Source organism: Drosophila guanche, unplaced genomic scaffold, assembly GCF_900245975.1.
Source record: "Drosophila guanche unplaced genomic scaffold, DGUA_6, whole genome shotgun sequence".
NCBI lineage: Eukaryota > Metazoa > Arthropoda > Insecta > Diptera > Drosophilidae > Drosophila > Drosophila guanche.
In genome coordinates this window covers 5,781,107-5,887,969 of record NW_022995744.1, presented here as the reverse complement: position 1 = coordinate 5,887,969, position 106,863 = coordinate 5,781,107, and the positions used below count along the sequence as shown (strand labels likewise).

At 45.4% G+C, this 106,863-nt stretch overlaps 15 protein-coding genes across 30 annotated transcripts; 9 read left to right on the top strand and 6 right to left on the bottom strand.

Moving 5' to 3' along the window:
* Positions 1 to 19,553: 19,553 nt before the first annotated feature.
* LOC117579921 (protein Teyrha-meyrha) lies at positions 19,554 to 32,337 on the top strand. Of its 5 annotated transcripts, none has more exons than XM_034266059.1 (8): positions 19,554 to 20,016; positions 25,585 to 25,857; positions 25,988 to 26,141; positions 29,448 to 30,097; positions 30,165 to 30,636; positions 30,721 to 31,018; positions 31,081 to 31,357; positions 31,573 to 32,337. In XM_034266059.1, the coding sequence occupies exons 1-8, from the start codon at positions 19,900 to 19,902 to the stop codon at positions 31,837 to 31,839; spliced, it is 2,508 nt and encodes an 835-aa protein (XP_034121950.1). In that variant the 5' UTR covers positions 19,554 to 19,899; the 3' UTR covers positions 31,840 to 32,337. The 5 variants fall into 5 exon arrangements, with proteins under 5 accessions (XP_034121950.1, XP_034121954.1, XP_034121951.1 ...); XM_034266063.1 differs by having other exon boundaries at positions 25,600 to 25,857; positions 31,081 to 31,300; positions 31,573 to 32,336; XM_034266060.1 differs by having other exon boundaries at positions 25,600 to 25,857; positions 31,573 to 32,336.
* Positions 32,338 to 33,276: 939 nt separating this feature from the next.
* On the top strand, positions 33,277 to 36,225 carry LOC117579752 (ornithine aminotransferase, mitochondrial). The gene is made up of 3 exons (XM_034265773.1): positions 33,277 to 33,671; positions 35,082 to 35,896; positions 35,961 to 36,225. Exons 1-3 carry the CDS (start codon positions 33,349 to 33,351, stop codon positions 36,119 to 36,121), a joined length of 1,299 nt encoding a protein of 432 aa, XP_034121664.1. The 5' UTR covers positions 33,277 to 33,348; the 3' UTR covers positions 36,122 to 36,225.
* A 4,347-nt stretch (positions 36,226 to 40,572) lies between these two features.
* Positions 40,573 to 44,697, top strand: LOC117580140 (E3 ubiquitin-protein ligase rnf146). Of its 3 annotated transcripts, XM_034266440.1 has the most exons (5): positions 40,576 to 40,905; positions 40,982 to 41,109; positions 41,547 to 41,700; positions 42,231 to 42,677; positions 43,901 to 44,697. In XM_034266440.1, the coding sequence occupies exons 1-5, from the start codon at positions 40,674 to 40,676 to the stop codon at positions 43,993 to 43,995; spliced, it is 1,056 nt and encodes a 351-aa protein (XP_034122331.1). In that variant the 5' UTR covers positions 40,576 to 40,673; the 3' UTR covers positions 43,996 to 44,697. The 3 variants fall into 3 exon arrangements, with proteins under 3 accessions (XP_034122332.1, XP_034122331.1, XP_034122329.1); XM_034266441.1 differs by lacking the exons at positions 42,231 to 42,677; positions 43,901 to 44,697 and adding an exon at positions 41,762 to 42,147 and having other exon boundaries at positions 40,573 to 40,905; XM_034266438.1 differs by lacking the exon at positions 43,901 to 44,697 and having other exon boundaries at positions 42,231 to 43,471.
* Positions 44,698 to 46,225: 1,528 nt separating this feature from the next.
* On the top strand, positions 46,226 to 54,618 carry LOC117580139 (mitogen-activated protein kinase kinase kinase 13-A). 2 transcript variants are annotated; one of them, XM_034266436.1, is made up of 8 exons: positions 46,226 to 46,381; positions 47,503 to 47,734; positions 50,901 to 51,389; positions 51,459 to 51,650; positions 51,723 to 52,376; positions 52,442 to 52,598; positions 52,655 to 53,547; positions 53,601 to 54,618. In XM_034266436.1, exons 2-8 carry the CDS (start codon positions 47,580 to 47,582, stop codon positions 53,995 to 53,997), a joined length of 2,937 nt encoding a protein of 978 aa, XP_034122327.1. In that variant the 5' UTR covers positions 46,226 to 46,381; positions 47,503 to 47,579; the 3' UTR covers positions 53,998 to 54,618. The 2 variants fall into 2 exon arrangements, with proteins under 2 accessions (XP_034122327.1, XP_034122328.1); XM_034266437.1 differs by lacking the exons at positions 46,226 to 46,381; positions 47,503 to 47,734 and adding an exon at positions 49,224 to 49,474.
* A 3,999-nt stretch (positions 54,619 to 58,617) lies between these two features.
* On the bottom strand, positions 58,618 to 59,631 carry LOC117580142 (histone chaperone asf1). The gene has a single exon (XM_034266443.1). The coding sequence runs from the start codon at positions 59,330 to 59,332 to the stop codon at positions 58,643 to 58,645; it is 690 nt and encodes a 229-aa protein (XP_034122334.1). The 5' UTR covers positions 59,333 to 59,631; the 3' UTR covers positions 58,618 to 58,642.
* A 1,182-nt stretch (positions 59,632 to 60,813) lies between these two features.
* LOC117580137 (trafficking protein particle complex subunit 8) lies at positions 60,814 to 65,540 on the top strand. Its single transcript, XM_034266435.1, has 7 exons — positions 60,814 to 61,035; positions 61,123 to 61,284; positions 61,350 to 62,523; positions 62,580 to 63,042; positions 63,098 to 64,013; positions 64,070 to 64,495; positions 64,557 to 65,540. The coding sequence occupies exons 1-7, from the start codon at positions 60,870 to 60,872 to the stop codon at positions 65,210 to 65,212; spliced, it is 3,963 nt and encodes a 1,320-aa protein (XP_034122326.1). The 5' UTR covers positions 60,814 to 60,869; the 3' UTR covers positions 65,213 to 65,540.
* On the bottom strand, positions 65,474 to 66,493 carry LOC117580141 (glycosylphosphatidylinositol anchor biosynthesis protein 11). The gene has a single exon (XM_034266442.1). The coding sequence runs from the start codon at positions 66,405 to 66,407 to the stop codon at positions 65,697 to 65,699; it is 711 nt and encodes a 236-aa protein (XP_034122333.1). The 5' UTR covers positions 66,408 to 66,493; the 3' UTR covers positions 65,474 to 65,696.
* A 339-nt stretch (positions 66,494 to 66,832) lies between these two features.
* Positions 66,833 to 75,233, top strand: LOC117580332 (lon protease homolog, mitochondrial). Of its 4 annotated transcripts, none has more exons than XM_034266829.1 (9): positions 66,833 to 67,213; positions 67,281 to 67,539; positions 67,603 to 68,044; positions 68,097 to 68,226; positions 68,283 to 68,587; positions 68,659 to 69,081; positions 69,153 to 69,899; positions 69,965 to 70,154; positions 70,219 to 70,868. In XM_034266829.1, exons 1-9 carry the CDS (start codon positions 66,878 to 66,880, stop codon positions 70,474 to 70,476), a joined length of 3,090 nt encoding a protein of 1,029 aa, XP_034122720.1. In that variant the 5' UTR covers positions 66,833 to 66,877; the 3' UTR covers positions 70,477 to 70,868. The 4 variants fall into 4 exon arrangements, with proteins under 4 accessions (XP_034122720.1, XP_034122721.1, XP_034122723.1 ...); XM_034266830.1 differs by having other exon boundaries at positions 66,834 to 67,213; positions 67,657 to 68,044; positions 70,219 to 70,867; XM_034266832.1 differs by lacking the exons at positions 66,833 to 67,213; positions 67,281 to 67,539; positions 67,603 to 68,044; ... (4 more) ...; positions 69,965 to 70,154; positions 70,219 to 70,868 and adding exons at positions 71,526 to 71,942; positions 71,999 to 72,257; positions 72,372 to 72,696; ... (4 more) ...; positions 74,629 to 74,818; positions 74,876 to 75,233.
* On the bottom strand, positions 75,145 to 76,780 carry LOC117580335 (venom protease). The gene is made up of 5 exons (XM_034266837.1): positions 76,646 to 76,780; positions 76,427 to 76,587; positions 76,234 to 76,370; positions 75,596 to 76,175; positions 75,145 to 75,536 (listed from the first exon to the last, which is right to left on the bottom strand). The coding sequence occupies exons 1-5, from the start codon at positions 76,731 to 76,733 to the stop codon at positions 75,264 to 75,266; spliced, it is 1,239 nt and encodes a 412-aa protein (XP_034122728.1). The 5' UTR covers positions 76,734 to 76,780; the 3' UTR covers positions 75,145 to 75,263.
* A 1,481-nt stretch (positions 76,781 to 78,261) lies between these two features.
* On the bottom strand, positions 78,262 to 80,470 carry LOC117580336. Of its 3 annotated transcripts, none has more exons than XM_034266840.1 (3): positions 80,054 to 80,436; positions 79,940 to 79,958; positions 78,262 to 78,997 (listed from the first exon to the last, which is right to left on the bottom strand). In XM_034266840.1, the coding sequence occupies exons 1-3, from the start codon at positions 80,255 to 80,257 to the stop codon at positions 78,702 to 78,704; spliced, it is 519 nt and encodes a 172-aa protein (XP_034122731.1). In that variant the 5' UTR covers positions 80,258 to 80,436; the 3' UTR covers positions 78,262 to 78,701. The 3 variants fall into 3 exon arrangements, with proteins under 3 accessions (XP_034122731.1, XP_034122730.1, XP_034122729.1); XM_034266839.1 differs by having other exon boundaries at positions 78,262 to 79,012; positions 80,054 to 80,433; XM_034266838.1 differs by lacking the exon at positions 78,262 to 78,997 and having other exon boundaries at positions 79,578 to 79,958; positions 80,054 to 80,470.
* A 50-nt stretch (positions 80,471 to 80,520) lies between these two features.
* Positions 80,521 to 82,833, bottom strand: LOC117580334 (transcription initiation factor TFIID subunit 6). Of its 3 annotated transcripts, none has more exons than XM_034266834.1 (5): positions 81,860 to 82,833; positions 81,632 to 81,801; positions 81,112 to 81,564; positions 80,772 to 81,042; positions 80,521 to 80,711 (listed from the first exon to the last, which is right to left on the bottom strand). In XM_034266834.1, the coding sequence occupies exons 1-5, from the start codon at positions 82,742 to 82,744 to the stop codon at positions 80,625 to 80,627; spliced, it is 1,866 nt and encodes a 621-aa protein (XP_034122725.1). In that variant the 5' UTR covers positions 82,745 to 82,833; the 3' UTR covers positions 80,521 to 80,624. The 3 variants fall into 3 exon arrangements, with proteins under 3 accessions (XP_034122725.1, XP_034122724.1, XP_034122726.1); XM_034266833.1 differs by having other exon boundaries at positions 80,772 to 81,045; positions 81,860 to 82,831; XM_034266835.1 differs by having other exon boundaries at positions 80,778 to 81,045; positions 81,860 to 82,830.
* Positions 82,834 to 83,291: 458 nt separating this feature from the next.
* Positions 83,292 to 91,634, top strand: LOC117579118 (histone-lysine N-methyltransferase ash1). Of its 2 annotated transcripts, XM_034264847.1 has the most exons (7): positions 83,292 to 83,712; positions 83,926 to 84,032; positions 84,088 to 84,262; positions 84,296 to 89,130; positions 89,194 to 90,636; positions 90,699 to 90,917; positions 90,979 to 91,634. In XM_034264847.1, the coding sequence occupies exons 2-7, from the start codon at positions 83,946 to 83,948 to the stop codon at positions 91,180 to 91,182; spliced, it is 6,963 nt and encodes a 2,320-aa protein (XP_034120738.1). In that variant the 5' UTR covers positions 83,292 to 83,712; positions 83,926 to 83,945; the 3' UTR covers positions 91,183 to 91,634. The 2 variants fall into 2 exon arrangements, with proteins under 2 accessions (XP_034120738.1, XP_034120737.1); XM_034264846.1 differs by having other exon boundaries at positions 84,088 to 89,130.
* Positions 91,635 to 92,328: 694 nt separating this feature from the next.
* LOC117579445 (rRNA methyltransferase 3, mitochondrial) lies at positions 92,329 to 93,817 on the top strand. The gene is made up of 2 exons (XM_034265333.1): positions 92,329 to 93,446; positions 93,511 to 93,817. Exons 1-2 carry the CDS (start codon positions 92,356 to 92,358, stop codon positions 93,677 to 93,679), a joined length of 1,260 nt encoding a protein of 419 aa, XP_034121224.1. The 5' UTR covers positions 92,329 to 92,355; the 3' UTR covers positions 93,680 to 93,817.
* LOC117579444 (ATP-binding cassette sub-family F member 3) lies at positions 93,691 to 96,458 on the bottom strand. Its single transcript, XM_034265332.1, has 7 exons — positions 95,960 to 96,458; positions 95,678 to 95,901; positions 94,970 to 95,617; positions 94,738 to 94,911; positions 94,180 to 94,670; positions 94,022 to 94,113; positions 93,691 to 93,963 (listed from the first exon to the last, which is right to left on the bottom strand). The coding sequence occupies exons 1-7, from the start codon at positions 96,302 to 96,304 to the stop codon at positions 93,811 to 93,813; spliced, it is 2,127 nt and encodes a 708-aa protein (XP_034121223.1). The 5' UTR covers positions 96,305 to 96,458; the 3' UTR covers positions 93,691 to 93,810.
* A 1,224-nt stretch (positions 96,459 to 97,682) lies between these two features.
* Positions 97,683 to 98,391, top strand: LOC117579359 (UPF0389 protein GA21628). Its single transcript, XM_034265194.1, has 2 exons — positions 97,683 to 97,904; positions 97,960 to 98,391. Exons 1-2 carry the CDS (start codon positions 97,738 to 97,740, stop codon positions 98,177 to 98,179), a joined length of 387 nt encoding a protein of 128 aa, XP_034121085.1. The 5' UTR covers positions 97,683 to 97,737; the 3' UTR covers positions 98,180 to 98,391.
* Positions 98,392 to 106,863: the final 8,472 nt, after the last annotated feature.

Here is a 106,863-nt window from a genome sequence, read left to right as displayed (position 1 = left end):
ATGCTGACAAACTGTTGAGTGAATGTTTTTTTGTATTTCGGGGTACGTTCCCCGTCCCCATCCCTATCCCAATTCCGATTCCTTTCAGCGCATTTTGGTGGAACTGTTATCATAAATAAAGTCAAGCCAAATGTCAGGGACAGGCCTCATATCATAAAGCAAATGCAAGTGGCGCAGTGAATCGGAATCGAGCCGAGCGAGCATTCAGGCAAACCATTCACGATTTATTGTCCGATATGCGATGCACTTTTTCTCTCTCTCCCTCTCTCTCTCTATCCCCCTTCTCAATATCTCTTTCTCTCTGTTAAACTGAATTGTTTCCGGGAACTGCTGTGGCAACAACAACAATGGCAACGGACAACAAAGCGCTGAAAAGCTTGTAAAACATTTGTAGCAACTGCAACTCAAGTCAGAGTCAGACTCAGAGTACGAGTCCGAGTCCGAAGTCGTTTTCAGTCTGAAGTTGGCCAGCAGAAGCAGGCAAAGCTGGGAAGGCTACTGCTGCTACTGTTGACCACGTTCACCGCCCCAAAAAAATGTTTTATTCATAAAGTTTAGCGACAAGATCGTCGCCCGTGTGCTGCTGCCTGCTACTGCTGCTGGAGTGTGGTGCAGCCGAGTGGGGCATAGTGGGGCAGCAGAGTGGAGTGTGGAGTGGAGAGTGTCCGCTGCTGGCCAAAGACCAAAGCCTATGCTAATTTCACATGCAACTTATCAGCCGACGCGCATCTTGTCAAGCTTTTGTGCGGCTGTTAGAAATGGTCCTGATCCAACTCCGACTCCCATCTCCCAGCTCCAACTTCAGCTCTCATCTCTGACTGCTGTCCTGTCCCATCCTGTCCCGTTCTGGGACCACATGCCGACCATTTCAGCCAACTCACAAAGGGGTGCTAATCGCCAAATTTACAACTTGATGCAAAACTTTGCTCCGCAAATGGGCCAGAAAACAAAACGACCGCAAACTCGCCCAGAAAACGGCAAATGTGGGTGGGGCTGTGGGCCGGCTGTGGGGTATGGCTTGGAAAACTATAAAAATCAACACACCGCAGAAAGTGGAATGAGACAGAAGATGCGAATAGACAAAGAGAGCGAGGGAGAAAGAGAGAGTGAGAGAGCGATGCCAGGCGGTTAGCAACTTTCACTCGCCCCGCAAAGAGGGCTACGAAAAATGTAACATTTGAAAAATGTACTTTTTCCACACTCTCCAAAAAGTGCGCGAAGGAACGAGAGAAGCAGAACAGCGGCACACTGTGGCAATATTGATTTTGATTATTATTTGTTAAGGTTTCAACGATATATTTAGCAGTTGTTCTTTTTTCCTTTTAGGATGCCAAAAAATACGCACACCATCCAAGGCTTGCAAAGGCTTCTTTCTGTGCCAAATATATCGCATTCACGTCCCACACACCAACAACAAGATGCTCTTGCTCTGCCGATCCTCTCTCAGCGATTCTCTCACTACGCACTCTCTCTCTCAGCAACACAAGCACTCGGGCAGCAATTATATGGGAGGATGACAAGAATAACGGCCAGCAAAGTAACGGATACAAGGCACTTCAATGAAGAAACACTGAGAACAATCTCACACTCAAATATGTATACTGAAAACAAAGTTACCACCTGATACATTTATGTCTATTCACTGCGTTTCCTCCCACTGTGCGTTCATCTTCTGCTTGCCGTATATGGGGGGAAGGGGTTCTTTCGGTTGGGCGTTGAAATGATACTACTCCGCTTTTTTTTTGCAGCCACCACAGTGCACAGTGTCTGCGACATTCGTAGTGTTAGTTACAAGACACATAGCACATAACACTTTGTTGTGTGCGCTTGACAAAGTTGGGCAGCGAGACAACACAGCGGTAAAAGTGCTTAGTGCCTTAGTTTAAAGCAATTCGTATCCCTTTTTTCACGTTCCTGGATAGGGATAACAGATAAAAAGCACACGAGCCAAGGGGCAGGGGCAGGGACTGTGGATGGAATGGGAGAGTAAGCGAATTGGGTGCTAATATGGTCAAAGGGGGGGAAACGGGCACACCAAACACCACTTTGAACTTTGGTGGGTTGAGAGAGATTTTGTGATTTTTTTGTTGTTCCATGTGTGTGCGTTGTATTTTATTTTTAAGTTTTAAGATTTGCACATCCTGATACGGCGGAAAGAATGGAGAAACAAATAAATCTCACACAAAGGAAACGGATAACGGATATTTGCGGAATTTGTAGACACGTGTGTGTGGAGAGCGGAAGGCATTTTGGGTAATCGTTTAGTGGGGTGACTTTTCCCGCGTACGCATATGCTGCATGCCCCACAAACCAGATGGACTCAGGGATGGTAAGGGTAAGGGGGAAAAAGACTGCAAAAGGGGTACGGACGGAGCTGCGAAAGTGCCAAAATGCCAGGCGCGACAACCTCCAACACCTTGTGGCCAGTGTCAGAGAGGTCCGGTCCGGTCCGGTCAGGCATCCATCCGACAATCATCGACACATCCTTGGGCCCATGATCATCATCCATGATCCACTCGCTGGCAGACGCTGGCACAAAAAAGAAGCCTCCGAAAACAACAGCGGCTGTCTGCCTGCTTTGCTGGCAAAATGTCAACTTTATTAAAAGAAATTATAAATTGGTATGCCAGTGCGGATCCCCAGTTCGACTCCCGAGTCCCAGTCTACCACTTCACAGACACCGCGCGCAAAATTCCAGCCTCACACATCATTAAACGAGCAAAAAACTGAAAGATCAGTCCACTCTAGAGTCGGGAATCGGGCGTTGGAGTTGCAGTTGGGAGCAGTCAGTAGTCTCCAGTCAGTTCTTCAGTGAAACAGTCGGGAGTTGAAGTGCCGCGAATGCTCCCCTCTGCAAGTATGCGCCCCTCTTGGCCACAGTCTGCGGCCAGGCCATTACAATTACTGACAAAAAGCATCAAGGTAACAATAAAAAGAAACATCGTGGACAAGGGTAGACAGAGAAGTCTCTAAAAGAACTTGGGCAATATATATGTCAGGTTTGAGAGGGGAATAAATAATATTTTTAAAGTAAAGTTTCATTTTTAATGGACTATAGCTGATTCTTGGAAAATGTTTATTGATATAATCCTAATAATTATTAAACCAGTACAAACTTTTCCCATCTGAGAACTCTTCATTCCACCCTCTTTTCCAAAAACTGTCCAACAATCTTTCAACGAGAGGAGCATCCGAAAAGCTCATGTCAAACCATTTAGAATTATGATAGAGTTTTGATGTTGTCATAAAAAAATTTAATTGAAATACCAAAAATGGCAATGAAAGACATCCAAAGGAGTGGAACAACGGCCGAAAGGTAGCCGGCAGCCAGGGCAGCCCAGGCAAGGAAAGGCATTCTGTTGTGGCAGATGAAGATGTCAGTGCTTTGAAGTCCGACTTTTAATGTGTGTATTTTTGGTAGGCATTAAGTATTTATTGCAGACAAGGCCCGCATGTATCACTCGCTGGGGCTGGATGGCATCGATCCATCCATCGATCGATGGATCCTCTGAGCCCAGAGAGAGAGATGTCAAAATGAGGCCACTTAGGCGAGACATTTCTTTCTCTTCGTGCAGCGGTACAGCGCAAAATCAACTCGCGAGGCGGCAAAAAAGAAGACACATACAGAAAACTGCTGAAAAGTGAAACGTCTGCAATGATGACGACGACGATGATGATAATGATGATGAAAAAAACCTGTAGCGGACCGCTTGCTGTGTCTCTTCGAGTGGTGGATCAACTCTTTAAGGTGTTGCCAAGACAAACAAGTCAAGTAGTAGGATATGGAGAAGGCGAAAGCGTTGGAACTCGGGCCTTCCTGCGCCTTCCTGCGCCTGTCTGTGAGCCCTGGCCACATTTCAATTACCTTTGTGGGCAGCCATTTAAATGAAAATGCCACACATTGCAGCCAGGCACAAGCCACAAGGAGCCGCAGGAGCATCAGCATGAGCAACACAGCGGGGCATCACAGACCCAGTGGCAATGCCAAAAGCCGGGGGCCCACACATCTCCAAACACATGTGAGGGTCCGTTGTGCCACAGGCCAGCAGCAAGTAATCATAATCTTAAGGCAATAACAGGCACATTACATGTCACATTAATAAACGCCAGCGCATTGAAATTAATATCATAATTCATATCGTTATAATTTAGCATGCGCTGCCGCCCAAAAACCCTGTTAAACTTCCACTTCCAGTATCCTAGCATCGTTCCACACATCCTCACATACTCCTTATACATCCTTGCTTATTAATTTTATGTGACTTTTTTTGGTGCAGGGTGAGTTTTTGGTATGCGAAAAAATGGCAAGCAATCAGAGCCCGCTGTGTGGCGGGGAGACCACAAAACATTTACATTCTAGTCTTTTAAGCCTGATAAATGAGTGGGGCCAAGATGCAGCCTTAAACGTAAGTTAGTTAAGGTCACAGTTTAGCTCACATTGAGAAAGAACACAACTATGAGTATCGGTGGGTCAGGTGGCAGTTTCCGGCTTGGATCAAAATGAGTTACGAAATCGTTTCCAGTTGTAATGTGTTTGATCGACGTTCCTCGACACGAAGATACTCGGTATTCACACTCTTTCTCTCTCTGTACCTGCTGGAAATGAAAACTCACCCTTAACTACTAAGCCACAGTGGGAGAAAGAGTGAGCCAAAGAGAGCGCACGTGCAACCTTCTTTCTAACCCGTATTTTCTTCATATTTTTGCAAACCTTCTAACCGGTTAAGTATTAGTTGCTACTAACTGTCTATATTAATTATTTACTAAGTTTCATTGCCTTTCGAAGCATCGAATGGGCAGCTACAAGCTACAGCTACTGCCTAAAACATTTAATTTACAAATGAAATCAATGCTATAAGTATTCATAAGTGGTTTCCCGACCATAAATTTGTCTCGAAAACAGCATCATTATCATTAATCAACTGCAACTGAAACTGCAACAGCAACTCAGAAATGAGCAATTGGGGCTATCGAACGGATTTGGTTTATGATCACAGCCGAGCCATGTAAGCGACATCTGGCGATGCCCGGGGCAGTAGCATAGCAATTGGAAATGTCACCTCCAAAATAGCCAGAGTCCGGGTAATGGATATTGAAAGTGCGGCTAAAGTTTCCTCATGCTATAAACTCAAAGAGAGAAAGAAAGAGACAGAGAGAGACAAGTCAGGAGTCGGTAGGCAAAGTATTGGCAAAGTATTGACTGGTACATCCAGACGTGGCATCGGAGATTCGGCTGTGTGTGCATTTCATTTCATTGACAGCCTCTGTACAAATGTCAGGAACAATTTAAAATGCCATTTTTACATGACGATTTATTTGTTGACATGTTCGCAGTCAAGTGGCAGTCGAGACTGGGAGACTGGTTACTGGCTACTACAAACTGTAGACCGTAGACCGGAGCTCCATTGGAAAGATTTTTACATGAGGCTACTACTCAACCTGTCCGAGCGTCTGATCGTCTCTCGCAGCTGCTGCTGCCCGACAGACAGCAGCACAACAATCGAATCGCTTGGGGCAGCTACAGAGAGATGCCCTGCCACAGATTCAGTCAAAGATGGGCCTGTGGACAGATTGTGTGTGTTTTGCATGGACAGGCGGCTGTGTAACGCAACCCAAAACCTCCTGACACTTGTCGCCAAACTATAAATCCTCCAGGGATGCTCTCTCTCACTCTCTCCTAGCATCAGACGCGCTGGTCAGTACGGTTTCAGCTGGTGCTGGTCGATGGTCCCGGTCCCTGCATCCAGCTTCCAGCTTCTTTTAAAACTCAATTTGCGCTAATAAATCGCCGAAAAAGCATTTTGACAGCTTATGATGCGCAATGGCGCGGGCATAAATCTTCAAGCGTTTTTGTCCAGCGTTTCCCCCCCGCACCATCTTTGATTTCCAACGAAAATCGCGAGCGGCTTTTGCACAAACGTTCAGCGAGGACCAGGACAAGGACGAGAAAAGGGGGGGAGTCGCGGACGGTGACTCCTGTCCAGACTTGGATAGGGACACAAAGCGTTCGACGGCATTCGTCATTATTTGTTCATTTTTAGCATTTAACATTCCGCCAAAGTGCTCGTTCAGTACGAGTCCGATGCTCAGATACGGCAAAAGTCAAAAGGCCAGACCAGAAGCCAAGCCAAGCAGTCTCTGATGATAGCTGGACAGCCAGCCAGGTGCTTCGCAGAGCAGGAGATGCTGGGAGAAAGGGTAAGCCGGGAAAGCTGACGTGCACAGTGGGCAACCAAATGGTTGGGAGTGATTTAAATTTGAAGTTTTCGTCTGGAATACATTTTTGGGTGTAAGTATCTGTAAATATAGGACCTATATTTAAATCAATATTATCTAAGCCAAGAAGTTGAAAATAGTAATAAGGCGCCCTAAATGTGGATATTCTTCATTTTAGTTACCAGTTTTCACCAAGAAGAAGTAAAATTACATTCATACATATGTATGTGTGCCAAAAACAATTTGGAAATATTAAATGGATCAATCAATCATAGAAAATGCTATCTTTTTTTATAAAAATATTAAAAACAATTAATTTCTCAATTTTCCTACTCAAATCAGACACTAAAAATGCCAAATTTAACATTATATTTAAGGATTTTTAATATTTGTTAATAATGAAACAAAATATATATTCCTAGCAGTCCACAACCCTGAAAATAACGTATATTAAGCCCACTGTGCAAACAAGGGGCTTCAGGAATTGGATTGCTTGCTGAACTCGTCTGTGGTGCCGTTCGTCTCCCTCCTCGTGCGAGTATTGTATTCAATTTTTGTCAACAACTTCGTTTGCCTACATATTCTCCACCATCATCATCATCTTTATCGTCATCATCGTATCTTCTGTCGTCAGCGTGTCTACCGCGAGCAAGCAGAGGGGAATGAGTGGATAGATGGGAACCCAAATTGTCTAAATGCGTTTTTTTGGGTGCAGCGAACGGCCTAGTAGTAATTAATTCCCCATGGGCAACACTTTTTCTTGCAACGAGTGTGCATAGGCAAGAAGAAATCGATTTACATACTATACTATGGAATGCCCCGAATTCTATTGTATGGAAAAACTTCGCCAGAGACAAATATTATTTCTGGCTTTTCTTGGGAAAAAAAGGGAAGGAATCTCTTACAACTACAATAAATGCGCAAAAAAACAGTGAAAACTTGATGGAGTGGATACTTACGCAGGATACTTGCTGCATTTTGGTTCCACGCCTCAGATAGATGAGAAATCAATCTAGAAGGAAATGGAGTGAAAGTAAAATTAAATATAGGTTAATGCATATGAAAATTATACATAGGTGCGCCGCAAATTTGCTATTTGTTATTTGTTATTTGCAATTAATATTACTTTCTGCTTTGGTTCCACAACAATTATGAGTTCTTGATGTTAAGTCAGTAAGGGATATTACATTTTTCCTTACTGAAGCTATTTCCCAACACAGACACTTCACAGAGCATTCACTGTAGAGCACACAGATGCATTGACCAGACACACACAGGTGTTCGATAATAATTTTTCAAGTTGACAACAACTATGCCAACCCCAAGGCAGACTCGAACCCACACTACACACCCGTTTTCATGCACTCCTTTCGGGCGAACAGTAGCTTTGTGTGTCTGCTCCAGTTTTGGCTGCTCCGACTGCCCGGCTGCTGTGTCCAGTGTCCAGTTGCGAATCGGCGATCCGAGGAATTCCAACTGTGCGCTCAATTGTTGAGACTGCCCCCAGACCCTTACCCCCGGACGGACCACAGCCCCAGTCCCAGCTCCGATCCGAATCCCGACCAAGCTTAAAGATTCTTTATAAGCGCAGGCACAAAGTCAAAGACAATCAAAATATTTGCATATTACCAATTTTATATGCAAATATCTCCATGTCAGTCGTGAGCCGACAACGACAACGACGACGTCGCTATGGCTAGGACTTGGCCCGACTCTGGGCATGGGGTTCCCCTTTGCTCCCCCTATTTTCCATCGCGTTTGGTTAGTCTTGTTTTGGGGCCGCTTTGGCGGCTTGCAAGTTTATATTTTTATACCCGGTATTCCTATGATTGCAAGGGTATGTTGTAATGGGTTTGAAGTGTAAAAAATATGTATATTGGATTTAGAAACGGAAATGTAGTGAAGTGTAGATTATGAATAAGGTACACGAACACTTTTAGGTATTTGTGTGGATAGAGTGCAGAGAGTTAGGTTATCAGACCCATGTCCGTACATCTCTTGTAAGAATTTTTCTCTTCAGTCTGCAAAATCTAGAAAAATTCTTTGGTATTCGAAGTTTTACAAGTTGAGATCTCTCCTGTATAGCTCTTCTTAATGGGCATCCCTTAGTTGCTATTCTGCATGTGCTAACGCTCTTACTTGTTACTTTACACAACACGGCAATAAGAACAGCAGCAACAACAACAACAGCAACAACACGAGTGGCCGCTGCCACAACAAAGACACAAAGGCCCCGTGCCCGTGCCTGTGCCCGCCGGGGGATGTACTTGCTCTGCCAGCAAGTGGTGTGACAATCGCACGTAAAAGTGCAACGGTCTTGCGGCTAAGGCAAAAGGCAGCCCAAAATCAGCCAAAGACGACGCACGACTATATGGGGAAGAGAAGTTCAAAAGTTCGCTGTCACTTTGGGGCGTACGAAGAAAGGGCTGGGGGCAGACAGAGTGAGATAGGGGAGCACTTGGCACAAGCCACAAGAGGGATCCATTTAGAAATAGCACAGACCATAGACCATATGGGCAATTAAACAATCGTTACAGATGCTGGATGGGTAGGGTGGGATAGACAGAAGGATTGATGGCAGAATGAATGGATGGCATTCCTCGGTGTGGCATACACAAATTCCGACGGTATCAATATCACTTGGGATGATTGACAATCGAAAGCCACGTAAGATTAGTGATCTTCCATGTGAATCCATCGATTCAAGAATAGCGCAGAAGCGACGACACCACGAAAGATATAAATTAATGAAAAATTTCCACAATTTTAGTCATTTTTTGACACTTTTTAAATATTTTAACCATACTTGTAGTCGGAATAGTTTTTCTATGCCCAAAATATCATAATTATGACATAAATAAATCACTTAAATAGTCAAACTTTCAATATTTTTTGCAGTCTTCAGAACTCTTTTGCCTTTTACAGCTGTATTTTGCTTCGTAACAAAATGCAAACATCATAAATCAGATGATGTCTGTGACAGCTCCTGCTGCTGCTGCTGTTGTTGTTCAACCATTTATTAATTTATACATTCATTCGATTAATAAACACCATTTTCGGTTGGGCAACCATTTTTTAAGCCATTTTTAAAATGCGTTCAAGCAAAAGTGCCAGCACACACGAGAAGCAAAGGAGTGGCGGGGCTCCAGAGGCAATTAAGAATCCGAAACCGAATCGAAACAAATCGAACAGCTGTCCATGGGCTGGGCGTTGTTCCACACAGACACCAAACCGAACCCCCCACAGCTTAATGCGATTTATACGAACTGGAAGGCCTGTCCTCTTAATTGGTCGGCTGGCCGCAGTCAAGAAAATAAAGTACAAAAGTTGTACAACAAGAGGGCTCCGGAGCTACGGGCTCCCGGCTTCGGTCTCCCTGTGTTGTCCCGTGTTGATTTTAATGCCAATTTCATAGACAAGTCAAATAAAGGTATATATACGATATGTATATTGTATATATGAGCGGCATTAAGCGGAGGGCTTGGACAAAAAATGGCAAATGATTAATTAAAAATCTTTCTTCGCGAGGCTGCTGCTGCTGCTGCCGCTGTTTGCGTAAATTTTTAACATAAATTGCACGTTTTTTACATTTCAAACGCATTATTTCGAGTTCGTTAGCTTCTCGCATACCAAATGGTCTGATCTATGCCAGTCCCACCCCCTGTTCCCTCGTGTGCTGTCTGCCTGCCTGTCTATCCTGGCCGCAATGCAAATAGAATGGAGATTGGAGAAATAAAATAACTCCTGCCATATCGGTGGCACTCTCGCCTCGTCTCGTCTCTCGTCTTTTTTGGCTGGGCATTTTTTGTGTGCTTCTTTTCGGACATTTTATGCAGATAAGTCAGCGAGATGATGGCAAATCCGCAAAGTGTTCTGTTGACTTACTTAATTTGCAAGTGGCCAAAAAAGGGGGAGAGATACTCGTCTGGTAGGAGTTGGAGGGCAATTTTTAATTTCCTTTCGAATAGAGCGCAGGAAACACTTCAGTGGCTGTCGAATCTTCAAAGATGCCCGTCCGCTTTCCTTTTTTCCACTTAATCAGCATAAAGAAGCCACCGAACCGACCGTCTTGCCAGCAAATTTAATTAAATAATTTTGGGTGGAAAAAAATGTGAGAATTCTTGGACAATTAGCTGGGGCCACATCTAAATGAGCAGCTAAGCGGCAAAGTGGCAACACCTGTGGCATTTTTTTGCATCCAAAACGGGCAGAGGCGTGCGTTGCAGAAGGGGTGGAAAGTATAGGAAGACAAATTAGAGAAGGATGAATGATGAGGATAACAACTATAAAAGATTGGAGATACTTTCTATATATAGCTACATCAACAGATAGATGGAGAGTAACGGAAAATAAGGAGCAATAGGGACAAAGAGAGATATACTTATCGATCGACTAGGCGAAGAAAGCGTGAAAAAGAAAGCGAACTAAAGGGTCAGAAGTTAAACTTAGTTAATCGAATCATCAAGATGAATCCTCTTTAGTAGATGATAAAAATAAAAAGCTGTTACCTTCCTTTATAATTTGTAGCTTAGTAAATATATTGGAATATTTTGTATCGTTAAATCTATAACCACCATTTAACTATTAACCAGAATTTACCTTAATTTTACGTCCCACCCCCCTTACCATTATCAATAGTCAGCACAACCCCCTTTTACACTACGCTCCACTTCGTTCCAGCACTTCCACTCATTTAGACAGTGTGAGAGTCGCATCAAACTTCAAAAAGAAATCAAATTAAATGTGTAAAGCAGTAAAGATAAAAATGTTTGGTAAATCACCAACTGACAAAAAACGAGCAGCGAAAAGAAACTTGTAAATACCAGGGAAAGAAAAAAAAGGTCAAAGCGCGTGAAAATTAAGGGATTTTTTCCGCATTTTGTACATTTTTTTATCAGTAGATACCAAGGGCGTGAATTGTAGTCAGTTATCGAAGGAGCAGTTAGCAGGAGGGTTGGTGTTGAAAATTGACACTCGAAAATGAGATAGTGGTGTGGGGGGAAACCAGATAGGAAGTGGGGGATATCAGAGCAGTTACACTTGCAATCAGACGAAAGCTGTTGCTAAATGCAACTCTCCAAGGATCTGGGGGAATGGGAGAGCTATAACACAACAGATCCCAGTCAAAGCTAATGACAAAATAACAATAACAGGACACAGAGAGCCCGATGTCGAGGCCTCATTGCAACAGACTGACGACACATCGCTAATGCTGCCTGTGCCCCAGGTTCCTGCCACTCCGCTGTCGAGGTTGAGGTTGCTATGGATGGATGCCTGTTGGTTGGTTGGAGTACTCTGATTGCAGCTGCTGCGACTCGTGAACTGCGCTTTTGAATGCCTTCATGCCTCATAAACAGACAACATTGGCGAGAATTCGTCTGCCATCAGACGTTATTAACTATGCAGGAGCACAAATAATATCCATAAAGTGTGCCACATTATCGATATGGAGGAAAAAAGGGTAAAGTTAATTAAACTTTGGGTGCAGTAAAAGAAGAATCAGTTTAGATAGGTGAAACGTCGGAATAGAATTCATGAAACTTCACCATTTCGTCATCTACATTTCATACATGTGTACATGTATATTCTCCACCATAACTTATCCTTCCTGCCCATCCATCTTCTTATTATCTGAAACACTTAACATAAACATAAAATATGACCTTATAACAAACAATTTTGAAGAGTAACAGACAACCATATGGAGCAGTATTATCCAAACAAACCAAGAGTCATACAACTCGTAAAGTTCCAGTTTAAAGTGTGTTTTTCGATCTTGGAAAATGGGCCACCCACAAATAAAACAGCGCTAAGAGTAAAAGAATTCCATCATTAGCAAGCAAATGAAAATAACCAAATCATATTTTAATAATTTCAAAGTGTAGGGAGGTGGGGGAGTCCCCGGATCCATAGAAAAGAACAACAAACAAAGGCGCGAACGTGTGGCCAACCACATTTTGCCGCTGATCGAATCAACAACAATGGCAAACCAACAATCAACAATAGGAACAAGAGCAACAACAACATTAACAGCACTTCAAATCGGAAATCAATTTCCACATATAACAAGATTGTTGAGAGTACCGACTACCGGCTACCTTTTGATGGAGAACTTTAATGAAAATTGTGTAAAACTCAGAGGATTTTGGTGGGAAGAAAACAAAAGAGAGGTCTGCCAAAAGCAGACTTCTGCGGATTTACAGATTTACATTTACATTTAGACTTTCTACTAACAGATGATCTAACCTAAGACATTTATTTCCTTTCATACTATATACGCCAGTAATTCCCTGTGTACTGGGCATACAAATATAACTCACAAACCAACAACAAAAAGTAACACAGAATCGGTGGAGTGCTGCCATATGGTGCCACCTTTTTGAGGCCATCCGCCGTTGCCAAGGGGCAACTCCCGGCTGCAGCAGCACGCGTGGGCGGCTGATGCTCGCCGAAAAAAGGGGGAAAAAGGCAGAAGTCCGCCACACAAACATGCGGAGTGTGGGGGATTAGTGAAGTTATATATGGGAATGTCTTAACCCCATCTAAACAAAACCAAATTGGCCAGACGACGAAAATATTTGAGATATTTAACAAGGCAAAACAATAAAACGACAATTTAATTTGTTCGTTTGGCGTCGGGCAGTGGCATGGCCTTATCCTGTTTTGTCCCATCCTCCAGTTTTCATGCCCGATTAGCGTAAATTTAATTTTACAGTGACACACATTAAGCTGTTACAACTCTTGTCCCCCTTCTGTATCCCTCAGATGCCGTCTAATTGCACTCATTATTATTGGTGTAATATTAATTTCAAGGGGCGAAGGCGACGGGTGCAACCCTTTGGGGGACGAACTCACAAGTCATCAGCCACATCACAGAACCAACAGCGGACGACTCTTTCGACGGCTGTTTGCATTTGGTTTTTATGTCTGAATGTTGAATGTTGTTTGAATGCCTTAAATTTGCCGCACCACATAAAATCCATGGCAGGGATGGACTCTGTTGGCATCTCCGATGCTCAACTGTTGTGCGCTGCGAGTATTCAACTTTAATGTTTGACGCCACATAAAGTGGCAATTTGGCGTGAAAATATCTACAGACAGGGGTTAACTATGCGATGCAAATGGGCAAAAGGCAGTTGTACCTAGAGAGTTTATATAGAGCGGTAGAGGAATTACGTTATGGAATGTTATGAAGGAAGGCAGTTTTTAGAACGAGAATCATAAGAAAGAGATCACCTGGTAACATTTATTTTAACTGCAGAAATATTTTGTTGTCCCAATATAATGCAATCTCACTGCAGTATGAGTATATCTATAATTTAAAATACTCCTGCTTAAGTTTTTGTTGCATAGAATTCATGCCATGCATAGGCAATATATGTAGAATGGATGGGAAATGTTTTTCTGGTCAAACAACAGAAACTTTAAAATAAATCTTCGTTTCTCCTTTCTCTTTCTGAAAATGTACATCACTTTTCTGGGTAATATTTATACCAAAAAAAAAACTAAAAAATTCCTTAACCCTATAACAGCTTCAAAAATCTTTCTCCCCATTTAACCCCCTCTCCCTTAACGAAACTCTCCAAACACCCCTTAAACAGTCTGCTGCTGCAGCAGCCACTGCCGTTGCCGTTGAACTTTTGACCACCAATTAATCAAAGAAAATTTTAACAAATTCATTCGGGCAACATATGGAACCGAACACAGACTGCTTTTTGCTTTGCATTTGTGCGACTGTGTCTCTGTGTGTGTGCCAGTGTGTGTGTGTGTGTCTACCATACATCAGCCATTATCCCAACCACCCATAAATGCCGCCCCCTCAGCCTAATTTCAACATGAATAATTCGCTTTTAATTAGGTTTTTACACAATTTCGAAATCTGTTTGTTTCGGTGCCAAACGTAAATACAGGGAAAACATTTAGGAGGGGCGAAGGGAAGGCCTAGCTGGGCCACTGTGGCCCAGCTATTATAAATAATTTTGTATAATTAGACACACTTGCCGTCCAGCCGATTTGACATATGAGAGCCAGAGAAAAGCCAACGTCAACAGCCGCAACTCCATCCTCCATATCGAATTGGAAGGAAGGAAGGATTTCAGGACCCGGGACCAGGGCCCCCATCGATGGGGCTTATCTTGTTGGCTTTTCTTACATTTTGCACGGGCCGAAAATCCTTTTGGCTGAGTTGCTGGGCTTAGGCCAAGGACAAACAAAAGCCTTTATCTGGTAAATTAGCCACAGAGTGTCATAAATATCCCAATGACAGCGAGGGCATTGTCAGCAGGCTCTCCATCTCTCTCCATCACTCTTGCCCCTTTTGGTCACAAAACTATTGGCAAGTTATTTTAATGCACTAAGCCAATTAGTGGCCAGAGCCGGGCCTTGCCTTTCTTGGCTCTTGGTTCATTTGCGGTCCCCTGGACAAAGAGTCCTTTAAAGGCGCGCTGCTCCCTCCCCGCGTAGTCCTCATTCGCACACAGTTCAGGCGCTGCAGCCAGGGTGGTGACATGTCATCAAGGACACGTGCGCATAAATAAAAACTTTCCTGGGCACACACATCCAGAGAAAAAAGTTCATCAAGCCCAGAGCATCGGACTAACACTAAACGTGGGAGAAACTTTTATAATATAGTCTGTAGTCGCTCATGCAATGTCTCTCACATAGCATATTTGGGTAACCATAAATCCTTCATGGATTCTTTTGCGCCAAAAGACAAAGACAACGACAAAGACTAAAGGGATGTTGTCATAGGCAAAAGTTTAAATTACTTCACAGGCTGTGACAACGGGGAGTCACCATAAGGGAACATGTGTGGCAGATGAGTAATACCACTAGTTGCAAAAGTAAAATTAAGATGATGCATGCGTGTGGGCGGCACATTAGAGATGGACTCACGAGGTGGGACAAAAAATTGCTAAGGATGCAAGTATTGGGGGAAGCTTGCAATTAGAGATGAGAAAGGATCTTTAAATATTGAAAATATTTATCAGTAAGTACCCAAAAGCTTACTTATTTATATTAGCTCATCCTGCTCATTTTAATTGCTATTACATCCCCATCCAATCACGCTGCCATCTCAAACAATCTCTAATACAACATTAATGGTATTTTCCCATACCAACAGCAAAGCATATCCCCATCCCTGGGGCTGGCTGGCCATTGTCGCTGGAGTGACCACAACAAATTGAGCTTATCATTGACGGATTAACACTAAACACACCCACATGCACAGGATACGAGAGGACACAGGATACCATGCCAAAGGATGCTTGTGCTGTTGTTGTCCACTTGTTTTTTGTGGCTCTGCTGGCGAGAGTGGCCATAGATGAGACATAAATCTGCCACACGTACTCGTGTGGCCCATGCTCGGGAGGTTGACTAAAGCGAAAAATTAGCAATGTTGGGAAAAGCATATTGATGAAGCGTTAAGACCACATCACAACCGATGACCCAAGCTCGACAAGGGTCTCGGGCTCGGTACGGCAGGGGTCGCAGGTCGCTCTGGTCTCGTGGAAAGTGGAAAATCAATGCCAACGACAAAAACATGACAAGTTGATCCCTTTAAGTCGCAAGTTATGCCAGCCACGCACATCACACAGGGACAGAGAGTGAGATTGCGACTGCGAATGGGACTAGGTCTGGGGTTCAGAGGGGAGTTGACTTTGGCTGTTGCGTTTTTCTGTCACTTTGTGCAAATGTGTCCTTGCAAATCCTGTTAAAATTGCATTTGGAACATGTCAACATTGCGACTGGAAAACCACACAAAGGGAAAAAAATCCGTGTACCCCCAAACCATACCCAATCCAAACCAACGCCGAACCCGTATACGAATCCAAACCCCCAAAAGCCATATTTGCTGGCTCTTTCTCTGTCGTTTTTTACGATTTGGCTTTGTTTCATCCAATTTTTTCCGTACATTTATTTCGCTTGTAATTCATTTCCATTCATATTTACATGGGAAAATGTACAAAGTGCGAGTGGGGATGGAGTATTGCTGAATTTTTATTTTCTTTTGCTTGCACATTTGTCTGGGATTTGTGGGGGATTGCTGGATCGACCTCCTAAACCCACCATCCCTCCTCCCTTTTCACACTTCTCCTTTTTTTATAGTAGTCGCATCTGTGGTTTTTTTTTTGCGTTTTTTCGGGAGTTGGTTTTATTCTGCATTCGAGGGATTGGTTGTGGCAGATCTGACAGCAACACGGTATGGGATTTTTTTGGGTTTTGGCACTTGTAATGCGGTTTCAATTAATTCGGAGGCGTTGCCCTATCTGTTCAGGATATAAGTATGTCTGTGGAGCAGGTGTGCGTACGTTGGGAGAGAGTTTTGCTGTAGATATGTATACAAGGGGTTAGGGAGAGGTTTAGGGCAAGTAGTCGATAAATTATGTTTCCTATTGGCAAATAGCCACAGAAATGTGTACAAATTAGAGAACTTTTAGAACAGTGGATGGACAGAAAAACAACACAAAATAATTTAATTTTTCACAACTTTAACTAAATGGGATACTGAAAAATCTCAAAGAAAGGAAAATTATTTATCAACTGATCGAATTTGCATTATTTACTAAGCATAACTAACATTTAGTATTTTATTTACACTAAAACCCACCTAGAATCATCTCTTAACTCGTTGGGACTTCCAAATTCCACTGCCCATATGATAATATGACAAGTAAACATTTCACAATCAACAGCTAAGCCATAAAATGTCCACCAATTAATATCTAATTTGGTGTTCATCATCAAATTTATATGGTAGCACCCACAGCAAGCACTTATATGACTGTACCACACACACGTCACTTGGCCATACTAAATAATAAGATATTCTTTGCCAAAATGAAAATGGAAAAAAAAACCAAAAGATTATTAAAGAACTGTGAGAGGCTAAAGTTATAGCAGCTGCTTTCTGGCCACTACATAAATTAGTTGTCAGCGCCAAGATGTACAATGCATACATATGTACGTATTTATTTATGTATGTGTGTGAGGAGGAGCAGAAGGCCAAGACAGATGACACTTGGCTATATAGAGAGAGCCACACCCACACGACGCAACAGTAGAACAGAACAGAGGAGGAGGGAAAGAAAAAAACGACAGACCAGAGACAAGTATTTAATTTTGTAGCTGAGAGGCTGACAAACTGACAAAGAGATGAGCAGGAGAGATGGTGGAGCGGGAGCGGGAGCAGGAGCAATGGCAGAAAAATGGTGCATGGGGGGCAGTGGCTGCGGCAGAGGCAAAATGGCAATCAGCACATAAATAAAATGAAAAATCTACTGCCAACCCGAAATGCAGTACAAGTCCTGTACATGGCAGTCGCTGCCAGTCGCCAGTTGGCAGTCGCCACTCGCCAGTCGAAGGAAGACTTAGTTACCTCTGCCAGAGAGAGCCATGGAGGAGCTCCTCCACGTTCTATGTACTCGGACTCGCACTCGCACACGGACTGGGAGTCGGACTCGGAGTCGGCATAGACACATAATGTAGGCTACCGCCAACGTCGGCGCATGCGCCCGACATAGTATCATCCAATATTTCCTATCCTTTCGACTCCACTAGTATGGGCCTCTCCCTCTCTCTCTGATGGGTGGGTAATAAACCAGACCGAGGCAGGATGCTGGAAATTATAAAGTGCTAACCTCTACTCTGCTCTCTCTCGTTCTCTCTCTGTTTCTACTCAAGAGGAATGCTTAAAATGTAAATTTAATGAGCAAAAAATTAGAAGAAATCGTTCTCGAGGCGATCTCTGACGCCCAAACATGGTAAAGAGAAAATTTACTAGCCACCAATTAAAGGCATGGGATCCTTGTGGGCCGGTGGGACGATGAAGTGGTGTCAACTGCCTCCTTTTGACGGACAGGTCCCCATAAACATGTCAGAAAAGGTTTGCACCGCTTTTTTTACACAAATTTCTTTCTGCTGCTTTTGTTTTGTAGTGCTCCTCCATCCTCTTCAATAAATTGCAAGGAAAATACTTTATTTAGTTAGTCCGACACATTGGAAATCACAACGAGGCGAAAAGGGAGAACAAACCCCGAGCTCGAGCCCGAGCCGGAGCCGGAGCCGCACAAAAAAGATGAGCGCAGACGGGTTAGGGTTTTTATAGTGTCCACTGTACAGTGTACACTCAGTGGTTGTTGTCCATGTCGCATTCGTTGTTGTAATTGCAGTTGTTGCTTTGGTAATATTGTGTGACACAACTATTTCAGTTTGTAGACAGTTACCACAAACAGTTTACAGTGGGAGCAAACACTGCAAAGATTCGAGAAGTAAGGAGGGCTTATGGAATTATTTAAGCCCTGCAAAGGACTAGACATTTGAAAGTAAGAAGCGTCCCTTTGGTCCCTTTGAATAATTATTTTAAATGTTAACAAACATGGAACAAATGTGTATTGGGTAAAAACATTAAAATTGAAAATATATCAGGATAGATACTCGTATGTCTTATAAACGATTCATAGAAATATACTCGGAATTCTTAAATTCTTGGAAATTTTTAAATCTGCCGGAAAAAACAGTAATGATGGACAATATATTTTTATAACATCAAGATATATTCTCAGAACATTAAAGACCTAAATTTTTCCAATTCCAATTCGCACTTTGTGCCCAATAAATACCACGGTAATGTGCTATATTAAGTGCCCGGCAAACAAAAAACCAAACAGAAGCGGCAGCAAAAAAAAAAAAGAAAGACAGTCTTCCAAGATACTTTGCCCAGTCCAGTCCAGTCCAGTGCCGTCCCATACCCATTCCCGTCCAGGACAGTGTCCGACCAACAAGGCAGGCAACAAAATACCAAAGCCAAAAGTAAAAATGTTTCTCATACGGTTTATTTACACAAAATGTCAGAAGTTGACCAGAGCGGAGGGAACCAGAAGATGTGGGGAAACCAGAAGGGAAGTAGTCCGCAGTAGCAGTAGAAGTACCAGTCCCGGGGTCGGTCCCTGATCCCCATCCCGGGGCACCAGGTGCTGGCAGACAAACAGGCGTACAATGGCAGAGATAAAAACAGACAAACATGCAACCATTTTGGAATAATAATGCAGCAGCAGCACCAGCACCAGCACCAGCAGCAGCAGGAAAAACAAACTCGAGCCAGCCAAAGAGGTGAGAACATAATGTAAAAGTCATCGAGCGAGGTGTAGGTATGCCTGTGTGTGCTCGCATCTGTGCCAAAGCGAGATGTCTATAGTGCACCCAAACCGGTTGTGTACGCTAGCCAATCGGAGCAAGCTGCTGTAGCGCTGACTGCGCAGCCGCAAAGGAGAAGCCAGCGACGAAAAATCCAACTGGATTTCGAAAGCAGCGCCTCAGTTGGATTTTTGCAACGGGAACGTGCGGGTGCATGCATGTGTCGAGAGCGAGAAAGAGACCGAGTCAGCTGATCCATCCGTTAGCCTCCGTTGTTACCGTTAATTTACCGACGCCGCGCCAACCCATGGGAACTACTAAAACATATACTCGTACTGTTTGCTGCCACCCACTCCCCTCCGACCGAAAGCAATTTCAAATGTTATTCGATTATAATTTCTAAATTTTGCATGTGCCAATATAGAAAGAGAAAGCGAGAAAGTGTGTGTGTGTTCGTTATGTGTGTGCCAAATTAGTTGAAAGCAAAAGTTAACAGGAAAAACCAAAACAAAATAAAAGAATACAAAAAACAAAAACAAGTTGCAGATGGAAAGCAACGCATTTGGCAGCAGCCATTTGCCATCTCAAGCGCTTGTTGTTCTATCAGAGGCCGCTTCCGGTTTGCATGAGGCTCTACGTGGACAACGTCCGTTTCCATCGAGAGTAAGTAAAACCCAATAGAATCCTATACACAAATCCAAATGCAAGGGATAAGACACTGATCGGGATTCAGGATCAGGTTTGCCGCTCATGCAAAGAAAGGGCAGCCTGGTGGGGGCGACTGTGGTGGGGACATATTTATGACAAATCATAAACCAGGGGGCCAGTAGCCGAAATGCCGAAATGCCGAAAGATGCTATAAATCAGCACACCGCTAAAGCAAAGGCCAAAGCAAAGGCAAAAGCATCCAAAACAATGCGCATTGTAAAACAACAAAACGAACCAGAACTTTCAAGTGAACTTCCAGTTGCGAAAAGTATCGCCTAGCGATGACAGCGTGAGAGATCGAACACAAATTGGTAGAGTTCGAAGAGAAAGTATAATTTTATCGGGGAAAACATCGAGTGTTTAATGAGGAAAGTTGCCAGTAATTGGTCCCCGTGTCACGCTGCCAGTCCCAGTCAATATGCATTGTAAAACCACACAAACGAATAAGACCTTCCGAGTGAACTTTTAGTTAAAGCAGAGTCCTAGAGATGGCAGCGTGAGAGCTATCAAACATAAAGAGATTCCAAAGAGAAAGTATCATATTTCTTTGTTTTTGGTAAAACTAACAAATAATTGGCAGTAGATAGATGATCGTGTTTTAAGAGCGTGTCACGATCGCATTTCCATTCCCCCTTCCGACGCAGTCCAGAAGTCAGTCAAGAGAGAGGCAGCAGATTCAGAGAGTTCGTCGTCGCATTCCGATCAACGAATGCGTTTGCAAACGCCCCATTGTGTGTAGATTTTTGCGACGAACAGATTTATGATAGCTTCAATACCGAACCTCGAGCCCGGGCCTGATGGCAGAGCAGAGCAAAGCAGAGCCCCCGGATCCCACAGAGCAGCAGCAGCGTGAGCAGCTACTACCATTCCACATTCGATTTGGTTGTGGCATCTTCGGTTCCTTCTGCTGCTGCTCCTCTGCCTGTCATCATTGTAAACATGAGCAATGATCTTGACGCTGATGCTACAAATGATGAAGAACTCGAACGCTGATGATGTTCCGACTGCAGTCAGGCAGTCGGTCCAACCTACTTGGAATAACTAACTTCTGTCTGAAACTGGTTATTCGGAATTGGAGGAGCTGTGGGGCAGAAGCTGGAATCGGAATTGAAATTATATCTCTGCCTGTGCATAGCATTGAGTAGCGTTAAGATATGTTAAACATGACAACAATATGTCCTCATCCTCTAAACGCGAGTTGGGTTCGTTCTGGCATTGAAACTGGTATCCGAAAAGGCTGTAGCTAGAAGAAGGCAAAACAGTTGTTTAAGGAATACTAGTACAAGTGGAGTAGAGTGAAAACAGAGAGACATTTGTATGTGATTATTACCATATATATGTAGTAACAGTTTCAATAGTCCAAACAGAAATAGCTTATAGTCTTCCAATTTCTTTGCAGTTCCATCCTTTTCCTAAGAATTTCTTCAGCTGTTCTTCATCCCTACACAAACTTTTTTCTTTAGAAAAAACTTGCACAATAGCTATTCTCCCTTTCTCTGTCTCTCGCTTATCTACCATTATTTATGCAACCATTTATAACCAAGCATAACCCAAACAATAAAAATTAATAAAAACAACCCAAGCAAGCATATTAAATGCAATGTCAAATGGTTTAATGTCTCCCTGCTACTGTGCACTGCCACCGCTACTGGTGCTGGTACCCCGTGGCACTTCTTCTCGCCTCCTGTTCCTCGACTGGATGTCTAAGGGGAGGGGACAACACCATAACAATTTTGTAACCACACCAACAAAAGGTAGACTGACCCCCGTCCTGTCAGGGGAGCGAGAAAAAGAACCAGAAAAAATGGTCAGACTCTGAACAGGGCACTCCCCGGGACTCTCTCAGGGTGGCAGAGAAATTATGAGTCTGAGTCGGGGGACAGCATATGAAAAATAATTCCCTTTTTTTTGCACACTTATTGCCACAAAGTATGTGCAGGTGAGCTGTGAGTGTGTGTGTTGTGTGTGTGAGCGAGCTTAATTTAATTTATAGCAATTTATCAAGACGAGGAACTACATGTACAAAAATGCAAAGGCAACGAGGCGTATAACAAGAAGCACTCATGAAGAGTTCTAGTATGTAGCAGCACAGTATCATGTGCACAAATGGTCACTGATAGTTGGCTTAAGGTATGCCTCCGAGCTGAGAGATAAAGAAGGTTGGATCTAGACAACAATAGAGGGAAAAGCATATGGTGTGAAGGGACAAGTACAGCTACTAAAGAGTGAAGATATTAAGTACAAGTAAAACACTTGGGAATGACTAAAGATGGAAGATAACTAGAGAAATAGAAATACTCAACCACTAAAAATGCGAATAAATAAATAATCATTAAAACAGCCAAGAAGAACAACTACCAATGATAGACGATATTGAGTAGTGGAATTTTTGGGAATAGTTAAAGATGAAAGATTCACACTATGAAACTTATTGGTTGGCTGTATGAAATATTCAATAACAGAAGCAACCTTAAATATGCATTCGAGAAATGACTTTGACCTTTGACTTCAAAGACCCCTCAACTTATGCTACAAATATGGGCTCACCTTTAGAGTTATCTGCACTTGAACCGCAATGAGTCCAACAAACAGTCGAACAGGTTGAGTAGACTCTCTCGCCCCATAAACATTTAGTTTGAGAAAATTGCCAATTGCTAAACGTTTTTAGTGTTCCCTTCTGCTGCTACTTCTTCGGCCCGCAGCGTTTACTCCTCGTGTTAGTGCCACAAATTGAGATTTATTTGTGGTGTGTTGAGGAGGCCCCCAGTTGTTTCGATTGGCTCCGTTCGGTTCGGTTCGGTTCGGTTGGGATTCTGTTCGATGCGATGCTATGCGGTTTGTGTGTTGACTTCTCCGACGGAGCTGTCGTTTTGTTGTTGTTTATGGCCAAGTTAAGCGAAATTGGCAATTGTATGTAGACAATTGCTATTTGCCACTCGTTATCGTGTTGTTGTAATTAAGCTGTTATTGTTGTTGCTCTTCCAGAGCTCTTGCTGCAGCTGAGAGTTGCAACTGAACAGAATAAACCAATAACAGCCACAGCCACAGATACAGATGGGAATCATCTCCAATGGCAAAGTATAGAGGCAATAATTCAAGTGTTAAAAGAACAAACACCGAACGAATTTATGCAAATCTCAACCAAGAGGCGGAATGTTTTATTTTGGGATAACAAATCACCCCCCGGCCCCAGACCGACGGCACACAGGCCCAACGACCCTCTAATAGAAAAGCAAACAACAACGGGGGTAGATACGAGCACCCTGGAGGCTAGAGGGTGGTCACAGCACCTGCTCAGGCTTGTCCTTGGCTTAGCACTGATTAACAGGCATAAATCAATAAGCACATCGCTGAATCCACACTGAGAACACTCTCATCAACACGTAATGCATTAAAAACTCGTGATGGTGCGCCGCCAGAGAGTGCACAGCCAAGTGGTTGACCACTTCTGTTTTCGGCCCCCAATCCCCAATCCCCATCTCCAACCCCCATCCCTTGTGGTGGGTCCAGCTGTTGACCGAACTGCAGACTTAGACAAAGTGCAACTCATGCGGTTGTATGTGCCGTGCCACAACCCCTTGTAGTACGTCTGACTTGCAACAAATTTCCGCATAATGCAGCGTAGGAGGAGTACAGAATGATGCTGATGATGATGAAGCTGATGTGGCAACATATGCTGCAACAGCAAGCCCCCAAATTGAGGTGCTAATTTCTGTTGATAAGCCTTAATTTATTGGCCCTGCCCTGGGCATCATCAAGGGGGAGAACGGACGAGAGGGTCGTTAGCCAAGAGTTGGCCACTGGGTGCGGATTAAGCAACTGTCGAAGAAAGGATTTTCCAGTTTAATGAATGCGATTGATTAGCCTAGATTGACCAAAGTGTAGAGATAGTTAAGGCAATGGGAAAGTTCTTCTTCCATTTACTTTATAATTCTATTTTTCTTCGAAATAATATACATTTTATTGAGGAATATAGTAAGAAACTTTGATAAATATATCCCGTTGGATTTTCCCAACCAGTTTTGGTTACTTCTTCGCATCTTTAAAACCAATTTACTTTCAGTGGAATCCCCAAATTAGATCATCCATAAATAAACCAACAATTTGCAACTCCGCTCTAACATTTTCGATATCATTTTCCCACACTTTATGCCAAAAAAACGGCAGAAAAAAACTTTCCTTGGCAGACAAATTTGTATGTAAATTTGCAGCCAGCAAACTTGCCCAGGGAGAGGGGTTTGCCTTGCTGCAAATAGAAGTAAGGGTGTGGGTGGCAGGGTTGGGAGGGTTAATACTTGTCACACATGTCGTCGCTTATGTTATGCTCGTATCTTGTCTGTCTCTCTGTCCCAAACCGCCGCTTAACACTCGTCAGCCTCAATTTGTTATGAGCGCTTTACGTTCTGTCGGTTATCTGGAGTTTGGAAGCACAAGTTTCCCCGACACAACTCCCCCTGTTTACCCATATCATTTGCAAAAGTCTTTATGTGTGTGCGGGTGGCAGGGGGTGAACATTTTTCTCGTTATTTTACACCCCATTGGAGAGGCGCACCCCATCTACCATTTCTATCCACACACATCCACCAGACTGACACAGTTTATGCGACAAGTCTCGATATCGTAATTCGAAAATCTCTCAATTTAACATTTATTTGTCGTAAATTAAACATTTCCCCTGCATAATTTTCATTGATGCAAATACCACCCAAAAACAAACTTGAGGGCGTCGTTTCGATTCTGTGGAATTCGATTAGATTTTGCAATGATTTCTTGCACTTTTCCATACCATATGTTGCCTGCCCACTAAGTATCTGGGCATCATCATTTCTGAGCTCTCTAGAAAGCAAGTCAGGAAGGCAGGAAGGCAGGAAGGTGTATCCCATAATTGGCTAATTTTAACGCCAAGTCATGTAGCTGCCATAATTTGTTGTGCGGTTCCATGGCCTAGACTCGAGTAATGCGCATATTTAACGCTTAAATTTAACGCTCACTTAGCCTGTCAAAACTCTTGTGGGGTACGTGTCGGAATACAACAATTAGGGGAGCCGGCGCGAAAATGGGGATATTTTATGGAGTTTAGATTACTTATTTGTGGATACAAAAAGACTATGGATACAATGTATAGGCTGGAACTGCTTTAGTATGAGTTTTACTCATGGAAACTCCCACAAAAAAAGGGTTTAAAAGAATATTGCTAAAGTTTAATCATTTATAAAACTGCATTTGTTTGAAATATTTGCTATTTAAATATATAATTTAAATATACCATTTCTTTTATTTGAATATTAAATATATTTAAATCAAATATTTCATACAAATGTCAAAATACAAGTGAAAACCTTTCATATTAACAGTTTCTGGGAGGCTTTCCTTAGGGTTTTCTCTGGGATCTAGATGTAATACTACTTTTTAAATTGCCTTAAATTATGGTTAATGGGCATTCTTCATTAACTCAAGCATAGCCTTTTTCAGCTACCCCAAAAGTGTTTCGAAGCAAAACCCCATCATACTGATACTCTCTAGTTTTTCCCATTTCAGTTACCTGACGCCAAAGATCTCCACAACATGTCACTAGTCGGCAACTACTTCCATCCGCATCTGCTGCAAACGCTCAACCATGGAATGCTGGTGGCCAACGGCGCCGCAGCGGCTGCGGCAGCCGCCGGTGCAGGTCCCGCGAGCTACTTTGCCAGCGACAGATCGTCGTTGGGTAAGCCGTCGGGGCTGTCGAACTTCTCGCTGCCGCTGCCGTCGGCTTTCTCGCCCCCCAAATATATTGGCATATCGTTGGATCAGGTGAGTCCCGTCCCATGAACCCTCTTCAGGGTTCTACTGCTGCAGATCCGATGAGCTAATAATCGTTGTAAGATTGACACTTGTCATAATGGGATTTCAATTTCTCTCTCTCTCTTCCTCTCTCTGGCAGAATCTGTTCAATGGCAGCGAATCATTTCGCACGGATTCGGCCAGTCCCACATGCACATCCCACGAATCCATGGAGGGATCACAGGATTACGATGCCGTTGAAAAGGGTGAAAGTCCGCGCAGTAATAATTCTCAGGATCCCAGGGATTTGAGACGTAAGTAGGGTTGCTTTCATTCCGATTCCCTTATTTATTTAGCAAATTTACATCTGACAAAAAAAATTTGCATTCGCAAAAAAAACTGCAAAAAATTGGGCGTAGAAAGTTTTGTTGCCTTTTTCCCAATTTTGCTGATAAAAATCTTCTGGGTGTACTTCGTATTTGTTTCAATTTTACTTTTCCTGAGCAATTTTAACGCTTCAGTGGGTTAACTTTGACTGGCAGGCGTAAGGCTGGCAGGACAGACCCCACAGGCAGGACCCACTCCCAGCACGCACTTCACTTCACTCTACTTTCTTTTTTATTAGTTTTTTCCCTCTTTGCTCTGCCCCCAGACATTCCGAATCAATTTCGCATATTTACCATTTACCTGGGGGTGTGCTCTCGCGCTTTAAAGTTGTATTTCAGTACTTTTTCCCGAATATATAGGCTAAGCAAATCAGATTCAAATGCGTTGCTAATTGGTCCCGGGGTTCGGCAAAGCTGTTCGAGTTAAGCGCCTTATGATACAAATTAAGCAGCAGCATATGAAATGGATAAATATGGAATGGAAGTGAACAAAATACAGCAAAGGGATGGGGTGGCTGAGAGGTTGACACAGGGGCGCAGTAGAAAAAGGGGTATAGGAATGAACTAGAGTGGACAAGGGATAAAGAACTTTCGGAGAATGATAAATTGATCAAATTACTCTTACGAAATATATGTAAATCCATTCGAGAGAGAGAGAGAGAGAGGTCGTTATTATTTTCATTTTTCAATTATATTGCTGTACTCTTGGTGCTGAAAGAATTGAGGATGCTGAGAGATTTGCTGCAAGAATATTATAGGAACTAATGAGATCCGAATCGTCAAACATGCTACTTGGAGCTGTTTTAGGGATGTGAGAGGGAATGATATTTGACATAGGAAGATTTTAGATTTAGAGAGGCATCCTTAGTACTCTGGTATACAGGAACCAATCGATTTTAAAAGATAAATTACACTGAACACCTCTTAAATATTAACCGACACCTGTCATATGTGTTTCCATAATTCCAGCAGCCATTTTTACATAATCATAAACCCCTTTTTCGGGCAGCACCCCTGTACAACACACACATACATATGTATGTATGTAAATGCATATGTAGACAATTGTTTATTTTGGCCATTATTTGACTTTCAACTTAAGCCGGAAAACCAGTTTTTCCGGCCTCAACCCACACCACACAGCACACCGGAAGCAGAACCGAAACAGAAAACCCGCTCCATATGTTGCTGGGTGTTGTTTAACTTTTGGCTTTGAGACATGAAGCAGCCCATAAATTAATTTGGATAAATAATACACTTTTAATTAGCTGAAACTGATGCGAAGGCGAGCATCCATCAATGGGTTAAACTAACTTAGGGTAAACAGGCGGCAGTCGTGCTTTTTTCAAGATTTTCTCTCTGCGACATGCGGCAAAAGTCAAAAGGGCATTCCACAGAGAACAGAGAGTAAAGGGTTAGCAAGGAAGGGTGTGGTGTGCGTGTGTCCAAAGTGTTTTAAATGGCACAACGAGTACGAGACTTGACTTGGAGTTGGCCTTATTGAAATGTAACAACAGCCACCCCAGGACACAAGTACACACACAAAACCCACTTGACTACAAAGTCAAACCGCATCCTTTCGGCAGGAGCCGGGGCTCGTGCTCGGCACACGAAGACGACGAACGTTGCCTCCTCTCCGTTTCCAGGGCTAATTACTTATCCTCGACATTGTTGCAACTCTTCTAGAGGCAATTATAAGGAAGCCACCACCACAACCAGCATCCGTTCATCCTGTCATCGTTTTCGATACCATAATGTTTGCTCATTTATCGCAGGACTCGGCTCGAGGTATACTTTTTGTCCTGGCTTTATTATTTGTTCGCTCAAAGGATGCGCAAGTGTTGCCAATCGCTTTGATTGCATTGTTTGGCATTGTTATGACGAGAATTATGATTATTACAAGTATATCCCCTTGGACTCTGGTTGTTTTTATTGTTACTCGAATGATGTATTATGTTTAATGCACACTTGGAATTTTCATATTAATTTCTGTAATATTAATGGGCCACATCCACAACCACCCGAAAAACCCCCAAAAACCAGAGAAGCGAAACTCATATTTCATATTGCGATATATGTATGGGAACGCCCCCTTTTTTACAGGGCGGAGTGGGGTTGAGCACGTGACACTGTGAGAGGGGGTTGTAGGAGTGGGTGGGCGTAGGTCATTGATAACTAATATTATAATAACTTTCGGGCAAAGTCAGTTTGTCAGGCATTCAGAGTTGAGCTTTGCATACCATATTAGAAGAGGACATCCAGCATTTGAGTTTTTGGGCTGTTCTGGAAACTAAATTCAATGCAAAAGCAGTCGAAACCGAACCCGAACCAACAAAACAAAAATAGTTTAAAATTGATTGGTTAAATAATTCAATACTTAAAGGTTCCCGAAAACTTTATTTATCATCTGTTTGCCCTTTAAAAATAATTATAGGTTAAAACTAAACGATTCCACAGCGAAACTGTTAACCGAAACACCACCCACAGCCACTTCTAAGCTAATTTAAGCCAGAGTCACGAATCGAATGTATCTCACTCTCTTTTTCTCCATATCCATGGACCATTTGCATCCGCCATTGACCGCTGACTCTGTGCTTGTGTTTCTGTTTGGCCGCGGTTAACCGACATATTTTAGAGGAATATAAATATAAAATTCAACAATTGTAGTGGGCCTGCGGCACATTCTGCAAACTGGCTGCTGCTCTCCACCATATTGTGATATATTTTATTGTAATATTATTTTAATTGCAAACCGAACGAACAGTCACGTGCAGAAGGAGAGCGAGATTTTTGTTTGGTGGGGTTTTTGGGCCAGCAAACAGTTTGTATTTATTGTGGTTTCTCTTTTTTTCCTGTGCCCCGTGCAGCTCCCGAAAATACGTGGCGACGTGTGTCTGACACGAGGAATCTGCGGCCGAGAGGTGTTGGTGTGTATGTGTGTGTGTTTGCTCCTGTTTCTGATTCTCTCCACAAAATTACGAGCTCCAATTAATTTGTTCTGCCTCTGTTAAAAATGTGCAGGGAGCAGGGAAATCGAGGGGGGTTAAGGGCAGGAGGCAATTAGAAAATGCCGGAGAAATTTATGGGACAGGCAGGACTTTCCACCCACCCAAAAGCGAAATGGAAATCAAAGTGGACGGGGGGCGGGGGTTTGGAATTTTTTCAATTTTTATTGCCTTCAGTTGATTGATGATTGCGGGCATGTCTAAAATTTAGTGTTCGCTTCGTTCACAGATCTGCATAATGCGGGGAAGGGACACCCGGCAATGGCCACCTCGTCGGCCTCGGCATCGGCATCGGCCTCCAGCTCATCCTCAAACTCATCCTGCTCGACCAGCAATTCGGCCATCAGCACGCCAACCAGCAGCGTGGCCGTCTCGATGGCCACCCATCTGGCCTCCTCGCCCCATCTGCATCACACGCACTCGCATTCGCACTCCCATCCGCATCAGCATCAACATCAGCAGCATCAGCACTCGCATTCGCATCCCCATCATGGCCATCATGTGGGAGCGCCACCGGGATCAGTGGCCACGACACACCATCACATGGCCCATCCGCATCCGTTGTCCCACCACCACGCGGCTCATCATGCGGCGCTGGCCAGCCTGAGCATGGCCGGACTAAGGGCGGTGCCGGGCGGCCTGAGTCTGGTCAGTGGGTTGCAGGCAGCGGCAGCCGGCGGGGCCATACCCGACATGTGTCCGGTGTGTGGGCTCAAGCTGAGTCCGGAGGAGTGGCACACGCACTTCCTCACGGAGCTGGATCGACTCTACAAGCTGAGTGCGGGCTTCGAGCGGGCCAATTTGCAGGCCACGTACATGTTTGCACCTCCCTGTCCGGCCCAAGAGAACGCCATACGCACCAGTCACAATCGCTGGGAGGTAGGTTCATACTCACAGTCCTCTAATCCCCTTAAATCTCTAATCTCGAATCCTTTCTGGTGTGCAGACATTCCAGCGGATACGCAACAATCGCCAGAACCGCCTGAGACTCAAAGTGCGCAAGCGTAAATACGGCGAAATGTACATGATGGAGAGTCTCTACTGTAGCAGCTGTCCGATCTGCAAGCGAAAGTATGCCCTGGAAACGGGCAAGCTGCCCGAGGACGATGCCAAGTCGCAGGAGGAAATCGAGACGGTGGATGTGGAGAGCTGCACGGATGATGTGCCCGATTCGGGCTCGGAGCTAACTGGTCCCGGATCGGTGGCTGCGGCCAGCGTCTCGACGATACCCACCAGCATGCACAACAGCAATGCCCAGCCGGGCAAGCTGGATGGCATACTGTATCGCACGGCCTGCGTGATGAACCAGAAGGATGTGCACGGCGACGAGCAGGATGTGAGCACCAATGTGACAACGGCCAGCAGCAGCAGCAGCAGCAGCTGGCCTACGGGTGAACCGCCTCAGGCACATATCAGTGGTGGGTCTCCTTCGAGTTCAAAATTCCCATCCTAGTGGCATGCTAATAATTACTCTGCCTCCCATTACGCCTCTCTTCTTTCAGTGAAAAACGTCAGCGAGCTGTCATCTACCACACATCACTACTACAACGCCGACTCCTGCGGCGTGGGCGTCAGTGACAACAACAGCAGCAGCGGTGGCGCCAGCAACAACAACAAGGAGCTAATGATGGACACAGCCTCGTGCCAGAACGATAGCGATGAGGATGTGATTGTGGATGATGATGACAATAACACCAGCAGCATGAAGATGACGAACAAAATAAATTACAACAAAATGCAGCAGCAGCAGCAGCAACAGCAGCAGCGACGGCAGGAAGAGCAGAATGTGGGCAGCAGCAGGTGAGTGTTAATCGATTTTTATCGATCATTTTCGATTACAAGTTTTTTCTTAATTCCTGCAGATCTTTGGAGAACATCTCACCCATCGAAGAGCGTCCCCGTTCCGAGCCGCAGGTGAGCAGCACCGATCCCGGACCCATGGACATCTCCCACAACAACAACAACAACAGCAACAACAACAACAACAATACACCAACATCGAAATATGTGGAGAGCATGGAGAACAGCCTGTCGCAGCTATCATCGATGGGAGTGCCGGGATTAACGCAATTGGACTCAAAGGTGGGAATTAGTTCGGATTTAAAACCGGACGATGAAAACAAATGTTTCATTTGTAAGGTAATTTCTCAGTTTGCTTCAGTTTCACTTTTTAGTCCCAGTGTCCAGCACGAACTAGTATCTACTCTATATCCTTTATCCCCATCCTTTGTTTGCCTTTAACTATCTTTCTACAAACTCCACCACTTACCCTGACGTTGATGCACATTCCGCATGCCATAGCCAGCGACTATTTCTATATCTTCCACCTCTTTTCGTCTCTTTTCTCTCTCAAGACAGGCATAAAGGATCTCAATACGGATGCGTTCCTGCGCGGTCGTAACTTTTATTTTCATCAAAGCTGTGCCAATGTCATGAGCAGCTATCGCCTGAACAAGGAGCTGCTCAATCAGGCCCAGAACCAACAGCAGCAGCAGCAACAGCAACAGCAACAACAGAGGACTGCAGCTGGCTCTGGACCGGGGGGCGAGGCAGCAGCAACGCCCCGAAGTTTGTCGCCAGCCCAGTCGCCGCAGCAGAGTGTGGGCCAGGCCATGGAGTAGAGGTGTCAAAGGTTGATAATTGCAATCAAAGCGTGAATTTATTAAAATTAATTAATAAAATATATGTATTGTGCGAGTATTTGTGGTAGCTAATGGAGCAAATTGGTATGCAAATTGGTGTTTAATTGGGCATATCCCCAACCCTTCCTCACCCCCACCAACACCTCCTGTGTTCGGTTTTGCTCCCTTTTGACGTGTACATTTAATTTTGTTTTTCGTTTTGAAATGGAATTTCTAGTGCAATTTATGTGTTGCCTTTTCAAACTGTCTTATATATGTATGTACCACCCTTACCATATAATATATCCGATCCGTGTATATGTAATATGTATTCGTAATTTCCCCGAACGTGCTATAATTGTTAAATATTTGATTGATCGGAAGAAACAAAAACAAAAAACAAAAAAATACATACGAGAAATGATAAATAGTTTCAACAGTAAGCAAATAATTAGTTGTAAATTCTTAAGCCCATAAATTATTTATGACAAAAATCAAATAAATACATGAAAATATTAACAGTAATCCCGCGCTTTGAGTGTAATCAAATAATGGGGTAAATTGTGGGGTAAGTATGGGAGTTTTTGCTAAGCGTTTCGAGTTAAAAGAACTAAATAATGCAGCAAAATTTGCGAATTTCTTTAAAATTAAAAGTAATATAAAGTAAGAATCCAAAAATAAAATCCACATCCCTTGCAATTTCCAACTGTTTCTAATCGTTATTTTATATTTTTTAAATTTTTAATTGACTTTTATTTTTTATTTTATTTTTTTAAATTATTTTTAATTTTTGAAATTTGTTTTCTTTTTATTTTTTAACTCTTTGTCTTTGCTAGTTGGTTCTACTAATATTTCAATATTCGTAATATTCTAGTCGTTATATTATATTAATTCTTTTTTTGTTTATTTTAAATAAATATATTTTTAATTATTTTTTTGTTTTATTATAACTCATTGTCTTTGGTTATACTAATATTTAAACCGATTCTTCAGTTGTATTTTAACAAAGCAACTATCCAGCATCGCTGACAAAAGCTTTTGTTTGTAATTTGCAGCTAAATATAATAAAAAGCTGCCTTCCAGTTGCTTGCGCGCTCCAATCAATTGAGCAGTGGAAAAGTTTTATGCTGATTACAAATTCTGCCGGCACAAGGCAATAACAACTACAAGTAGACGCACACATACGCGTATGTACTTGTATATGTATGAATGGATCATATTCCCCAAGTATCAGATGATAATTTGTGTACAATATACAAAGAGAATGTAAGAAAGATAGAGCCAGCCAGGCAAACGTCAAATCTCAGAGAGAGAGGGAAGCAAAGTGTGAGTGTTATTTCCAGATAGCGCGATCTTTGCAGGGGGTACGAAACGCTCTCCCACTTTGGACTCTCCCGAAGCGCAGTATAAAAAGCTCCCGCCAATAGCCAGCACAGTTTCAGTAAGCATTTCGCGAGTGGAAGTACCAGACTCCTCCCTTCACGCTTCCGATCGATTTGTGCCATCAAAATGTTCTCCAAGCTTTCCACACGCGGCATTGCCAGCCGCCTGAGCTGCCTGGCCCAGAAGACGGCACCCAAGGAGGCCACCGGGTCATCCACTGGCTACCTCTCTGAGGCAGTCTATGCCCGTGAGCAGAAATACGGCGCCCACAATTACCATCCACTGCCAGTGGCCCTGACCAAGGGCGAGGGCGTCTACGTGTGGGATGTAGAGGGTAAACGCTACTTTGATTATCTGAGCGCCTATTCCGCAGTCAACCAGGGACACTGCCATCCAAAAATTGTCAAGGCACTCACAGAACAGGCCTCCAAACTGGCTCTGACCTCCAGGTAAGGGTATCATTGAGTTGAAACTCAACTTTAGACAAGAAATAATATCAAAACAGAAAAAAGAGTCGTGCCCCCTAACGCTCGGAAAGCTTATCTATCGGTTCCATGAAGCTTTGTCAGCTTTAGATATAATATAAATTAAGCAAGTTCACGAGAGCAAGCAGTGAGAGTGACCTTGGTCCAATTTCTATGACAGACAATATGTTTCTCCAAGCACAAGTGTTGAGGCGCTCATTCTAATTGTTTATTAGCATTCCAAGGGTTTTGTAGCACTTTTAATTGAGCCACAGATAAGTCGATTGGTCATTTCCATGTGTTTCTAAGCAAACTTCTGCCTTAATTATGGGATTTTAATATATACAAATATTAGATTTAAATTTCATCATTCTACTGCAGAGAGTAGACAATCAAACAGCGATTATAATGATAAGTATCGATCTGTAAAGCCGAACACCTCTCCACAGATTTCGACTGAAATTGTACTCAAAAATACCCTTTCTTTCTTGTTAATGCTTGAGTTTTTATGTATCTGGTTAATACTTGAGTGTTTTATGTGTCTAGCTGAGATTAGATTTGCTGCACTCATTTCGTAAACTCATTTCGGAATTATGAACAGTTTTAATGGCTGAAAAATCTCTCAGTTGGTAACCATTTTTCCCATCTGATGATTGAGGGCCATCATTAGTTTGTGTTTACTTCCTAAACTGCTAGTTTAATAACAGTTTAATGACTGATAACCCCCCATGGTGTAGGCTCAAATCTAATCAGTTTGAAATGCACAAATAAATTCACACTCCACTCAGTATTTGGATGGGACATTTGTCAGAATTAAAATTGACTGAATTGTTCTATTGCACTCGAGTTCCTAACTGATTTGACTTGGACAACTCGGACAGCTCTTGCCGGTTTTAGTTGGTTTCACATTGGGTTGCCAGGGGCAGATTGTTAGGTTGTTGGGTTGCTGGGTTGAGAGTGAGGCCATAAAGTCGCGAACAAAAACACTGATAAGACGAAGGCTGAGCATGACTTGTTTTGGCTTACAATTTGTTGTTTTGCGATTGCTAAATTTGGAACAGAAAATGGATTGATAAGGTTCGGATGTGCGATCGGCTGAGTATAGGAAATATTTTTGGAAGGAAAGAAATGCGCACACACCCAGCTATCAACATTCATTCCAAAATTACATATTTTACGTATAAAATAAATTTATTTCATATTTAAATGGAATATATATTAATACTTATTTTCAATTTATTTCCTTGAATTTTAAAGTGTTTTAAATTTAAATTTGAAATGGCGCACTCTAAAAAAACGCTTTAACAGATTTTGGTTTAAATCATTTCCATGTAATTTCACCCTTTAACCAAATATTTCATTAAAATATAATCTGTATATATTGTTCTCTCACAGAGCCTTCTATTCGGATGTCCTGGGAGAATACGAGGAATTTGTGACCAAGTTTTTTGGCTACGACAAAGTCCTGCCCATGAACACCGGAGTGGAGGGCGGTGAGACGGCCTGCAAGTTGGCCCGCAAATGGGGCTACGAGCAAAAGAAGATACCCAAGAACCAGGCCAAGATCATCTTTGCCAGGAACAACTTCTGGGGCCGCACCCTGTCGGCGGTGTCCGCCTCAAATGATCCCAGCAGCTACGAGGGATTCGGCCCCTTCATGCCGGGCTTCGAGCTGATCGACTATGACAATACCACAGCCCTCGAGGAGTCCCTCAAGGATCCGAATGTGTGCGCCTTCATGGTGGAACCCATCCAGGGTGAGGCTGGTGTGGTGGTGCCCAGCGACGGATACCTGAAGAAGGTCCGTGAGCTGTGCAGCAAGTACAATGTCCTCTGGATCGCGGATGAGGTGCAAACGGGTTTGGCCCGCACCGGACGCATGCTGGCAGTGAACTACGAGGATGTGCAGCCAGATATTCTCATTCTGGGCAAGGCACTGTCTGGTGGCATGTACCCCGTGTCCGCGGTGCTCTGCAACGACCAGGTGATGCTCTGCATTAAGCCCGGCGAGCATGGCTCCACCTACGGTGGCAATCCCCTTGGCTGTCGTGTGGCCATGGCCGCCCTGGAGGTGCTGCAGGAGGAGAAGTTGGCCGAGAATGCCTACAAAATGGGCGAACTACTGCGCAACGAGCTGGGACAGCTGCCCAAGGATGTGGTCTCTGTGGTCCGTGGCAAGGGACTCCTCAATGCCATTGTCATCAATCAGAGTGAGTATTTTCCCGACTATTGATCTTTCGCTTCTGCTAATCTGTGGGTGTTTTTTCTACACAGAATACGATGCCTGGAACGTGTGCCTGAAGCTGAAGGAAAACGGCCTGCTGGCCAAGCCCACGCATGGCGATATCATTCGCTTCGCTCCACCACTGGTCATCAATGAGGCACAGATGCTCGAGAGCATTGACATCATCAAGAAGACCATTCTCTCCATGTAGATACGAATGGTAAAGGATCGCTTAGATCGCATAGTTTTTAGCTAGTTTTTGTTAAGGTTTTTCATGTCAAGTCTGAATTAAAATACAATCTTTTATAGCCATTACGGATGCTTCTTTTCACTTCCTTCCATCTCCGACTTGGCACACAAAATCCGCTTATAAATGTCAAATGTGATCTAAACCATTTCAATTTGCCCAACTGTCTGATGTCTGAAGCCCGAGGGCGTAGAAAAGTCAACTTCAAATTCCGCACACCCCAATCTCACACCTGTCAAGGATGTCACAGTTACCCCATCCATTACGTTATCCTGCTGCAGGCTTCCTACTTGGCCATGTTTACCTAGTAGCTGTCGCATCTGTTTTTGGCTTCTCACTTGGCATATTGATTTTAAAGATTTAAATCAGCTCAGAGGCCAGGAATACGGCCAACAGAATGGAGTACCAACAACAGGTGTCAGCCATGAGCAAACGATGGCTATAAGTAGGCCACAAACAACCCCCCTCAGAGCATTGAAATGGCCAAAGGAAACAACAATTCGATTTTTATTTGATTTTTATTTTGATTTTAATTCGTGTGAAATTTGTAGCACACCAATTGGAAAGCAATTGAAGGAAAAGCAGTAGCAAGGGCAGCAAAAGAAGGCAAAGCAGTAGAAGGCAAAGCAGTAGAAAGCAAAGCAGTAGAAGCCACAGCTGGAGAAGTCAAAGCAGTAGAAAACAAAGCAGTAACTGGCAAAAATCTACACCAGCAGCACCTCTCCTCGTCCTCCTTCTCTCCTCTGCCAGCTAATTAAAAGTTTTTGCATTACGCTTAAAAGCGAATGGGAAATATCTTATCTTTAAGCACATAAAAAAGGGACATAAGAAACTCACACAGCAAGGGGTCGCAGGTCAAGTGTTTGCAGCTAAAAAACTAAATCTCCAACGTCTGCCCTTTTGTCCATTTTCCACTTCGGATTCTCAATCTGAATCTGAATGGAACTGAAACTGTTGCCTGTTTTTTCTTTCCTTTTCTTGTTGCTGTTTTTTCTTCCTTTTTTGGGGGGGTGTGAAAAGCCAAAAGCCACACGACACTTGGCCCAGCACCCAGACCGAGGCCAGGCTCATTCTCCTTTGTAGTTCGTACTCTGGCCCTGTCCCCCTTTTGTCCAGCCCATAATCTTTGGCTTTTTATCGGCGTCCATCTGTTGATGTCTTTATTAAAAAAAGAAGCACACACCGACCGGGAGCGAGAGAGCGAAAGTATTTGGGGAAAAAATGCAATTTTTAGCCCATTTTTTGTTGGTCTTTATGGCACTGAGTCGCAGACCGTGGAGCAGGGGGTGCGGGCGGTTAAAGGACACGGCACTCCTTAAGCATTTTATTAGCAAAACTTGAAGATGTCTCGTCTGCACATAATTAAATAAAGCGTTAAAATTAAAAAATCAAGAGATTTTTTCCCCCACATTTTGCTTCAATGGAGAAAGGATATGCCCAGGAGGGGCTCCATCAGAAACCAGAACAGGAGCTGAGGACCTTCCTCTCAGATAAGCATTACAATGTCGTTAATTCGTTTGCCTTTATGTCGAGGCCGCCGGAATTCTTGTGCTTTAAGCACCCAGAACTCGAGCGATAAGGATGGAAAATGTTGCGACATTTTCCGCCTTGTAATTGTCCTCGGCAGGATGCGCGGTGTCCAAGTTTATTGCCTAACGACCGCGGCACGTTCTCTTCGCCGTTTTTATATTTTAATTAAAAAAGAGCCGCAAAAAGGGGCTACATTTCTGGGTGGAGTTTCCCTGCTGAAAGGAAGGTCACTGCAAGGAAAGTAGTTCACTGATTAGAGGCATTGACACATTTCCGAGTAAAACTTGGACAGGCATCCATTGGCAGAGGACACAAAGATCACTTTAAATTTGCCATTCAAGGGAACAGCCAACACAGGGGCAGTTTTTTCCCGATATATGCTTATCTAAAAATCAACATTTTAATAGGAAAATCGTGCTAAATTTGTATCGTAAATTTATTAGAGCTTTAGGCGCGATAAACTCTCTCACTCCAGGCTGACATGTGTGAACAGACAATTTTCGTTGATTAAGGGGATTTACCGAGGCGCAGCAGCAGCAAAAAAAGAAGCGATAATAAAATGTACAGGAAAGGGCAGGGGCAAAGGACAGGAGGACAAGCCTCACCAAATGATAAAATAAAGAGCAATACGAGTAGAAAAGATGCAAAAGTAGCTTATTACAAAGAGGGTGCAAAGGAAAATTCTATCCTTATTTTTGTTCGGCCTTTTTTGGGGTAAAAAGAAAAAACAGAGAGCCACAGAGAGAGGGTGGGAAGGATTGGGCAATATTTTTATGCTTATGACGACCATTGCCATTGCCAGCCCTCTTTTGTGTTAATAATCTTGAGGCGTCTACCGCCATAAACGCTTATATTTTCTGGCTTGATAATTACATTAAGATTTGAGGTTTTTCCTTTTCGTTTTTTTTTATGGGTTTCTCTTTGTGGCCACAAAGCAATGAAGAGCCATGGAGCGCCATGAAGAGGCCATCAGAGCACTTTTCTTCTGCCTCTGATGTCCCGCTTGATGGTTTGCTGCGAATAAAAATTCAATTGTGCCACTCATAGAACAATTACAAAACAACAAGTGCTGAAACGAGCACAGAAATAAAGGGTTTGAGTGCTCGAGAGTTGAAGGAGTTGTCATGCATACTAAATAGTGTGATTCCTATACCCAGTACATACAGTTTGTGGATTCCAAAGGGTAGATTGTACGCGTGTCAAGGACAGGCAGTCCTCTGGCTGGGGGAATGGACTATCATGAACTAATCATTCGCAAGTTCGGATTTTCAATGGTATAGGGACTTGTTTTAGTTCTAAATAGTATCAATCCAATATTATCTATCACTCTATCTACCCTGCTTTAGGTCGAAATATTATCTAAAAATCTATGTAACGTCATGCCTACTGGCTCTAACCTGAGAATCCTTTGAATTTAACTTTTAAGCCTTGGATTTTGTCTTTCTATTGGGTATCCTTTAGTCGGTAATAGACACTTAATACTATTTGTTTTTTGCATTTTAAAACATACATGCGAGTGCGAGCACGACTACCACTAAGAGTGCGAGTTCGAGTGGTATTCCCAAAAGCAAATCACGTCGAAGCGGGCCAAAGCAGGGGAGTGGATCTCCCCGGGCAGGCAACACATTTTTAAAACGCCCCAACGCGCTGTGAGGGACACGTGCATTAAACAGCCCGAAAGGACATCAGAACGACAGTAATTTACAAAACTCGTCGGCAGTTGACTTCACAACGCGTTTGTCTGTCGCGCAATTAGGCAATTGCCCCCGTAGAGTCCTCCTGAGTTCTACTCTCTGAATGTCTGTCTGCTGCCTGTGTGTGTGTGTAATTGACAAAAAATGACATGCACAGCGAAAAGAAAAATAAACCAAAAATTGATTTTTATGTAATGAGTCCCTCGGACTGCATCTGACTGTTGTTGTGTTTCACTTTTTTTGGTGACTTTCGTGGCATGCTGGCTGCATATTAAAAAGTGCGTGATGCTCCTCTGGGCAAGGGCTGTCAATTTTTATGAAGTTAAATGCCCCATCGACAGGTGGGAGTTGGGTGGATGTGGCAGAGAGATGCCACAGCACACACAGTGGAAAAAGGTGTTGCATGCAATCATGCACATAATTTTAATTGGTTTTTTTCGTTGAGTTTAATAAAGCATTATTAATGTGGGAGACACAAGGGCAATGCAACCCAATGGCGTAAGTAAAGCCTAATTAAATCGAGCGTATTTTAAAATGTTTTTATTCGTTTAAATTTAAATTAAAATTTAAACATTGCCGCAAACAGAGACTTTTACAGCACTGCAACTACTTTAATCGATAGACGACAGAGCTGCCACCTAGTTATTTGTTTCTATCGATACGTTTTATGCTTCTGCCAGCAAACAATTTGTGCCTGCACTCAAAATCTACTTTTTTCTTTTTAATCCAGAACAACAATAAATAACAATCAAACTCCGCTTTGATAGGAATTTTAAAAATTAAGCACACAATTAAAATAAATAGCATTCGTCTGAGAAAATGTTCCCTGAAGGGACTTGAATAAAAATCAACTTAAGAAATAGATTTACGACTAATAATGTATCTAATCCATTATATACATACATATAAGACAGAAAAATGGTTGGAAAAATTTCCTCAACCCGAGGGAAATTGAAGTGATGACGAGAGTGAATAGGGTGAATATAAAGGAAATAATGATGTGTCTTGATGAAATGATCTCCAATAAACAAATAATATGGTTTTTATACGTTTTAATTGAAATAAATATATTTGATTTCCTCGGTATATTTTGAAAATGAAAACATTATTTCGGTATATTTTCGAAGCCCTGATGGTATATTTTATCGATAATTCCGCGGTCACACTGGCTACCAGCAACAATTTTTTGTTTCACCTTTTTTTGTTGTTGTGGAAAAAAAAAACGAAAACTGACGTCCGAGGCGTCCAATTCGTTCTGTTGTATTGTTAAGTAAATTTTAATTGGAAGCGAAATGTCGAATCAGAAGGCGGACAAAAGTAACGCCATCGTAATCGTTGAGGACGATGACGAGGATATTGAATACATGGGAACCACAACCACTATGCAGCCCATAGTCACCATTGATCTCAGCGGCGACATGCCGTCCACCTCGGCTGCTGCAGCAGCCCGTGACGCCAATGGCATTGTTGGCGCTGCTCCTCTGACAGGAGCCTCTCCCAAGGCCACCACCAACGGGGAGACAGGTGAGTCCCAGGCCACCATCAATCGCGGTGTCGTCTTCATCCACTGTATGTCTTTTTTTGTTTGCTGTTTCTGTAGGTCCATCTGCATTGGATGGTGCATCCAGCACAGGGGCCGCGGCATTGGAGTGCGCCATCTGCCTTCAGACTTGCATCCATCCAGCCCGTCTACCTTGCGGCCACATCTTCTGCTTCTTGTGCATTAAGGTGCGTAGTCCCCACACCCCTCGCGAAATGCGGAAGCCACTTCACCGCCACTTGCCTATGCGCAGCGCATCGCCAAATTGAGTTTTAAATATTCGCTTTTGACTGCGAGCATTGTGGAGCACGTAGGCAGGCAGGTTGAAGGCTGTTCTGAACCCTTTGGTGCCTGCTGCTGGCCGTCCGATTGCTTAGAATTCATTTACAATCTTGCACAGATACACACACACACAATATGTACATGTGTCGATTGGATTGGCTTCCGGCTGAAAACTTGTCCAATTTGAAATTTTGATTATTTGTCAGTACAACCAGTTTGGGCCTTGGACAAGTATTTCAATGAGCACTTGAATGCATTTTCCAGTTCACATGCTAGGAAGGCAGTGGCTTTAGGTGGAGTGGCACGTTCAGCATTTATCTAATTTCTTGTGTTGTTTTTGCAGGGCGTTGCCTATAAGAATCGTCGTTGCGCCATGTGCCGACGCGAGATTCCCTCGGAGTTTCTGGATCATCCCACGCTTGTGAATGGAATCGAGGATATTTGCGTCACCCGCGCCACCGAGGATGGCTATCAATGGTACTACGAGGGACGCAACGGTGAGTTGTCATTTCATAACCCAAACTAAATAACCCTCACCAATACCCTGCACCAATTTAGAGGGTTGGTGGGCCTACGATGCGCGAACCAACGAAGAGATCGAAGACGGATTTCAGATACTCGAGGCCTACAAGAAGGATAGTCCTGATGAGAACATACATGAGTTAGACCATGCGCACCATCTATCAGTCAATCTGCATCCTAGCCAGATGGTTCAAATGATTTGCGGGATCAACTTTCTCATCGACTTTAATCACATGCGTCAGTATAGTTTTAAAGACGACAAGTATAGAGCCATTCAGAGACGCAAATCGGAAGAGCCACCACCGGCTAAGTTTAAAGGCGTGGCCGGGCTTTTCTTGCCCGCTGGGACCGCTGCCAACTAACCCACTAGAAATTGTATCCCATATGCAATCCCCTCATCCCTTCACCCACATCCAACATCCACCCACATCGAAACCAAACTGTGATTTAAAGACCCAACAAGGTCCAACTCCAAAAAGTATTCTTGTCAATAATGTAACTTCAGGTTGGTGGCAATACGATGACCGCACCAGCCAGGACATTGAAGAAGCCTTCAAAAAGGGCGAAAAATCCTGCTCCATACTCGTAGCTGGCTATGTCTACGTGGTCGATCTGGAGCAGCTTGTGCAGCAGCGTCAGAATGAGCCAACCCGTTGTCGTCGCGTCAAAAGGGATCTGGCCAACATACCCAAGAAGGGAGTGGCTGGTCTCCGCATAGAGGGCAATCAGGTGACCAGCGATACTGTGTTCAGCCGACCCGCACCAAACCCACCGACGTCGAACACCACAGCTGCGGCAGCTGCCTCCACTTTTATTTCCACCATTGCCGCCACAGACGCTGCCATTCGGATTGCCAGCGATATCATTGGCTCCACGCTGGCCCATGCAGATGAGCTGACTCGGGGACTGACGGCAAGCAACATCTGCGAGGATCCCAGCAGCAGCAGCAGCGGTGAGCAAACAATGTCAAACAATCCACAGGACTCAAACACAACTGCAGCACCAGGAGCAGGTGCAGCTGCCGGTACAACGCGCTCGCTTGCCTCCTCGCCCTCCAGCTCCATTCAAGATCTCCTGTTCAGCGCCACCGAGGACCTGTTGAACACCCAGCAGGTCATAGCCAACAACCAACACACCATTGATCTCTTCGAGCAGGCCTTGAACGACTTCCAGGCCCTCACCATGCACACCTTTGTGGACTCCAGTGATGACGATGAAGACGAGAACGAGGAGGAACTCAATGAAGCTCTAGTGGAGTTGGAACCGAGGGATGTGGAGGCGAGCGAGACGCAGCCAAACAGCAAACTCGAGGGTCTCTAGGCATTCACACACAAGAGTACACATTATATCCCCATTTCCCCCACGCACACTTAAAGAAAAGCAATGTTCCTTGTAGCAGATTTCACTAAACACTGAAAGGAATGTTAACTAGAGAAATGCAGCGCGTACCTGAGTATATATTAACATATATATATATGTATATATCCGAGAGCAGAACAGATCAGAATATGTCTACAGGGTAAACTACACACAACACACAAAACAAATACATATTTATGTATATTCCTTTCAATCAAATGTTACATAAAAATATGAATGGATTGATGCGTGGATTGGGAAGTATCTGATACGAAAATTCCGAACTTCTGTATGCCAAACAAAACTCATTTACACGCAACTTAAACAACATTTAATGCCAAACACAAACAAACATAGACAGACACACAGTATGAACTTCCCAAACACGCATAATCCCATATAGAAAAACCATAGCATTCCGCTGTAAATAAAACTAAATATTATACCCTAAAGGGTTCAATATAAATTACTCTTCCTTTGTCGAGCGGAAAGAATGAAATAACCACCAAGAATTAATAGTAGTGAGAAAGACAATATAGACCTGAGAGTATCGATTTGGGAGCGATGTGTGAGTGATTCATGGAAAGAGTGTCCCAAATTATAATAAGTCGACTTTAAGTGCGTTAAACAAACAACATTTCTGTGAGACTTAATTCTAATAATTATGCATTAAGTTATCATTAAAACAATGATATTAAATCTGACAAGAGGTTCAGCAGTAGGCCTGAACCAAGCACCTACATAGTATAGAAATGTAATGGCAATTATTTTTCCCCCGGTATTAATAATCTCAATTTTGTGACTACTATTTTATAGGTTCGTTTAGGATTTGTACCCCGCTATTACTTCTAACAGCGAAATGTGTGTTCGTTGCTTCCCTAATATCTACGATATACCTAAAGCTCTACTGAAATCGTATTCCGATCCCGAGCCCTCGAACCAGTAATATCAGTAATCAGTAATCCCGGTAATATCAAGAAAACAATTATTATTATTATCTCTAAATGTTCATCCACGGAATGGGAAAACACCATCGTTTCGAATGCTATTTCATTACCAAACAGAAAATCTCCTACTTTCGCTTTCTCATATAAGAATAACCCTGATAACGCTTTAGCCACCACCAATCCACACTTTCAACTGATTTCATTTGCATGACATTTCTAGGATCTAGTCTCTAAATGATATTAATTCCCTATCAACTGGTGGCAGTTCTAAAAGATAAACAAAAATAAAACAATACGTACTTAATAAACAATTAGCATTTCAACAATAACAAAATGGTATATCAAGAAGAAACAACAAACACACTAAGATGCCTGGCAGACAGAGGCAGAGGCATGCTGAGTAGCACGTAGCATTTTGTTCCCATCATATTTTCAATTAAAATATTGTATAACTAATGCATTCAGTATTCAAAAGATTGTGACCCCTCACAGCGAGGGACGTTGAAGAGAAAGAAATGGCTTAATGAAAGATAAATCCTGTGAAACAGATACATTTACATCAAATATAAACGTAAACGATGATACTGTTTAGATCCTAAGAAATTTTGAATGTGGTTTGTTTGAAACGAGAGAAATTAATAAAGAGAGTTGGATCTACATGTAGTATTCAGTCAAGTGTACTTACCTAACATATACGAGTATGGTTTATTTATTATAACCGGCGAATATGAACCTGTAAGTATAAAAAGCGATAGAACGATCAGATAAAATACATAGAAAAACAAAGGAAATATCATATCCCTATCCAATTAATTTGAAAAGAACGATCGCTTTTAGATACCATATTTTTATCATGATCCTCTCACTCCAACCGCCACTCGATAAAGGCAACGAAATTCTATCCCCTTTCCCGTTTGTGGCACTGATTGACGGGAATGGGACCTGGAACCATGGTACCCTGAAACCCTGGACCCTGTCCGTCTACAAATACCTTAACCGAATGACTCATGCGCATTGGACCAGGCGGCATAACAAATTTCTGGACCTGTTGTTTGTGGTGCTCTTTTTTAAACCAACAAGATGGTTTTATACATACCTCCATAGAGAGAGGAATAGAGCGGGGGTGCAGGCGTTGTTGCACTAACAAGGGAACGGTGTGGGGGGGGCACGCAATGGGATCGTTTCTGTCCCATAAATATGGTCTGCAGTGTAGACAGACTCTTCGCTTGGCTACATGAGTCATCTTTGTTTACATAGAAATTATGCTACCTGCTGCATACGCTCTTGCGTATGTTCTTTCTACCTGTTGTGCAGTGTGAGGGGATCGTTTACGATCGACGACAGAATGACTCGTATCAGCATAGAGGCATCATTATGAAATAATATAAGATGATATTCCTATAATCTTGTAAGTGAAACTGTCGCGGGGACCATTTCATGTGTATACTGAATGAATTTTATTTATTTATTCTGACTACTATTGTGTAAAGTTTCCAGTCAATCCTGCTGCATTTTTGTTGATAAGTAGACAATAGGATGTTAATTCTAGATCCCAAATTGTATGTTTGCAGTTCTTACAGTCCCTGAGATTGATGGTTAAAATATATTGCAACACGAGATAGGATCGTCAAGAGTTATTTTCATACAAACATACAACATTCACAGATACCCTGGAAAATCATGCATTAAACTTTAAGGCTTAAATGTAACGCATTTTTACTTTTGGCGATGCCACTCTATGGCGTTTTACTTCTTACATGTGAGTGCTATCTCGAATTCAAATCACTATCATCGGTCTCTGTCGCGTTTTGTTTATCATTTCGCGTATTGACGCAAAAAGCTTTGGCGCAGCTGCATAAGCTTTTAGGCCTGTGAACATGATCGGACATGTTTGGACCTGGAGCTTTTTGGAGCAAGCTAGCTCCAGTTACCCAATACCAACAACAGACAGCCGGAGTGGAGTACCTTGCAAGCGCTTCGGTGGTTGGCCATGGCTCTCTCTCTCTCTCGCTCACTGTCGCTGGCTCTCTGGGCACACACATGCGCAGTGCAACCTGCGCTCCAAACTGGTTTCGAGGGAGGAAATCGGCTTAGCTCACGGCGGTACATACCAATTTTGTGGTGCTGTGCGCTGTGCTCTCTCCGTGGCGGTCTCGGTTTCGGCCTAAAGCCAGCTTCAGCCAGTTTTTTTTAGTCGATTTGTATCTACCTTTGGTGCGGACGGTTGGCTCGGAATAACGCGTTCTCCGTTTCGTTATCTAAAGCGCAACTGGGGAGACCAGAAACCAGTCTTTAATTGTTTTATTTCAAGCTAAAATCAATTAATATTATCCACAATTACCCAATAAATGTAAGCAAATGCATAAAGAATACAATTTCCATGGGGAAAATGTCTTGAAAGCTTGTGCAAAACTGTGAAAATGTGCAAATACAAAAAATTGTATATTGATTTTCTCTGAAAGAGGGAACGAAACGAAGAAGAGGAAGCAGCAACAGCACAAAGCTGCGCTGTAAGGTTTCCAACGTGTGTCCGTGTGTGGGTGTGCACCGTCAGTGTGTGTGCGAGAGAGTCGGAGAAGAGTACAGAAATAGAGAAAAAATCGTATTGGTGTGTGTGGCAAAATGTATTTTTTGTTGTTGTGTTCTAGCTTTAGCCAAGTTAAAAAAAAAAACAACCAAGAACCAGCAGCACCAAAGCACGGCAAAGGCAAAAAGCAGAAGAAGTGGATTTACTCATGTACATACACAGGCATGCAAAAATAGTTGATGGTGTATGTGCAAGTGTGTTCTTTTGTGCAATTTGCCTTTTAAAGACATCATAAAAATAGCTTAGACTGCACTTTGAAAGTGAAAGAAACACTCGTATGTACATATACATATGAATGTATGTTTTTATGTAAATATGTACAAATGGTCGTTATGTGAAATGTGAAGTGTACAATTGACAAATGTAATTATTGAACTGAAAGGTGGCCGACTCTTTCTTCTTCATCGCACAAAATCTCACACTTTCTTTGGTGCTTTGACTTCATGGCTTGCACGGTACTCGAAGGGTGCGAAGGACGTATGTCATTTATGAAACGGATGTAACACACCAAAGGAATTCTTGTTCGTATGAATACTAATACAAATGCAAACGGAATTATCTTTGGGAAACCCTCTCATTACCAAATAATTTTCAGTCAATCCAAGTAGAGGGTATCTTTTAGTAGACTACACCTCGCTTCATTGAACTTGTGTTGGCTCCCCGTGACGACAGAGAACGAACGACTTTGACCGCACACTTCTCTGTCGCTCTCGTACGCACACACATCCTGCGCATTTTGCCGTTTGACGTCGTTTTTTTATTGATTTTGTGTGCTTTGGCGTTCATTGATAAAAGATTACAGGTTAATGCGCCAGCGCATGAATGCGTGTGGAGTTCACTGAGGTTCCGAAACTCTTGATACCAAATCGCTTGACCTTCCGCAGATACAGCCCCCACCCACCAATCACCCCAGCATGTCGTAAGGAGTCCGTAGACACTCTCAAACTCTCTCTCACGGACAATGCAACCATTTAGCGACAGTCTAAGCAAGAGTCGCGATGATTTGGTCAGTGTCGCCGCAGCTACCGCCTCCCGGCAGCAATTGTACGGCCAGAGGCGACACCACGGCAGCAGTCCCAACCTGTCGCTGGATCAGACGGATAACCTGCGGAGAAGGTAAGTTTCGCACGATTTACAAAATAAAAAATTAAAAAATGCTGAAAATATGTATATTTTGATTCATTTTATAAGAAAATTCCGTCAGATCGTGCTCAAGTTCGAGGTAATCGACCTTCAGCGTACACTGGGAAAAAAACCCATAGAGAGCTTTGGGTAGTTTCTTACCGCCCGCTCGAAAATACTCCAACTGGTTGATCGATCAGCGGCACATACACATTTTAATTAATATAATTCATAATCAAATTAGAAATGAAGTACTGGGTTGGAGGCCCTTCTATTTTATATAGAAATGTGCAAGATTGCCTGATTTTTGCTTGTTTTAGATCGTTGACTAGTTTTCCATAAACAGAAAACCAAACACTTAATTATTGAACCGAAGAATCTAGATACCAACCTGTAAGGTTATACCAAACGCAATTTTATCTAGACACCAAATTTAGGGGAAAACTTCCTTATTTTTTCGTAGAATCTGCAGGGTTCAATGATTTTAGATATAAATCTATGCATACAAAAATAACTACCAATTAAAGGTATAGTAATAGCTTTCAACAAACACGTGCTCATAATAAATTGTGGTGAAATGATGAAAAGCAAACGAACTCGAAGAGAGAAAACCGATCTTTGCAAGGGGGCCGACGTGCGACCCAAACTTCCTTGTCACACAAAGCCCCACATAGATACAAATGGGTGTATGGTTGTATGTGCATACATGGAAACACCTGTCGGTGTGGATCATGTGGCCCCGCTGCAAAAACTGGTTTCGAGTGTGCCCAGAGAGCACAGCGGCATAGAAAGGGGCCAGGCGGACTGCAGTCAACTGCAGGCATTAGCGAATTTGGTCACTTTGACAACATTAAATGCCCGTGATAACAAAAGATGAGAGACGGAACGACAGAGAGGGAGAAAGAGAGCGCTTGGAGAAGAGAGCACAACATCCGAAAGCTACGCTGATAATGGGAAGCTTTGGGGCCATGCTCCAACGCTACCGCTCACCATTTAGTTAGCAAAAATCAATCGTTTCTGACGGTTCGGTCGCAAAAATCGTGAGCCTGCCTTAATGTGTTCTCATGTGTATGCGTGTGTGTGTGTGCGCTGCTTATCGCCAAATCAGTTTTGTCGTCTCTTCTGCTTTTTTTGTGGTTGTTGTGACGCAGTTTTTGCAACATACACGAAATTATTACAGTTTCCCAAGCAATCCGCATGCATCCCAAACAACAGAGCCAACGAAAGTGTTACGCGCTCTGCTCTTGGTCTTGTAATTAACACAGACGCCCAACAACAAAGTCTTAACAACTTACCTTGACGTCATTTCATTTTTTTGGCGACAAAAAAATAGCAGTAACTCGGCCAGTCTGTTGTGTGTGTGTGTGCGTGTATTCGCGCGGTGGCTGTTTGTGCTTGGCACGAACCGAGTGAACGTTTTTAATCAAAAGTTACTTTAACACCGCTCCGCCCGCTGGCGCTGCTGTGCGTAAACCAAAAACTGTTACCAGAAAAAACCAAGCGTAAATATTTGCATTAATGCAGCGCCGTCGACGTCGTCGCCGTTGTGTATGAATGAATGAAATTCTTATTGCGCGACAACTAATTACAAAAACAAACACAATTGGCCGCGGAAATCCGAATTAAGTGTGGAAGAGAGGGAAAGCGAAAGGAAAGCACATTCACCATGGTCTATTATATATCATTCTTTGGCCACAATGAGCCGCCGGACAAGATTATAAGCAACGAAAAGAGGTAAATCGCATTAAACTGAGTCACACCACGCTGCAACCAGCCGCACCATTTACCGTTATGTGTGTTTTTTGCACTCGCGCTGACCTGTGCAAAAAAAAAACCACGAAACGAATGACGCGAGAAAGAGGAACGCAGCATGCCGCCAAATTTCCGCGTTCTATGAACTACGACGCGTCACAGTCAAAGGTCAAAACGTGCTGGCACCTTATTCACTTTCGAGACTTGATTAATACTTTTCACAAATTTATAAATAAACGGGAAAAGGTTTTTGACACTTGTTAGGCGAGCGGGTGACCGTGCCCTCTGAGGCGATTGCGAGAGTGAGACGACTGTATGGTCCGCCACCAAATAAATCTGCAAAGAACGGTAGACTCTATTTTGTGTGTGTGTGTGTGTGTGTGTGTGTGTGAGTGGTGGGTAACAGGTGATTTGCCTGTCGGTCGGTCCCGTGAGACTTTCTACGCGTCGCTCTGTTGGCACTGTAGTCGTTGTTGTTGCGATAAATGTTTTTCACCTGCGGCTGCTGCTAGTTTCGCTGCTCTCCGTCTCTCGGTCCGTCCATCTCCCCTAGCGTCTATTTTACCCCTGTGTTTGCTTATCTTATCACACCACAAAGAAAACACGAATTCCAAGCACGGCAACAGGAAGGCTTTTGCGTGTATGTGTGTGTGTTTCCAGTTTCCAGAACTCAAATAATGACGAGGGGTGGGGCGATCGCTTCACTAATATTTATTTGCACGGCTTTTTATCAATTATTCGCTCTTTTTCTGCACGTTCATTGTGTCAGCACACGAAAAAGAGAGTGGAACAATAGCTTTTCGAATGCTGAAGTTTTTGATACCCTTGGATATTGTCAGATTAATAAAATTATGATCCAATTGTTATAAATTGGTTAATGATCTATAAATAATCTAAGGTGTTTCTATGACAGTGTGTATGTACAACATACAATGTCGCATAGCAATAAACTTAGTAGAGTCGAATTTTCGGTCTGGCCAATCGCTTGTCGAATTAAGAATACCTTCTGCCAGGGTATACAATATGATTTGCGACGTGTGTAAACATAAAAACAAAAGCCATGAACAAGAGTTTGTTTATCACGCAAAAGAGGATAGGACTAGAATATCAGAATATAGAATGGAAATCGAAGATACCGATAATTTTGGATCATTTGAATGGACCCCCATTGTACATAGTTGAATGGTAGGAGGTAAATAGTAGTTTTATGGTTGTTACTGCTTAAGTTGAGTGGGGAATCAGTTTTATTTATAGAAACAGGTAGATAGTACTGTTTCTTATCGCATTTTGAAACAAACCTGTTAAATATCGATAAGTAAATAACGGGAATTGAAGACAGTAGGGAAATATAGATTCTTTAACATGTGTACTCACCCGTTTTAATTGTGTTTTCTTTTATTTTCAATAGCATGGCCTGCCTGCAGGATGAGTTCGGACAACTAGGACTGGCGGCCACAGATCTACCCTTCAAGTCACCCGATCTCGATTCTCCGCCGCATCTGCAGCATCACACGACCTACGGGGAGATCACGGACAGCAGTGCCGAGAACACGTGTCAGCAGCGCTGGCCCCACAATGTCAGCGGTGCGGCGGCAGCGTTCGGGCATCCGGACAAGTCAGTGGGATGGATGTATGGGCTGCTGGGCTGTATGAAGCCAGTGCTGTCGTTCATCGGCAAGAGCGGGGTGATCGAGGTAAAGAGTCAGCGGGCCGAAGACTGGGAAATACCATTCGAGTCCATCACGGACCTCGAGTGGCTGGGCAGTGGAGCCCAAGGCGCCGTTTTCAGTGGCACGCTAAAGAACGAGATTGTGGCCGTGAAGAAGGTAAAGGAACTGAAGGAGACGGACATCAAGCATCTGCGGAAGCTGGACCATGAGAACATCATCAAATTCAAGTAAGTTTTCTGCCAGCAGTCTGTTAAGTCTGTAATTCCATCTAAACAATCGATTGATCCACCTTGCAGAGGAGTATGCACCCAGTCGCCTGTATTCTGCATCATCATGGAGTTCTGTCCGTACGGTCCGCTGCAGAATATACTCAAGGAGGAGCAGGTCATGTTGCCGTCCCGCTTGGTCTCCTGGGCCAAGCAAATTGCCCAGGGAATGCAGTATCTGCATTCCCACAAGATCATACACAGAGATCTGAAGAGTCCCAAGTGAGTGCCACAGCAATAGAGTTTTCCGAAATAGATTCTGATTTAACGCATCCTGTGGGGGGATTCTTTCAGCATACTGATTAGTACAAATGAGGTGGTCAAGATTAGCGACTTTGGAACGAGTCGCGAGTGGAATGAGATTAGCACCAAGATGAGCTTCGCGGGCACCGTGGCCTGGATGGCTCCCGAGGTGATACGGAACGAGCCGTGCTCGGAGAAGGTGGACATTTGGTCGTATGGCGTTGTGCTATGGGAAATGCTCACCTGCGAGATACCCTACAAGGATGTCGACTCCTCGGCCATCATCTGGGGTGTGGGCAACAATTCGCTCAAGCTTCTCGTACCAAGCACCTGTCCGGAGGGCTTCAAGCTGCTGGTGAAGCTCTGTTGGAAAAGCAAGCCCAGGAATCGTCCCTCATTCCGGCAGATACTCTCGCACCTGGACATTGCCGGACCGGAACTGCTGCGCAAGTCGGAGAAGCAATACTTTGAGACCCAAAAGTCGTGGAAGGAGGAGGTGCGTTCGCACCTGAAAGAGATCACCCAGAATGGCACCAGCATACACAAGTACGAGCAGGATCTGATCAAGCGGCGCACGGCCGAGTGGCGGCATGCCCAGGACATACGCATGGTCTACGAGGACAAGCTGCAGAAAACAAACCAGCTGTTCTTTGAGCTCAGCGAGTGCATGACGCAGCTGCAGGAGAAGGAGAAGGAAATTGCCGAGTAAGTGCTCTCTTTTGCTCTAAATAAAAGGTTGGCTTTTCCTGACTTTCGAACTCCCCTTTTAGACGTGAACGGAAGTTGCCTGGAAGTGGCTATAAACCTACGCGACGCCTTGGCAACACACTCAGGAAGATGCAACACTATCGTCGACGACTGAACGGTCCACCAGCTGCCATCCAGCAGCAAACGTCCACCACACCAGATCCAGAGACCACCCCAGAGGTGAGCAATTCAAATTGGTTTCCTTAGTACAAATAATAATGTAATCTTCATTTTAGTCCCCTGTGAAGTGCGTGCTGTATGCCCAGTTGGACGGTAATTGTCAGCCAAAGTCGTATTTGGGCAACATCATTCCTGGCGGTTGCGGCAGCAGCAGCATGGCCAACAAGAACAAGAAGCGTGGCCATCGACGCAATGGCTCTGGATCGCTGGGTGCACCGCCCAAGTACAGTCCAACCCGCGACCGTCGCTACCAGAGCGAGCCGGAGAACCGAAAGGTGCAGCTGGTGGAGCAACAGACACAGACGGATGCCATGGATGTCAGTGAGACGGACATAAGTCCCAGCGGCGACCTACCACGCACTCAACCGATTGATGTGCCACCCCCCAATCATCGTCAGCTGCCGTTGCAATTGCAGAGAGTCCAGAAAATGGCCAAGGCTCAGGCGCAGGCCAGAGTTGGTTCCGTGAATCCCACTAGTCCGTCGAATGGCAACTCGTTGAGCACCAGCGAGCTGACATACCAGGATGCCTGCTCTAGTCCGGACCAGCTGTTGAACGACGATGTGATGAATAGCAATGAACGTCTGGACATCACCGACTGTTGCAGCGACAATGAGAATCTCGATCGATTGGGTCGCAAAGTCATCGAGTTCATAGCCGAGAATCGCCTCTCCATTCAGTCCAACACGAATTCAAATTCAAACACTGAAAATGGAAACGGAGGAGGATCGCCGCTGCAGGAGCGCAGAGAAGCTGGCAACAGTCCGTGCCTGAGTCGGTGCAGCAGCACGCAGAGCAAGCGAAGGAAGCAGCCGCAGGGAGACAATTCAAATGGTCCGAATGGACCGTCGGTCTTCAATGCCAATGGCGGAGAGGCCAATGCTCAGGATAGCTGGTCGGATGAGGAGGGCGAGACCACGGACTGCAAGTACGCCTTGCGGAGACGAAGGTGAGTGGGAAAGAAAACCCATCCAAGATAAATATTAAACTGTGACATTCCAGCATTGGTCGACTTCCCATTGCCCGTGGCATGCGTCCGCGTCGCAGCTACAAGGCTCCGATGTCCCAGAAAATTGCCATACACCACAAACGGAATGTGGTCATTGTCTCCGATGAGGAGGAGAACACCTCCGAGTACAGTCACTCGCCGTCCAGCCAGCACTCGACGCTGGAGAGCAATACGGATATAGCATCGGCCATGAAGCAAACCCAAAACACATCCACCTCAACAAACAGCTGCAGCGAGCCCGAGGAGGCGGACGATTCAAGTAGCTCCAGCGACGACGATGATGATGTGGATCAGGCCAAGGGCTCCACACTACCCATGGGAGCGGTGCGCAGCAGCGACATTATATCCATACCCACATTCGAAGCTGATGGTGCCGTCAACATGGTCTAACCCAGCACGATATGTCTAGCCTAAGCGTGAGAACTCCTAAACATAACCAGTTGTGCATGCATGGTCTGTGCAACAACTATCTCTACTTTATATATACTCAACCGGGAAATCGCCCCCCACCTTTAAATGGTATTATCTACGTTCACGTCCAGATCTATCTATCAATATCTCTCTCTATCTATAATTTATTTTAAATGTGTTTGTTGTGTCCGAGTGTGTGTGGAATCGCGTCCCGCAAGCGTTGATCGCTTCGGGATCGCCACGATTACACACCGCAAAACCAAACAGAACCTTCCTTCGGGGTCAGGGGCAATCTTTTCTTCGTGTCGTACTCGTATCGCATGCATTTCCTATGTTGCTGAATATATTAGATATCTATATATATTATTTTCGCATAAGTCCCTAGTTGGTATTTGTCCTTTGAGAGAGCTGCCTTTGTAATATATTTAAAAAATGACCTAACTGTATATGTATTTTAGATCCTACGGCCTAGGCATAGCATAGTGTTATTGTATTTTTTGTTTTGTTGCGATCCCAAGAGCTTGAACCCACAAAAAACGAAACCCAACAAACAACAAAACCTACAAAGCAACAAAATAATAGAATCAGCCTCAGGCAAAAGCATACTTATATAGGAAACAGATGGATAGAAAGTATAGGAATGTAAAGAGGAGGGAATTAGTAAGACAAAATAGTCAGGGATATTTTTTATATAAACGAAATTTGCTAAAGATTTGCTCTCGAAAGATGCATGTTTTTAAGGAAGGAATTTAAGGAATTTGTATAATTTTATAGTCGCGCATTTGGATGGATGGTAGAGAAACCTTATCCAAGAAAATAAAACAAACCTTACTTTCGGTATGCACAAAATTCAAAGCTTCAGTGCCTTAAAATGCAAACAACAACAAAAATATGATAAAAAGAAAATACAATTAAGGAATATTGAAAGAAAATCCTGGTAAAATTCTGACCGCGGCTATGACGCGGCCAATGAATGCTTTCCAGGAGATTTGGAAGAGAAACCATTGAAAAATTGGTCTGGTTTTTCATTTATATTCTCTAGAAAGCGTTCATCAGCTGCAAAACGAATTACAAATTTAAATATAATTCTATATACACTCAATATATATATTATATATATTATACATATATATATATTTACACACTAGTTGGATGTTTAGCTAACATAAGTTGCGTCGTCATCGTCGTGGTCGTCCCACCTCGGGGCGACATTTCTCTGCATTATGTAAATGTACTCAATATTAAGTTTAAATTTAACGACTCATACGAATTAGCAATAATAATAAATGGAAAACAAATAAGAAGCGCTGCAAAAACGAGACTTTTCTGTAAAAGTAAACAAATGTTTACCAATTGGTTCCACTCTCGAGCATTCTCTTATACATTTTTCGCTTTTGCATCTGCCCATTGCCGGAGGAATACATCTCGGAACACTTTTTAGTTAACATTTACAACACACTTCAAATTTATATAGCACTGTAAAACAATTTATAAACCGAATTATCTGCTGGCAAGGAGTCCTACTTGTTGTACGCGATTTAATGCTCGGATCTCTTGCAGTGTGCTTCCAGACGAGTGCGCAGCGCATTCAAAGCCTTGACCTCCCGCGAGTCGATAATGTGGCAAACGACTTGGGTCAGACTGCCAAATGGCAGCAGTCCGGCCGTGCCGTGCGACACATCCAAATGACGGAAGCGATCGATGTTGCAGGTGCAGCCGTCAAAGACATAAAAGCCCGATCCCGACTCGGAGTTCTCGTCCACCCTGAAGACGACGTAGTTGCCCCAGGGTGTCATGGTGAACACTCGGTTGGCGACTTGAAAGGAGGAGATGAGCAGCCGCTTGATGCTCTCCACGGTACCGCTCTCCGACCCAGCCACAGCCAGCATATGGGGCTTGAGACAAAAACGCGGATATTTTGGTACTTCAATCTCATGCTTGCTGCTCGCTTCAGTCGGGACCCGACACTTCCCGTCCTCACTGCTGCACCAGCAGGATTGCTGGCACGCCTTTTGCTTGAACGTTTTGGCCTGGAAGTGGGCAACCTTGCGAGGTTTATTGGGACACGACATCCCTTTGGCCTCTGTCTCGGATTTCGTAAAGTTCCGCAGATTGTTTTGACGGGATGCCCTAACTTTCTTCATCGTTTCCGCCAAATCTTTTGGCTTTCTCACAGAATCAAATCCCTTATCCCTTCTCGGGCTCTGAGGTCTGCCAGACCTTTCCTTTGGCAATACGGACTGCTTACCACGAGTTTGCTTTTTATTGCTTGCCGAGGAGTCTTTGGTCTCTCCAGAAGTTAACCTCTGATCCTTCACCCTGCTTGATGGTTTGCCCTTTGGTGCCGAGGGTTTCTGAGTTTTTCCAGAAGTTAGCCGCGTACCGCCATCGTACCTGGATGGGACTTCGATGACAGAATCAGATACTTTCAGTTTGCTCTTCTTTTCATCTTTCTTGGTATCCTGCGTATCCTCTTCATCTTCGCCCTCTTCATCGAAATCGTGTTCCGTTTCATCCTTGACATTGTCCAGCAGTTGGAAGTTCTCGATGTCGAAGCTGTCCTCAGTTTGGCTCACAAGATCCTCCTCGTAGTCACTTACCGTGGCCAGCATGTGACCGGAGCTGGTGGCGTGCTGGTTGAACCGGATCGTCTCGTTAATGGACTGCACCTCGGCATCAACGCCCTCGGGCAGGGGAGCCAGGGCATAGCCCTTGGGGCATTCGGCCAGATTCTTGATGCGCACCGCATGGATGTGGTAGGGCGACTGGCGGTTGGACTCCTTCAGCAGCTGGTGGAACACACTGATCATGGTGAGGGGATCCCGGAACATGCGCACCGTGGTCCACTTGGCGCCCAGCACCTTGTCCTGCTGCACGTGCGTGCCGACAATCGTGTGTCGGTACGCATCGAGTAGGTAGTAGAAGCCGCCCTTGCTCCACACGGCGTACATCTGGCTATTGATCTGGAAGATGACATTGCCGAACTCCTTCAGGGTCTCGCGGACGTGATGGTCAAAGTCTGTACCCGCGACTCTCACCACGCAACGCCAATTGCCCGACCGCACATTGGGCAGCAGCTCCAGCTCCACCACAAACTGGCCCAGACGCAGCTGGGTGGGAAACTCGTCCAGGTTTATGGGCCGCTGATTTTTCAGGCGATCGCCCCAGCAGCTGCGACAGAGCTCGACGCCGTAGCAGATGAGCCGATCGAACATGTTGGTGTTCCAGGTGGCCGGATGGTCGATCTTCGAGGCCATAATGGCGCCCACCGCCACCATGATACTGCTGCGACTGCGCAGTGGATCGGCCGTGTTGAGGGACAAATGGAGACTGCCCTTCAGATAGGCGTAGTTGTTGTTGATCACCTCAAAGTCCACGTCCCGCTGGACAGTGTCCCTCAAGTAGATGCGGCCATCGGGCGTCACCAGGCGCACAACCACCAGCTCCCGCAGGGTGAAGTCATCGGTGGGCGAGATGCCGCTGAGCTGGCTAACCAGATAGAAGACATTGTCGATGGTGTGCAGACAGACGAGCATGACCACGCCTTTGGCTTTGTCGCTAACCAGATCGTCCTTGCGCCTGCCCTGCACATCGAGCACAAAGAACACTTTGCGACGCTTCCAGATGAGCAGATGACCCATCTTGGTCAGCAGCAGGCAGTAGTGTCCAGTGCGGAAGAAGGTCTGCAGCACATCGCGCAGGTTGCTGATTATGTGAGGCGGCTGCGTCTCCAGGGGTTGCTTCGGATCGCCCAGATAGCGCGACTCCAGGGCCAGGGTGAAGGTGTGACCCTCCAGCGTGAAGTTCCGCTTGATGCGATCCTCGGCGTTCGTGTAGATTTGCGGCCGTAGAAGTGGCGTACTCTTGGAGTCTTTGTTCGGCTTTGAATCATCGCCCTCGGAGCTGGCAATGAACAGGTCAGCGCCCTCCTGCAGCAGCATGTCGATCTTCTCCGCTGTCCACTCCACCTCCGGTAGGACATACACCAGGGCAAACGCCTTCAGGTACGTGGCAAAGTTGCGCGAATTCACCTCATCTTGCAGCCTGCCCTCTAAACTCCCTGCAATCTTTGACTCGGAGCAGACCATGCCCACGGCAACGCCAATGGAATCAGCCTCCACATCCACGCGGTTTTTGCGCTTCTTGCAGGACTTCCACAAATACTCGTGATAATATGGCTTGTCCAGGGGATTGGCGGCATAACGACTCGGGCAGATCTGATTTGAATGGGCGCTGTAATAGCTGAAAGGAAACTGGACTTCAGTACCACAATTTTGTCTTGTGCCGCCTCACCTGTTGCTTGTGGGCTGCCGCGAGCGTCTGCCGCTGGGCGCACCCTTTTGATTCACTTTGGATTTTGACATTCTCATGGAAAATAATAGAAATTTTTGTCGTCTGACGACAGTTGACAGGGGAGACAAAATGGATGGGATGCTAAATTCTTTATGGAACAAAGTCAGCATTTCGTTTTAGGTTAATTTAATGTGTACATATATTTTAGTTTTAGTTTAAATCGCTTGCTTTTAAATTACATTACTTAATTAAGGGGTCGAGGTGGGGCTGGGAGAAGAGTTCTTTCAAGTCTGCGCCCACTCTAGAGTGTTTGTTGCAGTTGGACTGCCTCTCAACATTCCATTGCCAGAGAATTGGAATTCTCGTTGAGTGCCTTGATGCCATTTTCAATGGGCATGGCCAGGCTATTGTCATCATCCGGTTGCTGCGGCTCCTGCTGCTCTTGCTCCTGGGCACCTGCCTGTGCCACCTGCGATGTGGATGGTCCGTCAATCATCATTTCATCTGTGTGACCGTTGTTCTCTGGCAATCCATTGCCATTGCCATTGGTGTGGCCATAGTCCCAGTTGATCTTGAAGCGGGTGACGCGCGGCTTGCTGGCGAGTATGTTGCGCGTAAGCTTGTCGAACAGGGGCTTGGTGGGCGGATTCTCGCGCATCTCCTGCTCCCCATAGTCGTTGTTCACGTAGTAGCCAACACGCACAAACTCCTGCCCGCGATACGAGCAGGTCAGCAGCACAATGGTGACGCCAACAGCATCCTGTTCCGGAATTTTGCTAACATCTGGCGGATCGGCCTGGAAGACGAATATGTGACGACCCTCGGGCACGGGGCCGACGTAAATGGTGTCCAGTACTTGGTCATGCTCCTCGGACTCTGCCGAGCCCACGTAGATCATTTTCCATTCGAGATCCTCCTTCAGCTCCTCGATGCACTCAAATGTCAGTTCGAACTGGAAGGGATTGAAGAAGCTGCTGGGGTTGTCCAGCACCACAACGTTTGTGATATGCACCTTGGCCATGACTGTACTTTTGGGACTCTGCTGTTCTTTGGGAGACTGCGAGACTTTCAGCCTTTTTTCTCAGACGCTGCAAGCGGCGGACTTTTTTTGTGCTCCTTCTGTTGGATTGCGTGCGCTGATAAAAAAATACTAGCGGCTCACGTCGTAAATATCAAAGGTTTTTGGTTTCCTACGTTTAGAATTTATATTCAAAGAGTTATTTGTCGTTGAATTAATTAAGTTTGCGTTTTGTGTACAATTCGGTTTTGCGTAAAACTATGCGGAATTTTATTACAGCTGACAGGCTTTCCCGCGCTTCCCGCTATCGACACCGCGTATCGGTAGTTGTGTGCGATAGGCGATGTAGCCATACAAGTTAAGCGATATTTATAGCAACAATGACGTCATATTTCGTTTCATGATTTTACTTTTCTAGTTTGAAACTTATTTTGCAATCAATAAAATAAAAATAGGTCAAGAAAAAAAACCAATCTTGTGAAGAATTGATTGATACAAATAATAAAATTATAGTGTTAAAGCTAACATTCCTATTTAGCTGGTAATATTAAACAGAATATCAAAGTCGAGGAAAATGATTTTAGACTTACGGTATATTTACAGTATATTATCAAAACAAAAAAGATATTTCAGTAGAATTCCGAGGGTCTGTCGGTATTTTCTATCGATAGTTCCGAGGACACACTAATCCGCGATAGGGCTGTCAGATATTTAAAAAATATCATATCGGTGATATATTTTTATTGGAAAAAATATCAAAAATTTATAAAATATTATTGATATATATTTGCTAAAATTCAAAAAAAATAAAGAAAACAGAAACCTTACATATGTTTTTAATGTTCATTCTTATTCTTCTCTTCTGTGCTTTTAATTTGACTTATACATAATTTTTTTCTATTTTTCTAGAAAACTCTGATAAAAAATTATTTTGCGTAGGTCTTTTCCGTTGGCTTTCGTGATAATTGGGACCAAACCACTAACCATACAGTCAACGCACTAATACACACATGCGGTTTCCGTGTAAAGTCGAAAAAACCCCCGTCTCGAGAGCTAAACGAATAGGGACGTGTGAGATGCTTCGTACATACACTTGTATCGGTGTGATATCACAGCAAACTGGGAGCAAAATTTGGTGGCTCTAGCTCTTATAGTCTCTGAGTACTAGCCGACAAATAAGACTTCCAGACGGACAGACAGACAAGGCTATATCGACTCGGCTATTGATGCTGATCAATACTAACAACATAATATATATTCTACATGGGGTCGGAAACATTTCCTTCTGTGCGTTACATACAATTTATGCACAAATACAATATTTAAAAATACCCTATATATTTATTTAGATCCTGCGGGTAATTACCGAACTTAAAATATCTCAAAAACATATGAATGTATTAATATTTTGAGAAAAAAATCACGATATAGAAATATTTTGATTTGAAAAAAATATCGATATATTGATATATATTTGACAACCCTAATCCGCGGTCCCACTGGAGCCAATCAAATTGACAATAAATAAATAAATTAAATAATGCTGCATTTGACGGGCCAGAACTACAATGCACGCGACATAATCAAAAACATCTTCTCACCGCTCATCGGCGTGCTAAGCAGCAGTCTCGCAGATGACATCTGTCACCGCAACAATCTCTCCTTTGTGGAGCTCCTGCAGCCCTTTGCCAAACTGCCCAACGATGGTGAGTGGATTTTGGAGTGTGGTGGGGGCGGTGGTAAACAATTTGGTGTTGTGGTTAAATAACTTTAATCTCCTTCATGGCAAGTAGCACACTTTCGCGATGTCTCCGGGACGAGTGTCTCTGTGCGGGGACTTCGGCTCAACTTTTGTCATGTGGACTGGCGGCCGCCGCAACCAGTCTTGGCCCGCCGAATGCTCAACGAATCGGTGACCAATGCCAACAATGACAAGACCAAGGTTGTTACAGTAGGTGCGTATGCAGTTAGGACACACCCAAAAGGATTCGGCACTCAATTTCTGAACCCCCTCCCACAGCGGACATTGACCTCGAGCTGCCGTCGTCGGAACCTTGGTTTGAACAATGGCGTGAGACGTTTTTGACTGTGCAATTCCCAGCGGACCATGAGTTCACCCGACATTTGCTCAGCTGTCTGCTGGTGCTGTCCAGTGCCGATCCCCAGATTGTGGAAACGGCGCACAAGCTGACCCAACGGGTGCAGCAAATGCAGAGCATCACGCCCCAAAAACTGCCCAAGTGGTTCCAGCCCAACGAAGTGCTCAACAGCTATGTGGTGCTCCATGAGGCCAACCAGGGGGATCTGTCCAAGGCACAGCAGGGCTTTGAGCTGCTCAAGTCCACCTTTGGCGACAGCAAATGCTTTCTAGTGTCCATTAACTCGGTGGACAGTCAGGCACCTGCAGAGGTGCAGGACTATTGGGCGTGCTACATCAAGAGGCAGCCGAAGAGCGACGCCACGCTCACCTCCACGGATCTCAGTGCCCCGAAATCTCCACAGGAGGCGGTGTCCGTCATCAGCATGCCCTCGATGCAGATGTCCCAGTTGCTCGAGGAAGTTTCTGCCCAGGAGAGTGGCCTGACGATGCTGCATCCTCTGAGTCCCATGCAGGAGAGCGCCACCGAGGCCATCAATTCTAAGTTCAGCATTAGCAGCGAGAGCCTTGCCTCCCAGACCATCAATCCCAATGTGTGGGCCAACGACCTAGAGGCGGATGCACCACACGGTGGCTGTCTCACCACGAGGGACATTGACAACGTGCGCCACTTTGTGCAGGACTACGCAGTGCGTGCCTTGATACCCTACATCGAGCACCTGGTGGCCACACTCAGCGAGGGTGTGACCAACAAGAAGGGCGTGAGCAAGTCCCTGCTGAGTGCCACAAAGCGTTGGTTCGTCACCAGCAAGCCGGGAGCGGGAGCAAATAATCAAAATGCAGTCATCTACACAAATGAATCAGCGGAGCTGCAAACGAGAAAGCTCGGCGATCTCTACTTCATGTTTGGACACTACAATCTGGCCTTTCAGGCCTACCACCAGGCGAAGAGGGACTTCAATGCGGACTCTGCCTGGCAATACTATGCGGGTGCCCTGGAAATGGCAGCCCTTTCCGCCTTCATGCTGGGCACGGCGCACCGCAAAACCTACGACTACATGGAGGATGCCATTGTGTGCTACCTGACTGTGTGCAAGTGGGTTTCCCCTTCGAATTATCTGTCCAATTTCTGAGTGTATTTTGCGTTTCCAGAATGCAGCAATTCGCCACACGAGCAACGCTGCTCAGCATGGAGTGCCTGAAGACAGCGCGACTGTACAGCGATGTGGCCAAGCAATTGATACGCATGACCAGCGAGGAGTCGGACCTTCGTTCAGCGCTGCTGCTGGAGCAGGCGGCTTACTGCTTTCTGGTTACACAACCGGCCATGCACCGGAAGTATGCCTTTCACATTGTTTTGGCTGGGAATCGCTACTCGCGTGCCGGACAGCGGAAGCATGCGTATCGCTGCTATCGCCAGGCCTACCAGGTGTTCCAGAAGCGAGAGTGGAGCCTGGCCGAGGATCATATACAGTATACGGTGGCCAAGCAGGCCTACATGTTGAAGCAGCTGGACGAGGCCAGTCGTTCCTTTGCCCATCTCCTGCGCCCTGGCAGCCTGCAGAGTGCCGCACAGCAGAGCAGCTTCCTGAAGGAGTACATCCAGACGCAGAATGTGAGTGGAATGCTGGTTCCTTCCAATCCATTTACAGACAATTTGTGTATTCCAGGAGCTCCTCAAACGTAGTCCAGAGGTGGGACTGCTACCTCATGCCCTGCCCCAGTTGGTGCAGTCTTCGGTGCGCGTCTTGACCCTGGTGCAATCGCCCTCAGCTCAGGCGCCACAGCTGCCAGCCACCAACATTGACATCGACTCGAATCTGACTGCAGATGAGTCCATTTGGAACAAGATTGAGGAGATGCTGGTGATCACCGCTGCCTCCAATAAACCATTCGTATTTAAGCCCACGAGATATTTGTATACCAAGCAGCAGCCGGCCCTGGAGACGCCAGTCGCCGTGCAGGGCGAGCCCATTGAGCTGGCCGTGACCCTTTCGAACAGTGTTCGCTGCAGCATAGCCCTCTCTGAGATTGATTTGCTCTGGAAACTCACGCTGGACAACGAGGAAGTGCTGTCGAATGCCTGCGTTTACGAGGAAGCTGCAGACAGTGCCAGCAAAGCGGCCGTGCAGGCAGCCATAAAGACCAGCTGCGTGGCATCGTTTGAGTTGGCCGAACAGGCAGAGAAAACTGTTTACTTCAAGCTAACGCCGAAGCTCACGGGACGACTCCTCATTCTGGGCGTGGTCTGCCGTGTGGCAGCCACCGCGGATCCCACGGCCAGTCTGCTTGGCTCGTTGCAGTTTGAGACGCAAATGATTCGACCTGCCACGGCCAAGCAATCCTCACAGACCGTTCTGGACAACCGGTTGAGCCTCAGACTGGTGCCCCAATTGCCCGCCATGAGTGTTAGCTTTAGCCCAGTGCCCACCCAGCTCTTGGCCGGTGAGATTTTACCCGTTTCCATTACCCTACGAAATCTGGGCATAGCTCCCATTGAGGAGATTTATCTGGGCTGCGACACGCCACGCTGCGTGTCACTGCAGTCGGAGCACCACGATCAAATGCCGCTGGCCATGAAGAGCTGTAAGTAAATGGAATGGCAGATTATTAAGTATGTTTAATGAGTATATCCTGCACAGCTTTACGTGATCTGTCCAATGATAAGCTCGTCAAGGACAAGGAAATCCGTGGACAGCGTGTGTTCCGGCTGCTGCAACGTCCTGGACAGGCGGCCCTGGAGGCACAGCAGGGACATACAATTTCCATGTGGCTGCAGGCACCCCACCAGGATGGACCCTTCACGCTGCGCCTGCTCTTCTACTATTCATTGCCAGTGGGTGCCAATTCGCCCATCAAATACAGGCTGGTGCGTCACATTTGGCACCTGCAGGTGGAGAGCTGCTTACAAGCGGGGTCCACGTGCTTCGTGAGCAATGCAGTGACCAACGAACTGGGTCTTGAGCTGAACCTGCGCAATCAGCATGCCGCCCAGGCGACAGAAGTGTACATCAACACGTTATCCTTGTACTCCAAGGAGTACGATGTGAATCCAGAGAAGTTGTACAGTAAGTGGGAGAATTGGTTAATGCCGACACCTTCCTGATGATTTATTTATATGTATTGCAGTTATGGACAGCATGGGAGTGAGTGCGGGACAGGCGGGTGGACAGTGCCTCAAGTCTTCCAAATTCTGCAGCCTGCAATTCCGACTGCAGGAGAAGGGCCTAAAAGAACACTTTAATGACATTCCAACGATCAAAACTCTGCTGCAAAGCCGACTATCCCACTTGAAGATTATGCCCGCGCAGCATGCCCAGCAAGTGGAGCAGCACATGCCGTCGCTGCACGATCCGCACAGCTTCCTCACCAACGAGGAGACCGTGTTCTTCAATACCAACATCAGCACCGAAGAGTTCAATGCCAGCATTGCCGGCTATGTGCCCCATGCTACGCTGGCCCTTAGTTGGAGTGCGATAGTGGCCAGGGAGGGGGGGCCACAGCTTGCCAGTGGCTTGCATTTCATCAAGCTGTACAAACTCTACGAGACGGGACACTGTCCAGCCACGACGGCCGAGACAATGCTTCGCAGACGTCTGTCCTCGGACAATGCGGAAAACAAACATCGCGAGTTCCAGCTGCCAGAGGTTGCGCCCAGCAATGAGAAGGCCAGTGAGCCGCTGGCCGAAGATGAAAACGAGGACTATTGGGAGCCCAATGAGAACTATGTGGGCCAACGTTGCCTGCTTGAAGATGAGAGCTTTGTGCTGGCTGCCAAGGGTTAGGTTTTGTGCCCAAATTGTGTTAAATGTGTTTTGTGTGTCTGGATCCGTTTATGATCCTCCTACGAGCAACTGTTTTGTGTTTTCAATTTATTGTTTATTTGTTGGGGAAGATCTAAAACCAAGGCTGTCCTTTCTTATGTCGTAAATGTTTCAAATGTTTAGGTAAATGGACAGTCCTCTCAGTCATTGTGTGTGGGGGTAACATTTGTGTCTTTATCGCTTGTGATTAATAGTAATGTTTTTTGTTAGTTTATTAGTTGATTGATTTAAAAAAGAATTCATTCATATTATTACACTCTAATAAAATGCTTAAACATGTAACATTAAAGTATGTTAATTGCTTTTTGGTAGTTCCTAAGCTGCTGACTAGACAGAGACAGATGATGACGTGGGTCGTGTGCGGATGCGGATGTGGATGTGGGTTTTGTGGCAGCGCAACGTAATTATCTGGTGGCAGGATTAATATCATTTATTGTTCTTATTTTTAAGCGCGTTTTTTGGTCATGTACACACGGGCCGTGGCATAGAGGACATGCGTACAGGCATAGATATTGCCCATGGCGCTGCCCAGCAGTGCTCCGATGATATTTGGTATGGGATACACCTGCCAGTCCCGTCCCCAGTCAAGAGGCGCCACCACACTGCCAGCCCAGGCCCCCAGAATGCCACCCAGGGCATTGTACTTGAACAGATTCAGAGCCGTGTCCTCGCACTTGGTCACAAAGTCCGGTTTCTCGCAGAAGCACACTTGCAGGGCACCGCCGCCGCCCAAGAGGAACACCGTGGGTGACACCGTCAGCAGTGTCATCAGCAGGGAAAGGACGAAGGTCTCCTCGTAGTTGCCTAGCACCGGTGCTCCCAAAATGATGCAGATGAAGGCATACAGCAGCGTGCACAGAAACTGCAGTGTAAATCCTCCGGCAAGTTCGCGTGCCGTGAAATATGCCGCCTTCTTCTGCCTTTGCTTGATCGTCAGAACACCATCCTCAATGCGGCCATAGAAACGGGCCAGCACGACTTTCAGCAGCTCGCCAATGAAGACAATTGGAACGACCAGTGAGTCCCAGAAGTTGCCGAGATAGGCCCAGTTCCGGCGGTACTGCATATATGTCATGCATATCAATATGGTCGCCAGGCTGAGGGACACATGGAAGAGCTGGTGCTTGGTCTTTTGTTGATCGAAACGCGAAACCATCGTTAAATGTAATCAAACACAATTTTTTACAACGAAACTAATATTTTTGCTGCCCGTCTTCCTGTTCCACCTTCTATCGCACAACACTTTACAGCACCGTTTACGGTATATTTTTTCTAGAGTTTTTGGTATATTCAGATGAAAATGTATTTATGATAAATTGGTGTACAATGGTACATTACTGTGTTGGAAATTATGAATATTATGGAAAGAATATTCGCATATATTATATTATTAAAGCATAGTGTACAGGAACTGCGTCTGGAATCCCGGGAATCAACCGTAAACGATAATATTCTTCTGTATAAATAATTCTCATCTGTATCTGGATGGTGTATAGTTTTGACTTCTCGTTAAATCCAAATATTTTACAACACTTGCCAAGTTTTAATTCAACAGCCGACCTGTCATATTATTATTATTCCCGAAATTGTTTTGTTCATTGAATCTATTCCCGGAGTTGATTAAATATGATAAATTACGCTGTTCGAGGGCAGCATCTAATGCGCGCTTTAGGTACGACTGTTGCGTGCAGCCGCTCTCGCCCTGGACAAAGTGCCTTGATTAGGCATTTTACCGAGAGGGTAACGGTATCGCGATTAGAGAGATTCAGTGGTGCGACAGTGATAGCTCAACGGTTTTACAGTCGCAAACGCGACAAGAAAGCGCTAGCGGCACCAGCAGTCCTGTCCGACCAAGATTCCAACCTCCCTGCCACAGTGGAAGTGCCCGACGTATGGCCACATGTTCCGCTGATTGCCATTCGTAAGGTTCCCTTGTTTCCGCGCTTTATGAAGGTTGTGGAGGTGAGTGCATTTGCTTGGAAAACATATTCCAGAGGCCTTCAAAACGACATTCCCACTCGTCTTTCAGGTGTCCAATCCAAATATTATGGATCTGCTGCGTCGCAAAGTAAAGCTCAACCAGCCCTACATTGGAGTTTTCCTTAAGAAAGTTGATGGCGAAGAAGAGGTTATCCCGAGTCTGGACGATGTCTATCATATAGGCAGCTTTGCAAAGATCCAAGAGGTGCACGATGTGGGGGACAAGCTGCGCATAGTAGTGGTGGCGCATCGTCGTGTACGCATTACAAGACCCATGTTCGAGGATCTGCCTCCACCCAAAAAGCCAGGTAAAGGCCACTACAAACGCACACTAAACCCATCAAAATTGTGACAAATGCTCTTGATCTTAGTGAAAATGACAACATTGCATTATCCGCTATTTAAAATTAAATTACACATCCCAGCTGAAGATCAAACAACAAACAATGAATTATCGACAACGACAATGCCAATGACATCAAAAGAACGCCGCAAAACACGCCGCTCACATAGGCAGAAAATAATAGAAACTGCGGCTGCCGCTGACCTTGAGAACAAAATCGGAATGAATGGAGCGCCTTCGAATATATCAGAGAAACTTAAAGCTCTGGCATCTGCAACCAAAGCCGCCTTCGAACCCGAAACGAGTAAATCAAAAAATGCTCTTACAGAACTCGCTCCGCTGCCTGTGCTCAGTGTAGAGGTGGAGAATGTTAAGCAATCTGCCTTTACATTCACCGATGAGGTCAAGGCGCTGATCCAGGAGATTATTAAGACTCTACGCGACATCATCACCAAGAATCCCTTGTTTAGGTAAGCTATAAAATATCATAAGAAGCTTCCAGCTTATCTCTCTTTCCCTTAGGGAGAGTCTCCATCAAATACTTCATCAGAATCAACGGGTTGTGGAGAATCCCATATACCTGTGCGACTTGAGTGCTTCTCTGTCATCCGCAGACCCAGAGGAGCTGCAAAATATCCTAGAGGAATCAGATGTGAATATTTGTGGGCACAGATTTACCTTGTATGCTAATACATACTTCTCTTAAAGATCCCAAAACGTCTGCATCTGTCTCTTACCATACTCAAAAAAGAGTTACAGCTATCGACGCTTCAGGCGAAAATTGGACGCGAAGTGGAGGAAAGACTCAAGCAGCAGCATCGCAGATACGTACTCTACGAGCAGATGAAGGTTATCAAGAAGGAGTTGGGCATTGAGAAGGACGACAAGGATGCCATCGGCGAAAAGTTTAAGGAAAAGCTGAAAGGCAAAATCGTTCCAGCAAGCATTCAGCAGGTCATTGATGAGGAACTATACAAACTGAACTTCCTGGAGAGTCACGGCTCTGAATTTAAGTAAGCAAGAGAGAGAGGGATACAGCTCATTGACATCATCCTATCAATTATATCTCTATTGCTGATTATAGTGTAACCCGCAACTACCTCGACTGGCTCACCTCGCTACCCTGGGGCATCACTAGCACTGAGAATCTCTGCCTGGAAAAGGCCGAAGAGATCCTAACACATGATCACTACAGAATGGAGGATATCAAGAAGCGTATCCTAGAGTTTATTGCCGTCAGTTCTCTTAAGGGCACCACGCAGGGCAAGATATTGTGCTTCCATGGACCGCCTGGTGTGGGCAAGACGAGCATAGCCAGGTCCATTGCTCGGGCTCTGAACCGCGAGTACTTCCGCTTCAGTGTGGGCGGCATGACGGATGTGGCTGAGATCAAGGGACATCGTCGCACCTACGTGGGCGCAATGCCTGGCAAACTGATACAGTGCTTGAAGAAGACCAAGACGGAGAATCCCCTGGTGCTCATTGATGAGGTGGATAAGATTGGCAAGTAAGTCCCACAAGTTCTTGTCTTTAATCAATTTCGAATATAAATTACTTATCTTATATCTTTAATCACAGAGGTTATCAGGGAGATCCCAGCTCGGCGCTGTTAGAGCTTCTCGACCCCGAGCAAAATGCCAATTTCCTGGACTACTATCTGGACGTGCCCATCGATCTGTCGCGTGTGCTGTTCATTTGCACTGCGAACGTGCTTGACACCATACCAGATCCACTGAGGGATCGTATGGAGATGATTGAGATGTCCGGCTATGTGGCAGAAGAGAAGGTGGCCATTGCCCACCAGTATCTGATACCGCAGTCCATGAAGGACTGTGGAGTGACCGAGGAGAATATAACCATCACCGAGAATGCCCTGAATATGTTGATACGCAGCTATTGCCGAGAATCCGGGGTGCGAAACTTGAAGAAGCAAATCGAGAAGATAATACGCAAGATAGCCCTCCTAATGGTCAAGAAGAAGGGTACCAAGTTCCTAGTGGATGCTGAGCACTTGACCACATTCCTGGGCAATCAGATATTTACCTCCGACCGCATGTACGAGACGACCCCGCCGGGTGTGGTAATGGGCCTAGCCTGGACGGCTATGGGTGGCTCATCTCTGTACATTGAGACAACGCCACGAAACCAATTAAAAAGTGTAGGCTCAAAATCAGAAGCCATGGGATCAGGCGGTGGCGGAGGTGGCAATTTGTATGTCACTGGAAACCTTGGAGATGTGATGAAGGAGTCGGTCCAAATTGCCCTCACTGTGGCTCGTAGCTTTATTTTCATGCGAGATCCTAAAAATAAGTACCTAGAGACAGAGTAAGAGCTTCCCACAGAAGCCCCTCGTTCATCTATCTCATATGTTCCACTTTATTCCATTATAGAAACATCCACCTGCATGTTCCTGAGGGGGCTGTGCCAAAGGATGGGCCCAGTGCTGGCGTCACCATTATCACGGCCTTAATTTCGTTGGCCACCGGCAAGTCTGTGCGAAGCGATATGGCCATGACAGGCGAGATCTCTTTGAGTGGCAAAGTACTGCCCGTAGCCGGCATCAAGGAGAAAACCATAGCTGTAAGATGAGTGTTCATTGTGAATTGAACGCAGCTTGATCTGAATTTCTATCCCCACTCTGCAGGCACGTCGCAGTGGCGTCAATTGCCTCATCCTGCCCGTGGACAACAAGAGAGACTTTGATGTGTTGCCTAAGTTTATAACCGAAGGCCTGGAGGTTCATTTTGCGGCTAACTATGAGGACGTCTACAAGATCGCCTTTTCTGCATCCACCAAAAACGAGGGCGAGGCGAAAGTAGTGCAAGTGGCCGAGCTGGAGGACGAGCAGGAGCCCCTATCGAGGTTGTCGAGCTCGGCCAGTGCTATGCCAACGGGGTCTTAATCGTAGTAAAATTAGCTTGGGGGTTGGGGGTTGTATCGATGTATTGACATCGACGTATCAGGGTAATTAGTGTATGTATGTATACAAACCAAATCATTTTCTAAATCTAAGACATGTACATAAATCCCATCGACGCTCGTGTAGACTCCATTATGACAACTTTCGATGGTTGGTCACCTGCACAAGCAGCGGGCTGACGCTGTCTCCCTCTGGTAAACTAGATCAAAGCATTGCAATCAAATAGAATTGGATAACTACGGAAATTGGATAACTACCCTTGGGGAAATTAATTTTATATAATGTTGGAGCTCTCAGGCTCCAACCAACAAAGAAACTAGTCATTCTCAGAGTAAAAATGATCTAAACGAAAATCTGCAGTTCATAGACACCGATTATGAAACATATCGAGAGCGAGATATAAACTGAAATAAAATTATTAATGTTGAAAAGCAGCTCGGAAAACTTAATTTCAACAATAATTACAGGAAATAGGGTATACAAATGTTCATACTCTTGACAAGCAACAAGTGGGCAAATGACGAAAATTCCATTCCCATTACGTTGTTTCAGTTCCATTTCATTCCCACCCACGTTTATGCTTAATGTTTTGTTGACCCCATTTTGTAAACAATCTATTAAAAAGGAGTTCTGAAAAGAAGACAATTTTGTAGACAATCAATTAATCAATTGGATAAAATAATACGTTAAGTGTTGAGATTCCTATCTAGCTAGTAATATTAAAGAGAATATAAAAATCGAGGAATTTGATTACCGATCATGGACAGAAAATGAGCTTCATGTAAAGAATATAGAAGAAATATTATTATGTAACTAAAGAGAAAGAAAGAGTTATGAGGATCATTTACAAGCAGTAAAACCGTTTAACTCAAGTTATTCATCTGTTTATATATAGTGCTAAGTGTTTTGGTTTGGTCCACTTTAAAAATGAGAATGTTGGTATTTTTCTGCGGAATGCAGAATCATTGGTTCATTGGTTCAAAGTTGAAAACGCGTAAAAAGTATTAAAAGTATTTATTTCATCAGCCGGCCCGTCACATAATCATTTTACAAGAACTTGTTGTGTTTTGTTCGTTTTGCTGTGATTAATCCGGAGTAGACTTAAAATGATAGCTTACGCTGCACGAGGGCGGCATCTAATGCGCACTTTGAGTACCACACTTGTGTGGACCCGCAATCGTCCTGGACAAAGTGCCTTGACTAGACATTTTACTGAGAAGGTTACACGCCTAGAAAGATTCAGTGGGGCGACAATGATGTCTCAACGCTTCTACAGTCGCAAACGTGATGATCCCGACGACAAGAAAGCGCCAGCGTCACCAGAAGTGTTGTTCGACCAAGACTCCAACCTCCCTGCCACATTGGCAGTGCCCGACGTATGGCCACATGTTCCGTTGATAGCCATGCGTAGGAATCCCTTGTTTCCGCGCTTCATAAAGATTGTGGAGGTGAGTGCATTTAATTGAGCAACAATGTTGAGTGACATACATATATCATCTTTTAGGTGTCCAATCCCATTATTATGGATCTGCTGCGTCGCAAAGTTAAGCTCAACCAGCCCTACATTGGAGTTTTCCTTAAAAAAGTTGATGGCGAAGAGGAGGTCGTCCAGAGTCTGGACGATGTCCATCATATAGGCAGCTTTGCACAGATCCAAGAAGTTCAGGATTTGGGCGACAAGATGCGCATGGTGGTGGTGGCCCATCGTCGTATACGAATTACGGGACAGGTGATCGAGGATCTGCCAGCAGAAAAAAAACCAGGTAAGGCACAGACACACACTAAGCCCATACAAATTGTGACAAAAATGTTCTTGATCTTAGTGAAAATGACAACTTTGCATTATCCACTATTTAATATTAAATTACACATCCCAGCTGAAGATCAAACAACAAACAACGAATCATCGACAACGACAATGCCACTGACATCAAGTGAACGACGCAAAGCACGCCGCGCACAAAGGCACAACAAAATCGCAGTGAATGAAGTCGAAGAGAGTTCGACTGTAACAGAGAAATTGGAAACTTTGACAGATTCTGGTGCAGAGGCCGATCCAGCACCTGCTTCACAGCCTGTGCTCATTGTAGAAGTAGAAAATGTTAAGCAATCTGTCTTTAAACAAACCAATGAGGTCAAGGCGCTGACCCAAGAGATTATAAAGACTCTACGCGACATCATCACCATGAATCCCTTGTATAGGTAAGCCATAAAATATCGCAACAAGCTTCCTAGTTATCTCTTCTCTTTTCCCTTTAGGGAGAGTCTTCATCAAATGCTACACCAGAATCAACGAGTGGTGGAGAATCCCGTCTACCTGTGTGACTTGGGTGCCTCCCTGTCGTCTGGAGATCCAGAGGAGCTGCAAAATATTCTAGAGGAATCAGATGTGATTATTTGACCTTTATTGATGCCATTTATTTCTCTTTTATGCTAATATATTTTTCTCTTAAAGATCCCAAAGCGCCTGCAGCTGTCTCTCACTTTACTCAAAAAGGAGCTGGAGCTATCGAAACTTCAGGCGAAAATTGGACGCGAAGTGGAGGAAAAAGTCAAGCAGCAGCACCGTAAATACATTCTCCACGAGCAACTGAAGGTTATCAAAAAGGAGTTGGGAATTGAAAAGGACGACAAGGATGCCATTGGCGAAAAGTATAAAGAAAAGCTGAAAGACAAAATCGTTCCAACAAGCATTCAGCAGGTCATTGATGAGGAGCTAACAAAACTGAACTTCTTGGAGAGTCACAGCTCTGAATTTAAGTAAGGGAGAGAGAGGGAGAGCTCTTTGACATCGTCCTATAATGTATATTTCTCCTTTTGGTTAAAGTGTAACCCGCAACTACCTCGACTGGCTCACATCGCTACCCTGGGGAATCACTAGCACTGAGAATCTCTGCCTGGAAAAGGCCGAAGAGATCTTAACCCATGATCACTACGGCATGGAGGATATCAAGAAGCGTATCCTAGAGTTTATTGCCGTCAGTTCTCTTAAGGGCACCACGCAGGGCAAGATATTGTGCTTCCATGGACCGCCTGGTGTGGGCAAGACGAGCATAGCCAGGTCCATTGCTCGGGCTCTGAACCGCGAGTACTTCCGCTTCAGTGTGGGCGGCATGACGGATGTGGCTGAGATCAAGGGACATCGTCGCACCTACGTGGGCGCAATGCCTGGCAAACTGATACAGTGCTTGAAGAAGACCAAGACGGAGAATCCCCTGGTGCTCATTGATGAGGTGGATAAGATTGGCAAGTAAGTCCCACAAGTTCTTGTCTTTAATCAATTTCGAATATAAATTACTTATCTTATATCTTTAATCACAGAGGTTATCAGGGAGATCCCAGCTCGGCGCTGTTAGAGCTTCTCGACCCCGAGCAAAATGCCAATTTCCTGGACCACTATCTGGACGTGCCCATCGATCTGTCGCGTGTGCTGTTCATTTGCACTGCGAACGTAATTGACACCATACCAGAGCCACTGAGGGATCGCATGGAGATGATTGAGATGTCCGGCTATGTGGCAGAAGAGAAGGTGGCCATTGCCCGTCAGTATTTGATACCGCAGTCTATGAAGGACTGTGGCGTGACCGACGAGAATATAAGCATCACCGAGAATGCCCTGAATATGTTGATACGCAGCTATTGCCGAGAGTCCGGGGTGCGAAACTTGCAGAAGCAAATCGAAAAAGTTATCCGCAAGGTAGCCTTTCTTATGGTCAAGAAGGAAGGCACCAACTTCCCAGTGGATGCCGAGAACCTGACCACATTCCTGGGCAAGCAGATATTTACCTCCGACCGCATGTACGAGACGACGCCGCCGGGTGTGGTCATGGGCCTGGCTTGGACGGCTATGGGTGGCTCATCTCTGTACATTGAGACAACGCCACGGAACCAATTTAAAAGTTTGGGTTCAAAATCAGAAGCCGTCGGTGGAAGTGGAGGCGGAGGTGGCAATTTGTATATTACCGGAAACCTTGGAGATGTGATGAAGGAGTCTGCCCAAATTTCCCTCACTGTGGCTCGTAACTTTGTTTTCATGCGAGATCCTAACAATCAGTACCTAGAGACACAGTAAGAGCCTCCAACAGAAGCCCCTCGTTCATTTTTCTAATCTGTGTCTATTTTTTCCTTTTATAGAAACATCCACCTGCATGTTCCTGAGGGGGCTGTACCAAAGGATGGGCCCAGTGCTGGCGTCACCATTATCACGGCCTTAATTTCGTTGGCCACCGGCAAGTCTGTGCGCAACGATGTGGCCATGACGGGCGAGATTTCTCTGAGGGGCAAAGTTCTGCCCGTCGGCGGCATCAAGGAGAAGACCATAGCAGTAAGTAGATGCGGGTTCATTGTGAATTGAAAGTACACTCTCTGATCCACTCTACAGGCACGTCGCAGTGGCGTCAGTTGCCTCATTCTGCCTGTCGACAACAAGAAGGACTTCGAGGAGTTGCCTAAGTTTATAACGGAAGGCCTGGAAGTTCATTTTGCGGCCAACTACGAGGATGTCTACAACATCGCCTTTTCTGCACCCACCAAAACCGAGGAGGAGGAGAAACTAGTGCCGGAGCTTGAGCAGGAGCCCCTCGAGAAGGTGTCGACCGCTGCTAGTGCTATGCCAACGGGGCCTTAATCGCAGTAAAAGTAGTTTAGGGGTTGGGGGTTGGGGGTTGCATCGATGTATTAACATTGATATAAGGTTAATTAGTGTATGTAGACAATACAAAAGCATTTGCTACATCTAATCCATGTACATAAATCGCATCGCATCGCATCTAAACATCCGCATTCGAGAGGATCCAGTCGAGGTAGCGATCGACGCGCGTGTAGACACCAGGACGACGAGGCTCGCCACAGCCGTTGCCCCATGACACAATGCCGATGGTGACCCAGCGCTGGTTGGGCAGCTGCACCAGCAGCGGTCCGCCGCTGTCGCCCTGGCACGAGTCCTGACCACCCTCCGGCTGACCGGCACAAAGTACTGTATCCGAAATGCCTTCAGTCATGGCAGCCCGGCAATCCGACTGTTTCCATACGGGCAGACTGACCTAAATTAATAGCATTGGCTTTAAAGTTGAAACCTTAAGCGACTGTTTGCGGTACTTACCTCCATGAGGATGTTGGAGTGGGGCCCACCCAGCTTCTGTGTACCCCAGCCCGTGACAATGGCACTGCGTCCGGCCCAGTTCTCGCTGACCGGAGGCATGCATATCGGCCAGATGTACGTGTTGAAAAACGTGGCCCTGTCGATTCTGATGAGAGCAATGTCATTCGCGTAGGTCAACGGATTGTAATCGATGTGAATGACCATATTGGCAATGCGGAAATCCCTGGCGCGCGTCTCATTCAACTGGTGAGTGTTGTACTCGCCCAGTCTCACGAATAATTGCTCTTTCTTCTTCCTGTATACGCAATGGGCGGCGGTCAGGACGTGGCGATCGGTTATGAGTACTCCTCCGCACCAAACAAAGGGCTGGCCCTCAATGAGCAGGGCCGCCATCCAGGGCCACTCGTCTGGCTCGGCTGGACGTCCACCCGTCAGCCTGGGAAACTGCCTCGTGGTGATGCCACAGCCCCGCTGTTCCGGTCGATTCACAATTCGGGGCTCCTCCTTGTCGGGATTGGTAACAATTTGAGGACTTAAGCCGGAACTAATCGCCTGCTCAGTACAACAAATGCCAATGGAACTGCCACGGATTGAATTTAAGATTAGATGAGAGCAGCAAGAGCGTGATCGAGTCTCACCTTTTTTCAATTATGCACAACTGGGAGACTAGACGCCACATATCGTTCTTGAGCTCCGGCATGCGACAGTAGATGATGTGGCGGCAGCGTCCCGTTTCGCCCAGCGGTGTGCTGCATGGACCGTAGTCCGTGTTCTCCTGTAAAAGATTCGCATAGGTTGGAGAAGCCTAATCTTGGCAGATGATTCACTCACCAGCAACTGGGATCCAGAGCTCCCAACACTGTCATCAGCAGGTGACTGTCGCTTTTGGAGACGATGTCGTGATAGAAAATTCAATTCACTTTGATTGCTGTTCAACTGATTCTCGGATGCGCCCCACTGGAACTCGTCATTGTCGTTCAAGTCGAGAAGATCTGTTTAAGTGGTTTAGATTAAGACTAGTTATCGGGCCATAAGTCCTTGTGTTCTTGCCTAGGTAGTCGCTGGAGTAACTTTTGGCCAGGATCTGCTGACAGCTCAGGCACAGAAAAGCCAAGAATATCCACTGTCGAGGCATCATTGTGAGCAACCTTCCCGCAATTTTGCTTCAAAGTTTAATCGCGTGGCGCTTCCGTTGATATTCAAATCCGTTATGACTTTCGTGAAGTTCTCTCGTCGAGCGTCGGTTACGAAATGGCCAGCGAGAGGCGAGCTCAGATAAACTCTCGCTTTAAGTTCACCTTGTGGGCTGCTCGTAGCTTTGTTTGTGGCGCTGACACTTTTGGTTTTTCCTAGTTTACAATAATGATGAGCCGCTCAGGCAAGTCGCGTACTTTAAAGCTGAACTCGAAACATGTTTACCCAAACGAGAGCCCGCCAAGATACCAGCTCTGACATTTATATACCCAATTTTCACTCTGCTTAAATAATATTTAATTTCTGCTACTCCCTTATCTCTGAAAGGGAAAGAGAGCTCATGCCGGTCCCCCCTTTAATGCTTATGAGCTAAGACCCAGTTTCAAGTGTTATCTGAATGTGGCCACTGTGGCAAACACTTGGGATATATGGGAATGATGACGCAGCCCCTGGGGGAAACGTGATGTGCATGGCTAATGATGCGGTTCGGTGAGTTTTGATTCCATAAAAGTAATATTTGTCTGTATAAATAGATGTGCAACTTAGAATCCATATTTAATTGCAGTTTGACGGCTGTACATCAACACAATGGATAAATCAATTAAAAGCCCAGAACCGGAATCCTAGCAAAGTAGGGAGGGGAAACAGCATCGCGATACCATTGTAAGCGTAGAAAAAGCCAATGGTTACACTGTTTATACCTCTAATTTATATGTGTATATGGGATCTATAAGTCCCAAAGTTTCATTCGTAATTCATTTCAAACATAGTTACACTTTATTGCTGATATTTTCATTGTAAACTAAATAAGTACAACATTTCGCATTGCCTTATGCGAACACTTTTCTTTCGTATTGCTGTAGTTTATAATTCATAATTTTAGCAACAAATTCAAACTTGTGGGGAGTTCTTTGCATTTGTGGGAGTTTACAAAATAAATGCAAAATCTTATACAAAACTATTGCCCGTTGCAAATATGTTTACAAAGTTCTTTCAGTTTGAATTTTTTATAGTTTTTGTTATAGTTAAACGGTGTAAGATCAATTCTCTCTCTTCCAAAAAGGGGCACTCACAAAAATATATGGTGTATAGAGCGTACAAGTGTGGTTTTTGGGTAAAGGAAACCTATAATTTTGTTTGTCGGTTGTCGGATGTAACCAAATTTCTATATAATCGTACTAGTTTGCATGGTACATAGATAGGTATAGTTACTACACACATTTATATATATATATATATAAAATCAGTACACATTTATGTTTGTATATTTAGTAATGAATTTTTGTTGCTTTCTCTTTTTTTTTAGTAACTTCTACTACACACAAACACATACACACAAAACACACATCTAAATAGGTATATGGTATATAATTTGATAAACTTATCCTACAGTTCAGTAGTTATAATTAGGTGGAGTGTTCTGACAGATAGACCTGTGGTTAAACCCATGACATTGCATTGCATTTTTTCTGTGATATATATTTTGTATTTTGCAATGCCTACATTTTGATTGTGTTGTGCGTGGGAGAATGTTATTGTTTCCGATAGTGGAGAGTGTATGAAAAGTTATAGACCCTAACTAACCCTAAATGTTGCTTGTGCTCTTCTGATTTTGTTTCTTTGGGATCACATTTGGGTTTTCAAAATGATAAAGTGGAAAGTTCCCTTTCCATACTCAAGGCGGGGAAGACTTTATCAAAATTGTTGTTGTGCGTTTGTCGATGAAGTTTTTGAGCAATGAAATCCATTGGGAATAGCCCATTAGAAGGAGTATGTAGAGTGTAGACGGTGTTTGGTGTAAAGTTGTGGGATTGATTGTGATGATACAATAATTGATTTCCCTTATCTTTTGGGCCCACTCCTTTTTGATTATATTTTGTGTGTGTTTTCCAAGATTGGATTATTGCTGGACTTAGTCCATTAGTCGTACGCCCGCCTGCACATCATCGGCCATGCTGACGCCCTTCTTCTTTTTGCCCTCGGCCGATGGTTTCTTCTTGGTCAGGGTTAGGGTCTCCGGTTCGTCCTGGGATTGCTGACGCTTACCATTACCAGATGATCCTCCTGCTGCTGATCCACCACTGTTGCTTCTCAGCTTGAAGCGCGTCGTGGCTGCGGCCGCATTGGTGTTGGCGCAATTGCAGATGGCATCGAAGATACGCACCACAAATCCTCGTGCGCGATTCACCACCTTGCCGTTCTTAAAATCTGGTATGGCGAAACCTGGACAGATTAGCACAGGAAGCATTCGAAAAGCAAAGAACCAAAGATCAGTGTGGGAGGCCAAAAGCAAATTGCGGATTAAAGTGCACAAATCGCATGCGATCGAACATAAATAACTACAGAACAGGAGAATGCAATTGGGAGTGGAACGTGCGAAAGCGTGTTTTAATTAGTGGCTCCGCTTAATTACCACCTGCTGGTCCACCCACCCAGTCGCCAGTCGCCAGTCACCTGTCACCAGGGTCTCCATCCCCATCCGTATCTCATCTGCGCACATATAAAGGCCGCAGCAAGCCGGAAATTCGAGGCATTTTTTTGTTTGGCAATAATGAAGAAGCACTGGAAACGCAAGTCGTCTCTGGCGTTGGCCATTCTCCTGCTGGTGCTGCTACCCCAGCAAGGAGCGGCCGTCACCATGGAACAGATGATGCAGTCCATGGACATGCTGCGCGGTGCCTGCCAGCCCAAGTTTAAGGTGACCACCGAAGAATTGGATCGCATGCGTTCAGCGGACTTTACCATGGAGCACACGAAGGATTTGATGGTGAGTCGAGGATCAGAGATAGTCAAAGCTATTCCATTATGTATCCTCTTGCAGTGCTATACCAGATGCATTGCCCAGATGGCAGGCACGGTGACGAAGAAGGGTGAGTTCAGCGCCACCAAGGCGTATGCTCAGCTGCCAATCATTTTGCCACCGGAAATGCTGGAGGCTGGCAAGGCGTCCGTAGATGCATGCAGGGATGTGCGTAAGTACTAATCGAATTGAAGCCCACTTCAAGGCGACATCTGAAGGCCTATTGTCTTTGTTTTCGCAGAGAAATCGTACAAGGATTCGTGTGAAAAGATCTTCTATACAACCAAGTGCATGGCCGAGGTGGATCCCAGCAAGTTTACATTCCCATAAAAAGCAATAAGGATACTCACTCGGACGTTTCTCCTTGCCCTGCAAAAGTGGGGTAGCAAGGATATGCATTAGTTTTACACACACACACGCAAAGCAAGCACCAATAAAGGATACAAGTAATTGGATAAGCTTACCTGTTGCAATTTCTGGCCATCGAATGCCCGCTTATTGGCCTCCGTTTCAGCGCGCAGCACCACCTCATCGAGCATCTCGTGCAGCGCGGCCATGTTCTTGGGATTCTGTTTGAACACCTCGATGCGATACTCCAAAGTCTCCGTTTCAATACGCTCTTCGCTGTCGGGGGACGCGGGCTCAGGATCAGCAAATCTGGCATGCATTCTGTTTCAGTTCTTTAACTCCAAATTCCTATACAAAAATTCCAAAATATCTCCTGCTGCTGCTGTGGCCTGGTTTGAGCTTTGCCTTTGTCCTGCGATGGGTATCTACAAATGAGTTGTGCGCTGTGTGCTCTCTTTGCCCGCTGAGAGCTCTTTGTGCTGAGTGGTGGAAAAATCAATAGCCAGCCACTTCACAGACATTCCATTCCGCACATGCGTACTGCGTGCATTATGCGTGGGCAAGCTTTAAGCGCTTTTTGGGGTAGGTTATTGGATACAAAACTTCACTTTATTGCTTATTATATACTGCTTGGGGTAACGCTTAAGCTACGAACGACTATGAATGGAGCTCATGAATGCTTGTGTGTCACTCGAGATGGGTCAGATCGTCCAGTTCGGGCGGAGCGCGCACAATTTCCGTCTCGATGATCAGCGAGCTGGCGTCTAGGGTGCTCTAAAAAGAATCAACTGTTAGACCCGACATTTCTTGGCCTTCCTGGCCATCGCCACTAACACACACATTGTCGTTGCTCCGCGAGGAGAGCAGGCTGCCGCCACTGTTCAGGTTGCTGACGTTTCCGCTGCCCGAGGAGGAGTTCGAGTTGGAAGTGTTCGCGGCAAGGGAGGCGGCCGACAGGACAACACTGTGGGGCGAGCTGCCCCGTCGCACCACCTTTGCCTGCTGCGACTGCTGTTGCTGTGCATTCTGTGTGACAATCACGAACTTTTGCGGCTGCTGATTGGACTGAAGGGCGCGTATCTGAGGCAGGGTCGACACCACTGGACTTCTGTCGGGAAGAAGATCGGGGAATAAGAAGTGGCAATTAAATGGGAGTTCCATTCAGTGCATTTACCCTTGTCGCTGCGAGCTGGGCATGTTGACGCGTCCAATGGCAGTGGCCGTCTGAGCGGCACTGGTGATGGGCGCCGTGTTGATGGCGTTCGAGGAGATCGTCACAATGCTGGCCGGAGCGTTGCGTGCCTTCACCACGGCCTGACACAGCGACGGACCCAGAAAGCCAAAGTCCGACTTGTACTCGTCGGCAATGTCTGGATGGGCACGCATTTGCTTCAATATCGGGGGACAGCATTTCTGTAGCATTGCGCGTATGTGGCCGGCGGCTGTCTTGTCCGTGTTGCTGATGGAGGTGCCCAGCAGGTGGGGCTCGATGCGCTCCGAGATGAATGCAAGTCGAGGTATAATAAACACCTTGATCACCTCGCCTCCCAACTCCGACAGACCCGCAATGGAGCCGTATAGTGAGGACAAATGCGTCTTATCGTTCTGCAGAGCCTTGCTGAAGATACTGTAGAGTGGGGAAAAGAAAAGGGAATAAAGGTGTGCCCTGTTCGAAGAAAAATCAGAACTCCTACCGCGTCACACGAGTCTGCAGATTGTTGGTCAATGTGTTGAAGGTCTTGCAGATCTGGGCCATCAGGCGGGAGGCAAAATCGCGCAGTGCCCAATGGTTGTCCAGCTCGGGGCGCATGCACAGCTGCTTGGACACAATGCACGTCATCACTGAGGGTATCAGCTCATGAAGCTATCAACGATAAAGCCCAGAGATTAGCAATGGTAAAGAGTTGCCTCGGATGACTTACGTATTTCTCCAAGAATAGAGATGGATTGTCCAGCAGGGCACGCACCATGCGCATCAGATAGATGAGCAGAGCCAGATTGTTCTGCACCACATTGACCTTGACGCCCTCGGCTATGAACGTGCACATGCGAGGCAGCATCTCGTGCAGGCCTGGATCAGAGCCCAACGACTGTAGGGCCTCTCCTCGACGTGGCTCATCGGAGCCAACGCACGCCTCGGTTATCTCCTTGTAGTACAACTGCTGCTCCACGGACAACTCGTGCGTGGCCAGCTGCTTGACGTGGATGGTCTCCACGTTCTTGAGCTTGTGAATCTTTCCGGTGGTTGGCTTTCCGGCAGCATCCTTGTTCAAGCCTTGGTCGAGTTTGATCACCGGATTGACCGAGTCTACGAACTGAGAGTCCTTCGAGAGCGGTGGCGGATTCTCCGGTACGGTGGGCTGTATGCCCTCCACCACAAACCAGTGGGAGCGTAGCGTTGCATCCAGTGGTATCTTAACCGAGTTGTTGGCTGTGATCTCACTCAAATCGAGCTCCCTGTCCTCCGTGAAGTGCAATTCACGACCGCCGCCCGAGGCGAAGCGAAAGGGAATGTGATCTTTGGACACAAATCCATACTGGGGCTCAACATTGCGCACCTTCAGCGACATATCGATGTCGCTGATCACCAACTTTTGCCGCTTGGCATGGTTCCTGAACTTTGACGCATCTTGGACAATGCGCTTCAGTTTAATGGAGATGTCTTCGCCCAGCTCCTTGGCCGCATCGTCCGACAAGGTGCCCACGCCGATACTTTCGGCTATTACTTTTATTGATTCAGCAGAGTAGACGGAGCCGTACAGCATACTGCTGGTAGCGCTGCTTGGCTTTACAGGCTTCCCGCTCATGCTTTCCAATATGTGTGTGTGCAATTAATAACGTTACGATGGGATTTCTGTGATAAATTGTATATAAATAAACAAAATGTACACACGCAGTGTGCATGCGGAATTATCGATAAAATATACCAACAGTCTAATTAAGTATACCAAATATACCTGACACACTGCAAAATCTACTTGCTTTTGGTATTTTCTTGCGTTTTTACATAGTTGCTACCCTGGTTCACAGACCCTGTTCGAAATGTACTTGCTATGTAGCAAATGTGTAGATGCCATGTAAAAACATTAATTTTGGGTATACTTTTGTTAAAGTTTTTATAGTTAACAGTTCAATTACAAGGAGTAATTTTAACTAGTCAATCTTGTAGAAAATCAATTATTTTTATGGGATACACGAATTTGTTGTCCAAGCTAGCTACTAAAATAAAAAAGATAATCGAAATCAATGAAAATGATTTAGGATTCGGAATATTTACGGTGTATTTTGAAATTGAGATGGTTTATTTTTGCGGGACTGCGGTATATTTTATCGATAAGTCCGCGGTTACACTGCACCAATCACCATTTCTTTATTTATTTATGTTCGTAAATTTTTGGTTGCCTGGATTTTTGTTGTTGCGCCATATTAAGAATAACAATTGACGCGCGCCCCCACCCGTTGCCCGCGTGCAACACAAGTGAACAATATAGCGATCGAAATTGAGTGTAGTGTGCTGCATGCGAAAATAAAAGAAAAGCATTGCAACGTTGCGTCGTTGTCGTCCGTCGGGCGTCGAACAAAGCAGAGAAGCAGCAGCAGCAGCGACTGCAGCAAAAGTGAAAACGGCGCCATTTTAAGAAGCAAAACAAGCCACAAGCCAGGGACAAACAAAAAACTACAAATGCAATGAATAAAGCACTAATTCGGTTATTCATTGACTCTTTACACTTGAACTAAAGCCGCAGGTGAAGTGCTAGCGCGAAAATCACAAAGCGTAAGTGTGTGAAAAGAGTTGATTGGGTTGGTGTTGGTTTGGCGCGGGGTGCCCTCTCCCAGACGACGGCCTACCGACCGCGCGCCCCGCTGTCCCACACAGCGCCTACGGTTTGACCTACTTTAAATGCGATTAAATTTAAGGCATTGTCAAAAAAACATCTCTCTCGCCTGTGGCCGCAGCTAATCGCCGCATTTACCCATCATCTTGCAGCTTCTACGCGACACCAAAATATGAGCAGTGGCCAAAATGAGACATCAGCATCAGCAGCAAAGGTTTTGGAAACGCAACGTACACAAGAATCCGGCAGTGAAAATGAGGCAAGTAGTCCCAACACCCATGTCGATAATCCATTTTTGACCTTTGAATTAATAGGAAACTGATTCCATTACGGATCAATCGAGCCAATCGAAGTCTGCGAAATCAGCCACACAGTTCAGTGTCGTGCAACGTTCGGACACTGATGGACTGCGCATGAGAATCTCAGCCATTCGCCCCCTGCTACCCGCATCATCAAAAAAAGCACCAGCACCAGTTCCACCCCCAACCCCAACCCCAGGAGGCCCAGCCCTAGCCCCAGCCTCAGCTCCCAGTCAGAGAGATCATCGTCAGAGCATAATTTGCAAGAATCCCTTAAAGTCTAGAAAGATGTCCACCCAGGACACGGAATCCGGCTGCTCAGAGGCTAAAAATAAAGCAGCTAGCAAAAAAATCAAAGTGAAGCGCAAGAAAATTGCCAGCGGCAGCAGCGGCACACACAACAGCAAAACCGAAAGCCACGCAGCAAAGGCAAAGAAACGGATGCAGTCCGCCTTCTCCTCGGACTCTGAGGATGATTTGCCGCTTAAGGTGCACCAGCAGCGTGCCCCCCGGCTCCTGCTAACGGCCATAAGCCAGGCAGCACAGTCCGCGAGCAAACCTCTCGACATTGGCATCTCCTCCAGCGACAATGATCTGCCTAATCTGGTGCAGGCAGCCATTAAGCGAGTGGAGAGCGACACCGAGGACACCACCGTCGAGGGCAGCTTTCGCAAGGCTGCCAAATCGAAGAATCTGCCCCAATACCAGTCCACATTGCTGCAGGACTTCATGGAGAAGACCCAGATGCTGGGCCAGACCGGCAACTCCAAGCTGGCGGAGAAGCAGCTCCCGAAAGCGAAGGAGGAAACCCAACTGCTGGCGAATGTGCCGCGCAAACGTCGCGGCAGGCCCAAGAAAACGCCCATAGTGGTGCCGCCATCTCGAAGCTCGGGCCCGGCCATCAATGAATCGGCCGACTCGGGCGTCATAAGCACCACCAGCACCACACAGAGCACCACGCCCTCGCCCAAAATGCAAACGGAGAACATTGTCCCCTCTGGCACAGTTGGAGCTCCAGCCGCTGCGAGCAGCAACAAGCCTAAGATCGATATGGCCTACTTGGACAAGCGAATGTATGCGACGGAGCGAGTCCTTTATCCCTCGCCCAGGAACAAGCGGCGGCAGAACAACAAGAAGACCAGCTCCAGTACGAACAAGGAAGAGCTGCAGCTGGACCCTCTGTGGCGTGAGATCGATGTGAACAAAAAGTTCAGGCTGCGCAGCGTGAGTGTCGGAGCGGGTGCGGCCAGTGGTGCGGGCGGTGCCAGCAACACAATATGCAGCAAGATTCTGGCAGCCAAGAGCGGCTACGTTTCGGACTACGGCAGTGTGCGGCACCAGAGGAGCTCCCACAACCACAACTCCGGCTACAAGTCCGATGCCAGCTGCAAGAGTCGCTACAGCACCAAGAGCTGCATGAGTCGCCGCAGTCGGGCCAAGAGCTGTGGCTATCGCAGCGACTGCAAGGAGTCGGGCAAGTCTGGCATGCGGATGAGACGCAAGCGTAGGGCCTCGATGCTGCTGAAGAGTGGAGCGGCACAGGATGACCCCACCGAAGATCAGGACATACTGCTGCTGGCCGGCCTCTCGCTGGGCCAGAGCAGCGAGGAGAGCAACGAGTACATCAGCAAGCCCAGCCTTCAGAGTCTGCCCACGACGAGTGCCAGCAAGAAGTATGGCGAAATCAATCGATATGTGACCACGGGACAGTATTTCGGTCGTGGCGGCGGAACGGGTAGCACGAGCGGCAGCCTGGCCACTACCAATCCGGAGAACTTTATCAGCAAAATGATGAATCAACGGAAGGAAACTCCTGCACCCAGCAAGTCCTCTTGCAAGATCAAGTCCAGACGCTCCTCGGCGGCGTCCATGTGCAGCAGCTATGTCTCGGGAGTGTCTCGCGTGCGTCGCCGGCATCGACGCAAGAGCTTCAGCCACAGCAAATCGTTGAACATTGACTCCAAGCTGCTCACTGAGATTGAGATCATCACCAGCACCTTCCACTCTCGCTGTCGCATTCAGGATGATCGCCTCACTGGCAGCAGCGGCAAGGAGAAGCTGCTGGCCGAGGCCACCAAACTGCAGGCCACCCTGGCGGCCCCCAATGCCGCGGCACAGCAATTGATTCTCAATGGAGGAGGATCAGGCTCGGGATCGTCGGCTGCCGCTGCTCTCTCCAAGCCCCTGAAGCGGGCCCAAAAGAAGCGAAAGCTGAGCGAGCCGTTGGTGGACTTTGCCATGCTCTCGGCCAGCGCCAGTGCGAGCGTTGGCGGAACACCCAATGGCAGTGCCAGCAGCAATGGCACAGCCAAGCGGCGCCACAAGAAGTCGCAAAGCAACTCCAGCTCCAGCCCCGACGATCACAAATTGCCGCTGAAGAAGCGCCACTATCTGCTCACGCCCGGCGAGCGTCCCCTGGCCGAGGCAGCCTTTGCCAATGGGAAACTCAATGCCGAGGCTTGGGCGGCAGCTGCTGCGACGGCCAAGAGCACGGCCTCCACCAAATCACAGGCGCAGTTCAATGCCAAGAGTGGCAAGTCCGCTCTGACGCCCAAGAAGCGGCACCTGCTGGAGCAACCCTCGGCGGCAGGCGTTGCGGCTGCTGCCTCCTCGGCCAGCAATTCTCCGCTTCGGATTGTGGTAGACAACAATTCGATCAGCGGCGGCAAGCTGCTGGACATCAGTCCCAGTTCTCTGTGCTCCCTCAAGCAGCAGAGGCGCGGAGGGTCAACCAAGCAGCAGAAGGCGCCACACTCCGCGAGAGACTTGATCCAGCTGCAATCGCCATCCGGAAGCTATCCGCCGCCGGGCATATTCGAGCCATCGGTGGAGCTGGAAATACAGATTCCCATGGGCAAGCTGAACGAATCTGTCATAACCAAGACCGAGGCGGAGTCGCCGCTGCTCTCGGCCCTGGACATCAAAGAGGATACCAAAAAGGAAATTGGACAGCGGGTGGTGGAGACGCTGCTCCACAAGACCGGCGGCAATCTGCTGCTCAAGCGGAAGCGCAAGAAGATCAATCGCACAGGATTTCCCACAGTGAAAAAAAAGAAAAGGAAAGTCAGTGTGGAACAGCAACCGCCACCGCAACCGCAGCAGCAACAACAGCCAGCAGTCGTAATGGATGATCTTCCCTTGAGTATGCAAGCGATGCAGCAGGCAGACGAGGAGCCACTGCAGTCCATTAGGGAAACGAGGAGCTCCAGCAGTGCCCAAATCCCAGCCAATCCCCTGCTGGACTGTGAGCGTGTGCCTCTTACGGGCGAGGCCAGGGAGACTTTTGTTGCCAGGAGCAATCAGAGGGCTCCGCGTCTCTCCGTCGTGGCCCTAGAGCGTCTTCAGCGTCCACAGACACCAGCGCCCAGGGGAAGACCGCGAGGAAGAAAACCAAAAGACAAGGAGGTGCTCCCTGTGGTGATTGTTCCTCCTCCACTACACGTCCAGGAAGAGAAGCCGCCGGCCAAGAAGCGTGGACGCCAGCCCAAGCCAAAATTGGAAGTGGAAAAGCCCGCAGCAGCACCGCCACAGGTGAAGCAACCACAGCAGCCGCTGAACAACATCAAGCTACCGGCAGGCGTTGGCCTGAAGAGCTGTCAGATTCGCTTGAAGCGAAGGAAGAATCTGCAGGCCAGCATCGTGGACCCACCACAGCCAGTACCGTCAGTGACCGTGCCCGTTGCTGTGCCCGTGAAGGTGGTTTCCCTCTTGGAAATGCATGCCACGCAGGAGGAAATCGATGCTGCGGCAGAGGCTAAGCGATTGGAGGGAATCCCCATTGAGCATGATCCTTTGCCCATCAGCGAATCGCTTCATCCCCAGCCGCCCGACAATGCCAGCTTGAGTGATGCCAGCGAGGACAAGGCCTCGACTGCCTCAACGGCCTCTGTCTCTGCCTCTGCCGCCCAGCGGAAGTTTTCAAAGGTGAAGAAGAACTACCTGGTGGCCGGATTGTTCTCAAATTATTACAAACAATCGCCGATGCCGCCGCCCGTGAACAAAGTCAACAAGAAGCCGGGAGCACTGGAGGAGCAGCATGTCACAATGGGTGGCAGCCTGTTGCCGCCACCGCCCTACTGCGAGAAGTATCTGCGACAAACGGAAATGGACTTTGAACTGCCGTACGACATTTGGTGGGCGTACACCAACGATAAACTGCCCACGCGGCACATTGTGCCCTCGTGGAACTATCGCAAGATCCGCACCAATGTCTATGCGGAGTCAGTGCGCCCGAATCTGGCAGGGTTCGATCATCCCATCTGCAACTGCAAGAACCAGGGGGAGAAGGCCTGTCAGGACAACTGTCTGAATCGCATGGTCTACACTGAGTGCTCGCCCAGCAATTGCCCGGCGGCTGAGAAGTGCAGGAACCAGAAGATTCAACGCCATGAGGTGGCGCCCGGCGTGGAGCGATTCATGACGCTGGACAAGGGCTGGGGTGTGCGCACAAAGCTGCCCATTGCCAAGGGCACCTACATTCTTGAGTATGTGGGCGAAGTGGTCACCGAGCGGGATTTTAAGCAGCGGATGGCCAGCATTTACCTGAACGACACGCATCACTATTGCCTCCACCTAGATGGTGGGCTCGTCATTGATGGACAGCGCATGGGCAGCGACTGTCGCTTTGTGAACCACTCGTGCGAGCCCAACTGCGAGATGCAGAAGTGGAGCGTCAACGGGCTGTCCCGCATGGTTCTCTTTGCCAAGCGGCCCATCGAGCAGGGCGAGGAGCTCACCTACGACTACAACTTCTCGCTCTTCAATCCCTCCGAGGGCCAGCCCTGTCGCTGCAATATGCCCCAATGCAGGGGCGTCATTGGTGGAAAGTCGCAGAGAGTAAAGCCGCTGCCTGCTGTCGAGGCCAAGCCCGTGGAGAGTTGTCCAGGCCGCAACGGGCGCCAGCGGAAGCACAAGGCCAAGAAGCATGCCCAGAGGCTGTCGGGCAAGGAGAGCCCAGCAGCAGTGGCCGTGGCCAAGGCCAAGATGCAGCCGCTCTCCGAGAAGGAGAAGAAATTGGTCAAACAGTTTAATGCTTTCCTAATCCGAAACTTTGAAAAGGTATGCTTCTTTCTACTAAACCCTCAAAGGATGGCCTTTAATTTCATTCTCTCTCTTCTACAGATTCGCAAATTCAAAGCCAAAGTAGCGGCAGCATCTACTTCACCCAGCCATGCCGCCACCAATGGCGATGGATTGCCAGGAAGTCGACCCTCTACGCCATCCTCCACCTGCCTGCTGGCCACCCAAATCTCTGCACTCTGCACACAAAGGAACATGAAGACTCGTGGCCTCACCCAGGCCGTCCAGGATCCAGAGCTGGATAAGATGGCCAAAATGGCAGTGATTCTGAGAGACATTTGCAACGCCGTGGAGGGCCTGAAGATGTCCGAGCTGCTGATGACTGTGTCCAGCAGTAAGAAAAAGAAGTCCATCAAAAACTCGAATGGAAAGACCCATGGCTCAAGCAGCACTCCTGGATCGGCTGCCCGCGTGGAGTTCAAGTTAATTCAAGCCCACGTCGAGCAGGGACACTATAAGACGCCCCTGGAGTATGACTTGCAGATGCTGCAACTCTTTGCGGAGGCCAAGCAGCAGCATGGCGACGATGAGGGCAAGTCCAAGGCGGTGCAAAAGCTGCTGGACTGCTACGAGCAACAGAAGATGGCCAGCTACACACAACTGCTGGAGATTCTGGGCGATACAGAGTCATTGCAGAGCTTCAGGCCAAAGGAAGAGGCTGTACCTGTGGAGGAGAAACCCCCAGAGGCGGTAGAAGTTTCTCCAGTAGTTCTGGCAACTGTGCCCCTGCCTGCGATTGAGGCCTCATCCGATGAGGATGTAATTCGTTGCATTTGCGGCCTCTACAAGGACGAGGGTCTGATGATTCAGTGCGCCAAGTGCATGGTCTGGCAGCATACGGAGTGCACCAAGGCGGACATCGATGCGGACAACTACCAGTGCGAGCGTTGCGAGCCGCGGGAAGTGGATCGTGAGATACCCCTGGACGAATACACAGAAGAGGGCCATCGCTACTACCTCACCCTGATGCGGGGCAATCTGCAGGTGCGACAGGGCGACGCTGTGTACGTGCTGCGCGACATACCCATTAAGGATGCGGCTGGCAACATTCTACCCAGCCAGAAGCACACCTACGAGACAATTGGAGCCATTGACTACCAGGAATGCGACATCTTTCGCGTGGAGCACTTGTGGAAGAATGATGAGGGCAAACGCTTCATTTTCGGTCATCATTTTCTGCGACCCCACGAGACCTTCCACGAGCCCTCGCGCCGCTTCTATCCCAATGAGGTCGTGCGCGTCTCCCTGTACGAAGTGGTGCCCATCGAGCTAGTCATTGGCCGCTGTTGGGTCTTGGATCGCACCACATTTTGCAAGGGCCGTCCCATGGAGTGCCCCGACGAGGATCATTGTTTCATCTGCGAGCTGCGAGTGGACAAAACGGCGCGATTCTTTTCCAAAGCCAAGGCAAACCATCCGGCCTGCACCAAGAGCTATGCCTTCCGCAAGTTCCCCGAAAAGCTAAAGATCTGCAAAAGCTATGCGGTACGTATAAGATATGCGCCCAATATGTCAAGCTAAATGCTAGTAATTCCTTGTTTCTACAGCCCCATGATGTGGATCCCTCGTTGCTGAAAACGAAGAAGCAAAAGACTGATTTAGAAGTAGGAGGAGCTGTGCCCGCAACTATGCACAAGACTTCAGGAAGACAGGAACAGCAGAAAGTAGGAGGCAGAAAGCAACGTGGGAGTAGTGCGGCAGCCGCAGAGGCAATGGGAGGTGCAACAGACGTGCATGTTTCAGCCCCAGTGGCGCCCAATGGACAGGTGAGTTTACAGAGAGTCCCTTACCAAGAGAAATTTTACCATTTGTCTATCCATGTTTCAGATCCTTGAGAAGAAGCGTTCGCGCTTGGAGAATGTTTTGAAGACTGTCAAATTAAAGTGTATGGATGCACAGACAGCGCAGGAGCAGCCCATTGATTTGTCGTACCTTTGGTCCGGCCGTGGAGCCAGGCAGCGAAAAACCAACAACAACCAACAACAACAACAACCCAGCAGTAACTCGAACTCGGCTACGCCTAGCGCCTAGTTTGCGCTGTGGGTACAGCCATGTACATATACATATGTTGTACATGCTTATATTTAGAGGCATTGCTTAATATTTATGGAACATAACTTAACAAAACATAGAACTTAGCCATGTACATACAGAACTTACACATAAATCGCAGCGGTGATAGTAGTAATTCTAGTTTTTAAACTGTTATGAACAAAATTCGTGAAAAGTGGGCCTTGGAGAATGGCTAAAATGGAACTTATTATGAAGAATACGTTTAATGATGAATATTTTAAGAACTTATTTATATATCCTTGAATTTACACAACCGCATGAAGCCCAATTTAGATGAATTTTCCATGTTTTAATTGTTTACTTCGCATTTCCCTATTAATCTTGTTTTACGAAGCTTTTCCCTACACCACCCCAGTCCCGCCCATACCAATCACCACACTCCTTGCAATTAAATGCGTTTGACTTTTGAATTGTTATTTTAAATTATTAATTATTGTATTTTGTTATGAATGAATGCTTAACACGAAACTACGCAAACACCCAAGTGGCACAATCGAATGCGCGATTAGGTTTTAATTCATTTGAAATTGTTATTAACTGCTAACACAAATATTGAAACTGAAATAAAAATATATTTTCATTACAACTGAACTTTCAGGTTGTGGACATTTTTAATCTGTCTTCCATCCGGAGACTGGGCAAGCTTACCGCATTTATATCGTATAAAAGGGCAGCACAATTTGGCTTGGAGAATATCCAATTGCTTTATGACTTCTAACAAACTCTGGGGAAAAGACAACATATTGAAACTGAAATTAAAATATAATTTTCATTGCAACTGGAATGCGCTCGGTGGCGCCCTCTGTCGGACAAGAGAAAGTTATTTAGAAATTCAGTGATGACAAAATGGAGGGTCAGTTCTAGCTAGACTCTTTAAAATCATCGGTTTTTGTAAGCCAACAACATGGTTTGGGTTTATATTCCCAATAAAAACATAAATAAATTTTTTCATATCAAAATCGGTGAGCTGGATGTGCAGAATCGTTTACAGAATTATAATAAATATAATTTATTTGATTTAAGACTACGGTATCTTTACGGTATATTTTGAAGATGCAATGGGATATTTTGGTATATTTACGAGGCCCTGATGGTATGTCTTATCGATAATACCGCGGTCAACATAAAAGCATGTTTTATAATATATTAAAACGCTCTTTTCAATCAAATTTAAGACATGTGAACAACTTTAATATGCTGCGACCGAGCAGCTCAGGCGTGCCTAGAAACGACATCACAGATGCACTGGATATAGAGGCTAATCTATTCGAGAATTCCGCCATAAAGCATGAGCCGGTTAGCACGCGGGAAGTTTTACGCAAGAATCGGCACAAGGGAACAGCTAAACCCCAAAGAAAAGTGATCAGAGATCAGAGTGTTTCAGTGGCCCCACCACCGAAGTTTAGCATTCCACCTGCGGCACGACCAACACCAGTTACACTTTCAGTCATCAAGGACAGCGAATTGAATCTGGAGTTTGTGCGTCTCACACTGCAGGATCCGCTGACGAGCACGCTGTTGACCACAGTGCGGTCGCGCAAGCGTCGCGACAAGAACCGACAGATCATCATCGAAGGCAGACGTCTCATAAAGGAGGCCCTGCAATGTGGCCTCAAAATGAGCAGCCTCATCTTCAGCCAGAAAGATCAGTTGGCCCTGTTAAAAGAGGAAGTGGCCCAGGCCCAGCTGGAGACCGGCACAAAGATCTACAAAGTGCCACAACATGACCTAAAGACTTGGTCCTCGCTGGTCACGCCCCCTGGCCTGTTGGCCGTCTTCGATCGGCCCTCGGAGAAGGGATTGGAGAAGAACTTGACAGAGCAGCAGCAGCAGGGCACCCAGCCCTTGCCCATTACAGTCGTGTGTGACAACATCAGGGAGCCAAACAACCTTGGAAGCATTATTAGGACCTGCGCCGCCCTGCCCTGCAGCCAAGTGGTGGTCACCCGCGGCTGTTGCGATCCCTGGGAGTCGAAGGCGCTGCGCGGCGGCTGTGGCGGTCAGTTTCGCGTGCCCATCCTCGACGATGTATCATGGGAAGAGCTCTCCATGACCATCCCAGCCGATTCAGCTGATAATTGTCATGTTTTCATAGCGGAGAGCAATAAGCAGAAGCTGGCCAATCGCCAGGCCATCGATTATGCAGACATTGTGCAGATTGGATCCCACAATTTGCTCATTATTGGCGGCGAAAGCCATGGTGTGAGCGAAGAGGCCTACAAGTAAGAGATTCCTCATTCCCGATGTTTACGTGATTCCTAATGTATGGCTTGTTTACTCTTGCAGTTTCATGAACCTGGTTGGTGGCAAGGGAAAATGCGTTTACATACCCTTGGCAGCTGGCATTGACAGCCTGAATGTGGCATCCGCCCTGACGCTGTTGCTCTTTGAGCTTCGCCGGAAACTGAATCAGCCTGGATCGCAATCAATCGATGTTAAGGAAAACCCAGAGTGAAACAATGAAGATTTATCTTTGGAAACATTGTTAAACCATTTCCGAAGGGTTTTCTTTGTCGCGGACATGTTGTTATAAATTTAGTGCTAGAATTTAGTTCACAAATTCATTGGGTAATAAAATACAACAATTCAACTATTCGCTTCGATTTCCTTGTAGACCTCACGCTTGTATTCGTCCAGGCCACCTTCGATGGCGCGAACCGTGCGATTGCCGCACACCCAGAGCTCCTTGCAAACGACTTTGATGAGACGCTCGTCGTGGGAAACCAAGATGACGCCGCCCTAAAATGATTACAATTAATGTGATTCATATATTTGAATATAGTTTGATGAAATCTACCTTGAAGGCATTGATGGCCTTGCCCAAAGCATCAATTGTCTCAATGTCCAAGTGATTTGTAGGCTCATCGAGTACCAAGAAATTGGGTTCCGCTGTTGAAGCAACAAGTCTCATTAGTTTTGATTAAAATAGAGTTGGGATTGAATGAGCCCACTTACCCATGCACATCTTAGCTAAGGCCACACGTGATTTTTGTCCACCAGACAAGCTGGCAATGCTCTGCAGTGCCAGGGGTCCGGATAAACCAAAGCTTCCCAGCTGACGGCGATACTCCTCATCGGGACGACCCGGAAACAGTTCAGCCAGGACGCCCACACACGTCACATTCATATTCAAATGATCCACATGGTGCTGGGCAAAGTAGCCAATGCGCAGGCCACGATGCAGGACAATGTTGCCGTAAATGGTGCTCAGTTGGCCGACAATGATCTTGAGCAGCGTTGATTTACCCGCTCCGTTCTCGCCCACAATGCAGATGCGCGAGTCCGAGGTGGCAGACAGATTAACACCCTTGAAAATGGGCAAAGGATCTTCGGGATTGTAGCGGAAGGAGACCTCAGAGATGGCCAGAACGGGCGGATTTAGTGGCTCCACTTCGGGGAACTTGAGTGTGACGACCGTTTCCTTCTCCACGGGCTTGAGTTCGGGCCTGTGTGGCAGGGGAAAAACGATTGTCACTACCAATGGATTGATGGTGAGTTATTTTCAAGACTTACAGCTTCTCCAGCATCTTGATTTTGGATTGTACAGATGAGGCACGATTGGCATTGTAACGGAAACGATCAATAAACTCCTGAACATGAGATCTGTGAGCCATTTGAGCCTCGTATTCGCGCCTCTGAGCCTTTAACTTCTCCGTTTTGGTCTTTTCGAATTGCTCATAGTTGCCCCTAAGAATGAGAAGATATGTTAGCTGATTCCAGGCATATATGCATGTGCATATCTCACTTATATGCCTCCAGTTCCTGGGAATGTAGATGTACAATGTCCGTGGGTACTACGTCCAGGAAGTTACGGTCGTGAGATACAACCAAGATCGTAGTGGGCCACGATTGCAGATAATTCTCCAGCCAGATGATGGCCTTGATGTCCAACATGTTTGTCGGCTCATCGAGCAACAGAAGATCCGGCTTGGAGAAGAGTGCACGGGCGAGGGCCAAGCGCATGCGCCAGCCACCGGAGAACGATTTGGTCGGCCGCAACTGCATGTCAGCGTCGAAGCCAAGACCCTTGAGTATCACAGATGCACGGGCCACCGCCTTGTCTGCCTCGATGTTCTGCAGGGCAGCATACGTCTCGCTCAGCTCATTGGACAGCGTCGCATCCTGCACGCCATTGTTTAGGGCAGCAAGAATTTCCTTTTCTCTTGTCAGCAGCCTCGTTCTTTCAGTGTCACACTCGAGCACACTCTCAACGGCAGTCGTGTCGTCACCCACCACCTCCTGTTCCACATGCAGCACTGAGATGTGTGAGGGGATCTGCAACTGTCGCTCTGCAATCATCCGCAGCATTGTGGTCTTGCCCAGACCATTGCGTCCAACCAGACCATAGCGGCGCCCAAAGGACAGCAGCAGATTCGCATTTTGCAGGAGTACTCTGTGGGGAAAAACATTACGATTTATGGGAGGAACGATAAGCGTATGTTTTTGGACTCACTTTTCACCAAAGGCCAGATCAAAGTTCTCAATTTTAATGTCCATGGAACGATTGAGACCCTTCTGATCCAATTTGGTGTTCTTCTTGTTGGTCACCTGGGAGGCGGTGGCCGTTTGCAGTTTCACTGCCACGGGAATCATGCCATGCTTATTCACTTCCTGCCGCTTCTCCTGCTTCTGCTGCAGCTTCGCCTCCGCCTTCTCCAGCTTCTTCGAGTCCACTTTCTTCAGGGAGATGGATAAATGACAATAAGATTTCGACTCTGGTCAGCTGCACACTCACATTGGCCCCATCCTTGTTGACCACCCATATGCTCTGCAGATCCATGTCCATGCGCTCCATGTTCTTGGCCATCTCCTCTATGTTTACGGGGGCATTCAGCACCTTGCGCTCCACATTTGTGGTATTGTTCTTCATTATGTTGAAGAACTCCTCGCATATGTCCCGTATACTCTCCTCCGGCCGGTCGCCGGCCACACTTTGCAGAATGTCGCCCACGGCCTCGAAGATGTCATCGCACGTTTCAAAATCTTCCACGCTGCCGGCCAGCACACCAATAACGTAGGACACCAATTCCGAGTCTATCGCTGGGAACTCGCGCTGCAGAATTCTTGTGTATTCACTCATTTCGCTCGTGTTGTTGTGCTGGACAATTGGACCCTACAGTTGACCTTGATCACGGCTATCCTATATCCAATATCCAATGCAAGCGGCACGCAGAAATAATTGATTTATTTGGCTTTTAAGATTTTTTTTACACCATCGCATGCGAAATAGGGTTGTCAAAATTAAATCAATATATCGATATTTTTTCTTTAAAAATATATTTATATCGTGATTTTTGTTTCCCAAAATATCAATATATTGATATGTTGTTGCGATATTTTTTGATATTTCAAGTTCGGTAACTAACCAGATGATCTAAATAAATGTATGGATGCATGTAACGCACAGAAGGAATGTTTCCGACGCCATAAAGAATATATAATCTGTTTTTAGTAGTATTAATCAGCATCATTATCCGTCTGGCAGTCTGGCTCAGAGACTATAAGAGCTCCAAGATTGCTGCGGTAGCACACTGATACAAGTGTATTATATGGTATTATATGGTGTATATTAAAGGGTAGTGCGGTATAAATAAATCACACTAGTCAAATTGCATAAAGTTTGTTCAAATAATAATTTTTCGACAAAAACCAAACATGAGAATTGGCTGAATTTATTAATGAGGCTAGGTCGGGTTAACTCGCTGCCATCGGAAATCACATTGAGGAGCAACTTTCTGTTGTTTCTACATTCTGAGGCAACCTTCTGTTTCCTCACACTTGCACCTACACCTACACATGCACATCAATCCATTTCACCTATATATTTTCTTAAACTCTTACACACGACCACACTTTAAACTAAGCATCATATTGTTTAAATTATAAGGACATTGTCCGCCCTCATCAGAAATCATCGATAGCAAGACTCATCAACAAATATCGACAGAAACACCGAATATGTAAATATTGACAGCCCCAACCTGAAACTGAAGTGCAGCAAACTCTTCAAACTAGCCTTTGAAAAAAGCTAGAAGTAGACGGACAATTTTGATGGAAGCTTCAATAAACGCATTTTAACAGCAGAATCTAGAAAATTAAAACCATCTTGTTAATGGGGTGATTCTAATTTCTGAAAAGTTAAAATGGGAAATATTTCGTCAGTGATAGTATAAAAATCGATTCTTCTCAAATACTTTGTCAGTGATAGTATAAACTCGTTTAAATTAAATGTTCTTTTGACTTATCGATCTTATTTTTGCGATTTGATTGAAGATGGAAGATGTTTTGAAAAAGCTAAAATTACGCAAAAATACCTTGTAAAAGAGCTATAATATTCGCTACCCGCTATTTTACAGTTTATCCCGCAGTTGAAAAACGCTAGATCTATGTGGAAAATGGCTAAATTGGCAACACTCAGTACCTCTTCAATGCGGATTCATCGTCGTGTGACCATCCAATTCGCTGTAGCGATTAAATAACAAAGAAAAATTAATTTTTCTATAAAAACCAAACATGTTTAATAAATACGCGCTAATTGGCAGCCTGGTGCGCCGCTCCTTTGGCACCACGAACCAACTGAGACAGGCGATTAAGAACCACCAGCCCAACAATATGGAGAAACGGTTTTTGGTATGGAGCGGTAAATACAAGTCGCAGGCTGATGTTCCAGCATTCGTCAGGTATGTGTCGACTAACAGGTAGTTAAATATTAGTTACTGTTACTACTGCTTGCAGCCAGGATGAGATGGAACGTGTTCGCAACAAAATGCGCATCCGCCTGGCCAACATCATGATTTTATTGACAGTTGTCGGCTGCGGTATTATGGTCTACAGTGGAAAGCAGGCGGCAAAACGAGGAGAGTCCGTGACCAAGATGAATCTGGAATGGCACAAGCAGTTCAATGAGCTCCAGCCTGAGGGAGCTGCAGCAGCAGCCCCAGTCGCCACCAAATAGGAAACAGAAATAGAAACCCCACTCGCATTGATTGTTGATTATTTCTGGTGTTTCTTTGTGAAGTTTGTTTAGATTGAAATTGAATTGGGAGATATTTATAGACCTGCACCATTAATAAGATTTAGTTAGACTTTTTCTTGGTATAACCCCATCTCATGCTTGATATTCAGTGATATTTGTATTAAATGAATGGAATAAATATTTTATGAGTACATGTGCAGTGTTCCAGCTCCCAGATGCAATTGAAAACGCTGCATGCGAGCAACCGCAGCCGAGCAACATCTGTTTCGTTTCGGTGGCCACCACTTGCTCGGACGAGAGCGCCGACGCGGTGAGAGCTGACTCCGCCGTAGGTTTTGTGTCCCGGATTCGGATGCTCATTGTCGGAGGCGCCGTCGCTTTTCACTTTCAGTTTGTCGTGAGCATTTGAACTCGGAGCAGCGCCCCCAGAGCCCACAGCGGGACGCAGTTGTGCCCCAAAGTTTTGTGGCAATCGTGCGTGCAGGCAATAGAAAAGCCAAAAAGAAAAAATAGCCACAGAATAGCCAAAGGAAAGCTCGGAACAAATTTCCAAAGAAGCTACTAGCTGAAAAATAGATCAAAAATGTACAAGAAATGTTTATTAAAATAGTGTGGAGGCGAATGTGGTGCGGTTAACGGAACGACGAAGCAAGTGTAAGAGGCGACAAGTGTAAAATGTAATAAGCCCCAGAAGTGGTGTGCCTGTGCATGCGTGTGTGTGTGTGTGTATGCCCTCCCACCATTCATGTAAGCGTGTGCCTCATGCTCCTACTGCTTTGAAAGAGCGTAGAGAGAGAGGGAGAGAGGATCAACAAACGTGAAGTTGCTCGAAAAAAGTATTAAAAAATGAATAATAGTAATCAAATTGTTGTATCCGTCAAGAAAAACAGCAGGAAAAGCAGATTGCCTGGCCAGAAAATCCATAAAAAATAGGCATTCGCGAGAGATTTTTCCTGCCTGCTTCGCCGTCTCTCTTTCGTGTTTGTGTGTGTCTGTGTGTTTTTGCGGGTGGGAGTGTGTGAGTGAGTGAGTGGGAGTGTGTGTGTCTGTGTGTGTGGCAATATTCGTTTGCTTTTTTGATTTGTGAAAATGTGTGTATCCGCGAATGTTGCTGGCTGCTGGCGAACGAACGCACGACAATCCCATAAAAACACAAAAACAACCAAAAAATGTGTATAAAAAATACAACAACAAAAAAGTACTCACACATACACACATATGTCTGAATATACGAGTAAAACTGATTTGAAATGCCGCCCATGATGTCCTTGTTGAGTGACAAAAAAAAGCTTTTAAAAAAACATATTTTAATTGTTCTGCTGGGCGTGCAGTCAGTAAAAACAACAAGTTGTTGTTGTTGCAGCGGTTTTAGCTGCATATCTGGCCTATTTAAGACCTCCATTGCAGCACGAGTCTACCACCCACTCCGCCCACGCTTATGATATTAATATATTCATCCATTCCATCCAGCCAGACAGCCAGAAAGCCACATTGAAGTGAAAGCATGGGCAGGGTACCTAGCAAAGCGTTCTGATACTCTTGCACATAAATCAGTCCTATGGCAATCCTATGAAATAGTGTTTTAATTTAGCTGAGATAGTGGATCCACTGATAAAGTTGTAATCAAAAATGTTAATCAAACGATCGTAACTATGGGTAGGTATTTATCCATAAATGGTAAAGTGCTTTATTCCGGCTATCAGAAATTTTTATGTAAATATCTACTTATCATTATGAAAAGTTTCAGAGAGATAACATAGCAACCGATATATTAGAAGATAAACGGACTGATGGACATGGCTATTCACTTGTCACTGATCAAGGATATCTCTAATTCTTAGTGTGGCAAAATTCTGTCTAAAATTTTAATACTCTTTGCAAAGGTAGAAAATCGGTAATGGTCCGTCGCCTAATCCCCCTGCTCTTGGTATGCTAAAGTGAAGGTCGTCTGTAGGAGAGAAAGAGAGAAAGCAATAGCAGTCGCAGCAGCGCTGTCCATTCTTCCGTCTGTCGGTCCATTTTGCTGGCGTAAACGTGCGAAAAATCCTTGGCTTGGTTTTTGGCGCAACAACAAAGCCCCACTGCACTGTAACACTGACACATATACACACACACAGCTTTGTTTCTTTGTCCATGAGTGTGGGTGCGTGTGTGTGTGTGTGTGATGACGCGCTTAATGCACAGCAGCAGCAGCATAAGACGAGGGCAGCGCAACCTGCAGCACTGCTTGCATTTGTTGTTGCTGTTATCAGCAGGGAATGGCCATGTGCTCTCGTGCTCTGAATGGGATGGAGGCGGCTTCTGTGCACAGGGGGTTGGGCGGATTATTGATATAGATTTCGGTTAGGTTTCGGCAAATTCTGGAGTGGTTTTGCGGTTGCTGGTTTAGATTTGATTGGAGAGCTGTCCGTTGGGTTATGTATTTTGAGATGTGGTTTTTGGTTTCTGAATGATTGAAATGATTGAGTTTCTCGTTTTAATTGGGTAGACATCAACAGCAATGCTTTCGCAACTGTTATCAGTGGGCTCTATGTGGCTCTATGAGTTTATTTCGAGAGTTTATTTATAAAAAATATGTTTCAAAATAGATGTAACCTTTTGGGTTTTTAGTGGACCATTATCGGATGAGTTTGCCAGACCACCATGATTTTTGGAGCAGCTTACGCATCTCTGGTTATCACACATGCTGCTACTGTCTCGTTCTTCTCTTCATCTTCTCTCTCCCCCACACATACACACGAACGGTCACACTTGTCTGCGTATTTATACGCAGATATAATCACATTTCACGCATGAAAGGACTTAGCGGGCCTACATAAATTACCCCATTGGCCTTAGCCCCCTCCGCAAATCCTGTATGCGGCCCATTTGCCCGCTCTTTGGGCACTTGCACGTTCTCAGACCACCCTCCAGACCCCCTCGTTACAGTCAGGGCCGGCATTTGAAAACTTTTTGGGTGGGTTTTTTTCTATGGAGTGGATGCACTGGGGCTGGCTCCAGCTGGCGATGCTGGCGGTCTGATAGCCAAAACTCTCTAAAGTTTTTTATGAGTTTCTCAATTAATTTGAATAGCAAAACGAGAGTCTCACCCAGAGTTCTTCATCCCATTGTCCATCCCCATCCATCGCCCATTCATTATGTAAGCCAATACGTTGCACGTGCCTTGCCTTTCGATCTCCTGTAGTGGCCAATACTTGTGCTGTACACGCAATTTTAATAATAAATCAACTTGTGCGAGTAATCGAATTCTACCCATTTCCTGCATTGTCCTCTGGCACCACATGACGTATGGGATATGTTTTAAATTAATAATAAGCATACGCAGTGTGTTGCCGCCGCCTCATATAAATACTATATACAAAATGATAGCAAATAAAATGTAAAACGGAAGTGGAATACTCGTAAATATGAAGGTAGCCATTAAAAGCATATCGGATAATTAATCAGATAACATTTCACATTGCTCTGACAGAAAATACGCTCTTCAGTATGCTGATTAATTGCAGAAAGCTTATACATTCGGTGTTTAAATACAACATTTATGTACCATAACAATTTCAATAAAAGATTGTGAAGTGATTTTATTAATTGTGATACAAAAAAAGAGATTAATATACGCGCAATAAACAAATGTATATTTTATTGCCTTAAATATATTTTAAATATTTTATTGGCCATAAGCATAAGAAATATTCAGACAAATGTGTTCTGAGTATTCATTCAATGGCTCTCAAGGAATCCCAAAGAAATCCATTTATTACACTAGTTACATTAGACAACAGACTAAATCGGACTTATTTATAGATGTTATAGCTGTATACGTGACTTTTACACGTACATTTGTACACATTCGTATGATGGATTCACCAATAAAAGTGCCCCATAGATTGCAATTACAAATAGAGACTAATTAATTTCCATCAAGCAAGCTAGAACAAACCGGCCATAAGTCACACGATTTCCTTTGAAATGCTTGCCAAATAGACACCTTATTCGTGCCGGAGACACCTTCAATTGAGTAAGTGCTTAGTGGGAGGACACATAAGCCTCTACTTAGGATCTGTACGACAGGGACAGGGACAGACATAAGCAGCATAGATGGTTGCAAGAAAAAAAGAAAAAAGGCAAAAGGCAAGCAAAATTATAAACTGCTCATAAGGCAAAATGTTTGATGTTGAGCCGAGACAACGTAGCACTCGTAGACTCGACCCGAACCAATCCCAATCTGAATCTTAAGGTCCCCCAAAACCTAAACCCAAGTGGCAGCGGGTGCCCAGGGTCCCATGAGCAGGCGCAGAGACACAAAAAGTTTCTCGCTCGCTCTCCCTTTCTCACTCTTTCTTTCTCACCCACACTTGGTCTCGGTGTTCTCTCTCCCGCTATTTCTCTTTCTTTGCTGCCCATTTGAACACAAACATACCCGCATACATTTCTCATTTTTCTTTAACCCACAGAATACAACAAAAAAAGGAAAGAAAAATATGGCTTGTAAACAAAAGAAAAGAAAGGAAAATGTACGTAAAATGTTGAACTGACGATATGGGAGGGTTGGGATGGAGTGGCGAGCAGGGGAGATTCTGTTGTGATTGTTTAAAAATAGAAAACGAACAACTAAAAGTAAACATTGTTAACTTATTGGCAATAAAAATACAAAATGGAAATGCCCACCATACCCCACCACAGGCTATAAAGTTGCGTTTATGATCTGGAAATGCTTCCCAATTTAGTATTTGGCCTCAAAGTTGCAATTGGCTGTTAACTGGCACTGCCTTCACCCATATAGTAGTAGTAGTAATAGTTGTAGTACCTTGGAATAGCTTCCGTTTTGCTAGAAAAAGAGCGAAAGAGAGGAAAGTTAAGTCATCATAATAATTGAAACCCACGCAAGAGCAGGAGAAAATTTCACAGGATTTCCGTAGATTTTTCGTGTATTTCGTACATTAATGCCTAACTAGCATTTTGGGGCCCACCCGAATTGAATGGAATTGTCCCGAGGGGAGGTTGGGGGCTGCTTCTGTGTAATAAACAACAACAACAATAAACACAGCAGAGGGAAAAGTGAAAGCAAACCGAGATGAAGAGGAGGAAGTGGCATTGGAGGGAAAATATTCTAATGAGAAGGCATGGAAGTTGATATGCCCTGAAAGGCACAGACAGATGATAATTATGGCAATGAATTCGTTGGAATATTTTATATATTTATGGTGTTTATTCAGTTCGGATAAGTATGCTATGGAAATGTGAGTGCAAAATTTAATGAGAGTTATGACATCAATTGGAATTTCCCTTGGGAAATAAAATTTAAAAAATATTTTAAGAAAAATCGCTCAACAAAAAAAGACTATTGTAAACTTCCGGCCATCTTAGAGCAACAAAAAATATTCTACGAAATATTTGTGTGGCCTTCCTTCATCCACAAAAAATACTATATCATAAATGAACTTTTATTAAGTTCAATTCAGGCAATTCAATCGTTTTCTGTATATTTCCTATACGCAATAATGAACCACAAAAAAGTTCATTCTATTCACCTTCAAGATCAATTTTGAGGTGCGGTAAATTCAGTTGATTGAAATGTTTATTATGCCCGTCGCAAGAGCCAAGACCAAGTCCAAATCCACCCACTCGGAATGATCTACAAAGTTGGTTGATGGGAGCACAGTGTGGATGGATGGACAGATGAATGCGAATCATTATGATGAGAGATGAGAGATGCACGGCCATTGTTGGGGCGCCCACTCTCGTAGAAAGCTACAAACAACAAAATGTAACCTTGAGAAAGAGACGGTGACGGAGGGGGGCTGTTCCCAAAAGGCAACAGCCAACTAACTGGCGAATAATTAGGCACCCCTGCCCCTCTATGCTCAGCGATGCCCTGCCCTGCCCTGCCCTGCTCGTAAACTAAAATAAACTATGCAAATAATTAATGAAAGCCTACAGAAAGACGAAAAAAGAAATATAATAAGGACATGTGGCGCCTTTGTTTTGAGTCCAGCGGAAGTCAACGGCAGCCCCTGATCCCTGAGCCCCGGAGACCCTGCTGCCTGCTGCCTACTGCCTACTGCCAACAGTCCCAAGGTGTTGCCTCTCACTCTCCGCTGCTGGGGCTGCTGGAGGGCTTCTGCTGGTGCTCCACCTCCCGCCACTGCACCCATTTGATGTTTGACAATTTATTTTGATGGCACACAACACGCACAGAATACGTGAATGGATCCTGGTCCTTGTATAACCTAACGACATCCAGACATCAACCTCAATGTCAGCAAAGAGGATAGGCAACAGGGGAAAGAGGATAGGGGACAGGGGCATAGCAAACGGCATTGATTAATTTCCATTTCGTCCACGGCGAAAAAGCAAGGCAAGGTCAACGACTACGACGAACGTCAATCCATAGTGGAAAATCGTTGATAGGATAATGTGGCATTAAAACATTAAGGCCTGACACGACGGACCTCTGGGAGCGAATCCATGGCCCCATTGTCTGCCATTCTCTGGCATCCGATAGTGTACACTGTGTGGGTGGAGAGTGTTGGAGTGGTTTCAGTGGGCTTTCTGGGGTGGCATCAGCACGTTTGCTGAGTGGTGTGGGTTGGAAACTGTCAGTTTGTTTGACTCTTCATCGCTTAATGTACGCCAAAAGCGTTGAAGGATGGTTCTACGAGTACTCATACATGTGCACGAATGTCCATAGATTTTCCCACAATTATTATCAAGGTAAAATTGCTTTGACGGCAATAATGCAAGTGGCAAATGCTTGACACTATGCTTGACACTATGATTTGAAATGTTGAAAAATCAATTGCAATACAAAAGTGCATGCATTGAACTGAATTAAGTGACACGAATGGATTCATTAGGCGAGTAGATATAACTCTTCTTGAAGTATCTAATTACCAAATAAATATAAACTCTTCCAAAGACAAACAAGCGCTGACAGTCATCAATCGAATAAAAAGCGTTAATATGCATTTCGCATGTAAAGTAGACCAAAAGAATATAAAACCCATGCCCATAAATTCAGCTTAGCTGAGACATAACCTTGTCCAACCTTATCCGCTTTCTTTGTGGCCGTGGCGTGTCTCAGCGGTCTGCCATCAAATAACTAATAACTCCTAATGGCTATTGTTATGGCAAATATCTGCTCCTGCTCTAGGCTCCCGTTGAACCCCTTTCAGGGAAGTGGCCAAGCCAATGTCAGGGATGTGACAGCCGGCCATGAATATGAAAACATTCGGAGATATCTATACATAGATAAGTCCTTCCACTACCCACGAGTGGATGAAGCTCAGTTCAATGTGCACTTGTCCAGTGAAGAAAGCATCTTGGCAGTGCCAGTGCTAGAGCCATAAATATTATATAAATCAAAGACACACATTATATAGACTTCAAGAGCCATGGCATGCCCTGACATTTATGGAAACAAATGACTTTTTGTCACAGCTCCACCCCAGCTGGGTAGGCCGATGAGATGAGATGAGGGAGGAGCAAACACACAGAAGAAGGAAAAAGTTTTTGCGTTTTAATTGTCGTTGGCAAAATGACTTGTGGCCTAAAGGAAATTTGCAGGGTGTTTACTGTCTAGAGAAATGCACATAAATTTGTGATTCTTGCGCCTGGCAGAGCACGCCAACAAAACCACCCACGCATCCCATACCAACCATCCACTCATTGGCGGGCCATTCCCAACCAGAAACAGAACCCACACCAGAGCCAGCCGGACCTAGGCAGATGGGGAGACAGTCGAATGGTCATTCTGTCGGTATGTTCGACCCATTAAAATGGTCTCAGCTGTTGGACTTCTAAAGCAAAACCAGCAACAGAAACAGAACCCTTCGCTACGATTCCGTTCCCCCCGTTCGATTGTGTTTTCCTCGTTTAAATATTTAGACAGAACGTTGCCCGAAAAACGCATTGAATGGCGTTGTCTGTCGATTTCTGTTGCTGTGAATCATTATATACATATGTCCAGTGGGGGAGTGGGAAGAGTGGGTTACCATGAGGGGGATAAATTGATAATATAAACAAGTGAAGCGAGAAATAGACGACCCACTCGTGGGTCGTGGGGTGCTTGTGTGGGTCTGTGTCTGTCTGTATTACTATTGTTTTGTTCCCGCAGATTTATGATAATATTTATGCTTTGAGAAAGTCCGAAATTCTATTGCCTGGGATTCCCCATAAACTTTAAAATCCGATTGAAGTGAATTACAAACAGTTTCTTGAAATTAAATTAAATGTGAGTGTATTTTATTCTCAATGCACAACCCACTGAACCCATTAGAATGATTTTCTAATGCTTCCACGAATTCAATAGTAATTTAAGTATAAATTGTCTATTGTTTAAGAAGAAATCAAGAAGAGGCTTTAGTTAAATGTTTGAATAGTAAACAAACTAAATTGAATTAAGTGTGCAGGTTGGGCTGGGACTGGGAAAAGAATGTTTTAATTTCCGAATTACTATAAATACTATAAATTACTCCGAGATACTATAAATATTTTAAAATTGCATACTAAAAATACGAAACATTTTAAGTATTTTTAATAAATGTTTTCTTTTTGTCTGCTTTTGTTTTCCTAATTAATATTTACAAAAAAAAAAAAACACAAACTTGTGTTTAAAATAAGGTCACACTATGAAATGGCAGACAAACTTTTAACTGTAATTA

Bases quoted from the DNA above. Each gene is read 5' to 3' on its own strand.
- LOC117579921 (XM_034266059.1), top strand. From the start codon at position 19,900: ATGGAAAGCAACGCATTTGGCAGCAGCCATTTGCCATCTCAAGCGCTT. The intron at 30,098-30,164 runs GTAGGTTCATAC...TCTGGTGTGCAG, and splicing joins CCAGTCACAATCGCTGGGAG to ACATTCCAGCGGATACGCAA. The intron at 31,358-31,572 runs GTAATTTCTCAG...TTCTCTCTCAAG, and splicing joins ACAAATGTTTCATTTGTAAG to ACAGGCATAAAGGATCTCAA.
- LOC117579445 (XM_034265333.1), top strand. From the start codon at position 92,356: ATGTTTTATAATATATTAAAACGCTCTTTTCAATCAAATTTAAGACAT. The intron at 93,447-93,510 runs GTAAGAGATTCC...TTACTCTTGCAG, and splicing joins GTGAGCGAAGAGGCCTACAA to TTTCATGAACCTGGTTGGTG.
- LOC117579359 (XM_034265194.1), top strand. From the start codon at position 97,738: ATGTTTAATAAATACGCGCTAATTGGCAGCCTGGTGCGCCGCTCCTTT. The intron at 97,905-97,959 runs GTATGTGTCGAC...TACTGCTTGCAG, and splicing joins GATGTTCCAGCATTCGTCAG to CCAGGATGAGATGGAACGTG.
- LOC117580137 (XM_034266435.1), top strand. From the start codon at position 60,870: ATGCTGCATTTGACGGGCCAGAACTACAATGCACGCGACATAATCAAA. The intron at 61,036-61,122 runs GTGAGTGGATTT...CATGGCAAGTAG, and splicing joins TGCCAAACTGCCCAACGATG to CACACTTTCGCGATGTCTCC. The intron at 62,524-62,579 runs GTGGGTTTCCCC...TTGCGTTTCCAG, and splicing joins TGCTACCTGACTGTGTGCAA to AATGCAGCAATTCGCCACAC.
- LOC117580142 (XM_034266443.1), bottom strand. From the start codon at position 59,332: ATGGCCAAGGTGCATATCACAAACGTTGTGGTGCTGGACAACCCCAGC.
- LOC117580334 (XM_034266833.1), bottom strand. From the start codon at position 82,744: ATGAGCGGGAAGCCTGTAAAGCCAAGCAGCGCTACCAGCAGTATGCTG. The intron at 81,046-81,111 runs GTAAATGCACTG...TCTTCCCGACAG, and splicing joins CCCAGCTCGCAGCGACAAGG to AAGTCCAGTGGTGTCGACCC. The intron at 80,712-80,771 runs GTTAGTGGCGAT...GATTCTTTTTAG, and splicing joins GGAGCAACGACAATGTGTGT to AGCACCCTAGACGCCAGCTC.
- LOC117580139 (XM_034266436.1), top strand. From the start codon at position 47,580: ATGCAACCATTTAGCGACAGTCTAAGCAAGAGTCGCGATGATTTGGTC. The intron at 52,377-52,441 runs GTAAGTGCTCTC...CTCCCCTTTTAG, and splicing joins AAGGAGAAGGAAATTGCCGA to ACGTGAACGGAAGTTGCCTG. The intron at 52,599-52,654 runs GTGAGCAATTCA...TCTTCATTTTAG, and splicing joins ATCCAGAGACCACCCCAGAG to TCCCCTGTGAAGTGCGTGCT.
- LOC117580335 (XM_034266837.1), bottom strand. From the start codon at position 76,733: ATGATGCCTCGACAGTGGATATTCTTGGCTTTTCTGTGCCTGAGCTGT. The intron at 76,588-76,645 runs GCAAGAACACAA...CCACTTAAACAG, and splicing joins TTACTCCAGCGACTACCTAG to ATCTTCTCGACTTGAACGAC. The intron at 76,176-76,233 runs GTGAGACTCGAT...AATCCGTGGCAG, and splicing joins TTGTGCATAATTGAAAAAAG to TTCCATTGGCATTTGTTGTA.
- LOC117580332 (XM_034266829.1), top strand. From the start codon at position 66,878: ATGATAAATTACGCTGTTCGAGGGCAGCATCTAATGCGCGCTTTAGGT. The intron at 68,227-68,282 runs GTGAATATTTGT...CTTCTCTTAAAG, and splicing joins ATATCCTAGAGGAATCAGAT to ATCCCAAAACGTCTGCATCT. The intron at 68,588-68,658 runs GTAAGCAAGAGA...TGCTGATTATAG, and splicing joins AGTCACGGCTCTGAATTTAA to TGTAACCCGCAACTACCTCG.
- LOC117580140 (XM_034266438.1), top strand. From the start codon at position 40,674: ATGTCGAATCAGAAGGCGGACAAAAGTAACGCCATCGTAATCGTTGAG. The intron at 41,110-41,546 runs GTGCGTAGTCCC...TTGTTTTTGCAG, and splicing joins TCTGCTTCTTGTGCATTAAG to GGCGTTGCCTATAAGAATCG. The intron at 41,701-42,230 runs GTGAGTTGTCAT...ATGTAACTTCAG, and splicing joins GTACTACGAGGGACGCAACG to GTTGGTGGCAATACGATGAC.
- LOC117579444 (XM_034265332.1), bottom strand. From the start codon at position 96,304: ATGAGTGAATACACAAGAATTCTGCAGCGCGAGTTCCCAGCGATAGAC. The intron at 95,618-95,677 runs GTGAGTCCAAAA...TTTTCCCCACAG, and splicing joins GATCTGGCCTTTGGTGAAAA to AGTACTCCTGCAAAATGCGA. The intron at 94,114-94,179 runs GTAAGTGGGCTC...TTGCTTCAACAG, and splicing joins CTTAGCTAAGATGTGCATGG to CGGAACCCAATTTCTTGGTA.
- LOC117579752 (XM_034265773.1), top strand. From the start codon at position 33,349: ATGTTCTCCAAGCTTTCCACACGCGGCATTGCCAGCCGCCTGAGCTGC. The intron at 33,672-35,081 runs GTAAGGGTATCA...GTTCTCTCACAG, and splicing joins AAACTGGCTCTGACCTCCAG to AGCCTTCTATTCGGATGTCC. The intron at 35,897-35,960 runs GTGAGTATTTTC...TTTTCTACACAG, and splicing joins TGCCATTGTCATCAATCAGA to AATACGATGCCTGGAACGTG.
- LOC117580336 (XM_034266838.1), bottom strand. From the start codon at position 80,257: ATGCATGCCAGATTTGCTGATCCTGAGCCCGCGTCCCCCGACAGCGAA. The intron at 79,959-80,053 runs GTAAGCTTATCC...CCACTTTTGCAG, and splicing joins ATGGCCAGAAATTGCAACAG to GGCAAGGAGAAACGTCCGAG.
- LOC117580141 (XM_034266442.1), bottom strand. From the start codon at position 66,407: ATGGTTTCGCGTTTCGATCAACAAAAGACCAAGCACCAGCTCTTCCAT.
- LOC117579118 (XM_034264846.1), top strand. From the start codon at position 83,946: ATGAGCAGTGGCCAAAATGAGACATCAGCATCAGCAGCAAAGGTTTTG. The intron at 84,033-84,087 runs GCAAGTAGTCCC...TTGAATTAATAG, and splicing joins AATCCGGCAGTGAAAATGAG to GAAACTGATTCCATTACGGA. The intron at 90,918-90,978 runs GTGAGTTTACAG...TCCATGTTTCAG, and splicing joins CAGTGGCGCCCAATGGACAG to ATCCTTGAGAAGAAGCGTTC.